Source organism: Budorcas taxicolor, chromosome 21 (assembly GCF_023091745.1).
Source record: "Budorcas taxicolor isolate Tak-1 chromosome 21, Takin1.1, whole genome shotgun sequence".
Classification (NCBI taxonomy): Eukaryota; Metazoa; Chordata; class Mammalia; order Artiodactyla; family Bovidae; genus Budorcas; species Budorcas taxicolor.
In genome coordinates, this window is record NC_068930.1 from 24,027,678 (window position 1) to 24,171,856 (window position 144,179).

The 144,179-nt window shown below is 44.1% G+C and overlaps 2 protein-coding genes and 2 non-coding genes across 5 annotated transcripts; 2 read left to right on the forward strand and 2 right to left on the reverse strand.

Moving 5' to 3' along the window:
- Nucleotides 1-15,412: 15,412 nt before the first annotated feature.
- On the reverse strand, nt 15,413-69,756 carry LOC128066451 (arpin). 2 transcript variants are annotated; one of them, XM_052659514.1, is made up of 10 exons: nt 69,589-69,756; nt 68,260-68,335; nt 64,814-64,946; nt 63,612-63,818; nt 63,024-63,187; nt 52,900-52,991; nt 52,099-52,210; nt 46,072-46,143; nt 18,687-18,794; nt 15,413-17,090 (listed from the first exon to the last, which is right to left on the reverse strand). In XM_052659514.1, the coding sequence occupies exons 1-10, from the start codon at nt 69,678-69,680 to the stop codon at nt 16,962-16,964; spliced, it is 1,185 nt and encodes a 394-aa protein (XP_052515474.1). In that variant the 5' UTR covers nt 69,681-69,756; the 3' UTR covers nt 15,413-16,961. The 2 variants fall into 2 exon arrangements, with proteins under 2 accessions (XP_052515474.1, XP_052515475.1); XM_052659515.1 differs by lacking the exons at nt 15,413-17,090; nt 18,687-18,794; nt 46,072-46,143; nt 52,099-52,210; nt 52,900-52,991 and adding exons at nt 61,429-62,200; nt 66,975-67,163 and having other exon boundaries at nt 63,074-63,187.
- A 13,258-nt stretch (nt 69,757-83,014) lies between these two features.
- On the forward strand, nt 83,015-83,629 carry LOC128066866 (60S ribosomal protein L10a-like). The gene has a single exon (XM_052659976.1). It carries the CDS (start codon nt 83,015-83,017, stop codon nt 83,627-83,629), a length of 615 nt encoding a protein of 204 aa, XP_052515936.1.
- Nucleotides 83,630-103,508: 19,879 nt separating this feature from the next.
- Nucleotides 103,509-103,581, reverse strand: TRNAG-CCC (transfer RNA glycine (anticodon CCC)). The gene has a single exon. It is a non-coding gene; the product is annotated as a tRNA-Gly (tRNA).
- Nucleotides 103,582-122,812: 19,231 nt separating this feature from the next.
- LOC128067161 (U6 spliceosomal RNA) lies at nt 122,813-122,919 on the forward strand. Its single transcript, XR_008201362.1, has one exon. It is a non-coding gene; the product is annotated as a U6 spliceosomal RNA (small nuclear RNA).
- The last annotated feature ends 21,260 nt before the right edge of the window (nt 122,920-144,179 follow it).

Sequence of the window (144,179 nt, forward strand, 5' to 3'; positions counted from 1 at the left end):
TGCCCACTCTCCCAGGAGACACGGGGCTGCTCTGAAAACTGTGGGGCCTGGCACCTGCCTACCTCCCCAATGAGGGGCCTCTTGGGGAACACTGTGTTTAAGTAGGGGCTGTCTCTGGGGTTCCATAGGTGGGCTGTATTCAGACCTAAGGGCTCTCACTCCTGGCCCCTTGGCCTGCCACCCAGACTCCTTTGGGATTAAAAGGCTCAGGTTTTGAATTCAGGCACACCTGGTTCATTCAGACTCTGGATCCAGCCTTTAAGAGCTGAGCGACCCTCAGCAAGTAATTTAATCCCAAAGAGGCTCATTTTCCTCATCTGTAAAATAAGGATAAGAATTTTATTAGAATTCTAGTCTAGCAGAGTTGGATTTTCCTTAAAAACCATTTATTGAGGTATACCTAACATACAACAAGCTATATATAAAGTCTGTAAGTTCTGGACTTCCCTGATGGTCTGGTGATTAAGAGTCTGCTCTTCCAGTGCAGAGTGTGGATTTGATCCCTGGTCAGGGAACTAAAACCATTCAATATCACAGTAATCCAAGTCTATGCCCCAACCAGTAACGCTGAAGAAGCTGAAGTTGAACAGTTCTATGAAGACCTACAAGGCCTTTTAGAAATAAAACCCAAAAAAGATGTCCTTTTCATTATAGGGGACTGGAATGCAAAAGTAGGAAGTCAAGAAACACCTGGAGTAACAGGCAAATTTGGCCTTGGAATACAGAATAAAGCAGGGCAAAGGCTAATAGAGTTTTGCCAAGAAAACACCTGGTCATAGCAAACACCCTCTTCCAACAACATAAGAGAAGGCTCTACACATGGACATCACCAGATGGTCAACAACGAAATCAGATTGATTATATTCTTTGCAGCCAAAGATGGAGAAGCTCTATACAGTCAGCAAAAACAAGACCGGGAGCTGACTGTGGCTCAGATCATGAACTCCTTATTGCCAAATTCAGACTGAAATTGAAGAAAGTAGGGGAAACCACTAGACCATTCAGGTATGACCTAAATCAAATCCCTTATGATTATACAGTGGAAGTGAGAAATAGATTTAAGGGCCTAGATCTGATAGATAGAGTGCGTGATGAACTATGGATGGAGGTTCGTGACATTGTACAGGAGACAGGGATCAAGACCATCCCCATGGAAAAGAAATGCAAAAAAGACAAATGGCTGTCTGAGGAGGCCTTACAAATAGCTGTGAAAAGAAGAGAAGCGAAAAGCAAAGGAGAAAAGGAAAGATATAAGCATCTGAATGCAGAGTTCTAAAGAATAGCAAGGAGAGATAAGAAAGCCTTCCTCAGTGATTAATGCAAAGAAATAGAGGAAAACAACAGAATGGGAAAGACTAGAGATCTCTTCAAGAAAATTAGAGATACCAAGGGAACATTTCATTCAAAGATGGGCTCGATAAAGGACAGAAATGGTATGGACCTAACAGAAGCAGAAGATATTTAGAAGAGGAGGCAAAAATACACAGAACTGTACAAAAAAGATCTTCACGACCCAGATAATCACGATGGTGTGATCACTCATCTAGAGCCAGACATCCTGGAATGTGAAGTCAAGTGGACCTTAGAAAGCATCACTATGAACAAAGCTAGTGGAGGTGATGGAATTCTAGTTGAGCTCTTTCAAACCCTAAAAGATGATGCTGTGAAAGTGCTGCACTCTATCTGCCAGCAAATTTGGAAAACTCAGCAGTGGCCACAGGGCTAGAAAAGGTCAGTTTTCATTCCAATCCCAAAGAAAGGCAATGCCAAAGAATGCTCAAACTACTGCACAATTGCACTCATCTCACATGCTAGTAAAAGTGAAAGTAAAGTCGCTCAGTCGTGTCCAACTCTTTGAGACCCCATGGACTGCACGGGGAGCCCACCAGGCTCCTCCCTCCATGGGATTCTCCAGGCAAGAATACTGGAGTGGGTTGCCATTTCCTTCTCCAGGGGATCTTCCCGACCCAGGCATTGAACCCAGGTCTCTCACATTGTAGGCAGACGCTTTAACCTCTGAGCTACCAGGGAAGAAATGCTAGTAAAGTAATGCTCAAAATTCTCCAAGCCAGGCTTCAGCAATACGTGAACCGTGAACTTCCAGATGTTCAAGCTGATTTTAGAAAAGACAGAGGAACCAGAGATCAAATTGCCAATATCCACTGGATCATGGAAAAAGGAAGAGCGTTCCAAAAAAGCATCTATTTCTGCTTTATTGACTATGCCAAAGCCTTTGACTGTGTGGATCACAATAAACTGTGGAAAATTCTGAAAGAGATGGGAATACCAGACCACCTGACCTGCCTCTTGAGAAACCTGTATGCAGGTCAAGAAGCAACAGCTAGAACTGGACATGGAACAACAGACTGGTTCCAAAGGAGTACGTCAAGGCTGTATATTGTCACCCTGCTTATTTAACTTCTATGCAGAGTACATCATGAGAAACGCTGGGCTGGAGGAAGCACAAGCTGGAATCAAGATTGCCGGGAGAAATATCAATAACCTCAGATATGCAGATGACACCACCCTTATGGCAGAAAGTGAGGAGGAACTAAAAAGCCTCTTGATGAAAGTGAAAGAGGAGACTGAAAAAGTTGGCTTAAAGCTCAACATTCAGAAAATGAAGATCATGGCATCTGGTCCCATCACTTCATGGGAAATAGATGAGGAAACAGTGGAAACAGTGTCAGACTTTATTTTGGGGGGCTCGAAAATCACTGTAGATGGTGATTGCAGCCATGAAATTAAAAGACGCTTGCTCCTTGGAAGGAAAGTTATGACCAACCTAGCAGCATATTCAAAAGCAGAGACATTACTTTGCCAACAAAGGTCCATCTAGTCAAGGCTATGATTTTTCCAGTGATCATGTATGGATGTGAGGGTTGGATTGTGAAGAAAGCTGAGTGCTGAAGAATTGATGCTTTTGAACTGTGGTGTTGGAGAATTCTCTTGAGAGCCCCTTGGACTGCAAGGAGATCCAACCAGTCCATTCTAAAGGAGATCAGTCCTGGGTGTTCTTTGGAAGGAATGATGCTAAAGCTGAAACTCCAGTACTTGGCCAGCTCATGCGAAGAGTTGACTCACTGGAAAAGACCCTGATGCCTTGAGGGATTGGGGGCAGGAGGAGAAGGGGACAACAGAGGATGAGATGGCTGGATGGCATCACCAACTTGATGCACATAAGTTTGGGTGAACTCTGGGAGTTGGCGATGGACAGGGAGGCCTGACGTGCTGTGATTCGTGGGGTCGCAAAGAGTCGGACATGACTGAGTGACTGAACTGAACTGAACAGGGAACTAAGATCCCACATGCCACATGGCCCAGTCAATAATAATAACAGAAGTCCATAAGTTCCGACACATGTATGTTCATGTAACCATCTCCGCAATTAATATAATAAACATATTTGACACCTCAAAAGTTTTCTCATGCCCTTTCATAACCCCTCCCTCTTGCCCTGCTCTTTGCGATCAGGTCTCTTTCATTCATTCATTCTCCTCACTGAAGCCAGAGCAAAACGGGACACATACACCTCCCCTTTGCCCAACACACACACACACACACACACACACACACACACACACACACCACTCCTTCCCAGGCTTCCTGCTGTCCTCAGGATGGCCTCCAACCTATTCCCTGCCTCTGAGGCCCCAGCTCTCCATCACCTTCCAGATCTCAGCCTCCACTCCTGTCCTCAGCTACCTGCAGCCCCTTGGTGTGCCCAGTTCTCACTCTCTCTGGCCTCCCAGCCTCTGCATGAAGTGGTTGATTCCCTGATGAGTGACTGGGTGGCACTGATCCAGGAGATCTTTTCCCACCACCTACAAACAAGCTTAAGACCCCTAAACTTGTGGCACCAGCTCTGTCTACAGATGGATTTGAGAGTTGAAAACACAGGGGTCTCTTCTAGTCTAAGAGGATGGTGTGGTAGGTGAGAGAAAGACCAACTGGTGACTAGGATGATGCTAACAACAATGACCTAACATTTATTTAGGTCACACCATGGGCACTATCCTCAGTGCTTCCTGGAGACAAATTCTTTTTTTTCTTTTAAACCTGTATGTTACCATTTTTAAAAATTTATTTATTTTAATTGGAGGCTAATTAAAATATTTTAGTGGGTTTTGCCATACATTCACATGAATCAGCCATGGGTGTACATGTGTTCCTCATCCTGAACCCCCCTCCCATTTCCCTCCCCATTCCATCCCTCTGGGTCATCCCAGTGCACCAGTCCTGAGCACCTTGTCTCATGCATCAAACCTGGACTGGTGACCTGTTTCACATATGATATTATACATGTTTCAATGCTATTCTCTCAAATCATCCCACCCTCTCCCTCTCCCACAGAGTCCAAAAGACTGTTCTTTACATATGTGTCTCTTTTGCTATCTCGCATATAGGGTCATTGTTACACCATCTTTCTAAATTCTATATGTATGCATTAGTATACTGTATTGGTGTTTTTCTTTCTGGCTTACTTCACTCTGTATAATAGGCTCCAGTTTCATCTACCTCATTAGCACTGATTCAAATGTATTCTTTTTAATGGCTGAGTAATATTCCATTGTGTATATGTATCACAGCTTTCTTATCCATTCATCTGCTGATGGACATCTAGGTTGCTTCCATGTCCTGGCTATTATAAACAGTGTTGTAATGAACACTGGGGTACATGTGTCTCTTTCAGTTCTAGTTTCCTCAGTGTGTATGCCCAGCAGTGGGATTGCTGGGTCATATGGCAGTTCTGTTTCCAGTTTTTTAAGGAATCTCCACACTGTTCTCCATAGTGGCTATACTAGTTTGCATTGTAAGAGGGTTCCCTTTTCCCCACACCCTCTCCAGCATTTATTGTTTGTAGACATCTGACTGGCATGAAATGGTACCTCATTGTGGTTTTGATTTGCATTTCTCTGATAATGAGTGATATTGAGCATCTTTTCATGTGTTTGTTAACCATCTGTATGTCTTCTTTGGAGAAATGTCTGTTTAGTTCTTTGGCTCATTTTTTGATTGAGTCATTTATTTTTCTGGAATTGAGCTGCAGGTGTTGCTTGTATATTTTTGAGATTAATTCTTTGTTGGTTGCTTCATTTGCTATTTATTTTCTTCCATTCTGAAGGTTGTCTTTTCACCTTACTTATAGTTTCCTTCATTGTGCAAAAGCTTTTAAGTTTAATTAGGTCCCATTTATTTATTTTTGCTTTTATTTCCATTACTCTGGGAGGTGGGTCATAGAGGATCCTGCTGTGATTTATGTCAGAGAGTGTTTTGCCTGTGTTCTCCTCTAGGAGTTTTATAGTTTCTGGTCTTATGTTTAGATCTTTAATCCATTTTGAGTTTATTTTTGTGTATGGTGTTAGAGATTGGAAAAGAAGAAGTAAAACGCTCACCGTTTGCAGATGACATGATCCTCTACATAGAAAACCCTAAAGACTCCACCAGAAAATTACCAGAGCTAATCAATGAATATAGTAAAGTTGCAGGATACAAAAGTAACACACAGAAATCCTTTGCATTCCTATACACTAACAATGAGAAAACAGAAAGAGAAATAAAGGAAACAATCCCATTTACCACTGCAACAAAAAGAATAGAATACTTAGGAATAAATCTACCTAAAGAAACAAAAAACCTATATATAGAAAACTATAAAACACTGATGAAAGAAATCACAGCAGACACAAATAGATGGAGAAATATACCATGTTCATGGATTGGAAGAATCAATATAGTGAAAATGAGTATACTACCTAAAGCAATCTATAGATTCAATGCAATCCCTATCAAGCTACCAACAGTATTTTTCACAGAACTAGAACAAACAATTTGTATGAAAATACAAAAAACCTCGAATAGCCAAAGCAATCTTGAGAAAGAAGAATGTACCTGGAGGAATCAACCTGCCTGACTTCAGGCTATACTACAAAGCTGCAGTCATCAAGACAGTATGGTACTGGCACAAAGAAAGAAACATAGATCAATGGAACAAAACAGAAAGCCCAGAGATAAATCCACAAATCCACACACCTATGGACACCTTATCTTTGACAAAGGAAGCAAGAATACACAATGGAAAAAAGACGATCTCTTTAACAAGTGGTGCTGGGAAAACTGGTCAACCACTTGTAAAAGAATGAAACCAGAACACTTTCTAACACCATTTTTAATCATTTCATTTTTCGATTGTGTTGGGTCTTTGTTGCAGTGTGGATTTTTTTCCCCTCGTTTCAGGGATTGGGGTCTACTCTAATTGCAGTGCACTGATTTCTCATTGCCGTGGCTTCTCTTCATACCATGGGCTCTAGGGCATGTGAGTTCAGTAGTTACAGATCCCAGGCTCTAGAGCACAGCCTCAGTAGTTGCACATGGGTTTAGTGGCTCTTCAGCATGTGGAATCCTCCTGGACTGGGGATCTAACCCATGTCTCCTACATTGGCACATGGACTTTACCAGTAAGCCACCAGGGAAGCCCTGTAAGTTATTTTTTAAATAGAAGTATATCAAGCCTAGAGAAAAAAAAATCATAAATGAGGAACTCAGTGAAACTTCACAAGAACACACTGTGAAACCAGCACCCACTTGAAGAAAATGAGCATTCTCAGCATCAGGAACCCCACCCCAGCCGCTTCTCTGTCTTTCTAGGCCGACACCCACTGTCCCAGCTTCTAAAACCATATGTCCATTTTGCCTCTGTTTGAAGTGGCAATAAATGAACCCATACAACCTACATGGTTTTTGGCCTGGCTTTTTATGCCTGGCGTTGTGTTTCTTAGTGGCTCAGAAGTTAAAGTGTCTGCCTGCAATGCGGGAGGCCCGGGTTCGATCACTGGGTCGGGAAGATCCTCTGGAGAAGGAAATAGCAGCCCACTCCAGTATTCTTGCCTGGAGAATCCCATGGATGGAGGAGCCTGGTAGGCTACAGCCCACGGGGTCACAAAGAGTCGGACACGACTGAGCTACTTCACTTTCACTTTCCACATTGTTATATGTAGTTGTAGTTCTTTCTTGTGGCTTTGTAGTATTCCAGGGTACTTATTTACTCATGTATTCCCTTTTTTAAAGTTTTTTTTTTTAATGTGGACCACTTTTAAAATCTCTATTGAATTTGTTGCAATATTGCTTCAGTTTTTTTATGTTTTGGTTTTTTGGCCACGAGGCATGTGGGATCTTAGGTCCTCGACCAGGGATGGAACTTGCACTCCCTGCGTTGGAAGTGTGGAGTCTTAACCACTGGACTGCCAGGAAGGGCCCATATATTCCCTTTTTCATGGGCATCTGGCTATACCCAGTTTTTGGTGATTACGCATAGCGCTGCTGTTAACATTTTTTGTCCCCGTCTTCCAGAGGACATGCACACTCGCTTGGCATCAGTGAGTCACAGGATAAGCATGCACTAACTCCAGTGGACTCCACCAGTTTCCCATCAGCTGTGTACAAGATTTTGGATTAACTGCTAATCACTAGGACAACCTTCTGCATGCAATGTGGTTGGCGGTGGCATCTCTTCCCCGCTAGCTCAGCGAGCTCCCCACTGTGTGATGCTGAGCCAGCCCCTCTACTTGCTGTCCTGGTCTCTGGACCTGAGCTCCACTGATCAGAGTCACTGCTAGGAGTCTGTCTCTTCATGGAAGCCCAGCAGGGTCTGCGGCCCCAGGTCCAGTGCTGGCGATGCTGGTGGCATACTCCCGAGAATAGTCTGCCTTGTAACCTGGTCAGCTCTTTTAGGTTTTCCATCCTCCTGCTGAACCTCCCCAATAACACTTTAGTAAGCTTCTGGGTCAATTCTATTGTTTGCAATCAAGAACTTTGACTGATTCAAGGAAGCTGTTTTAATCCTATTTCACAGATGAGGAAACTGAAGCAGAAAGAGGTTAGGTATGTTGCCCAAGGCCACAGAGCTGGCAAGCAGTGAATCCAGGATTCAAACCTGGTTTACCTTCCATTCAGGGCTTTCTTTACATCTCTATGTTAAGTGTGTTCTCATACACTATTCTTATAACTAGGAAGAAAGTGAAAGTCGCTCAAGCCATGTCCGACTGTTTGTGACCCTGAATTCTCCAAGCCAGAATACTGGAGCGGGTAGCCTTTCCCTTCTCCAGGGGATCTTCCCAACTCAGGGACTGAACCCAGGTCTCCTGCATTGTAAGTAGATTCTTTACCAGTTGAGCCACAAAGAAAGTCCAAGAATACTGGAGTGGGTAGCCTATTCCTTCTCCAGTGGATCTTCCCGACCTAGGAATCAAACCGGGGTCTCCTGCATTGCAGGCAGATTCTTTACCAACTGTTAGGGAAGAAGCAGGCACTAAATGACACACTCAGGCTCACATGGGGAATCAAGAAGCCAGGCCCCAGACTCCCTCCCACAGAGCCCCCAAGCCTGGAGTGGGTGTGGAGCTCCATGCACGTTGAGAGAGAAACAGAGGTGTTCATTCATTCACTCACAAACAATCATTTAACTGGCAACAAAAGTGGGTCAGGTGCTGTGGTAGACACAGCAAAAACAGCAGCAAAAAATAGTTCAAAAAAAAGAGTTTGACGTTACAAACATGATGATGTCAGTTTGACAAGTGCCGTGAGAAACAGGGAAGGGCAGGGAAGGTCTGAGAGCAACATTTGTGCAAAGACTCTCCTGAAGTGAGGGAGTGAGGAAGGCCTGAAGACAGGCAGAGGGGATGGCCAGGGCCAAAGCCTGGCCTGGCCTGGCCTCTGAGGCCTTTCTGGGACCACAGGAACCCAGAGCAGCTCAGTGGGCCGGGGCTGGGCTGGAGTGGGTGACTTGACAGGAAAGGATTGTCACCCTGAGCACTGTGGCTCAGGGAGGGGCCTGACAGGGAGAGTCCACTGCCATGGGCTGCCAACCTGTGCCAAGTAACTTGCAATGCCAGGTGGTATTACCATATCACTTTCCCGTTTGGCACAGACCTTGGACCCAGGGATTCCTTCTAATCTTGTAAATCATCATGCACTTTAAACAATGATGGGTTGGTCAACACTTCCTAGGGTCCAGGCAAGGGGCCAGTTGGTGGAAAAGAGGCAGGTAGAGGCTGGGGGAACTCGGCAAAAAAATAAAAAATAAAAAGAGGGAATTTCAGTAGAAAACACCCAGAAGTGCCCAGGCCAGCATCTGAGTGGGAGCCACTTCCTGGTGGAGCAGCTGTACCTTCTGGACACACAAAAGTTCCAGAAAAGCTGGCTCAGCACTCAGCAGATCAAATCCTACCTTGCCTCAGTTTAGATAAACTCTTTCCTAGCAAGAAAGGCTTACCTCCCAGGCCATGCATGTTGCCATCTATGGCGTGCAGCTACCCTCTGCCTGCCAGCCAGAGTGAGATTCGTGAGGTCTATAGCCAGCTGAGGAGCCACTTCGAGGCTTGGACAGGGGGCTCAAGAGCTCAGGTCTGCATGGCTAGAGGAAAACTTCACTCCCTGGTTGCCCAGGGCCAAGGCAGTGACCTGCAATGGGTGCTCTAGCTTGCGGCTATCTCTTGACCTCCAGTTTCACTGCCAGTTCATAAGGGTCGAGGGATGGGGTATGAGAAGGTTCCTTGTCCCTCCCACCTCAGGACCCAAGCAGGAAGAGGCACGCTGAGTCACCAAGCCACAACTGCAACCAACCAGGCCCCACGCAGGCCAGCAGAGGATGGAGCTGCAGTAGCTCCAGGTGTGACAGCCTCCTGGGCTCTCCTCTCTGTTGCCACAGGAGAGGCAGGAGCACCATGGACCACCAGTAGCACCGCCAAGCCCTGGTCTGGTAGCTCCACTCGTCAGTGCCTGAGCCAAGCCTAGTTGGTAGATATTTTGAATATCATCTGAGCCTGGGGAGTCCGTGGATCCAGTCTTTGAGATATTTACCTGGCTCCCTTTCTCAGCTGCCACTAAGGTGCTGAGTCCCGCAGAGGAAGCTCGGGTCGCGCCGCGGGGAGGCCCTCACTTCATCCAGTGCCCAGCACCTTGCCCAGCGGTGCCTGCTTCACGTTTGCTTGTATCGTGGCCTCCATCTTGAAGCTTGCCTGCATCTAACTCGGCCCTCACCCTCCACAACGAGGTGATGGTCACGGAGGAGCAATGCCCTCATTAAGTGGCCGGTATAAACGTTGACCCTTTCTGGCCAGGGCAGTTTGCCAAGGCTCTGGCCGGTGTTGACACTGTGAACCTCATGTGCAGGGCATGGGCTGATTGGCTTGCCCAGCGCCTGGGCTGCAGCTGCAGGAGTTCTGCCGCTCCCACCATCTGAGAAGACAGCTGAGAAAGAGGGGCCTGAGGAGTCTGATCATGACATGGGCTTTGGGCTTTTGACTAAACCTCTTCTGTAACACGTTCGATATAAAAAGTTGAACTCTTACCAAAAAATGAATAAAGTACAAATTGGTCAGTACCTCCTCCTCTTATGTCAGTGAAGTCGCTGAGTCATGTCTGACTCTTTGTGACCCCCATGGACTGTAGCCTACCAGGCTCCTCCATCCATGGGATTTTCCAGGCAAGAATACTGGAGTGGGTTGCCATTTCCTTCCCCAGATTATGTCAGCTGTGCCTTTTTTCCCTTGGTCTGTCAAAGGCATTTGTTATCACCAATACAGGAGATAACCTTCAACCTGCCCTCTTATAGGTGTGGCTCTATCCTAGGTGCTCTCAGGAGGCCAGGCTGATATCAGTGTTGAAAAAAAAAGTTAGGTTGCTGCTACTGCTAAATCACTTCAGTCGTGTCCAACTGTGTGCGACTCCATAGACGGCAGCTCACCAGGCTCCTCCATCCCTGGGATTCTCCAGGCAAGAACACTGGAGTGGGTTGCCATTTCCTTCTCCAATGCATGACAGTGAAAAGTGAAAGTGAAGCCACTCAGTCGTGTCTGACTCATAGCAACCCCATGGACTGCAGCCCACCAGGCTTCTCCTTCCATGGGCTTTTCCAGGCAAGAGTACTGGAGTAGGGTGCCATTGCCTTCTCAGGTTAGCTCCTAAAAAAGGCCAAAGCTCCCATGTCTCACGGGAAGCATGACGTCCCTCTAGGACCCCAACTCTTGGCCAGACCCGCATGGCCAGAGTTCCTCATCCCAGTCCTGGCCAAGTGCCGACTCCTGCCACTGTGCCTTCAGGGTCTCTCCATGGCCCTGACTCTGGGGGGTGTGAATTCTAGGCTGTGTCCCCTGCACTTCTGGTCCCACCAATCACACATTTGTTCTCTGGTGCCTTCAAACCCCTCGTTGTAAGGGAAGTTTCATTTTCCAGATTCCACTGCTTCCCCTACCCCTACTTTATCCAGTGGTGGCCTCTAGATGTGGGGTTTCCTGGTGGCACAGACGGTAAAGAATCTGCCTGCAGTGCAGGAGACCTGGGTTCAATCCCTGGGTTGGGATGATACCCTGATGAAGGGAAAGACAAGCCATTCCTGTATTCTTGCTGTGAGAATCCCATGGACAGAGGAGCCGGGCGGGTACAGTCCATGGGGTGCATTGTGAGGGCGGGGGGGACAGGCCAGCAGGTTCTGTCCCCAGCAGCCATCTGCGGCCCCACCTTTGAGGCCTTCTGCCAGGACTCGAGCACCATGGACTTTGGTCTCGCATCCCAGCACCACCAAGCCTCTCCTAGCTAACTGCATCTACTTAGGTTCCCATTCCCTCTGCAAAAGCCCCAGTGGTGACAGCAGCCTGTGTTTATGGACTCTTCCGTGGTCTTCATCAATCCTCAGTTAACCCTCAAACACCTCCCAAGGCAGGAGTAACTGGCACCCCTTTATGGATGCAGATGCTGACCTTCCAAAGGCGGCTCTGTTCGTCACAGAGCTGGATTGTGACCCACCCTTTCACGACCACCTTGTGGTCTAGACCCGCCCCACCAGGCTAACCACCCTTTCCCAGTTCCCTCATTCGCTTCCTCCCTGAGGGAACCTGGTGGGGGCAGCGGCAGGACCGAGACAGGCCATCTCTTCTCAGTCTCCACTCCTTGGCGTCTCGCAAGGGCCCTTCCCACTGAGAGTCCTCCCTTGACTTGAAGCAGCTCCTATCTCGATTCTCCTCTCCCTTCCTCTAGGCTGAGCCCTCAACCCTCTCCTCTCCTCCCTCGGCCACATGACTTGCTCCCAAGGCTCCAACCACCCTCTCTCTGGGGTGGATGTTCGTTTCCTCTCTGCCGTCTCCCGGGTTCCCAGCTGGCTGGCAGACATCTGCCCCAGACACTGTCAGGCAAGTCCGGCTTCACGCACCCACTTCCAGACTCCGGTCTTCCTCCCTCCCAAACCACCTCCTCCTCTCGTGTCGTTGCCACCTGGGCTCCACTGTCACCGGCTCTCCCTTTCTCCTCACCCCCTCGCTGCACAGGCCACCACCTGGTCCCTCTCTACTGGCGGTTCCCACTGCCATTACCCAAAACGCTGACCGAGCAGGGCCCTCGGGAGCAGAAGCTACGATGACTGCTAGAATGATTTACCAGACCTCAACCGCTCACTCATTCCAGTTATTTACTGATACATACCACGCACACTGCTCATAGCAGCTGGGACACAGAACTCAGCAGGAGAGACGTACCCCACCCTTGAGGGGCGTTCATTCTAGTAGGGGAGGTGAAAATGAACAACTCTAACACACAGGACATCAGAGTCCCATGGAAAATGGGGTGGTCTGGGAGGCCCTGCCTCCCTACAGAGGATGGCTGGGTGTAGAGGGCTGGGGTCAACCACCAACGTCAAAGGGAACAGAACTCAGGAAAGTATACTCTGTTTTGGTAATAAAACTCCAGGGGCTTTTGTTTCCTAATCTTTTAAATTGGAAACACTTGTCGTCACCAGGGATAGGGTTGGGAGGTGCTCGGTGGTTTGGGGGAACTGAGTGGGAGTTTGGCTCAACAGCCTTTCCTTATTTTTTGTCCACATGAATGTACTGAAACAGGAAAGAATCTTTTCGGAAAGAGTAATCACTTCTATGAAACTGCTTCTTAAAGGAGGCCTGTCCATCTGCTAACTGCTGCCAGCACTGCAGATGTAGGATCCCCAGTGCTCCCAGCCAGCATCAACTTAACCGTGAGGTCAGCTGTTTGTTTGTTAGCCTGTGGCACCAGGCTCACAATGACCACAGTGAGATGGACACCCTTCTGGTGGCAGGGCAGGAGACTTGGGAAGCTGAAGGCCAGGATGTTTGCTAGGAGCCAACATCCTCCTCCCAAGGTCTTGCCCATCCCTGAGAGGCTTTCTCCTGACTATCACTCTCTCCTGACCTTTATCTTAAGTCACCAATCTCTGCTGCATTCTATCTGGAAACCCACAAACCACACTGACATCCCCTACGAAATACTGGTCCACAAGACAGATTTCAGCCTAACTCTCTGCTTTCTTCTGTGGTGAAGCTGAGGGGGCTTCCCTGGGCTGAGAGGGCTTCCCTGGGCTGGCTCCATGGAGGTGGAGGTGGTGGGGACGAAAGGCTGGCTCTGTAAGTGGCAGAAGCCTGAGTAACAAGGATTTGAGAAGATTCAAGATATCCTAAGAGTCCTCAATTTTGACAAGCATTGGGCCATGACCAGGCCTAGCAGAAGAGGGGGTCATTAGGTACGCTGCACGGACTGAATGCTTGGTGGTGGTGTTTAGCCGCTGAGTCTCGTCTCTGTGACCCCATGGACCGCAGCACACCAGGCTTCCCTGTCCTTCATCTCCTGGAGTTTGCTCAAATTCATGTCCATCGAGTTGGTGATGCCATCTATCTCACTGTCCTCCTCCAGATTCGTATGCTGACATTCAGTTCCCTATGTGAATGTATCTGGAGACGGGGCCTTTGAGAGGTGATTAGGTTTGGGTGACATCATGAGGGGGCGCCCTGACGGTGGGTATGGTGCCCTTATACAGGGATGGAACCCAGGGCTCTCTCTTCAACATGTGAGGACAGAGCAAGGATATGGCCTTCTGTGAAACAAGAAGTTGGTCCACACTAGGTGCCAAATCTGCCAGCACCTTGACCATGACCAGCCTGCAGAACTGTAAGACATCGTTTTTTAAGCTACCTGGCCTATGGTATTTTTGAGATAGCAGCTTGAAGATAGAGCATGGGCAGCAGGGCACAGTGGGGTCAGCTGGGGCTGGGAGACGAGAGACTGTTAAATACTCCACGTAACACAGTCACTGACTGCAGTCTCCACATTCAGGCTGCCCGTCAGATGCAACCTGAGCATTAGACACTCAGCAGACAGCTGCAGGGGGCAGATCCTCTTTTCTCTCCATCTTTGGGGGCCTAGAACTGGGCCTGGCACTCACCAGGCACTTAGAAGTTGAATGATGGAAGAATATGAGTTTTATTAGTGGCAGTGAGCACTGAAAACCCAGTGTTCTGTACCACTTTAGAAGATCCTCAGTGTGAGCCACGCAGGGCCAAGGACCCCCAAATTCAAACCTAGCCCCTCTTCACAACTGACGTCTCTCAGCAGCAATATCTGTGTCCCTCTCTGAAAAAAGGCCAATGAAGATTTCCTTATTATTAAAGTTTATGGCTTTGCTGATACCAGGCCAGAAAGGTTGATTCACAGGCAACCTCAAGTAGTTAATGAACAATTACTGTGGCTCATCCAAAGGGATCAAGTGTTCCAAACCACAGACTAGGCTCAAGTCATTTTTTAGAGGCAGTGCAAGGGATGAGGCTGGAATTTCCACTGCTGGGAGTCTCCAGACCAGTCAATGGTTTGGGGGAAATCACTGGTTTCTGGCAGGCGAGACATTAAGAGTATCCCAGGAAATCCAGGACATGTGGCTGTGCTGTAGCAATGCAATGGGCCATAAAGCAACCAAGAAAAACAACTTGGTGGGTGCACACATAGCTGATTCACTTTACTGTACACCTGAAACTAACACAACGTGGTAAATCAACTCCAATAAAAATTTTAAAGAGGAGAAGAGACTCGGTTCTAGCTTTGTGACCCTCAACACGAAACCCTGGGCTTCGGTTTCCTCATCGGTTCACTGCAGGCACGCGGAGGACCTTCCAGTTCTTACACTCTTTCATGCTTTCACTGGCTGCTTTAGAAAACTGAACCTGTTTTAATCACAGCTTCTGAGAAGCTATCTACAAATTGTGAGGTTTCCTTATCCATAAGAAAGAAAATAAAATTGGGAGAAGCCATCTTGAGCAGCAGAAAAAAAAAAAAAAATGAACCACAGATTTAGGCAGTCAGTCTCAACTCTTAGCCCTGTGTGACCTAAAGCAAGTTACTTGACCTCTCCAAGTCTTACTTTCTTGACCTGCAGAATGAGAGATAATAATGTCCGTTGTAAGGATTGTGGAAGGATCTTGCTTATGCTATCTTACAGAAAGTATAAAATAAATAACATTTTCCTTCTTTGTTCCTACTTCACTTTAAGCAAATTATGAAAGAGGAATGTGAATAGGCTGAAATGTCTGTTAAAAAAAATGAAAACTTTTTAAAAGAACATCAGAGGCTTTGACATTGGATAGATATATTTACCTACATTTCCCTCTTCCCACATAAGTGTCTATCTTCTGAGCAACACTGCCCATCTCTGAGGTTACTGGAGAGGTTCCGAAAGACTGAGTCAAGAGGCTACAGGGAATAAAGGACACCCACCACAGGAAGCACTGTTCAAAGCAGGAGAAGACGTGACTCCACACATGGTCTTGTTGGGCACATCTCAGATAGGCTCTGCGACAACATCAGGAGGCCTGAGGAAACAGTCTGGGCTACCAGCTGGCAAGCACAAGAAGTCCCCAGGCTGGGAGACTTAGTAGCGTGGCACAGAGAGCTCCCTAACCTCAAGGCAGCTCATCAAGGCACCTGAGCCTGGCCCCGAGGCAGTGCAGGGGTAAGAGGCACTGCTCCGAGGAGCAGCTCCATCTCTAAGATGACCAACCACAGGCACAAAGACCCTCACCACATGGGAAATATTTCTGGGTTTCCACAGCGAGCTCTAGTGAACTGTCACCTTAGGGCGCAGGGCAAGCCCAGAGTGAGCTCAGGGAGGGACCCTCTGAATGTGGGGAAAAGATGCTGCGCTGCCACAGGTCTCAGCCAGCACGCTGCCTGTGTCCCAGGTCCAGAACAGGGGCCCTGGTTCAGGCTCTCATGCTCCACAAGCTGGTGCAGACTGCAGTGGCTTTCCACCCAGAGAACACCCATCATTCAGAACACAGCAACTGACCCATCTACTGCTCGGGAGGAGAATGTATTTTAAACCTAGCACAGTCACAATTCTGAGATGTTCCACATGCCAGCTTTGCCTTCTACAGACATGGGGCGCCGCCCCTTTGACGGGGACCACTCTGGCTGTGGGAGTACCCTCCCTATGGGCAGAAATGTGCAGGCAGGCAAGCAACAGGCTTACAAAGTGGACTGTGTCCTATACACACACACAGCTGGGCGAGCAGAGCTGGGACTGTGGCTGTGGGGAACGTAGGTGGGGGTGAGAAGGCTGGGCTGTGCCAAAGGATTCTGGGTGTGCCAACCCTAGGAGAGCCAGCAGGCCACTTTGGATCACCTTAAACTCCTGTCCTTGTTTCCCATGCACCATGTTTCCAGATCTAGAGGGTCAATCTGTTCCCAGCTACGGCACCTCGCCATCACAGTCAACGCTGCAGGATCTCAGGGAGCCTTCAACTCAAGGTTGAAGCCTCGAGTCAGCACACATCCTCAGGATGGGGTTCTGGGATCGAGGTGGGGAGAGGGCTCTCACTACAGTCCCCAATCCCTGGGAGTGGCTGCACACGGGAGGGAAAGGGGGCGTATGACTTGGGCACCTGACCCCCACTGAGGTAGCCAGGGCCCCTCACATCCGCAGTTGCCGTGTGTCCGAGAGATGGGCAAGGCCGCACGTGTGAGAAGGCTGGCAGTGGACACAGGGCTCTTTCCTGCTCCAGGACAGTGGGGGCCAGGGCCCAAGGCTGGACTCCTTGAGGGTGTAGAGCGGGTTGTGCTGCAGGGCTGGCTCGGCTCTGCTGGCTCCAAGGACTTAGTTCAGCTGTCCTCCACCCTCAGACAAACTGGGACAGGTTGGGGACCTTGATGTTGAGATCGCCAATGTTGATATTCCGGGGCATCTCTGGCAGGTTGATGTTCTTCACAGCGGACACTGCCCGGGCAGGTGCAGCTGAAAGGCCACCCTGCAGAGATATAAAGGTGGCTGTGTGATAAACTCACTGTCATCTGCTTAATGATTTCACAACAACAAAAAAACAAGTGAAAGAGGGAGAGAAAATGTCCAAACTGAGTACATGTAACACAAGCTTTGATTTTTCCATCTTTATGCCTCAAAGGTGGCCAACACAGCTCTTTGGTCAGTGGGTTCTGCAGTAAAGGGCCCCACACTCTGCACCCCGGAACACGTGCTGTGTCTCGTGCAGTTTCCTGGCCCCAGTGCCCACAGTGCCTGGCACACAGGGGCTGCTCAACAGACGCCCGCTGAAATAACCAGCATGGTTTAACCAAGTTGTCTTCAGTATCAGGGTCACTTTTTCAGGTTACGAAACAAAAATACAAGACTTTCCTCAAGAGACTGAAGACTCTTAACAGACGAGTGCAGTCACAGGGACATTCTTAATGGAAAAAGGAATGTCACAGCTTAGGACAACAGCTTGCCAACTAATAACGTGAGATGGAGAAGAGCTGGCTTTGGAAATGACATGTGGCCACAAGATGGGGGGAGGCCACAGCGGAGGCGGAGCACACACAGACACGGAAGGGCTGGAGACAGCGTGGGGAGGAAAGGTGCCCGTGGCGAGCCCCAGCCCTCCAGCGGCCCAGGCGTGCAGAGAAGGGGAGAAGCTGACGAGGACACTCTCAAAACCGTTTCCTCCTTCTCGACCACTTTCCGGATCCTGACTCCAATCCCACCCTTGCCCGGCAAGTCTCTGTTTCCTCTAGTTTCCAAACCTCTGGCCTCTGACTCACTCACTATTCCTGGAAGCTTCCCAGCCTGCATTTCTAAGAGAACTCTAGTTGCCACAATAGCTGCGGTTTGGAAAAGCTTCTTCAGCAGGACTGCCAGTCCTCACACAAAGAATCCCTGGTTTCGCAAGATCAAGCTCTGATACACAAAGCGGTGAAGCTCTTAAAGACGCTCAGATAACTACAGAGGTAACTTGTTGTGCTTGCTCTCCCACTTGCGAAGGTGTGTGCTGGTAACCTCTGCTCCCTGGTACAGCTGACGAAGGTGATGGAGAGACCTCAGGGGAACAGGGTAGAACATACTGGGAGCATCTGCATCAGACTCAACACCATGAGGAGGGGGTGGACTGGGAGGAAGCTATTTTCAAACTCAGCCCAAATTCTACTGTAGCTTTTTATCAGGCTAACTGGAAACTGGCCATTCTGAGGTTTGATAGACGCCACGAGAAGTGGCTGCTGGGAGACAGACTCTCAGGCACACAAGCTAGGAAACCACACTAGAATCTGAGAAGGTGATTCTGGGTACCCCAGGGAACATGTGGTTATGAAAGGAGGAATTACAACCCACATAATCCCCCAAGCCAGAAGCTGTCTGCCCTCCTGTGCCACCTGGCTTTCCATTCACACCTTTAGCCTCATTCTCACCTGTTTAATCTTCAAACCAATGAGTGTCAATGGACTCAGGGAAAAAAAGAGGATGGAGCAGAAAACACTCCTAAGGCTCCACAGTAACCGAACTCCACACAGCAGCCATTCCTCCCTCTTCCCAGGTCTTCTCTGACCAGCCGGGGCAGAATCCAGCAGTGTCTCACCTCGGACTTCTCCAGCCTGTTCTGGGCTTCAATCTGAGCCACAATCTCATTCATGTTTGTTTCCAGGACCATCCCACCCATCACCACCTCCTGAAGGATGTAGTGTACCTGCAGGGGAAGCAGAAATGAGAAGGTCAGAGCCCCTTGTGGTCGTGAGGCTGTGGCCCCAGAGGAAACCCCGTGGGCTCTCCTGCAGAAGCAGAGAGGCCAGGCACGACACTGGCACTGATGAGCAACGAACACCTCAGCCCCATGGGTCACCCACCTCTCCAGTGAGGCCACAGGGGACTCCCCCACATTTCAGCGTGTCAAGACACAGATCTCCCCCAGGACCAGTGGCAAGAGGGCCTGGCTACACTCAAGGCAGGGTGGTGCTGCATGAAGTCAGACTGTGTGCAAATTTCAACTCTGCTATTTGTGAGCCGAATGAGCTTGGGCAAATGACCCTTTCAGTGCTTCAGCTTCCTTCCAGGACTGTGGTAAGGGCTGAATGCAATAAGCTGTATAAAGCACCTACGTGGTACCTGGCACACACTGGGCTCTAAATAAATAATGATGGCTTTCATTACAAGTCTGATCACTATAAATACCGACTGGCATTCAACTAGCCCAGCTATGACAGAACAGTTCCTGTCTACATACATTTCCATGTGAAACACGTTATCCTCCAGGCTTCATAACAGGCCCATCCTCTGGCACCCTCTTCATATGTTCCAGCTTAGCGAGGAAACTAGGTTCAGCATGAACACCTCTCTGGTCACGGGGCTCCCATGTGGACCTTCCACCCAGCTCACCGTTCTCAGACTGCGGTGATGGCTGAGTATTGTGCTGATTCAGCAACTCTACACTACACATGCAGGAAAGCTTTCATAGAGCCCCACGTGGGTCAGGTCAGAGGTGCCCACTGGGCTATGTAAGGGCTGGTATGTCACATTTCACATCAAGTTCATATCAACATGGCCTTCAAGGCACTTTAGTCAACTTTGGAAAGAGACCACCTCGTATGGTCAACCAAGTGCCAAATTAGTGGGACAGTCCTACAGGAAGTCCAAGAAGGGAGAGAGTGGTGGTCAGAGAGGCCAGCTAGCTTCACTGAGACAGTGAGAGACCTGCAGCTGGGCCTGACACCAGAGCAGCAGGAAGATTTCAGCTGGTGTATGGTCTGAGGCGCACCTGGGCCCGGCTGGAATGTCAGGTTTACATGCGAGAGAGGCTGAGAACAACGCTGAGGGGCTGGTTTGGGTCTAAGGCAGGTATCTCAAGCTGCCACCTGGGACTGGAGAGTTCTCTGTGGCAGGGGAGCTGCTCCGTGCACTGTGGCAGGTGTAGCAGCACTCCTGGTCTCCGTCCACAAGATTCCAGAGCACCCCTCCAGCTGAGACAACATAAATGTCTCCAGGTACGGTCAAATGTCTACAGGGGCAACAACTGTCTTCAGTTGAGACCACACTGGTCTAGACTAGACTAGACTACGGAGGATTTGAGGGCCAATATACTCCACTGTATGGAGAGTCTTGCTATGGAGAGTCAAGGAAAAAGACATGTCCGTGTGTCTGTGTACTTCTGACATACGAAGTTTACTGGCCTATCAGTTCTCCATGTTTTGTTCACAGTAAGTGGGGAAATACACTGACAGCTGCAACTAGAGTCCTTCTGACCTTGAGGGAGTATACTAAAGCCTACATTCAAATACAAATATGTTTCCCTACACTAATTAAGCCTTATTAACCACTTTTCTGTCTACACTCACATGAGGTGTTCTTATATTTTACAGAATATGAACTATTTCATTATCTATATGCAAAGGAGATTTAATAGTGAGACTCTCATATATAGATAGTTTATAAAACATTAAACAAGATTGGTTTTAAAATTAGTCTCTGGGGAACTACACTGTTTATACTTCCCCATCAAGAAACAGGCTTCAGAAAACAGTATGATGTTTCCTTAAAAAATTAAACACAGAATTACCTTATTACTTCTGGGATTATCCTCAAAAGATTCAAAGAGAGACGTGTACACCTATCTTCACAGCAGCATTACTCACAATAGTCAAAAGTAGAAAGCAACCCAATCAATGAGTGAGCGGATAAACAAAATGTGGCATATACACGGCAATGGAATATTACTCAGCATTACAAGAAAATCTTGCAACGTGCTCCAACATGGATGAGCCTTGAGGACACCATGCTAAGTGAGATAAGCCAGACATAAAAGGACAAATTCAGTATGATTCCATTTATATAAGGTACCTAGTGGTCAAAATCATAGAGGCAGAAAGTAGGATGGTGACTGCCAGGAGCTGTGGGGACGAGGCAATGGGGATGCTCTTCAGTGGGTACACAGTGTCAGTTTTGCAAGAGAAAGAGCGCTAGAGATGGGCTGCACAAAAATGTGAACTCATTTAACACTACTGAACAGTACATTTAAAAATGAAGACAGTAAGCTTTATGTTATGTAAATGCTACCACAATTAAAAAAATAGGGGTCTCTATACCAGTACTCCTAGTATTTATTCTTTGTAATAAACACCTTTTTCATGGGGGAGTGGTACTTGTTGAGCATCTACTATGTGCTGAGCACTTTATATGTGACTTACTTTAGCTTTATAACATCTACCTGAGATAAGCTGATATGTGGAAACTAATACACGGGAAAGTCAATAAGCTGTCCCAACCTCACATATTTAGCAGGTCATAGTTAGTGACCTGATCACTGAATCTAGGTCTGACTTCAGAGCTCATGTTTCCACCATACGTCCTCAAAATCCCAAACTGACTTTTACTTTCTTCTTCTAAACATAGAGGAAGACTCTACATGGAATCGTTTCAGGACTTGCCTTGGGTGTGTCAAAGATAAAGCAGGAATTCTTCCATGTTTTCTTCCCAAGGCCTAGAACAATGCCCAGTGTGGAGTAGGCGTGTTGAATGAATAACAGGCTTTTCATAAATCTGAACAGAATCCTCCTTGGGCTTTAGTGCTTAAAAGATGGATGACAGTGTGGTGGAGAGGCTTTATGGGGAAGGTGTAGTAAAAGGCCTAACAGAGGATATAAGGGGACCAGTGGTTGGTTAATAGAAAACATTAGTCTGATTTGAACACTGCATTGTGAAGGCATAATTTTAAAATGTTATTCATAAAGGTATTCAAGTGCAAGGAGAAATAAACAAAAATGCAAACTCCATTTTCAACAAACTGAAGATAACCATAATCCCAGGCTCCCAATTAAAAAGCAGAGACATCACTTTGCCTACAAAGGTCTGTTTAGTCAAAGCTATGGTTTTTCCAGTAGTCATGCATAGATGTGAGAGTTGGCCCATAAAGAAGGCTGAGTGCCAAAGAATTGATGCTTTTGAATTGTGGTGCTGGGAAAGACTCTAGAGAGTCCCTTGGACAGCAAGATCAAACCAGTCAATTCTAAAGGAAATCAACCCTGAATATTCATTGGAAGGACTGATGTTACAGCTCCAATACTTTGGCCACCTGATACGAAGAGCCAACTCATTGGAAAAGACTCTGATGCTGGGAAAGACTGAAGGAGAAGGGGATGACAGAGGATGAGATGGTTGGATGGCATCACCGACTCAATGGAAGTGAGTGAACTAACTCTGGGAGATAGTGGAGGACAGGGAAGCCTGGCGTGCTGTAGTCCATGGGATTGCAAAGAGCTGGACACAACTGAGTGACTGAACAACAGGCCCCTAAATGGGTGTAAAAGCTGTCAAAAGCAGGGAGCCCAAGCAAGGGCTCCTTTCCTTTTGAAAAGAAAGGATGCTACAGAGAGGGCATGGGAGCTGGAGAACTCAGGAAGGCCTGCAAAACATGCTTCTTATAGGTGAAGGATACACCCTCTGTGACCCAACAGTTTCCTGATTTTTGGAAGATAAGCGCTTCCTTGGGCCTAAGTTGGGCCTAAGTGAAAAGTCATCCAAATGAGCTCTATTTTGCCTCCCAGGGCTGGTCTCTGTGGAGCAGAGAGGGCAGTCTTTGCGTGGTAGGAAAATCACAGATGTCTACCTCTTTTGGCTGGGTAGAAATTAAAGTAAAGAAACTCACCTGGAACCTGAAATCATGAGAACAACTGCAGTCAGCCTGGAACACAGACTTGGTACTTCCCCTAAACAGCATCCTGCAAATAGCTGGTCCCTGAAAAACCCACCTATTTAAAGATAAGTTATAAAAATGAAATCTGCATGGGATCTATATAAAGATGCAACAAGAAACAAATTAGGAGAGAAACAGGAAAACCATAGGGCAGACTAAGACTACATGCCACAAAAATGCTGTCATAGAGCAGACAAAATGCAACAACAGATTTTACAGAATTGAAAAAAGGAAACTATGAAGGAAGAGCCTAAAGCCGAAGTGTAAGAGCTTATATGGGAGAAACAGGGAGACAAGAAGAGAAGGCATAAATGAAAGAAAAAAATAAAACACAGAGAAATTAAGAAGAATCTGGAAGGAAGAAAAGGGAGAAGAGACACTGCTAAAAACACAGGAAGGAGCAAAAAGGAGAGAAATTTTGAAAAAGCATATAAAAGGAACCAGACAAAAAGAAGAGTTAACAGCAATAGGGAGAAAATGAGTTACAGAAGACAGCAAAGGAGATACAACATAATGTAAAAGAAACCTGTAACATGGAACAGAAGAGGGATGTAAAGACTCAGCTCATAAAGATGATGCAAAAATGTTTTCAAGATGTTCCCGAAAACGCACACTGCATTCCAGGGAAAAACTGACCCGAAACAGTCAGTGCCGAGACAGACCCTGAAGTTTTTCTCAATTTCCACAAGCAGGTGAAATGATCAAACCACTTAAAAGAGGGACACAAGCTTGAAAATTCCCACAGTAAAATTCAATGTTGGCAGAAAAAGAAGCAGTATTTACAAAAATTCCCAAGAAAAGAAAAGGTAACTCAAGAATTTTACACCTAGGTAATCGGAAATTCCTCTGTTTGGAAGAAAAAACTTCTGCCAACCAAGAGGTGACTGAAAGACCGGCAGCAAGCACTGGATATCCTTACTGGTGGGACTAAGACAAATGGGGTTAGAGTGACAAGAGAATGTCAATGCTATATGCTTTCACAATGCAGAAAAACGACAGCAGCAGAATTAGGAAGATGTGGGGGTGGGCAGAGGGAGGCAGCAGATTAGTAACACTGATTTCTCTACCCCCAATGAAGAGCATTTTAAACCAACAACTTATGTAATGAAGACAGTTATTTTGACTTTGACTGTGACTTTTCCCTCAAAGTCCAAGCTTCTACTACAATCATCTACTACAGACACTACTCCGAGAGCCACAAAACTTTTGGTAGAGCCCACGGGATGTTTTCTACCGGTTAGACATCAATGGGGGCTTCCCTGCCAGCTCAGCAGTAAAGAAGCCATCTACCAATGCAGGGAACATGGGTTCAATCTCTGGGTTGGGAAGCTCCCTCTGGAGAAGGAAATGGCAACCCACTCCAGTATTCTTGCCTGGGAAATCCCATGGACAGAGAAGCCTGGTGGGCCACAGTCCATGGGGGTTGCAAAGAGTCTGACACGACTTGGCAACTAAACAACATCTATGTAATTTCTCTTGTATACAATTCACTCATAATGTATCATTTACAATTTCCAGTTCCTCTAAAGGAGAGGGAGGACTCAGATTTCTGCGAAACAGGAAGTATGGAATTTTTCTAGACTTTAGGAGTCCTCATGCTCTGGTCTCCTTTAGTTATCTTGTCCAAACCAATTCAACTTCATTCCTCTTTTAAGTAACTTGCCTTTCCAAAGCAAGATAAGTTTTATAGAACAAATCTCTTTTCTCACATATGGTTTATCTGTATATTATTAATTATGATAAATGACTTAACCACAATACCAATATAACTGACATCAACAGGTCTGGAGCTATCACAACTGACCTTTGTGTAACCACAGTGACTCATGTGGTGTCCATGAACCAAGGTTGAGCCACGGGGGATTAGCTCACCAGCTGCCCAGGTTAACCTGACAAGTCGGTGAAGACCTGCTTTTACTGAACCTGCAGCAAACCATGGAAGGTGGGTGAGCTTTCTCTGAGTGGAGACAGAGGAGCCTTGAGAAAGTTGGAGGTTGCCAAGCATGAGTGTGGGGAGAAAGAAGACAGTGGAGAATCAGCACCAAACTCACGTACCTAAAAAACTAGAGGTAACAAATCACAAAGAACGGTTCTGACAAACGACATGAGCTGACTGATGGACTGAACTTGAGGATGCCGGCAGCAATGTAGGTAAAAGCTCAGAGAACACTGAGAGCTAAAGGAGCAAACCAACAAAGGGAGGTGGAGCAAGAAGAAACCCAAAGCCTGCATCAGGGAGGGGGCACAAGAAGAGAGGAAAGCAGATGCGAAGGTCTTCAAGAGTCCCCTCACAACACTCAGAACGCAGGAATGACTACAAGTCAAGAGGTGTACAGCTCTGAAAAGCAATCTAACCTGCTATTAAGACCATTTCCCTCCCCCCTCCCCCCACAGGGGGACATCTGTCTCCCATCTTTCTTTTCCAGGAAGCTGTCACATCACCCTCTCTCCAGAGGAGGTACCTGCTTCTCTAACTGGCCCCACTGGGCATCCAGTGTGGGCCCCTCTATTCTTTTCTGTCAGTATAAGCTAACTGTTTGAGGCCTTCCCCATCTCATTCCCCAGAGGAAAGATGAAGGTCCTGACCAGAATGTAAGTTTGTACCCTGGGCTCTCTCAGAAGTTTTCCTGTGACCCAGTTTACTGATACAGAAAATAAGAACAAATCTGGTGCATGCTGAGCATTCACTAGTGCTTAGGTATAGCTTTGGGACTCCTGGAAGGTGTGACTCTTCTGTTCTGAAGGACCTGAATCAGAAGTTCTGTGCCAACAAAGGCTTGGTAAGCAGTTGCACTGTGAAAATGCACAGAAAGGGGAAAACAGCCCTGGGAGGTGTTGAAGGAGAGTTAAATGACTGTCTAACCTGCTGGGATTTCCTGATGGAAAGAAAGCACTTCTTTAATGGGAACAAGGGCTTATGGTGCTTCTGACTCTGCTGAGAACTGCTAATCCTAACCCTCACTACCTTCCACTATTCTTCATGCTGATCTTCTTCAGCAGTTCTGTAAAAATCAGAGATTGCAAAAGGAGCCTTCCAAGATTTGAGGTGATGAACACCCAAGACTTCGGTGAAGTAAATTCAAGAAAGACTAAAGACCTCTCCGGGCTGAGGTAATCACCTCTACTCAGTGATACTGCTGTGTCCAGCATGCATCTCACCCGAGGCACTCAGCTCAGTGCACTGTCATATTTTTCACTTGTCTGTTCCTCTCCTTGAAGGGAGACCTTCAGTTCAGTTCAGCCGCTCAGTTGTGTCCATTCTTTGCAACCCCATGGACTGCAGCACGCCAGGCCTCCCTGTCCATCACGAACTCCCAGAGCTTACTCAAACTCATGTCCATGGAGTCGGTGATGCCATCCAACCATCTCATCCTCTGTCATCCCCTTCTCCTCCTGCCTTCAATTCTTCCAACATCAGGGTCTTTTCCAATGAGTCAGTGCTTCACATCAGGGGACTGAAGTATTGGAGCTTCAGCATCAGTCTTTCCAATGAATAATATTTGGGGTTGATTTCCTTTAGGACTGACTGGTTTGATCTCCTTGCAGTCCAAGGGACTCTCAAGAGTCTTCTCCAATACCACAGTTCAAAAGGATCAATTCTTCGGTGCTCAGCTTTATTTATGGTCCAACTCTCACAACCGTACATGACTACTGAAAAAAACCATAGCTTTGACTAGGTGGACCCTTGTTGACAAAGTGATGTCTCTGCTTTTTAATATGCTGTCTAGGTTGGTCATAGCTTTTCTTCCAAGGAGCAAGCGTCTTTTAATTTTATGACTGCAGTCACCATCTGCAGTGATTCTGGAGCCCAAGAAAATAAAGTCTGCCACTGTTTCTTCTTTCCATTGTTTCTCCATCTATTTGCCATGAAGTGATGGGACCGGACACCATGATCTTAGTTTTCTGAATGTTGAGTTTTAAGCCAGCTTTTTCACTCTCCTCTTTTACTTTCATCAAGTGGTTCTTTACTTCCTCTTCACTTTCTGCCATAAGGATCACAGATATATCATCTGCATATCTGAGTTTATTGATATTTCTCCCTGCAATCTTGATTCCAGCTGAAACACAAGCTGTTTCATCCAGTCCAGTATTTCACATGATGTACTCTGCATGTAAGTTAAATAAAAAAGGTGACAGTAGCCTTGACGTATTCCTTTCCCAATCTGGAACCAGTCTGTTGTTCCATGCCCAGTTCTAATTGTTGCTTCTTGACCTGCATACAGATTTCTCAGGAGGCAGGTCAGGTGGTCTGGTATTCCCATCTGTAAGAATTTTCCAGTTTGTTGTGATCCACACAGTCAAAGGCTTTAGCAAAATCAATGAACCAGAAGTAGATGTTTTTCTGGAACTCTTTTGCTTTTTCTATGATCCAACGGATGTTGGTAATTTGATCTCTGGTTCCTCTGCCTTTTCTAAATCCAGCTTGAACATCTGGAAGTTCATGGTTCACGTACTGTTGAAGCATGGCTTGGAGAATTTTGAGCATTACTTTGCTAGTATGTGAGATGTGAGCAACTGTGAAGTAGTTTGAACATTCTTTGGGATTGCCTTTGGGACTGAAATGAAAACTGACTTTTCCCAGTCCTGTGGCCACTGCTGAGTTTTCCAAATTTGCTGGCATGTTGAGTGCAGCACTTTCACAGCATCATCTTTTAGGATTTGCAATAGCTCAGCTGGAATTCCATCACCTCCACTGGCTTTGTTCATAGTGATGCTTCCTAAGGCCCACTTGACTTAGCACTCCAGGATGTCTGGCTCTAGGTCAGTGATTACACCATCTTGGTTATCTGGGTCATTAAGACCTGTTTTGTACAGTTCTTCTGTGTATTCTTGCCACCTCTTCTTAATATCTTCTGCTTCTGTTAGGTTCATACCATTTCTGTCCTTTATTGTGCCTATCTTTGCATGAAATGTTCCCTTGGTATCTCTAATTTTCTTGAAGAGATCTCTAGTCTTTCCCATTCTATTGGTTTCCTCTATTTCTCTGCACTGATCACTGAGGAAAGCTTTCTTGTCTCTCCTTGCTATTCTTTGGAACTCTATATTCAGATGGATATAGCCTTTTCTCCTTTGCCTTTCGCTTCTCTTCTTTTCTCAACTATTTGTAAGGCCTCCTCAGACAACCATTTTGCCTTTTGGCATTTCTTCTCGGGGATGGTTTTGATCATCGCTTCCTGTACAATGTTACGAACCTTTGTCCATAGTTCTTCAGGCACTGTCTATCAGATATAATCCCTTGAATCTATTTGTCACTTTCACTGTATCGTAAGGGATTTGACTTAGATCATACGTGAATGGGCTAGTGGTTTTCCCTACTTCCTTCAATTTAAATCTGAATTTTGCAATAAGGAGTTCATAATCTTGAGGGCAGAGTCTATGTCACATTCATCTCTGGGTCCGCACTGCCAAGCGCTGTGGTGGTTACAGTGGTACCTCACAAATCTGGCTGAATGGATGAAAGAGGCTTATATGGTTCACAAGTCCTGATTTTGAGGGGACACAGACCTTTTGAGTTGGCCTGGCTTCCCACCCTGGCACTGAAAAGCACCCTCTACTGCCTGGACATAGGAGTTAACCTCTACAAGTAAAAGTGGGTTAAAATGAGCTTACTTGTTTCATGCCAGGATTGATGCAATCTAAGAGGGAAAATAAAAGTGTCATTTCGAGGACAGATGTGCTCATTGGGGACACAGCTCTGGAACTGCAGGGAATGGAGGCAAGTCACTTTCAACAACCTTATCCAAGAACAGAGGATTCTAGGATCTTCAAAAGTTCATCCTTGGTTATGTTTGTCACTGAAGTCAAAAGGGTCCTGAATCCAATCCCAGGTGAACAGAAGCCACCGCTGTCTATGGCCGTTAGCATAACTGATGCCATCTTGGGCCCACACAGTTCCTCCTGTCCTTCTGCTGACCCTTCCCAGGACTGTACTATGTGGTAATCACTTCTCTGTTGTTGGGAATTGAATGTAATAGATAGTGTTTAATAATCATTAGAACCAGGTGGTCTCTATGTTCTGTTAATCCCCAAACAATGATGAAGACCTTTGCTCACTTATACTTAGCACCCATGAGACTAGTAACCCATTCATAAGTCTTGATTTAGGAACACATGACTGTTTCCAAGCATACACCTCCTCCTGCACGAGGTAAGCTATGAAATTGTCTCAATGGCCCCTCAGCTGTGTGGACTGCAACTACAAAAGCTTCCGGAGCACTGTCTGCCCAACCCCACCCTGTGAGTAAGTTACCCTATAATAATGAACTGATCCACTGATTATATAGAGCCACCTGCCTTGTCTTTCAGTCTCAAGATACCCTCTCAGTTCAGTGGGCACTTCTCCTTCCCTTGGTCCTCCAGGAATCACTAAAAGCAAAGTGATCTGGAGCCTGGTAACAAACATTACTCTTTTTCCTCCAGTAAAAATACTGTCTCCAGGGACTGTGGACTAAATTCCAAATGTTTAAGTATTAACCTTAACGATGTATTTTTTACAGATATAATAAACAAGGCTCTCATGCCAGTAGGACACAAAGGCTGAGTCAGGACATGGTACCACAGAGCAGCCGTGCAGTGAAAACGAAGCACCATGAATAACACTGTTCCTACAGTGAAATGCAGTTCTATATGGGGACAGCAGGAAGCCTTCTGGAGCAACTCCACAGGCAGAGGTGGGAGGTAAGAGCTTCCAGGACACTAGTGGCACGTTAACACATACCACGCTGCAAGTTCACTCATATCCACACAAACCTCTCAACTAGATTAACCCTCTTCAGGTATTTCACACTGGAGGACAGAAGCCTGCCGTGCACAAAAGACACAGGGCTCACATCCCCACTGGCTATCCATACTCTCGTATCTTTTTTAAAACAACAATCACCACAGAGAAGACAATAAGACACTAATCAAACAAGAAAGCATGGTCACAGAGCCTGCGGTGGAACAGGAGGATGCCAATACTGCAACACTCAAGTTCTGAAAGAGAACTGTTAATCCCTAATAAAACATCTAGTCTACTATATAAAAGCTAAGTGCTGATAATTTTTTCTACCCCAAGTCACAAAGCCTGGTTGGTTTCATCAATTCCTAGGAAACGCCTCCAGAGAGTAAGGAAGGAAGAGATTGTAGGTAAGATGGGGTATGCATACATCATCTCCTCGTCTGTGTTAGCGGGTGTGGTGGCTCTTAACAGGTCAATGGGTAGGAGGACCCTCACTGATAGGGGAAGGGAAAATCATCTGAATCATTTTGCCCAGAGCCAGTCTCTAGTTCCCGTATTATCCATTTTAAAAAGAAATGAAAAAGGGGAAGAGGGCATAAAAACACCTTCCAGAAACATGGCATCCTCTGCTAAAGTAAAGAAAACAGGCAAACAAAGCAACCTGTTTAATAAAGTTCTGTTTTTCTCTTTTCCTTGCTATTAGTGTCTCCTGAACTCCTTATGAACTTCCTTGGTCTTTGAACTTATTCCAGTTTTCTTCAGATGCCTTGTCATGAAATTCCATAAGACTCAATACTTAGCCCCTGACTTCCCGTCTTTCATTCTCTTTTACTCACATGATGACACATATTTTCAATGAAAAAAAAAAAAACGAGAAAATAGTGGAGTCTCATCTTGTATAAGGTTCAAGTTCTAAGGAAGTAAGATGGAAAGCATACATGGCCAAAAGCCCTTAAGATCACCGAAGGTCCAACCCAGACAGTCTTTGCTCCTGATTACTGTTCCTTTTCTTTTCTCCAGTTAAGTGCTAGATGAAGTGGTTGGTTCCTTAAAGGACTACACAGACTGAAAATCTGCACTGTATCTTTAAGCATTAAAATCACTCCAGAGACCATACGTTGCTCATGGGAGGCGCATGACAGGCACATGAGGGCAGAGGCAAAGATTCAAACCTTCCATCTCACACTCACTCCAGACACAGACTAATGGAGGAGAATCGTGGGTGGAATCATTCTGTATTTACAGCTTTTATTCTCTTTCTTTTTGCCAAATGGTTTAGAGATGAATTTGTATAAACTATTGTATGTGAGTCCACTGTATACACACACACACACACGCACACACACACGAGAGAATGTATTAGATTCAAGTAATCACTGGTTTTCATCAAAAGAATGTGATCTGTAACAATGTCTATTTTAAAATATGCTTAACATCACAGAATGTTAAGAGACAGAAGGAAGAAATAAAGATAATATTTGGACCCTGTCCTCAAAGGGCTTATAGTCAAGTAGGGGAGATAAAGCATGCATAGAATTAACTATAATAAAGGAAAGACTGTGATAAGTACTATGACCCAAGTATAAAATGCTATGGAAGTCTGGATGAGGGTGGGCCTTTACTGGTAAACGAAAGAGAAGCTATCCAGGCAGGGGAATAGAAAGTTACCCAGTAACTCATTAACTATTCTGTGTGCTCTGCTAGTAATTCTTCTTCTTGAAAAAAGGATTACTCACTTTCTGCTTTTTTTTTTTCCCTTGGCCAGGCTGTGCAGCATGTGCAATCCTAGTTCTCTGAATAGGGATGGAACCCATGGCCCCTGTGGTGGAAACACGGAGTGTGAAACATCAGACCACCAGGGAGTCCCTCGTGTGCAGGTTTTATGTTTTGTGCCCTTACATATATATCGTTGACTAGTAAATTATACTCATTGCATATTATTCCTTCCTTTAAAAAAAACTTCCCATTATGAGTCAGAGTTCTCTCTAAAGTAATTTAAAAAAATGTTCTAGCAGGACCTTTTCTTTATTGTCTATTGTTTCATCCTCTGCCATTTCCTGCCTGTTTGTAACATTGGTCCCAAATGCACTAAGTACAACACTGGGTAAAAAAAATGGTCCAGGCCTGTTCTCCTCAATTTTATCCTCTCTCTTATCTACTAACAAAACATGAGCTTAGGGACTTCCTGGTCCGGTGGGTAAGACTCCACATGCGCAATGCACAGGGCCCGGATTCAATCCCTGGTTAGGGAACAATATCCCACATGCTCCAGCTAAGCTGCAGTGAAACCAAATAATAATAATAATAAGCAATACATGTGCGTAATATATTTTTTTTACCATGTTGAGGATGCTAAATCAAGAGAGGACACCACAGGCAGCATAGCTGTGAGACTACAGGCTCTGAAACCAGAGTCCAGGGTCTGAATTCTGCCTCTGCCACTTACTGAGTCATCTCAGCTCTAAAACTCGGTTTCTTCAACTGTAAAATGAGGAGAACTACTGTCATTCTCTCTAATCTGAACAAATGGCAGGCAGGCAGGAAAGGGAAGCACAATTTATTGTGACCATCAAGAAAAAGTTCCAAATGCCATGCCTGGGTCCATAAACCTGTATCTGAGGAGATGATCCCCATCCCCGCAGTTTCTGTTCCTCCTAAAGCACTGCTCCTGGAACAGCCCTGGGCCTTGCCCATCTTCTGTAACCCTTTATATGCTGAGTCAAAAATTTACAAAGCTATAACATCCCTAAAGGCAAGTTATTAGGTGGTCTTGGAGGTCTTTGCAGATGATGTTAAAGGGCCTTAGCTCAATCCTTGTGGCAGTGGTCCCCAGCTCTTTTCCTACATTCACCAAAGTTCACCTGTAGAACACACTTCTCTCTAGCACCCAGCGTCATTTAGTGTCCATAAGGGTTCTGAGGAAGGTGGGGGAAGGAATGAGGCACGTACTTCTTCCCGTAAGGAATCACTGCTGTGGGGGGTAGAGAGCCACTGAATAATCCAAACAGGGGAGGCAGTCAGTCACAAACACACCTGTAATATGTCATCAGGCAGGTGTGTAAAGGATGGATTTAAGCGGGTAATTCTGAAAGCAGAGAGAATAGTAGGAAAACTGTAAAAATAAAGGCAGAAGTCATCATTTATTAAGCTAAGCAATTACCAACTTCAGTCCTCAAAATAACCATGAATGGTGAATATTAATGTATTTAATCAAAGCAAAGAGTCTTTGATTATAAATCATACCATTATTTTATGTATCACTAAAAAGGGCAATGTTGAAATGCTAGTGAACTATGAAATGTCATTGCCTGTAAGGCAAATCTGGATTTGATATGCTAAAACTATAAATATTACCCAAAAAAGGGAGTCTAAGAGTCAAGTAAAGATGGTGTCACCCCCTGTTTTACAACCAAAAAACCTGAGGTACAAGAAGGTTTCAAGAGGGCTGCCTAAGTCACACAGACTCTGTCAGAGCCAGAACCCCTGAAGCCATTTCAGGCAGAATCCCACTCAAGGAACACAGGGCTCCTCCTGAGTCTACCACATGTTACCTCCCAAGGGAGCAAAGGCAAAGTTAAGTGATACACTGATATATGCCCTGAAACCAGTCACACAGGTCATAATCTTGAAAGTGGAGGTCTAATTCGAATCCAGCTTTTAAAAACAAGCCTTTAGCTGTGTGAACCAGACATTGTATCTGAAAAGTGCTTTGAAAATTAAAAACCACACCAAATTTGGACAATCAATCAACTGTAATAATCAACCCATCAATTATATTTGAGTGCCCTGTCCTGTCCAGATGACCAACAAAGAATCACATACTGAGATTATTCCAAGACTTTAAAACCTACTGGAAAGAATTAGGAATACAAACTTTAAAGCATGAGTAAGAAGAGAAATAGGTTGGAGACCTACAACAGTGGAGTTCAAAGAAGACTCCATCAAATGTAAAACTTGAGCTGGGTTCTGAAATCTCCAAAGCTTGTTGGCGGGGAGGATGAGGGTATTTCAGGGTGGCGACAAGGCATGGGCAAAGGCAGAAAGACGGGAGTGAATCACGCACATATGTAAAACAGGGAGATGTGCCCAATGGGCCCCGGGGGTCCATGCTCTAAAGCAGAGGGAGCCCAAGGGGCGAGAGAATCCACAAGGCAGAGATCCTTTGAGGCCGGGGGTGGGGCGGAGAATGGAGACTGAAGGGAAAATGGGGAAACTGTTTCTATGCAAGATTAGACTGAGTGAAAACAGTGGGAGAAAGACTGGCTTAGCTGCTGTAGTTTCCTAGAGCCGATCTGTTAGTTATCTGGCAAGGGAAAGGAAAGGCAGAGGTGGGCCTGAAGCAGACCTGAAGAAAGAACCAGTATCATTTTGTCACCACTTGGAAACAGAAAGCAAAGCAGGCATCCCTGAGATTTCACACTTTGAAGAAAGACGGTATTGATTCACTGGCAGAATGAGGAGAGTTAGGAAGGGAAGACAACAGCTCAGTGGGTAAGTGGGGGGAGGGGGGCAGGAAAAGAGGAAGGCAGGGGGGAGAAAGTGAGTGGACTTGTGGGCGTATAGGAAGCTGGAAGCGGTGCCAGCTCATAAAGATGGAAAGGTGCTGAACACCCACGGAAACACAGGCCTTCAGCCTGGGTCAGAATGACAGGTGGATCTGTTCCCTGTCTGCATCAAAGCAGACGAGCGCCCAAGGGTGAGGGTATGGGGAGAAAGTCAGCAGGGTGCCAGGGACAGACCTGTGCAGAACGCGCCCATTTCTCTCACTCTGTAAGTAGGATAAGAAGCAGCAGCTTTAAAGCCCAAGGGGTCGGGTGCAGTAAAAGGAACTGTCCACTCCTTTCCTGAGGTTTCTCTAATCAACACGAACATGATTCTTGTAGGGTAAATTCAGATACATGGATCCCAAAAATCTAAAAGCATGTAATCGTGTAGTGACTGGGCTGAAAAACAGCAAGTGCTCGGCTCCAGGCTATGACAGGGTAACTTCCCTTCAGGGCTGTCTGGAGTTAAAACCTCAGGCGGACGGGCCTGGGCTTCCCTCTGCCCCTAAGCTACTTAAAATGTCTCGTGGAACAGACTTGGCAAACTTCAGAAATAGAGCAACTTATTCTCTACAGAATGTGGACTTTAATTTTGGGGTCATACGCAGACAAAGCCACAAGATTTATCAAGGACCAAGACGTAGTGTACTGCTCTCCTCATCGGGAGCGATCTTTCAGACTCATAACTATGACCTCAGGTGTACTCCGGGCCGTGACAGCTGCTGCGCACACTCACTAGCCCTCCCCACTCGTCCTGGAGTTAACCACAGCTCCTAGGCTAGGGGCAAGGGGTCATCTGTAGACAACCTACCCACTCATGTGGCTTCAAGCTCAGACTCTGTCTCAGAGCAGCAGAGAGCAATCTAAACTCTTTGCTCTCCTAGGCAGTAAAGCCTGAATCGAAGAGAGGACTTCAGTGCACTGGGCCTAAAGCCCCAGGGTGATAAACCGGCAATAAATGCACATGGCCCAACATTTTGGAAAAGTCAGTCCCCACACTTACCCAGCGGCCCTCTCCAGAGGCAGGGAGTTGTGTCAATCTCTTCTGTAACGATGACCTACCTGCCCCGCTTTCCCCATCCCTCCCTCATCTCCTGTTACCTTCCCCCTTTCTCACTTCCACTCAGGTATATTGGCCCCAAGGTCTCTGGACTGGATCCACTGACCTGGATTCTCCAGGGAAGAACCTATCTCTGACTTCATTTACTTTCTTCTGGTTTTTGCTCAAATGCCATTGTATCAGTGATGCCTTCCCTAAGCACCTTGTATAAAACATCAAGCCTTACCAACCCATGCCTTAGCATGCTTATTTTCTCCCCTGAACTTATCACGACCTAACATTTATTGTCTCTCTCTCTAGTAGATAAAAGGTCCATGAGAAAACGAAAGTTTGATTAACTATTTCCCTTTTAGCAGATGGACAAATGAAGTCAACAATAAATAAGCAGTACGTGTCAAGTATTGTGCTATTATCTGGAAATACAAGGGTGAACAAGACAGTCTGGTCCTTACCTTAACAGTATCTTGAAGTGGGGATGGGCAACAAACTAAAGAATGAAATACTTACTACATACACGCCTTGTTCTAAGCACTTGCTGTACATTTAATGCTCCATTTAAGCTAGCTGCTATCCACCATAAAAGCTAGGTGCTATCACGAGTTCCTGTCTACATATAAGTTCCAAAGGCACAAGCCATACAGTTCTTAAGTGGCAGAGCCAGGAATCAGGTCCCAGCACACAAGGTATGTGCTCTCAACCAGGCAAGTAAGCAAAAACAATACACTGTGTTAAATGTCACGGCAAAAGCAGTTGAGGGTGCTGGGGAAATGGCAGCGCTAGTGTAAAGAAGCCATCTGCCAATGCAGGAGACTTAAGAGACAAGGGCTTGATCCCTGGGTTGGGAAATCCCCTGGGGGAAAGCATGGCAAACCCGCTCCGATATTTTTGCCTGGAGAATATCATGGAGAGAGGAGCCTTGTGGGCTACGATTCATGGGGTCACAGAGTCAGACACGACTGAAGTGACTGAGCACACACACGTGCACACACCTATTTCAGTCTATGGGCAGGAAGGGGAATGCAAGAAAGGTTTCCCTAAAAACCTCTCCAGAACTGGCCGTCTGGAAATGGACATACCTGAGTGTGAAGTGAGTTCAGATGGTACTTTAGGAACCACCAGCAGAAAGATAACTAAAATCATGGGACTGTGTAAGATGTCCTAAGAAGTCAATGTCTAAAGGAAGAGAGATCATTTAAGAGGTAAGAAGCTCAAAGTGCCAGAGGAAACAGCCAGGAAGGTAGAAAAACATCAGGTGAATGGGTACCATGGAAACTAAAAACAAAGACTACTTTAAGCATGAGGAAATATCAAAAGTGCTTGACGAGAAGGGCAGTGGGGAGTGTACACTGGACTCAGAAATGCAAGGGTCAAGGCCCTCCACAATCTGACCATCAACTACTTCCTCAAACTTCTCTCTGACCAACTCCATACATAAACTCCATACTCTAACTCACTGCTCTCCATCTAGGGCAGCAATGTTCCCATCCCAGAGGGAATCTGGAAATGTATCAGGCAGAGGCCCCACTGGCATTCAGCAGAGGGAGTCAAGGACATCAGCAGTTCAATGAGAAACTGCACTGCACCGAAACGCCACTCATGCCTCTGCTGGCAGACCCTCTGACTAGCCGGGGTTGATGCAAAGTTCCCAGTCCCAGTGGCCTTCACTCCCAATGTTCCCATGCTTCCTTATCCCCTGCCATACCTTTAACCTTTGTTCCTACCATGTGGTCTCCTGAAATTCTGGTTTTGGAAACAGAAATTAACAAATTCAGTAAATTTTTTACATATCATATCTTATAGTATTTGCAGATATGGAAGCAATTTATTCTATTAGGGAATTTTAATTTGGTAAGTCACCTGAAATTCATTTGAGAACTATTGAAGAGACAAATACCAAGTATTTCATCAGAGAAAGTGAAAAGTGGCTACACTAGATGTCTTTTACTAAGAGTCAATCATGTTTCCTTCTTACAAGTGTGTTCCTCTATTTTTCTGATACTAAAAATTTCTAAGTTTTCACCTATAAAGTGATACCGAAGCAAATGTCAGATTTATTTTCCCTCTAAGAAAATAAATGAAAACAACAAAAAAAGCCCTGTAGCAGTCATTAGTATATTCAAAACTATTTCAGGTTCTCCCCCATCTTGGGCACATGGGTAGGACTGCACTTCCCCAGGTCTTTAAGCATGGCCGTGTGACTTGCCTTTAGCCAATGAAATGTGAGTGTGATGGATATGCCACTTTAAGAGCCAACACATCAAGTGCCCAGGTGGAGTACATGTTGATGAAGATTTCCATCAGCCTGGACCCGAGTGACTACAGTGGCAGAGACACTACAATGGCCACACAGCATGGGTGAGAAGTGAACCTTTCTGCTATAAGCTATTGAAAATTAAAGTCAGTGGCTCAGCAGCAAAGGATTCACCTGCAATGCAGGAGCCCCAGGAGACATGGGTTCGATTCCTTGGTTGGGAAGATCCCCTGCAGAAGGAAATGGTAACCCACTCCAGTATTCTTGCCTGAAGAATCCCATGGACAGAGGAGCCTGGAAGGCTACAGTACACAGGGTCACAAAGAGTTGAACACAACTGAAGCAACTTAGCACACACAGCACATATGACCAAGTCTACTGAGACTGATACAAACATCGGGTCTAAAAAGGGTTCTCAACTAGGGATCAAGAAATTCTGTTTTTTATCTCAGAGCAGGCCAATCCTCTTGTGTATCCTAAAGGACAACAGCAAGAACAACACAACTAAATCTCTGTTCCAAACTTCTAGGGCACCTACACATTAGCTATCAAGGGATATACAATTTGTTTTATCTGCAACACAACCTGGAGAAGGCAATGGCACCCCACTCCAGTACTCTTGCCTGGAAAATCCCATGGACGGGGGAGCCTGGGGGGCTACAGTCCATGGGGTCGCTAAGAGTTGGATATGACTGAGTGACTTCACTTTCACTTTTCACTTTCATGCATTGGAGAAGGAAATGGCAACCCACTCTAGTGTTCTCGCCTGGAGAATCCCAGGGATGGGGGAGCCTGGTGGGCTGCCATCTATGGGGTCACACAGAGTCGGACACAACTGAAGCAACTTAGCAGCAGCAGCAACACAACCAAGTAACATCATCAGTAATACGCTCTGCTCTAACTACAGTCTTGTCAAACACTGGTTTTACTGAAAAGGCCGGATACAAACAGATAGCTCTAAAGGTCAAATTTGGCTGTTTTGTGTACACTGTCATCCTAATGCCCTTAACCGGCAATAAGGAACGATTAAACAAACCAAAACGGTTCTCTGCAATTTCAAGTGGGAATCAATGACACTGCACGCTGAGGCAGTGCAAAGTTCAAGTAAGGAAAGTGATAGTGTGTACTGTAGCCAATGTTAAGTGTAGTTTGGAGCAGTCTATCAATAACCTCAGATATGCAGATGACACCACCCTTATGGCAGAAAGTGAAGAGGAACTAAAAAGCCTCTTGATGAAAGTGAAAAGAAGAGTGAAAAAGTTGGCTTAAAGCTCAACATTCAGAAAACGAAGATCATGGCATCTGGTCCCATCACTTCATGGGAAATAGATGGGGAAACAGTGGAAACAGTGTCAGACTTTATTTTAGGAGGCTCCAAAATCACTGCAGATGGTGACTGCAGCCATGAAATTAAAAGACGCTTACTCCTTGGAAGGAAAGTTATGACCAACCTAGACAGCATATTCAAAAGCAGAGACATTACTTTGCCAACAAAGGTCTGTCTAGTCAAGGCTATGGTTTTTCCAGTGGTCGTGTATGGATGTGAGAGTTGGACTGTGAAGAAAGCTGAGCACCGAAGAATTGATGCTTTTGAACTGTGGTGTTGGAGAATTCTCTTGAGAGTCCCTTGGACTGCAAGGAGATCCAACCAGCCCATTCTAAAGGAGATCAGCCCTGGGTGTTGTTTGGAAGGAATGATGCTAAAGCTGAAACTCCAGTACTTGGCCACCTCATGTGAAGATCTGACTCACTGGAAAAGACTCTGATGCTGGGAGGGATTGGGGGTAGGAGGAGAAGGGGACGACAGAGTATGAGACGGCTGGATGGCATCACCGACTCGATGGATGTGAGTCTGAGTGAACTCCAGGAGTTGGTGATGAACAGGGAGGCCTGGCGTGCTGCGATTTATGGGGTCGCAAAGAGTCGGACAGGACTGAGTGACTGAACTGAACTGAGCTTTTCTTTTTTTTTTTTTTAAACCAAGTATAGCAATGTTAGAAATTTAAGAAAATATTATTGCTAATCTCTGAGCTGTCCTGATGGAATGAGATACTGGCCTCTGAAAAATATTCTGCCACAAAATTCTCTCTCAAGCATCAGTAGAGAAGAGCCCGGGATGCAATGGGGCAAAAGGCAGGCCTCAGCTCCCCTCCACTCTCTTGGGACCATTCAGAAACAGAAACACAGGTAGCCAGATATGCCACCTACCACCCTTCATAAGAACTGAAACTCAAACAGAATGTCTTGCCCTTTTGGGCCCAAACAGCCCCTCCTTCCTCACTGAAACCACACAAAACATGTGTCCTTTACTCTTCTTCCAGTTTTTGAGACAGAAATCAGGATATCTCCTTCAAACATCACTGGTGTAGAGGGTGTTAATGAGCTTTCTTATCACAGCCTCTGTTCTCAGAAGGGACACTTAAGGAGCACCATGCATTATTACTATCTACAATCCTTTCATCTTAAGGCTCAACAGCTCATTTCAATTTTGAGCTGTCAGCATTTTCCCATTTCAGCAGCCTATACTTAGCAGAGATTTTAAATTCTATACTACAAGGTTTCTTGGGTTCAGACCTGCCCCAAAACATATGTTCCACATCTCCTGAGATAGCCCACTGCAGACTGAAATCTATAAAAACCAGATGCACTTCCTTGACACAGCCACTGAATCACGACTCTGATGACCAAAACTGTGAAAGCACAACTGAGTTCCAGCTTTGCTGCTGAGACACCAGTAGAATAGAATAGGCGGCTACTCACATGACTTTCTTTGAACAAAACTCAATTCACCAAGATCAACGCCAATTCCCACTTCAGCCAGGATGTACTCGGTGGGATTTCTGAAAGCGGAAGGGAACCAACTGCCCCAGGCAAGATAAGCTCCAAATGGCACAGTCTAGAGAGCTGGGGACTATGCCAGAGGTTATGAAAACAAACTTGACTCCAACCTGCAGCACTTTAAGTCATGAAGAAATTTGTGAGGCTAGAGGCATGAGAACTCTTTATTGACACACACCTGGAGACACCTCCCACAGTGAAAGGGGCCATGCTAGATCCAGAGAGGGAGAAAAGGGCAAACACAAAGAAAAGAACAGTCTAATGAAGAAGGAAAAACATACAAACTTACATAAACTAAGGTACACAAATCAGAAATAGCACTACATATTGTTCACAGAGATGACAACAGGCCAGAGTAACCAGGACAATCTTTAGGTGGTAGGACTTGAGCTGAGCTTAAAAGACAAGCTGGATTCAGTTGTTTAAGATGTTGAAAGGCAATTCAGGCGGAGGCTCTGGAGCAGGAATTACAAACAGATGAAGACTGATTCAGTCTGGCTAGGCCAGAAGGTATCTGGCTAGAAGTAATGGTAAGTGAGGCAAGACAGAACAGGGACAAATTGTAGAGAACCTTGCATGCCCGGCCACGGTGTCAAAGCTTGATAATGGGGGACCAAAACAGGTTTGTGATCAAGGGAGCTCGTTTAAAGGGTTTGGAGAATGAATCTAGGGGACCTCCTGTTGGTCCAGTGGTTATGACTCCATGCTTTCCGCTGCAGGGGGCACTGGTTCAATCCCTCATTAGGGAACTAAGACCCCACATGGCACAAAAAAATAAATGAATGAATAAATATAAATAAATAAATGAACTGAAAACATCTAAGAAAAAAAAAAGAAAATGAATCTAATTCCAGTGTGTAGGACCAACAATAAGAGAAAATAAAGTTAGAAAATCTGACAGTCACAACTGAAATCAAGAGCTACCATAACTAAAGACAGTGCTTGACTCATAACTAAAACTAGGATCATAAAATATACATACATATAAAGGACATTACTGGGACAAATGTGGAAAATTAAACATAAACTATATATTGGATAACAGTATTTATTAATGTTAAATTTCCTGAGAGTTAATTATGTTGTGGTTAATAATTAATTATGCTGTAATTAAGTATGTTAGAGAATTATGCACAACTATTATATAACATGCTGTCTTGTCCTTAGGAGATGTCTGCTGAAGTACTTTGGGTTGAAAAGTTATAATGTCTGCAACTCTCAAATGGTTCAGGAAAAAAAGGTATATATCTAGAGAGATATTAACACAAATGCAAGTGTGACAAATGTTAATAATTGGTGAATCTAAGAACAAGATATAAGAAGGACTCTATGGAAAGAAGCACAGGTTTTAGTGACTGACCGGCTGTTGGGGGCACGAGAGAAGAAGGAAAGGTTTTGCATGTACCTGACACAGAATACTGGTACTGCCACCAAAAAAGGGAAGCTAAGGGAAGAAACAGTTTTCAGGAGACACATGTTGAACCTGGTTACAGGTAAGAAGGGGCAAGAAGAAACACCACACTAGAATGAAATGAGAAAGAAATGTCTTTGAGCAACTGGGACCTAAGAGGGAAGCATGAGAAGGAAACGAGTAAAACGAGAGAGGACTGACATCATAATTTACTGGTAGAAGGTGGGAAGAGATAAGAGAAAAACCAGGAGAGTTCTATGTGACAGAAACTACGGCAGGAAAAGGATTAAGGCAGTGATCCATGGAATGATCAACAGCATCAAATGCTGCAGAAACATTAAAGAAGGTGATGACCGGCAAGCGGAATTAGGAAATAATCAGTGAATTTTGGGTAGAAGTGAAAACCAGGCTATAGGCTCCAGAAAAAGAACAGATAAAGTAGAAATGCAAGACTGGGTATAAATCACTCACTCACTGAAGAAGTTTACCTTCAATGAAATGACGGAAATGAAATGACAGTTAGAAGGAGCAGCAGAAGCATGGGAGAGCTGTATTCTGTGAGAGACTGGGGCAATCTGGGGAAATTTGCAGTTACAGAAGAAAGAGCAAATAAAGACATCTCAGAGGTGAGCTGAAGAAGTGAGATTTATGATGTATATTAGGGACAGGAAGAAAACTTAGTTCTAGAAATGGAATGAATTAAACTTTCTTTAATACAGGAAGAAAGGGTGAGAGAAGAGGTGGAGAGCCGCAGTAATAAAAACAGGACATTGACAAAAATAACTTAGAAGGTGAGAAAGAAATCTCAAGCTTAGGAAGAATAAAAAAAAAAAAACCTCCCAGGACCACAGGAATTCAGTCATTTCTGGTCATAAGGCCTCCTGATCCAGCCACCACTGCATAGAGGAATGGGGCAGCTACCCGTGACGACCCAATGCACAGTGTAAAACCATCTGAGGGGAATCCTGACTTGAGGTGGAGAGACTCTTCAATTAAGAAGAATGGCATTAAAGGTGACATTCTTATTGTCTTATGATAGATCCTTTCCCTATCTAAGTAAAAAGACCATTTTCTTCTATCAACAGAAGATATGCCTGGATTAGCAGCTGCTCTACATTGAGGGCAAAGGTGAGCTTGAAATCCCACTGAAAGAAAGCCACCTGTTGGAAGATACCTGCTGACATTATACGGTGAGATTCGGGTTCCTTGGGTCATCACTTTTCAAAAACCTTAGGAGATATGGATAGCAATTTCCTGATGTCATAGGGCAACTAAAAATAAAACAGTTTTACAACTTGTAAAAGAAATGTGCAGCCGCAGCAAAACACTGTATAGAACTCATCTGAAGATAAGACATACAAGAAAGAACAATATTTTTATGGCCTTTTATTTCCTGCAAAAGTCATGTGCAATAAAATAGATGAAACTGAGATTACTTTACTGCTTTAGCAAGTTTCCTCACAAATAATTAAAAAACAATATTAGAATAATACAGAAAAAAAAGAGTGATTCCCTCAGGAGATGGAGAAAGAGCTCTTGATATATTTTAACAACTTTTCATGACAAAAAAATTCTTAGCCACTAAAAAGAGAAGACACTCCCTTTAACCTAATAAAGAACATTTACCTCCAAATTTACTATACTTCAAATACTATATATACAGCACATACTGACAGGAAGAGGACTTCCCTTTGAAATCAGGATCAAAATGAGATGAGCACTATCACTACTTCTGTTCAACATTACATTGGAGTTCCTAGTCAGTAGGGTTGAGCAAGAAAAAGACATGGAATGTACAGGATTGAAAAGAAATGATCAAAATGTTTACAGATAAAATATCAGAATTAGTAAGAGTCTAACATAATTCTGAATTGAACATCAACATGCAGAAATAAAGTGATTTCTATATGACGATAGCAGCAATAAAGGAAAAAATGAATATTTAAAACATCAGTACATAAAAAAACAGGTATCTAAGAACAAATTTAATAGAAGATATGTAAAATCTCTGAGAAAAACTGTAAAAGTTCACAGAAACCTCAAAGACCTAAAGAAACAGATATACCATAACACGGATAAAACGATATTATAAAAAGTAAATTCTCCTTAATGTTTTATAGAGTCAATGCAATTCCAATCAAAACTCCAAGAGGCATGTGTGTGTGTGTGTGCATGAGCACATTTGTAACTTAAAAACTGACCCTAAATTGTAAACTAAAATGCAAAGGACCCAAGCTCAACTTCCCACAGGACCCTCAACTGCCTCCTCCAGGTATATCATCCCATAGACCCCTGAGTTTTCGGATGTTAGGCAGCTGGCATTCTGAGACAACTTCTACAGAAAGCTGGCACCCAAGCACAGATTGTCTACTATCCAGGCAGTTTGTGTATCTCACTAGTAAGTTTGCTCCCTTAGCTGCCTAATAAAAACAGAGAGCACTGTGGGGAAGGGGGAGGGTATGGGGGGAGGTGGGGGGGCACCACTCTAGCAGACAGGCCCTCCCCATGGGGACAATGGGAGGATGGAAGACCAGTGCCTCCTCTTCTATTGCTTGGGAATTTCCTTTCCCTGATAAAACCTATCCCTAAAATCATGATCTGAGATGTGGATCCAGCTTGGTAAGCAACAGGTGACAACTGAAAAGGAATCCACTTTGAAACCAGGTGGTAACCCCAAGGTAACACCTTATATTTCACATTTTTTTTAATTGCTTTAAAATAATAGTAACAATAAGGCCTTATGGAAGGCATTCCTCTATTCCTTCCATATTCTCAAGTCTCTTTACTCTTAACATTTTTCCCCACTGGTACAGAAGGAAAATGGAGTTGAGCTATGCCTCTCCTTGACAGAAGTTACCAGAGAGCAGCATCTTTAGCAACTGACAGTGAAAGTCACTCAGTCATGTCCAACTCTGTGACCCCATGGACGGCAGCCCGCCAGGCTCCTCTGTCCATGGAATTCTCCAGGCAAGAACACTGGAGTGGGTAGCTGTTCCCTTCTCCAGGGGATCTTCCCAACCCAGGAATCGAACTGTGGTCATCTGCATTGCAGGTGGATTCTTTACCAGCTGAGCCACCAGGGAAGCCCTGGTCTACAACAACCCTTATTAGCTACAAAGAGGAGGGGTAAGAGGTCTCTGAAGTTTCTAAGATCCTTTCATATGAAAAGAGAGACTGACCACCTCAAAAGCATTGGTGAGCCCCGGAAGCCTTGTGAGGCTATCAGGGAGCCCCAAGTCAAGTACCTATTAATACAAAAGGAATGAGGTTCTGTGATTCTCTTGTACCAGGATGCTCAGGGAGCCACACAGCCAAGCCAGATGCTGAGAGAGAAAACGTTACTCCATTCCAACACCCACTGCACTGGCGCAGAAAGTGCCCCAGGAAAACTCTGGGAAAGTTAACTGAGACTGAAGATTCTATTGAGATGTCAAAGTCCTCACGATGACAGTGATGGATCTAAAAATAACCTGCCTTGTCATGATGAGAACAGACTAATAAAGGATCATGGCTCAGCAATGAGCAATAGTCTCCTAAACATCTTTATCTCCCTCCAAGGGCCATGGACCATAGAGATGATAATCGGTGGGAGAAAGACCAGAGCCAAGCAAACCTAAGATGCACCCACCTCCACCAGTGAACAGCACTGGGTACAGCGTGTGCTGAGCTGGATAAAAGAAGCCCCTATCTATCCCCTTCCTGGCTATCTCCCACATGTAATTTTGCACATGAGGATGTTAGCCATGTCACTGTTGGTGCTGCTGCTAAGTCACTTCAGTCATGTCCGACTCTGTGTGACCCCATAGACAGCAGCCCACCAGGCTCCCCCGTCCCTGGGATTTTCCAGGCAAGAGTACTGGAGTGGGGTGCCACTGCCCTCTCCATGTCACTGTTAGATGCTAGCAACTCGTAACTGTGGACATGTACTTTGGCCCACTTCAATTCTGCCTGGCAGGCTACAGAATATCAATCACCTGACCTCAAAATATGTTACTGATGTCTCAGTCACTATAGGAAAAATGTAAATTTCACTAAGTCAAAAACCCTTGTGCCAGAGCTTCCCTGGTGTTCTGGTGGTTAAGACTCTGTGCTTCCAGTGTAGGGAACATGGGTTTGACCCCTGGTCGGGGAACTAAGATGCCCTGCAGAGCAGTCAAAAAAAACCCCAAAACAACTCCATGCAGTGTTTATTTCAAAGCTTCACTGTGACTGGAGTATACTCATTTCAAAATCAACATAAACCTACTTATCTCACCATTGGCCTGGTAGCCATCATTGGCCTAAACCAACAAGTCTGTCTGTGAAAAATGAACGATAATACAGGCCCAGTAATAATCCTGTGTGTGTTAAAACTGGTAACAAATCTTAGCAAAGTACTCCCAAAACTATAAACCAGATGGCTAGAGATGGTCAAAGTTCTTAGCTTCCCAGCAACCATGGCTTGGGAGAGTAGTACCTTATCCATATGGAAGATCAAATCCAATTCACAAACATTCTCGAAACACTTGTCCAGAGTCTCCACGAAAACCTAGGAAACAAGGAGAAATAGATACACAATTCCTATCTTCATAAAATGTCACATGAGAAAGTAGAAGGGGCAGTCAAAATACTATTTGCCTTATGATAAATCTCAAAAACCAACAAAAAACCCCAATGCACTCCAAACCACTTATCCTAATCTGAAGGGGGCAACTTAGGACAGGACCACCTTGTTTTCAGTATAGCAACATAACCAGCAGACACATGTGGCTTTCTTTCCCCTTTCATAAGATGCTAACTTATTAATATAAAAAAGAATAACAAAATAACTATTTATAATATGTCCTTTCCCCAAGCCGCCACTTAGACATGCAAAAGAATTTTTCATTATGACGGTGTTAACAGCTCTGTCCAGCGAATTTCAATGAACATTAACTTCAAAATACTTTTCCATGAATCAACATAATTAACATGCTTAACAATTTTAATTTACCTTTAAATATGACTTAAACAGAAAAGTGTACAAATGATAAGGGTACAGCTGAATGAGTTCACAATGAACATACCATGTAAATGCCATCCTGATACTGAAATGCAGCATTAGAGCTCCCTAGAAGCCCTCTCTCCAAAGGTAACCATCATCCTAACTCCTGACATCAATTTAGTTTTGCCAGCCCCTGAATCTACATAAAAGGTGGGAAATTATCCTTTCCTTACATTGCTCCTTACACTCAAGTTTTTCCAAACTAGCAAAGTATCATTTAAGGAATACATATTACATGATAAAACTATACAGAGAAGCAAAGCAATGATCAACTTGAAAGTCTGAAAAAGTGAATGAGAAGGATAGAACTGAGGAGGGACATATAGGAGATTTAAGGCCCTAGCAACGTACTGTTTCTTAATCTGGGTGACAGTTTCTTCTTTAGATTGGTATTCTTCAAACTATATAGGCATGTTTTCCATATCTGTTATGTATACATGTTTCACAATAAAAATTACTTAAAAACAACAGTAATCTTATTGGGATTCTGATTGGGTTTTTAGTAATTTATAAGCTGGAAGCACAGTTGATCCTTGGACAACACAGGTTTGAACAGTGCGGGTCCACTTCTGCTCAGATTTTTTTCAATAGTAAGCACTATAGTACTATACAATCTCTAGTTGGTTGAATCCAAAGATGAGGAACCATGGATATGGAGGAAATGTGTACACAGAAGAACTGTGCACACAGAGGAACTGGGTATACAGGAGGGTCCACTGTAAGTTATATGCAGATATTTAACAGCATGGAGGGTCAGCACCCCTGGCCCCTGTTATTCAAAGGTCAACTGTACTGACATTTTAAAAGTAACTTATGTACATATATATATATAATTTAATAATTTTCTCAAAGGCAAAGGGTATGCTTTATTAATTTATTTTGCTCTTTTATCATATTTTCAGCAGAATTTCAAAGTTTTCTCCATATAGATCTTACATTTTTACATTTATCCCTGGGTACCTGAAGGAATTTTTTGCTATCATGAGCGGGCCCTTTTTAAATTTTATGTTTTCTAACTTATTATTGCTAAGGGAAAGCTACTAATTTTTATATATTAAACCTGTATCCAGTCCCTGAATTCTACCGCTAGTTCTGTTTTCCAGTTTGTTTGGATTTTCCAGGTGGATAAGAATTTCATCTGCAACCATTACATATTCTGAAGCCTAGTAAAGCCAATCACTCATTACTGCCCTTTTCTTCTCAAAACATATTTCTGCATTTCTTGGCCATTCATTTTTCCTGATAAACTTTCTCTTCACCAAGTTCAACAAGAGTTCCTGGATTTACTCGGTTTCCCATTTCATCTATTGATCCCTACTGTCATGTTTGCTCTCTTCCCAGTAAGGAGAGGGCTTGTAGTTCCACTTATTTCAAGAATTCCTTTATGTTCTTCCTTTAGGATTTTTCAGTTTTACTGGACTCAATGTCAAGTATTCCATACTAAGTTAATTTCCAAACATTAAATATGCTTTGTCACTACTGTAAGTGAAATTTCTTTAATTACGAATTTTCTAGCTGCTTTCACAAGAAAGAGGAAATTCAATTTTGATAAACTGATCTCATATTCTGCCATTTTGCTCATATCATTCATTACCTGTTACAATCTCTGCTCACTTTTTTTCTTTTTTTAAGGTTTTCTAGGTACAACATCAGGCCATCTTGCAGTGATAACTTACCGCTCTCCTCCTTAACGATGTTACTTATTCATTTCTTTTTTAATCACTCATTACAAATGTTTGCTCAAATTAGAGTGAACAGTAAGAGACACCCTTTTGAAAAATGTCTGTAGATTTCTCCCCTGAGAAAACTCTGGCTCTTGGTTTTAGAACTAAAATTGGTTGTTTCTGGGTGACTGGGGGAGAGGAGAAGAAAAGAAGTTTTCACTATATACTCTTGGTATACCTTTTGAATTTTGAGCCACATAAGTGTATTATTTCTTCAACAATAAACACTGAATAAACACGCACTAAATAACCAAATAAAAATACTTTCTATTCCAATTTAAGAGTACTTCAGAAAAATAATTTGGGTAATTATTTCTCTGAGCATCTACTGGATGAAATTACATTAGTTTCTACTATCTTTCCTATTGCTATAACAGAGATGTGGCTCAGATGGTAAAGAGTTCACCTGCAATGCAGGAGACCTGGGTTCAATTCCTGGGGTGGGAAGATTCCCCTGGAGGAGGAAATGGCAACCCACTCCAGTATTCTTGCCTGGAGAATCCCCATGGATAGAGGAGCCTGATGGGCTACACTCCATGGGGTTGCAAAGAGCTGGACATGACTGAGCGACTAAGCACACACACAAGAATATTTCACTGTTAATCTGACTTGTATCCTTGGAATAAAGACTATTAGAACATAATGAATAATTCTTTTAGTATGCAGTATTCCGGAGAGAAAAAAAATTTAGTTAGAAAAGAACATCTTACTTATAAATCAAAACAAATGCTCATACACACAGAGCCAAAACATGAAACAAAAACCCTTACACCAACAAAACATGAATGATTTAAGATCATACTGCTTGTTGATGGGAGAATCCAAAACAAGAGACAGGTCTCATGACTCCTTGCTTCAACAAATAACTGGCTAAGATTTTATTTAATGATTCTGTCCAATAGTAATATGTAATATCTAACTAACATTTTCTTTTTGAGAGGCTTTTGGATCATAACCAATCTACTCCATAAAATACACTTAAGCAGGATGACTTTTTTTAGTCTGAGTTTAAAAAATAACTTACATAATAGAGGTTTTCATGTACTTTAACATTTTTAAAAAATCTACTGAGTCTATTAGGGAGTCAGTTTTTTATTTAACCTTTCTTATTTCATCAGGATATTAGATTCAAGGTCTTTCTGTGGACCTACTTTGGATATTTATTTTTTGGAGTCAGTTATGTCAAATACATTGACATTATAACTATGTATTTCAACCTCTAAAAACATTTTGATGGTTTGTTTTTCTGACTTTTATTCTCTTTTTATTAGGATAACTATTGATTTTATTGTCTTTTAAAAGATCAAACCTCCTACTTCCTATTATTTTCACTTTTTATCTATCTTCCCAAATCCAATACACCCTAAGTATTTAACAAATGTCCACAATATTATAAAGTTACATTTCTCTTTGTCTTGTTAACATAGATGTCTGAAGTGCATCTCCTCCAAAAACTGCATCTCAATTTAAAAACTAGATGACCGCTACATTTCATTTATTTTCTAATACATGTGTTACATGCACATTCCTATAGCATTCCATAGTGTAAAATGCTTAATACATTGTCACAATTGAATTCTACAACATAGTACTTTGGATTTTTTTAGTTGAAATATAGTTGACATACAACATGATGTTAGCTTCGGATATACTACATAGTGATTTGACATTTGCATATATTATGATACAATCAACACAATAAGACTAGTAACCATCTGTTTCCAAACACAGTTATTGCAATATTATGGGCCACATTCCTTAAGTTGTATACTATATCCCCGGCTCATCTGTTTGACACCCAGAGGTCTGCACTCTCAGGCCCCGTTGCCTGTGCTGCCCTCCACCTCCATGCTCCATCCCTGACAAACATCCATTTGTTCTCTGCAAGTCTGTTTCCATCTTTACAACCTAAGATTTCTATACCAGATGGGGGATCCATGACTCACACCCAGGTTTTCTGATTCTAGATCTTGAACTCTTTCTGTTACGCCACATTGACTCTCAATACCCAATCTGACTCGGGTGTTAAGAAAGCATTTAAAAGTACCACAGAGATGAGTCCCTTTTGGCTATTTCCAGTATTTATTTATACTTTTATATATGATAAGTGAATATGATACATGAACTTTCTAAACTAATACTAAATCATTTTCTGAATGTGAATGGGTAAAATATATAAATAAAATGAAAAGTTGCTGTATCTAAGAATATAACTTTTTAGAAGAGTACAGTATATGCAAAATAAAAATACACATTCAAAATTTCCATTTCTTTATCCTAAAGTTTATTAAATTTAGCTTCTTTAATTTTATCTTAACAAAATATAGTTGTAAAGAAGTAAAGTTTATATTTTATAGCTAGAGTTTTCTATAATTGGTGTTATTAGGTTTTACACATGCTCTTTTTGAGTGCTTTCAACTTAAAGTGACTTGTTGAAGTCACACAAAGTCTATCCAGAATATCATGTACCAAATAATGGAATTGTCCTAATTAATGGTTCCCAGTATACGGTCCCACATACCTCAATTTCCATGAAAGTAATGAAAACAAATCTGTAAGCCATTTCTAATTTTCAAAAAGCCTTAAAAAATCATGTTTACCTATGTCAAGACTGTACGTATTAGACAAAAATCAAGTTCCTTTGTTTCAGGCTAGAATTATAAGTGAAAATATAAAGTATGTATTTTAAAATATCATTTAGTTTGATACTTGAAAAAAAATTTCAAAACATGACATGATAGTATAATTTATAATGACAAGTATTTGGTATTCATCCTTGTTGCTGGCTCCTAAAAACCTTGGAATTTCCAAAGTGATAGGGTTGCCTGGTTCGGCTAATAAGGTTAACTTTTGGAAAGCATCAGAGAATAGGGGCTGGTTGCCATGGGAACCAACTGTATGACTGGGAACTTTTGAGTCCCACTTACTGATCTCTGGGAGGGGAGAGGGGATGCAGACTCAATCAATCACCAATGGGCAATGATACAATCAATCATGCCTATGTAAAGAGGCCTCCATAAAACCTAAAAGGGATAGGTTTCAGAGTTTCTATGTTAGTAAACGTGGAGATTTGAGGAGGGTGGCACGCCTGGAGAGGGCACAGAAGCTCCACGCCCTTTTTCCCCTGCCTTGTGCTATGCATCTCTTCCATCTGACTGTTTCTAAGTTATATCTTTTCACATTAAGCTAGCAGAGAGTAAAATGTTTCTCTATAAAGTTCTGCAAGCCACTCTAGCAAATTAACTGAACCTGAGGAGGAAATCATGTGAGGAGGCAATCTTGGGCCTAGTCAATCTACAGGCTGTCAGTCAAATGCACAGGCGACAGACAACCCAGACCTGACGTCAATGTCCATCTTCAGGTAGATAAGGGTCAGAACTGAGTAAATTTGGGGGACCCCTGGTGAGTGTCCATGGAGAACTGAGTTACTTGCTTCAGGTGCGGGGTGGGGGGAGTATACATATAGGAATTGGTGTCAGACTCAAAAGAAAGCCAAGGGCAGTGAGAGCTCGAGAAGCAGAGAACCTAAAAGCGCTAAGAATGGTTGAGGGCTGCTAAGCAGCTTTCTCACAGCACCACCTGGTGGACATGCAGCAATGTTTACCAGTATCGATAAAGAGACTGACCTAAGGATCTACATACAGATCAAAAATTTTTAGCTACTACAGATTTTTAGCTACTAAAAATCCAGACCAAACTTCCTGAAGTGGCTACCATCAGTACCTGCTACACATACCTGGATGAGGTCCAAGATCCCAAGTTCACTCTCTGAGGAATCCACACAAAATACAAAGTAGAGGGTAGCATAATGCCGATAAATCAGTTTGTAGTCAGAGCCACCAATCAAACTGTGGAAGATGGGAAACATTTAAAAGCTTGTATTTGAATTGAACATATCAAAGAGAAGCTCTGTGCCAAGGAATCAAAACGGGCCCAAAAGAAAGCAGGAGGGTAGGCCAAACAATAGGCCATCTCCACCAGCTGAAGGACAACCAAATTTGGCAGAGGTGCCTAAAGCCATTTTACTTCATTTTTTCTTCTACCCATCCTCCCAGGACGGAGAAGGTAATGGCACCCCACTCCAGTACTCTTGCCTGGAAAATCCCATGGATGGAGGAGCCTGGTAGGTTGCAATCCATGGGGTCGCAAAGAGTCAGACACGACTGAGTGACTTCACTTTCAGTTTTCACTTTCATGCATTGGAGAAGGAAATGGCAACCCACTCCAGTGTTCTTGCCTGGAGAATCCCAGGGACGGGGGAGCCTGGTGGGCTGCCATCTATCAGGTTGCACAGAGTTGGACACAACTGAAGTGACTGAACAGCAGCATCCTCCCAGGAACCAAACATATAAATATCTGAAGCACAATCATTTAATAGCTTCCCAAACAGCTGAGTCTCTCCCTGAGTAGACTATGATCAGCTCAGCTCAACTGCATCAGATACTCACCAGACACTTAAGCACTGCCTGAAGCAGCAATAATGGCATGATACAGGCCACCCGAAACTGGATATATGGGGAGAAAACTGATGATTTACCTTCCACCCTCCAAGAAGTTACAGATGTTGTCATCCCGCTTGAGAACTAGATGAAAGGTCTCTCGAACAATCTGCTGCTGAATTTCTTCTGGCTATGGAATAAAAGAAATAAAGCGAGTCAGTGGAAAAGCCTGAAAAACTATATCCCTTCCAAACAGGAATGATCTGAACACTTGGTACCAGCTTCCTGAAAAGACAGAAATGATGAGTAAAGGAAAAAAAAAAGGAGAAGCCATAGAAAATGGAAAAGGCTCTGTTACAGGAAATAGAATAGGGTATATTTACCTAGATATCTAGTCCCTAACCATTACTGTCTTGCTAGGTGAGCTGATATTTCTCATACAAGGTGAAAGAATTCTCATACAAGGTTAAAGAATACCTAGAAGGCACAGTCCTGAAACATTTTATATTACTCTAGAAAACATCTGCTGCTGAGTCACTTCAGTCTTGTCCGACTCTGTGCGACCCCATAGACGGCAGCCCACCAGGCTCCCCCGTCCCTGGGATTCTCCAGGCAAGAACACTGGAGTGGGTTGCCATTTCCTTCTCCAATGCATGAAAGTGAAAAGTGAAAGTGAAGTCGCTCAGTCGTGTCCGACTCTTCGAGACCCCATTGACTACAGCCCACCAGGCTCCTCCACCCATGGGATTTTCCAGGCAAGAGTACTGGAGTGGGGTGCCATTGCCTTCTCCGAGAAAACGTCTATGCCAGGACAAATAACAAATGTCAATAGATCTACCACTGGAAGGAAGTCAAGATGTAATCATGTACACGTTTTAAAAACCTACATGAGAGTCCCTTGGACCGCAAGATCAAATCAGTCAATCCTAAAAGAAATCAATCCTGAATATTCATTAGAAGGACTGATGCTGAAGCTGAAACTCCAATACTTTGGCCACCTGATGCGAAGAACTGACTCACTGGAAAAGACCCTGATGCTGGGAAAGACTGAAGGCAGGAGGAGAAGGGGACGACAGAGGATGAGATAGTTGGATGGCATCACCGACTTGATGGACATGAATTTGAGCAAGCTCTGGGAGCTGGTGATGGACAGGGAAGCCTGGCATGCTGCAGTCCATGGGGTTGCAGAGTTGGAAACAACTGAGCGACTAAACTGAACTGAATACCGGTAATACAGACATTATATATAAGATGCTGTGTGACCAACAAAGTACTACTGAGAAAGCAGAAAATATTCTATTGAGAGATTTGAATCGTGAACAACTGCAGAACTATAAATAGCTTTTTTCACTTACTATTCACTTACTACACACCAGAAAGCTCAAATGTGATAGGATCTCTTGATGACCCACATTTGATTTCTATTTATACATAAGAGGTTCATATTAAGTATGTTAAAAAAAAGGATATGGAGAAATCAGTTATTAAAACAAAAACAGGGACTTCCCTGGCAGTCTTGTGGTTAAGACTGCACTTCCACTGCTAGGGGTGTGGATTCAAATCCCTAGTTGAGGAACTAAGATCCCACATGTCTCTTGGCCAAAAAAAAAAAAAAGACAAAATTAAAAGCTCTAGACCAGTGCTCTCAAATCTCAATGTATAATGGGATTTTCCCAGCAGTCCAATGGTTAGGACTCTGCGCTTTCACTGCCAAGGACACAGGTTCAGTCTCTGGCAGGGGAACTAAGATATCTCAAGCGAGGTGACTCAGCCAAAAAAAAGCAACAACTCAGTGAGTTTGAATAATGAATCACCTGGAAATACCGTTAAAATGCAGGCTAATTTAGTAGGTCTGGGGTAGGTCCTGAGACTGCAGTTCTAACAAGTTTCCAGGTAATAAGAACGCTGCTGATCTGAGAACCATTTTGAGTAGCAAAGCTTAAGAAAACCATCAGACTGGACTTACCCTCAGAGTCAGAAAATAAACTCAAGTAACATTAACCCCTTTCCCTCTACAGCACTGAATTTAGGCTAAAAGTGGTTGGTTATTTAAAAGAAACAGAAGAAAAAAGAGGAAACATCATTGTGGAGCAATTACTTTTCATAACTTTGACTTACACAGGTACACAGTGGCTCTCCATATTTAATGAATGGATGAATAATAAAAACTTGCTAATAACTGGTCACTGTAAGTTTAAGTAAATCAATCACTATTTTTTGGTTTCCATTTAAAAGAACTCACAAAGTTCACAGATGCCAGGATGCTGTAAATGTTTAACTCTGTGTACCCAGAAATACAAAACACGCTAAGCACCAGCATTTTTAAACCAAAAAAAAATCTTGAAAACTACAGTCTTTTATCTGACTGTACCGGGAAGTGATGGTAGTCAGTGGGTAAGCAGTATGAAATGGTGAGGCTACCTAATTTCTAATTCAACAAAATAGTAAATTACCAAATGCTTACATCTGTCAGTGATTTTCATAATCCTTCATATCTTTCAGTACTTTGCAGTTTCCAAGGTTATTTTCACTAAGGAGCTAATTTAGTTCTTAAAAATCCTATGCTCTCCAAAGAAGACATACAAATGTCAGTAAGGGGACGAAAAAAATCAGTCATTAGGAAAAAACCAAAACCACAAGGAGAATCTACTTAACACCTACTAAAATGTCTCTGATCAAAACGATAATAGAAAATGTTGACAGAGAGGTAGAAAAATTAGAATTTAAAAAAATATTTATTTTTGGCTGCGTCGAGTCTTAGTTGCAGCCTACAGGCTCAGTAGTTGCGGCATGGGCTTAGTTGCCCCAGGGCACATGGGATCTTAGACCCCCAATCAAGGATTCAACCTGAGTCCCCTACATTGGAAGGCAGATTCTCAACCTCTGGGCCATCAGGGAAGTCCCAAGCTGTACTTCTTATATATTGTTGATAGGAATGTAAAAATGGCATAGCCACTTTAGAAAGCAGTTTGGCAGTTCATCCAAATGACAACTACAAAGTCACTATGTGACTCAGTCATTCTACTCCGAGACACATACCCAAGAGAAATGAAAATACACACTCACACAAAAAGCTTGTACATGAAAGTTTATAGCAGAATTATTAACAAGAGCCAGAGGTAGAAACAGCATCTGATGAATGGATAATCAAAATGTGATAGATCCACTCAAGGCGATATGTGCCAAGTCACTTTACTAGCCTCTCAATACAACCCTGTGGACAGCAGCCCACCAGGCTCCTCCGTCCATGGGATTCTCCAGGCAAGAATACTGGAGTGGGTTTCCATTTCCTCCTCCAGGGGATCTTCCCCACCCAGTCACTGAACCCAGGTCTCTTATGTCTCCTGCATAGGCAGGCAGGTTCTTTATCACTAGCACCACCTGGGAAACCTATCTATGGAATGTAACTTGGCAATAAAAAGGAATAAAGAACTGGTAACACTACAACATGGATGAACCTTGAAAACATTATACTAAAAGAAAGAAGTCAGTAATAAAAGCCCACATATTGTATGATTCCATTTTACATGAAATGTCCAGAACAGGCAAATTTAGAGAGAGAGAAAACACATAATTGGTTGCCTAAGACTAGGGGAATTGAGGAGGAAATACAGAATAATTGCTAATGGGTAGGGATTCCTTTTGGGGATAATGAAAATATTCTAAAATTGTGGTGATGGTTGCATAACTTTTAAAGTAGTAAAAACCATTCCATGTATATTTTTAAAAGGTGAACTGTAGGTATGTAACATATCACATAACACTTATAAAAACCTGAGAAAAACTGACCCACAAATGCAAACTGAATAGTTACTGAATGTTAATATAAATCGATGATTTAATAAAATGCAACCAAGCTATAAAATTCTATTTAAAAGGTACCCCCCAAAATTTCTTTCATTTCTATGCATTCTATTTAACAAGAGGAAATAAAGTCTGAAAGAGGTTTGTTAACTTGACACACCAAGGATTAAAAAAAAAAAAGGTGTTGCTGAGGCCTGAACGTAAGTTTTCTGACACTTTCCCCTTTATGGTTTTCTCAGTCCACCGATTATGTACGTAACATTTTGAAACCTAGCCAGCAAGAAATAAAACGTCGGGGTGCAGGAGGCAAATGATGATGCTTATTTTTTCAGAGGAACGTCTTTGGAAAATTCGAACTTGCATTATCACTCACTGAGCCCTCACGCGGCAGCATTTATAATTTCTCAATATTTCCCACTTTGAAACTTTCTTCAATTCTACAGAATGAAAGATGTCTAGTCCCTGGGCACTTCTAGCCTACACTGAAGTAAAATAATTCCAAAAAAGCATTTTTCAAATCCTCTGGCTAAAGCAAAACCATTAAAAAGCTGTATATTTCTTCCTCCTCGGGAAATTGCGTTTAGCGACCAACAAGATTAATAAGACTTCGTTCAAGCTGTCAAGGAGGCACACCCCCATCACCATTTAAAGTGCCCCGAGCCTCTAGGAGACGTGTCCCAGAATGGCACAGAATGTCGGGGTCCAGGAAGAGGGAGGAAAGAGCCGGTGAAGCGGGGCGTGGGGCCCAAGGCCTGAGACTGGAAGAGTCCTTCCGGGACTTGCCGTCCGCGGAAGGCTGAGTCTGGGGTCACTCATGTTGCCGGACCCCGAGGTCAGCGGGCGGTGCCCGCGAGCGCCGTACGGCCCCAAAAAAGGGAAGGGGGCGCAGGCGCCCTGAAAGGACGTGACGAAGCTGCGCACTCACGAAACGCTGGTAGAAGCGGACCAGCCGCGGCTTCCCGTGGTTATTGAAAACCAGAATCGCCTGAATCATCTTTGCCCGCCACGCTCCTTTCGCCACCGGCTGCTTCCAGAGAGCCTCTCCTTCCGCCACAACAAGGACGCTTCCGGCTGGTGCGCTGCTGAGAGTGGTCCCCGGAAACATGTGCCGGCGCCCAGGGGCCTGACCACGAAGAGTCCGGCTTTCCGGCAAGCCTTGGAGGATGGCTCTCTAGGATGGGCGGCTGGATGGCGGCGAAAGACTGCTGCGGACACCGAGGCTGGGGAGGGCCGTCACCTTGGCCGGCGTGGGTTGCCCACTCAGGGCCTGGCCAGGACGCGAACGCGGCTCTCTGCCCTTTGTCTAGAGTGACTGCTTGACGCAGAATCCCGGCCCTGCGCAAAGCCGAGCCCGTCGGAAAAGGATGGGGTGGAGAAGCAGAATCCGCGAAAGCAGCCGCGCTCCCAGGTGAAGACGAAGCGGGCGCCTCCCTTTGTCGGGGTCTGCGTTAACACGCACGGTCATGCCTTTCGCTTGACACTGCAGAACGTTCCGAACATTAGGGAACATCTTTACATTTTGGTATTACAAACAGTGCTGTAGTGAATTACATTTGTGCCTCCTCGTGCAAAAGGGCTGTCTCTCCATGGTAGGTAGCGAATGGTGGAATTAAGGGATCTTTAATGCAGTTCCTTTTAAAAGGTACCTGCGACCCCAAATTGGTAGGGTTTGTATTTTCTTTTAATACCTTAGTGGGGGGTGAATGGAGCACGTCCTTATATTGCAGATAGAGCTGCAAATGGGAATTAGCTGCCCAAAGGACTGACAATATGTATAAAAAAACCTTTAAAATATATTGAGCATTAGACCCAGCATTTGCAGTTTAGAGTTTATAATAAAACGACTGTGGATGTGTGAAAAGATTTACCCTCAGGAACGTGCATCTCAGTAGTCTTATTTCGGGGGAAGTGGGAAGCAACAACTCATTATTCCAAAATGAGAAATTGGTTAAATGCATCGATCCACGTGCATACGAGAAATGTTGACGTTATAAGAAATCATGTTGTGAAAGGTTTATGGTCTAGCGAAATGTTCATGGCATAGCTGTGAGTGGAAAGATTACTCGAAGTATATACAGGGACACTGTACTTTGTGAAAGACTAGAAGTGTATACAGCAAAGGTCTTGCCTGGCGGCTCAGTGGTTAAGAATCCACCTGCCAAGCAGGACAGGCAGGTTTGATCCCTGGGTGAGGAAGATGCCCTGGGGGAAAAATGGCAATCCATTCCAGTATTCTTGCCTGGAAAATTCCACGGACAGAGGAGCCTGGCGGGCTATAGTCCATGAGGTCGAAAAGAGTCGGACATGACTTAGCAACTAAACAGCAGCAGCAGCATAGCTACTAATATATAAAATTTTTATGTTTGTAAATCAATTTTTAATGGAAAAGTTTTTAAAGTATGGAAAATGGTTATATTTAAAATGTAACTGACCAACCCAAAAGACCTTCCCCCTCAGTAATAAATAGGCAAAGGAACTGAATAACAAACAAGGATATACATCTAGGAAACAAAGATGAAAAAAATATTTAAGCTCACTATTAATGGGGAAAAGGCTAATTAAAGTATTAACTTTAAAATTAAAGTATTATTTTCACCTTATCAATTTTTAAAATATTATCACATCCAAATCTGGCAAGAATAGCATGAAAATAGTCCTTTTCTGCCTTGCTGGTGAGATAATTTAGTAAAGCAACCTGGCAATATGACAAGATCTTTACACAAGAATCCCTAGATTGCCAGTAATCTGACTCCTGGGAATCCATCCCTAAGGAAATGACCCCCAAATATAGTCAAAGGGGAGGGGCAGACAGGTGAGAGAACTATATAACTTAAAATAGCTTTTGACACAGCTCCAAATAGGGATCAATTAACTACCCAAATTTTGGAAAATGACAGAACTATTAAGGCTGCTGCTGCTGCTTAGTTGCTTCAGTCCTGTCCAGGCTCCTCTGTCCCCAAGATTCTCCAGGCAAGAATACTGGATTGGGTTACCATGACCTCCTCCAGGGGAATCTTCATTAAGGCAATCAATCTTAAAAACAGCGGTATGAAGACTATGTAGCAATATAGACAACGGTTATATAATCAGTTGAAAAAGGATCATCAAATTTTATGTGTTGGTGTAATATTGCAGTAACCATGTACAGAAATTGTATATTCCAAGGTCAGGCCACTCTCCTATCTCCATGGCTTTGTAGGTCCTTTTCTCTTGCTGGAAAGTCCCTTTCCACCAGCCTGCCTGAATATCTTTCCATCTCCTCTGCTGCTGCTATAGACCAGATCACTCTAGGCTCTCACCCCCGCCACAGCAGCGGTCTCCTATCTGGGCTCATTGCCTTCAGTTTCTCTGCAGTCAAGCAATCTTTGAAATATACAAATCAGATCATATTACTCTCCCTGGGATCACTGGCTTCCAAGATATTAAGGATAATGTCCTAAAACTTAACATGCTGAAGATGCCATGCCTGACCTCCAGCCTCTCCTCCAATGCAGTTCCACTCCCATCACTCTCTGAGCTCCAGCCATGATGGCCTTTTCCTTCCAGAAGCCCGTCCCCAACCTGCCGAGACCCTGGACCCTAGCTGTTGCCCCGGGCTTCCCCGATTGACACACCATGCCTGCTTATTTAGGATGGTGGCCTGCCCAAAAGAGCTTGCCCTACCCTTTGGGCAGCAGGATGCCCCCCCTGGGTGCCTCTCCCCAAGTCAGTGTCCCCAGTCCTCCTCCTGTTTAAGCCCTCCCTGGCCACCACATGCTTGAGGTCCCAGCATGCTCAAGGTGAGCCAGCCCCATTCAGGCACAGGACACTAGGGAAGCGGCTTCTATAGTAGCTGGAATGAGAGAACAAGATGTGAACTGAGACAAGGGCAGCAAGATCAGAAGAGACTCAGGAGCGCTCCAGCCACCTGTAACTTCAGTCAGTCTAAGTGAAGTGTTAATCCCAAGCCTCACAGCCATATTGTTGAGTCCAGGCTCAAATATACAAGGAGGCAAATGACAGTTTGAACCATGATAATACATGCTGGGACCTCAACCATGAAAACCATATGAAAAAAAAAAGGAAATAAAACACTGCAAGTGCTTGGCACAAGTACTAGAACCAAGAGGCCCTCCTCAGTCAGTGACTATAATTATCATTACAGAAAGCATCTAGTATTATGTTTGACCCATTAGGGGACTTCATTAGTTTACCATCACCCCCTTTTCCCTGAGGCAAGCAGGATCTACATTCTAAGTCCCTACCTATTCTTAGGATATGTAGATTTCAACACCTGATTTCTTCATTGATGTGGGTGTGGGCATATTACCCCGCAAGATAATGTTCATGATCAAAAGCATATGGCTTTTGGGACTTCCCTGATGGTCCAGTGGTTAAAACTCTGAGTTTCCAATGCAGAGAATGTGGGTTCAATCCCTGGTGGGGGCACTAATGGTGTAGCCAAAAAAAAAAAAAGATATAGCTGTCTTCTTATAGGGAGGTTGCTCAGTTTATCAGAGAAGGCAATGGCACCCCACTCCAGTACTCTTGCCTGGAAAATCCAATGGACGGAGGAGCCTGGGGGGCTACAGTCCATGGGGTCGCTAAGAGTCGGACACGACTAAGCGACTTCACTTTCACTTTTCAATTTCATGCATTGGAGTAGGACATGGCAACCCACTCCAGTGTTCTTGCCTGGAGAATCCCAGGGACGGGGGAGCCTGGTGGGCTGCCATCTATGGGGTCGCATAGAGTCAGACACGACTGAAGTGACTTAGCAGCAGCAGCTCAGTTTATACCTAATAATAAAAGAGTCAGTGTAGAGGAATCCTTTCCTGAAATTTTACTCATTCATAAAAAATTCTCAAGGTACAAAACAAGAAAGAAAGGTGTTATCCAAAATGTGGCATGTGGCCTGGCAGAGGGAATCAGAGAGAAGGAGATGAGCTAGCCATGCCTATGAACGAGCTTAGCCTCCGTAAAAACAGCATCCCCAGGAAAACAGCCAAGGGAGGTCAGGAGACAGGAACCCCCCAGGTAGCAGAGAACCAGAGGAAGAAAAAGAACTGGCAGTTCTGGGGGCCAAGAAGGGCACGAGGAAAGAGGAGGCTTGAGCAGGAGGGCAGAGGCCCCTAACACAGAGTACTGGAGAGGAGAGCAGCTGCAGGAGGAAAGCAGGAAATAGGACAGAAGGAGGCTAGCTTCTCCTCGGAGCCACTCTGCGTACAGGTGAGGGATTGCCCCCAGTTCTGCAGCAAGTCCAGATCTTCTGACTGCCCCAGGGGGGCTGGCCCCCTGCCTGCCTCCACAAACAAGGCTGCTGCTCAGGGCAAGGGCCCCCATGAAAATGTCTGGGGAAGGCTAGACTCACAGCCAGGGAGTGACCCTCCATGAGCCACAGCCTGGCGCCCCACGGCTAACATCGGGGTCTTAGATTTGATTTTAGCAGAGCTTGTTTGAAGAGTATATTCCACGGTGGCCATAGGGAAAAACCAGGTAAGGCTGGGTGGACCTGCTCCCCTGAGCTCCAGAGTGAAAGCTGATGGAAGAAATGCTCAATGGTGCCGGTGGGTCCGGGAGGTACCCCATCTCTCCCTGACCTCAGTCGTCCTAGAGGTAAAGAGAGAGAACAGAGTGTATTTCATAAACGTCTTCTGTTGTCATCAAACAAGGGTTCGCTCGAGTGGGGCCCTCGGCTGCCTCCCTTGGCCTCATCTCATTAGCATTGGCCCAGGGAGCCAGCCTGGCAATTCCCATTGTTTTATAGTCCAAGACTCGCTTTATTAAGACAAAAGGGAATCCATTTCCTCTATCTGCCCCTGTTTTCTCTGGCTAATGTCTTCACTTCATCAGCTAGATAGCCCGTTTTTTTGAGACTTGGTTTTAAACGTTCAATTTGGGAGTCTTTTGACACCAATTCAAATCTTCGGGTGAAATACAGCTCAAAAAACCAAATCAACCGTGAATTGGTTGAGGATAAACTAGGGGGCTGACCTTTGAGCCAAAAAAACTATTAAGGTCCAAGTCAGCCATTTTCCAGCCACTCTGGGCAGGAAGCCCAGAACAGAGTGGGGGGAAATGTTCATTCAGCGGCTCAACACGGCTAATGTATTCACTTGAAGTGGAAATGTTTGGAGCCTTCCTGGCATTAAGTCTCCTTGCTTCCCCTCTGCGCTCTCTTTTTCCTGTCCTTTACTTTTATAAATCTGTGGGGCTCTCTTGTTGATTGGCACAGTTCAGGCCCACCAGGAAGAAAGGTCCCTTCATGTCTTGAGGGACTTTTTATCAGGCTCACCCTCAGGAAGTCCACCAAAGCTGCGAGTAAAGTTACGTTGATGTCTTTTTCCGCTACCACCCAACCGCAACCAGTCCATACGAAACTCCCGCCAAGAGAGAAACCACGCCGCCGCCAGGCCCACAGCCGTCTCTCTGGGCCTACCCACTCCTCATCCGCTGCACCATCCCCCTGCTCTCGAGTCTCGCCTGCAGCCCCCTCCAAAGACTTCTGGGCCATGATGTTGTCTGTCCAGGATGTTCCCGTCTTCCCATCACCAGCGAAATTACACTTGGTCACTGTTCCAGCCTCGAGTTTGGCTAATGAATCTGAAAGGAGAAGTTCACAATTCCCTCAGACTCCCTTCCTTTCCCTCAGAATTCCCTCACACTGGCCTCTCTCCACGTGGTGGAAACCTAGTGGGGCCTGGCCCTTCTGCTGGGCTCCTCTAGGCCTGAGTGTGCTCAGGGAGCCCCTGGAGGGGACCCCAGATAGGAGAGGCCACCCACAGGAACCAGAGGATTGAGCAGCACCCCAGGATCCAGAACATCCAGGCTGTTGCCCCCAGGCCACTTGTCCAGGGAACTGAGAAATCAATCTCAAGGGGTCATGTCTGCAGGGAGGCCGGACCTGACCTGCTCCGTGAGCCCTAAGCAGGAGGGGTAGGGGGCCCTCAGACAGGAAGGCAGGAGCCCCCCCCCCCCCACAGGCCATACAGGGACATCAGGCCACAGGGAGGGCTGCACTGCTCACCCAGGAAGGGGCCGTCGCCTCGAGTTTTCAGCCGTACCCCAGCCCCGAGCTCGAGCTCCATGGCTTCCATCTCTGACTCAGGCATCCAGAAGGCCACTGTCTCAGCGGGGGTGAGGCTCTCTGTCAGCGCAAGCAGCTCCGGCTTATTCACCAGCCCCTTCAGTGCCTCGGGCGTCAGTCTGTCCGAGTCACCCTTGGCTTCCACCTCTGCAGTGTAAACGTGAAGTGTGCAGTAAATGCTCTCTGCCAGCCGTCCCCGTGGGCTTCCACCAGCACGAGGTGGTCATTACCAGAGTAACAGCAAGCACTCTGGGAGGGCTCTTTTGAAGCCAGCTGAGGGCTGACTGTTGTACCTGCTCACAAACACCCGCGCTCCCATCCTGCCCCTGCTCATCTAGGAGCGCATGCAGAGGATTATGGGTAAGGGCTCTGGAGCCAGGCTGCCTGGTGTACATCTGCTTTACAAGCTGTGTGACCACAGGCAAGTTACTTACCCTCTCTGTGCCTGACAAATAGGGTGAAACGCGGTACCTACCCAACGGGACTGACATGAGGTGTAAAAGAGCTAGTGTACATAAAGTGCTTAGCATGAGGCCCAGCACACAGCAAACCCTCAGCAGGCGTCAGTATTTTTACTATCTCTATTTACAAATGAGAAAGCTAGGGCTTAGAGAGGTTAAGTGATTTGCCCAAGGTTACACAGCTAGTCGGCGGAGGAGGCGGGATTCAAGCCCTTCACACAATGCTGCCTTCCCAGGGACCAGGCAGAGGTCTCCCCTGGCTGGGATGGGGTCTGCTGGAACCAGCAGCAAATCTGGATGGTCCTCAGATTCTCTACTGGCCTGCTTATTCCTGGCCTGGGCAGAGCACAGGGGCTCAGCCAGGGTTCCAACAGCCTCTCACTGCCTACCCTGGAAATCCCAAATCTGCTGATCTCAGCTTGGGGGTGGGGAGAATGACTCCACCAGACTGCAGGAGACAAGAGGCGCTGCGAAGGCAGCAGGCCCTCAGCACTGAGGCGGGGCACTGGGGACCCTCTGAGTGAACGGAGGGCAGGAAGAGTCCAGCCAGATGTCCCCCAGACCAGACACGGACTTCAATCATGCTGAGAAGACACTTTGGGGCGCCTAAGAGACCTCTGGAGGCAAAGGAAGGCCACAGTGTAGGACGGCCCCGGGGCAGGAAGGGCAGAGGGTACCTACTGTAAGAGGACATGAGGAAGCCTGTGTTCACCTTCCTGGTGGCGCTGAAGTTGGGCTCAATTTCATTTCCCTTGGGGTCAAACTTTCGGCGATGGATGCGACTCGGCCGGATATACAGCACGTAGTAGCGCTCCTGGGGCCAAGCAGAGAGAGTGAGGGGCTGTTCATTCCCTTCACCCCACAACATACACACTCCCCACGTGCTCTGGCTGCAGCCCCCCAGCCTCACTCTCTACTCTAGAATCCCACCTTGGCTCCAAAAGATATTCAAGCTGCCCAGAGGGCCCCCAACTCCCAATAATCATTCATTCATTCACATGTTGAGTAGAGCATGGGCCACACATGATGAACCATGGCCACACGTCCATGAGAGGGCAGGCTCAGAGCCCAACCCCACGGCCTCCACATGGTAAGAACAGGAAACCATAACCCAAGGACCCCAAATACCACGAAGCAGGAGTAGTAGCTGCCGAGATGCCACAAAAAGGGCACCAAGATGGAGTTCTGAGTGAGGGCTGCCACTGTTCCCCTTCCAACAAACGTGGGTCCTGCAGCTTAGCCTCAGTTTCCCCTGTTGCCTGGAGACAACGTGAGGTCTACTTTCAGGCATGTTGTAAGGATTCAAGAGAGAGCAAAGGAGCAAGCACCGTGTAAACGTGAAGCGTGCGATACGTGCTGTCTGCCAGCTGTCCCAATCAAAACAGGAGACTACGTTGTAAATCAACTATGCATCAAGAAAATTTTAAATAAACACTGTGATCCAAAGCAAAAACTAGAGACTGAAGAAGAGGAAACCACCACCTGGGACAAACAGGGAAGGCAAGTTCTCATAGTGTGGAGAAACCTGCAACTGTGCCAGTAAGGGTGTAGGAAGGATTTTAAAGGCCTGGACAGGCACATAAGACAAAAGCCAAGGTCCCATGTGGACGTCTGAACAGCGGAGGGGCCTTGGAAGCCTCATGGGAGTCTGAGCTGCGGAAGCACGTGGGGGATGATATAAGACAGGCCTTGAGTTGGCATCTGGAGTTTGGGTTTTACATGGCAGACCAGAGGGAATCCTGAAAGGTTTCTGAACAGCACCTAGACTGACAGATGTCTTTCAGGAGACCAGCAGGCTGCAGGGCAGGGATGGGCTCTGGGTGCAGCCAGAAGGCAGGAGAGAGGGCGCAAGATTTAATCAGGACAGGGTGAGTTCCTAAGGGCCCATGTGGGGACATGGAAGGGGAGGTGTGACATGGTCAAGGTAGGAAACCTGTAGGACCAAGCATTACCCACTTGGGGGAGGGCTGGAGGAGACTGGAGGCTTGCAGGCTGGTGGTTGGGGGCATATAGTGATTGTTATTAGGAACGAGGAGGTTTGGAGAGGGGCTGGAGAACACCCTGCCTGCAGAGGACAGCCGGGGCAGTCCAGCCCCACATCAGCTCCTGCTGGGCTCTGCTGGGCAGGCTGGCTGGGGTTATGGACTGGGGTGCTCACTCTGCTGACCCATGTGCTAAGGAAGGGAGGGCAAAGCAAAGCATCTCCTGGCCTGAAACTAGTGCTGAGCTGGAAGCTGAGGTTCACAAGGGGTGTGGGTGAGAAACTGGCTCCAAGTAGCCACAGGACTCTGGAACTTGCTGAGCTCAGTTCTAGAGATCAAGGAGATAAGTTGGTCAGTACATCTGGGGTTATTTGGAAGGGGGGGTGGGGCGTACAGATTCAGAACTTGTTGTTCAGTTGCTAAGTTATGTCTGACTCTTTGCCGCCCCATGGACTGCAACACACCAGGCTTCCCTGTCATTCACCATCTCCCAGAGTTTGCTCAAACTCATGTCCATTGAGTCGGTGATACTATCTAATCATCTCATCCTGTCACCCCCTTCTACTCCTGCCCTCAGTACTTCCCAGTATCAGGGTCTTTTCCAGTGAGTTAGCTCTTTGCATCAGGTAGCCAAAGTAATGGAGCTTCAGCTTGAACATCAGTCCTTCCAGTGAATATTCAGGGTTGATTTCCTTTAGGGTTGACTGGTTTGATCTCCTTGCAGTCCAAGGGACCCTCAAGAGTCTTCTCTAGCACCACAATTTGAAAACATAAATTCTTCAGCACTCAGCCTTCTTTAAGATCCAACTCTCACATCCATACACGACTACTGGAAAAACCATAGCTTTGACGATGCAGACCTTTGTCGGCATAGTGATGTCTCTGCTTTTTAATATGCTGTCTACGTTTGTCATAGCTTTTCTTTCAAAAGGCTTTTCAGAACTCGTGCTCAGGAAAGAAACCCTTGCTAGTAGGGGATGGTGAATGCCAGCCAGGTGTGTCCATGGACGTCTGAGATGAGGGGCGATAAAGGGTGTGACGCTAGGAGGCTGAGAGGACGAGAAGAGAAGGGCATGGACATGGGAGCTGAAGCCTCAGGTGGTATCCGCAAGGTAGACTTCACATTCAAGCTGGAAACAAAGGCCCAGAACACACAGCAACCCTCCTCCCACCTCAGGGTTCCACACTCATGCACACGTGAATGTCCAGGTCCACACTGGTGACCTGCTTTATAAAAATCCAGCATTCCAAAACACTCAGCCACACAGGGATATTAAAAGATGAGCAACGGAATTCCCTGAAGGTACAGTGGTTAGGACTCCGTACTTCCACTGCAGGGAACCCGGGTTTGATCCCTGGTCGGGGAACTAAGATCCCTGTAAAACGAGCTATACATGGACAAAAAAAAAAAAGGATGCGAAAGCCCTGCTAAGATATTCACTACTCTGCAGATGAAGATGCTTCAGGGCTCCTTCTGAAAGCAGGCTCCAATAGTACATTTAAAGTAATTCAACTCCAAACAACTCAAGGTACACATGATTTCCCAGCCACACAGCTGGTACCCCAAAGGGGAAGGTCACTGTTGACCTCACACCCATATAGGCAGGTAACTTTGCTCTGACCTTGTTCATCAGGTCCAGAAGCAGTGGGAACCACCAGACCAGAGGAGCAGGGCCAGGCCCTCGCCCAGAGCCACTCATCCTGCCTACCCAGAGAAGTTCCCGGCATTCTAGCTCTGTTCCATCGGGAGACAGGACCTCTTCAGAGGGCCTTCCAGCCCACTCAGAACCCACAGCTTGAGTCCTGAACCACTGACCTCACCCCATTCTGCTTTCAGCCCTCCCAGTCCTGGCCCCAAACACACCCCTTGGTTTAGGGCCTGGTCTGTCTTCTCATCAAGAACCCAGTCCCCACCCCCCACCCTGGTCTGTCTGCCACCCAACACAGCCCTACTGATCCCTTCCATCTGTGGCCCCTTTTGGTTGCCAATCTCCCAGCCAACCCTCTACCTGCCCTGTGAGCCTCACAAGGAAAGAGCTGGACCCCAAGTCTTGGCACTGGCAGAGTCAAGCAGAGGGAGATACCCTGGTGGGTGGGAACCCTGAAGCCAGTGCCCTGAGGGGGCCCCCTGGGAAACATCCTCACCTTCCTGCCGTGGGCATCCGAGATGCTGTGCCGGGATACATCGAGTAATTCTCCCTCCAGCAGGACGCCATCTCCCCTGAGAGAATGAGGGTGTCACTGGCTCTGTCGTCCGCAGGAAAGAACCACAAGTGCAGTGGCCCCACCTGCAGGGCGTTACTGTGACCAAAGCCTCAGTCTTCACATCCGCCAAATGAGAGGAACAACCACCTCACTTGCTTCTATGAGGGTGACATACGACTACCTACCTGAAGGTGCTTTGTAAACTATTAAGCGTTTACAAAATATAAAGAACTTTACTTTTTCACGTAACCAAATTTGGGGGTGGGGTTCTAAGGTCTAAGCTGCTATAAAGTATCTTCCCTTTTCACCTGTTTTAAAGCACTTTCATATTTCTGTTCTCATTCTTATCCATTTTTAGAATGGAGAAACCCAGACTCTTCTGTTTCCTGAGAAGCCCAAGGTCACAGGGTCCCTCATTGAGAGGAACTGGACCCTCCCTTCCCAATTCCAGTTTTCGTAAAAGCAGAACCTAGGGACTTCCGCCTTCGGAACTATGGAAATAGAAGAGGGGTGGGGGCAACTGAAGGGATGCGAATGAAATGAAACCTCCCTGGACCTTACCTGTCCCTACCCACCCCCGTTAAGCCCTTCATTCTTTGGTGGTGGTTGCTTGTTCAGTAGCTAAAGTCGTGTCCGACCTTTGGCGACCCCATGGACTGCAGCGCGCCAGGCTTCCCTGTCCTTCACCGTCTCCCCGAGTTTGCTCAGACTCCTTTCTTTAGGTTTTGTCATTGCAAATGGATTGGTCCGTTCGTTCTCATAACCTCCGGGTCCATAATGGCAGGGCTGGGCCCTCCCGATCCAACAGGCCACCGGGCAGGCCTTGCGCTCCCCCAACCCTTCCAGGCCGACTCCCACCCGCTATCCCCGTCCCTGCAGAACACTGTCCTTCTGGAGCTGTGCAAAGGCCTGAAGACAAGGCAAGGGCAAGTGGCGGCGCGCGGAGTCACCGGGGCCGGGTAGAGACAAAGGTGGAGGTGAGTAAGCACCGCCTTTTGAGACCCGTTTAGGAGTCGAGACCGACCGTCTGTGAGCTTCACGCCGATCGGTCTCCGTGGGGTGCGCTCCGAGGGGAACACTGAGAGACGTTCCCGAGGCCCCGGAGGTCTTCGCCGAGCCCCGCCTTTCCTCCCACCCGCACCCCATCCCGGTGGCGCCACCCCCACCCCAACGGGCGCGCGCAATCAGGGAGCCTGGATTCAAAGCAGATGCTCGCGAGCCGACGGAGGCCGGGCGGGGAGGCGGTGGAGAGACGCGGGCGGAGCCTACCGCTGGTGAGCGGCAGGGTCCCAGGCCCTCGGCAGCCGCGCGCTCCGCACCGCCTTGTTGCGGAGGGCGCTGTCGTGGTAGATGCGGCTCATCCTCCCCACGGCCGCGGCGCCCTAGAGGGCTGGCAAACCGAGCGGGCAAGCGGGGCTGGGGGCAGCGCGAGAGGAAGCTTCCGGAGGACGCGCCGAGGCCGGCAATTCCCGGCGGCCGAGCAGGGACTGCGCGGCCAGGCCCCGGGCGTTCCCGCGCGGGATTTAAAGGGGCCGAGCCCCATTCCTGCCCGCAGGACCCTGCTTGGTGGGAAGTGGGCTTCCGGGAGGACCGGGCTGGGGCCTTAGCCCAGAGGTGGGGGTGGGATGAGGGAGAGAGCCACTCTCTTCTCTTTTCTCTCCCTCGTCCTTGTTACTAGTGGGAGACCCCTACTCCTTACACGCACAAAGGGGGAAATCGAGGCTCAGAGAGCAAATAGGATCAGCTCTAATAGTACGCGTTTCCAGAGAGCAAGAATAGGAAGAAGAGAACGGCCCCTGAGGCGGCTGGGTGGTAAGTGCCGAGCTGCTCTTTTGCCCGGTGAGGTCTCACAGTGGCCGAGGAAGGGGTTCTTGGGATCTGTCACGAAGGAGCCTGGGCTTGGGTGTCAGATCAACTGACCTACCAAGGCTGGAATCCGCGCTGTGTGAGCTTGGGCAAGTGCCTCAACCTCTCTGAGCTTCTTACTCTGTAGAACGGGGTCCGAATCAGAGGGGTTGTAAGGGTTTAAGGGCTTCCCTGGTGGCTCAGTGGTAAAGACCCTGCCGGTAAAGAACCTGGGACACGCAGATTCGATCCCTGGGTTGGGAAGTTCCTCTGGAGAAGGAAATGGCAACACATTCCAGTATTCTGGCCTGGAGAATTCCATGGACTGAGGAGCCTGGCGGGTCCTACAGTGCACAGGGTCGCAAAGTGTCGGACTCTACTGAGCAACTAAGCATGCACGCTGTGCGCTACTGTATATAAAATAGATAACCAGCAAGGACCTACTGTATAGCAGAGGGAACTCTAGACAATACTCCGTAATGACCTATACGGAAAAAGAATCTAAAGAAGAGTGGGTATATGTGTATGTGAACTGATTCACTTTGCTGTACACCTGAAACACAACCTTGTAAATCAACTATACTCCAATAAAAATTAAAACGAAATTGTCACTAAACCAAAATCACATTGCTGGTAAATAAAATCAGTTTTCAAACCAAAAAACAAAAACAAAAACAAAAACAAAAACTCCCCAGGCTGATGTAAGGAACTTGCATAACTCAATAGAAAAGGCAGGGTAAATGATTTTTAAAAATAGGGCAATGAACTAAATAGATATTTCTCCAAGGAAGACATACAGATGGACAAAAGATGTATGAAAAGCGGCTCAGTATCACTAATAATCAGAGAAATGCAAACCAAAACCACAATGAGGTATCACCTCACACCTGTTAGAATGGCTATTATCGAAAAGAGAAAAGATAAGTGTTAGCAAGGATATGAAGAAAAGGGAACCCTTGTATGGCATTGATGGGAATGTGAATTGGTACAGCCACTATGGAAGACATTATGGAAGTTTCTCATGAAATTAAAAAGAAAACCACCAAATGATCCAGCAATCTCACTCTGGGTATATGCACAAGGAAACTGAAATCAAGACATCAAAGGAAGGTCCACACTACCATGTTTCTTTCACAACAGCCAAAAAGTAGAAGCAACCTAAATGTCCATCAATGGATGAATGGCAAAGGAAAATGTGGTATACGCATACTATGGAATATTATTTGGGTTGAAAAAAAGAAGGAAAGCCTGCCATTTGCAGCAACATGGATGAACCTGGAAATGAAAGAAGCCAGGCACAAAAAGACAAGTAGTGTGTGATCTCATTTACATGAGGAATCTAAAATAATCAGACGCAGAGAATGCAGAGGCTGTCGGGGGCTGAAAGGGGGAGGGAGAAACAGGCAGGTAGTAGTCAAAGGGCACAGTGTTTTAGGTGTACAAGATGAATAATACCTGGAGATCTATAACTATGGAGTGCCTGTAGTTAACAATATTATATACTTAAACATTAACTGAGGGTAGATCTCACATTGAGTGTTCTTCCACACATGCACAAACACACACACACTACAAAATAATAATAAGACTTGAGGAAACTTGGAGATGACAATATGTTTACAGCATAGCTTGTAGTGATGGTTTCATGAGTGTGTACTTACCTCCAAACTCATGAAGTGTATACCTTAAATATGTACACTTTTTGTATGTCACTCATACCCAGGGACTTCCTGGTGGTCCAGTGGTTAGGACCCTGTGCTTCCAAAGCAAGGGACTCAGGTTTGATCCCTGATCAGGGAATTAAGTAAGATACCACATGCTGCACCAAGGGGCAACAAACAAAGAAACCTGAATAAAATGATTTTAAAAACAAACCAACCAAAATACTCTCAGGTTGGTCACAGCCGCATGGCCAGAATACCGCCCCCACCACCTCCTTCCCCTTTCTGTATCATCTTTTTCCTTAAATGGCTCCAAATCTTCACTGCCTTTTATGGCAGCCATTAGCTATATGTGGCTATTTAAATTTAAATTTAAATTTTAGTTCAGTTCAGTCACTCAATCGTGTCTGACTCTTTGCAACCTCATTGACTGCAGCACACCAGGCTTCCCTGTCCATCACCAACTCCCCGAGCCTGCTCAAACTCATGTCCATCGAATCGGTGATGCCATCCAACCATCTCATCCTCGTCTCCTTCTCCTCTTGTCCTCAGTCTTTCCCACCATCAGGGTCTTTTCAGATGAGTCAGCTCTTCACATCAGGTGGCCAAAGTATTGGAGTTTCAGCTTCAACATCGTCCTTCCAATGGTTATTCAGGACTGATTTCCTTTAGGATGGGCTGGTTGGATCTCCTTGTAGTCCAAGGGACTCTCGAGAGTTTTCTCCAACACCACAGTTCAAAAGCATCAATTCTTCGGTGCTCAGCTTTCTTTATAATCCAACTCTCACATCCATACATGGCTACTGGAAAAAACCATACATAACTTTGACTAGACGGACCTTTGTTGGCAAAGTAATGTCTCTGCTTTTTAATATGCTGTCAAGGTTGGTCATAGCTTTTCTTCCAAGGAGTAAGCATCTTTTAATTTCATGGCTGCAGTCACCATCTGCAATGATTTTGGAGCCCAAGAAAAGAAAGTCTCACTGTTTCCATTGTTTCCCCATCTTATTGCCATGAAGTAATGGGACCAGATGGCATGATCTTAGTTTTTTGAATGTTGAGTTTTAAACCAGCTTTTTCACTCTCCTCTTTCATTTTCATCAAGAGGCTCTTTAGTTCCTCTTCACTTTCTGCCATAACAGTGGTATCATCTGCGTATCTGAGGTTATTGATATTTCTCCTAGCAATCTTGATTCCAGCTTGTGCTTCATCCAGTCCAGCATTTCGCATGATGTACTCTGCATATAAGTTAAATAAGCAAGGTGACAACATACAGCCTTGACACACTCCTTTCCCAATTTGGAACAAGTCTGTTGTTCCATGTCCAGGTCTAATTGTTGCTTCTTGATCTGCATACAGATTTCTGAGGAGGCAGGTAAGGTGGTCTGTATTCCTATCTCTTTAAGAATTTTCCACAGTTTGTTGTGATCTACACAGTCAAAGGCTTTGGCATAGTCAATAAAGCAAAAGTAGATGTTTTTCTGGAATTCTCTTGGTTTTTCTATGTTCCAATGGATGTTGGTAATTTGATCTCTGGTTCCTCTGCCTCTTCTAAATCCAGCATGAACATCTGGATTTTTTAGTTAATTAAAATGTAAAGCTCAGTTCTTCAGTCTCACTAGCCACATTTCAAGGGCTTAAAAGCTAGCAACATGTGATCAGTGACCACCATGTAGGACAGTTCTGATAAGAACCTTTCCATCATCACAGAAAGTCCTATTATACTGCACTGCTGGAAATCCTTTCTTAGGAAGGGTAATCTGCTTATTGAGCTCTGTGACTTCATCAGCACAGTCAGCTGACCAGGCACCAGCAAGACAGGGAACCAAAAAGAACAAGAAAAAAAAATTTTTTTAAGTTCTGATATTCTTCTCCTAAAAAAGCATCAATCATCATGGGGAAAAAAAAACAGCAGAGCTTCGCTGGACTTTCTTACAACTATTTGTGAGTTATCAATGACTCTATATTAAATTATAAACCATGAGGTACAGCATAAGGATTCAGAGATGGCTCAGTGGTAAAGAATGCACCTGCCAATTCAGGAGACTCATGTTCAATCCCTGGGTTGGAAAGATCCCCTGGAGGAGGAAATGGCAACCCACTCCAGTATTCTTGCATGGATAATTCTGTGGACAGAGGCACCTGGCAGGCTACAGTCCATGGGGTCGAAAGCAGTCAGACACAACTGAGCACACATAAGGTACAACATGGAGATCGTTCACGCTTCCTCAGATCCATGGTCTCTTTTAAGGAGGATTTGAAGGTCCCTAACAAGGTGTTCACGTGGGTATCTGCTTTTGTAAAATTTTCATAGGTAGGAAGGCAGTTTTGGCGTAGTCAGTTAAGAACACTACCTCCTTTGGCCCAAATTTTTATTTGCCTTATGTCAGATAATGGAGTGAAAGCTGACATGAGATGCGTCTAGTTTGGGTTTTGTAGAGTGAATTTATGTGGACGGTAGTCCTTCCCACCCATAATTCAGTTCTTGACAGCTGTGCTGGTGTAGGAGTGCCCTGCCACCCTCTGTGATGATGCACCTGGTGTAGGGCACAGAGTGGGTGACACAGGGGAGAAGGTCAAGGGGTCCCATTACAGGAAAACATGCTCCGACTGTGGGGAGTGTCGAGGGAATGAACAAAGTGTGAAACTAAGGAGCCAGAAGCGGCTGCGAAGAGAATTCTTCCGCTTGGCAGACAGGTAAAATTGTAAACAAAGGATTTGGTTCTCATTTACCCTAATCAAGGGAATTCCCTGGTGGTGCAGCGGTTAGGATTCCATCCTCTCTCTGTCGCGGGCCTGGTGGGTTTAATTCAGTTCCTGGTCGAGGAACTAAGATCCCACAAGCTGTGCAGAGTAGCCAGGGAAAAAATAAGGAAAAAAACAACAACGGCAGTAACAACAATAAAAAACCCTACTCAAAACGGAAGCACTTTCAGGAGTGTTCTCACTAAAGCTGTGCATGTAATCATAAACACACCAAATTTCTTTTCATCCTTTGATGGAGAGCAAAAATGGACTTTATCAAGATTTCCATTGGGCACAAATATGTAACAGTAAAACAAACCAGGAGGAGGAGTGTGTGTGGATTCTTGGCTTTTGTGCCTCAGATCACATTTTAGCATATCTGACACATCTTGTCCTGACAAAGTCTGGGGGTTCCAGAAGAAACAGTGTGCTAAATTACCACCAGTGCAGTGAAATAGCCTGAAGAAAACACACATATACACCACCACAGAGCAAAGGATGCAAAACAAAGGGAGCACTCGAGAGAGCAAAGCGTAACGTCAAACAGGATGCCAGAATGAGAACTAAACCTATCCATCACATCGAATCAATACATGCAAATAGGGTAAACCTAGTTAGGAAAGAAAATCTATGCTGAGCCTTTGTAGCAGACGTCTCTCAATGCCGTATCAGAGCCTCTCAGCCTCCAGTGTCTTTGACCTGTCCTGTCCTAGCCCCTCCATAGTGACCCAGCTCCACCTGGGCTCCAGCTGACTTCATGCAGAAACAATGGCCATACGTCATCTCAAGGCCACACTGCGCCACTTGCCCCCAAAGACAGTTGGTCCTAAGGGTGATCAGGATAGGACTGTGGGGACTTCCCTGGTTGTCCGTGGCTAAGGCTCCATGCTGCCAATGAGGGTTGGGTTCCTGGATAGGGAACTAAGATCCCACAAAAGGATAGGATTGTGACACTGGATTTCCTATTGTTCTGACTGCAATAGGGACAATATTGATCACAGTTAAGTGGGTGGTGGTAATAACCTTTGGCATGAAGTGGTATCAGAATGACTAAGGTTTTCATCTGGGGTTAATCGGGGGTGAGGTGCAAGTGGAAGGTGAGATTGAGCTGGAGAACAGGAGACAGTATTTGATTGTATGTCAGCAATGATAATTATGAGAAATGTAGAATAGGCTGGCTTTTAGTAAGAGCGTAAGAAACCTTGCAAAAAAAAGAAAATGATAGGCTTCGAGTAGCTCACAGCCGACTTAAGATTGTGTAAAAGCCACTAGAGCTTTATGGCAGTTTTTAAGGAGACTCATCTCCTGCAGCTTCAGGGCCAACTGCTAAAAGTCAGGCTCAGTAGCTGATTGTAAAGGTGCCTGTGCTGCCAAAGGAGACTGAATGGGTAGCTTTGACAAATCTGTCAAAATCAGGCTTCGCTTGGAAAAGCATGGGACTCTGGGATGGGGGTGTTGCGGGGATGAGAAAGGAAACCTTGATCCCACAGATTCCCAGGAGTGTTTGTGACCAGCAGAAGCAGCCCCCTGTCACCAGAATCTGGAGACAGTGTGCAGACCTCACTGGAAGCAGATGCCTTGCAAGATGTCATTTGCTTTTCTTACAATCTGCCTCCATCACCACTCACTGTCTCCAGGCCCATAATGAGAATCAGGACGCACCACAACCTGAGCAGGAGTTTACACAGTCCTTCGTCCTAGAGGCTCAGCTGACTCACCCGAGGAGTCACAGGACCTGGTCCACACGCGCCATCTGGAACAAAGAGAAGCCATGTGGCAGTGGATCCGAGGTGATCGACCAGGGGGAGTAAAACATGCAGCTGGGCTGGAGAGAACGTATGTACTTTTGGCTGCGCCATGCAGCATGCAGGATCTTAGTTCCCAGGAACCAAATCCATGCCCCCTTGCATTGGAAGTGCGGAGTCTTAACCCCTGGACTACCAGGGAAGTGTTGAGAGAATGTATTGCCATGTGTTATTTGCCTGCGAGATGGCCTTCAATATTATAGTGAAGATGCCTGGAGCTGGTCTCTTTTTTTATATATATAATTTATGTGTTTGTTTTTCACTGTACCAGGACTTGGCTGCTGCGTGGGCTTTCTCTAATTGTGGCGAGCAGGGGCTCCTCTCTAGCTGCTGTGTGCGGGCCTCTCATTGTGGTGGCTTCTCTTGTTGCGGAGCGTGGGCTCGCTCTTCAGTAGCTGGGCACGTGGGCTCTACAGCACAGGCTTGGTTGCTCCCTGGCATGTGGGATCTTCCCAACCCAGAGACTGAACTCACGTCTCCTGCACTGGCAGACGGATTCTTTACCACTGAGCCACCAGGGAAGCCCCGGAGCTGGTCTTAATTGTATGTGAAGATGGCTACAAAACTTGTACATGACGATGCCAGAACCTCCTTGACACAGTATTGACAAGGTGATTACAAAGCTCAGGGGGAGGAGAATGTAAGAAGGAATTTACTATGTAAGACTGAGAACCCACTCTCTGACTAGGCCCGGGAAGGCCCAAGGACACTGAGGAAGAACACGGCCACCAGTCGGTATCTTTCTGAGGCCCCGTGGGGTTGATGGGAGTAGATACATGGGCACCACCAGGAAACTAGACTCCCAGGTAAAAGTCTTTTCAGAGGTGTGGCTGGCCACCGCCTTGAAGGCAGTTCTGAGACTAAGGAATCTTTTCTCATGTCTGGGACTTTCCTGGGCAGTTCCACTGCAAGGAGCATGGGTTCAATCCCTGGTCGGGAAACTAAGATCCCACATGCCACATGGTTTGGCTAAAAGAAAAACAAAAATGGAGCCCCTATGTTGCAGTCAAGGTGGGTGGGGGGCAGCCCAAGCAGATCTGGGTGTCCGTGCTAGTGTTGGACCTTCGGCCCCACCTGTCTCTGGGGGCTTTGGCCTCTTGTTCAGTTCCAGCTGTTGCTATAGCAACAAACCATGAGTGCTTCAACTCACTTCATGTGGGTACAGCCCAATAGTGACTCAGACGCTCCTGCGTCACTTGTCCCCACTCTTATCCTGGGGCGTCCTTGTTGAGGCTGAAGCACAAGGCACCAGGGCCCTCTGGGCACCAGGGCTTGTATAACCCTTAAGTGCAGAGGGGTGAACACTGTGAAGAGAATCTTTGACCAATGGGGGACAGCAGCTGGCAGACAAATTCTTCCTCCTTTCTCTCCCTGTTCAGACTGTGATGAAACATAGTTGAAAGGGCCTCTTGGCCTCTTTCCAGTTGTGACATCTAGTTCCCCAACCAGGGATCGAACAGAGGCCTCCTGCATTGAGAGCACAGAATCTTAGCCACTGGACCACTGGGGAAGTCCCTCTCATTGGCTTTTAAAAAGGAGAATATGGTTGTACATAAATGCATTTCTTCTTACTTGTGTGCTTGCTTCTGTACATTATATTTTGGGAAGGAGAAATAAGAAACTGGTCACGGTGGCTGCTCAGGGAGGGGACTGCAGTCCAAGGTGGGAAGGAGACTTATGTTTCATAGTGTATTTTTTTATGCTGTTCTGTGTTTTTACCATGTACATGAATTACTTTTTCAATTAAAAACTAGGTAATGTTTTAAGCTATGGAAACATCTGAATATTCAATGTCAGTTGTAATCAGGGAATTGCAAATTAAAACTTCACAGAAATAAGACTTTTTAGAAAGGATTTAAAAACTCATAAAGCTCAGAGTCAATGAGGATATGAGAAAATGGACTTGTGTACTGTTTGTTTATTTTATTGGTGGGAATGAGTCTTGGTAAACTTTTCCGAAGGATCCTGGAACTTTTTTTGATATTAAACTCCTTAAATTTTTTCCTGTATCTTTGCCTCAGCTATTTAATGTCTATGAATTTCCCCAGAAGAAAGAGTTAAGAACAGGTACAAAGAGAATTCCCTGTCAGTTCACTGGTTAGGACTCAGCACTTTCACTGCAGTGGCCTGGGTTCAGTCCCTGGCGGGGGAACTAAAATGCCCCAAGCCAGTTGGCGTGGCCAAAAAGAAAAAAAAAAATCCAAAAAAACAAATGAAAAAATAGGTACAAAGATTAACCATCAGAATATTAAATCTAGCATGTTACTAATAGGGAAATTTTAGGAGCAACTTAAATTCTAACAATAGTCATTTATTTAAATAAACTATGGTATATCCATACAATGGAATTTTATGACTATATTTAAAATACTCTCAAAATATTTAATGACATGCAAACATGTTATCAATTTATTGTTAGGTAAAAGGTTACAAAGTGTTACAAAATGATACAAAAGAGAGTGTTCCATTTTCTAGTGTTAGCACAAATATATGGATGTATCTACACACACATATATAGAAGGACTGCAAAAATATTCCAATAGTAAATAGGGAGTGATTTACAGTCTCTTCTTTTTGCTTGAAGTGCATTTTAAAGATGATTTTTATTTTTTGGACCTCAAATGCATGTATTTAGATTTTAATTCTTAGATAAGAACACACTATCATTGTTTACTCCATGCATGATCATTTTCATTTTATTTACTTTGATTTGTTTATGTGGGCATTTCTATAATGAACCCCCATGAATCCACCATGGAGCTAGAATATTACCAATAACTAGTTGGCTCCTCACCTTTCCCATCCCCATCCTTCCACAACCAAAAGTACACACCATCCTGAATTTCATGCTTACAACTGCTTTGCTTTTTTTCACTAAAAAAAAAATTGTGGTAAAATACATATCATATAAAATTTAATGTCTTAACCATTTTAAAAATATTTATTTCTTTACTATTTATTTGGCTGTGCCAAGGTCTTAGTTGCAGCATGTGGGATCTAGTTCCCTGACCAGGGATTGAATCCAGGCCCCAGCAGTGAAAGCATGGAGTCCTAACCACTAACCTAACTACTGGACCTCCAGGCAATTCCCTTTTGCCCATGTTTTATTGGGTAGGTTTTTGTTGTTGTCTGTGCTTCTGGTTTCATATACGTACAGTCCTTGCTTTATAAAAATGGTTTTATCATATATATGGCTGCCTACTTGTGGCTTAGCTGGTAAAGAATCTGCCTGCAGTGCAGGAGACCTGGCTTTAATCCCTGGGTTGGGAAGATCCCTGGAGAAAGGAAAGGCTACCTACTCCAGTATTCTGGCCTGGAGAATTCCATGGACTGTATAGTCCATGGGGTTGCAGAGTCAGACACGACTGAGTGACTTTCACTTTCAAACAATGTATTGTTTTCTTTGTTTTAAAGTCTTATAAAATGTATATTGCATTCTATATGGTCATCTGATAAGTACTTTTTTCCCCCTCATCATTATGCTGTCCAGCTTCATACCTATTGTCTAACACCTAGAGCTATAGTTCATTTGTTTTCAGAGCTGTATAATATTCCATGGTGTAAATATACCAAAGTTTATTCATTCATTCTTCTACCAAAGGGCATTGCATCAATTCTAGTTTTTTACTACACTGCACAATACATGTGTGAACACTTCCTATGTGTCTCTTGGTGCATGTGTATAAGAGTCCTCTCAGCTATCCACCTAGGAGTCACTGGGCCATAGGATTTAAGAATGCTCAAATGTACACAATAATTCCAGATTATTTCAAAGTAGTTAAATCAATTTATACACTCACCAGCAACATTTATAAGGTCACATTAATCCATATCTTCTTCAACACTGTGTATAGTCAGATTTTTTAATTTTTGTCATGGTTGTTAAAAGTTATCTCATTGTGGTCTTGATTTGCATTTCCCTGATTAATATGGAAATTAATGTACTTATTGACCATATGTGTTTTCTTTTTTGTAAAATGCCTGTTTGTGTCTTTTGCCCATATTCTGATAAAGTTGTTTATTTTTTTCTTGATAGATTTGAAGACATTCTTTATGCATTCTTGGCAGTAATTCTTTGTTTGGATACTTATGTCGTAAATATTTTCTCCCTTTTTTCCTCTCATTTTTTACAGTGTCTGTTGATGAATAAGTGCTCTTAATTTAAATGCAACATACAAATCTTTTCTTTCAGAGTTAGAATTTTTTGGCATCTTGTCTAAGAAATCTTTCCCTATTCTAAAATTAGAAAGATATTCCCTATATTTTTTAAAAATGTTTTTAAGTTTTACTCCAAGCATTCAGGTCTATAATAAACTGAGTTGATTTTTTGGTATTGATTTTAGGGAGGGATGCAACTTATTACTTGTATAGATAATTCATTTGTCCAGTTCCATTTATCAGAGTATCAGAGGCAGAATGTGTCGTTATTCAGTCGCTAAGTCATATCCAGCTCTTTGCAACCCCACGGACTGCAACACATCAGGCTCTCTGTCCTCTACTATCTCCCAGAGTTTCTCAAATTCATGTCCATTGTGTCAGTGATGCCATCCAACCATCTCATCCTCTGTCATCCCCTTCTCCTCCTGCCCTCAATCTTCCCCAGCATCAGGGTCTTTTCCAATGAGTTGGCTCTTGGCATCAGGTGGCCAAAATACTGGAGCTTCAGCTTCAGCATCAGTCCTTCCAATGAATATTCAGGATTGATTTTCTTTAGAATTGACTGGTTTGATCTTCTTGCTGGCAAAGGGACTACTGGAAAAACCATAGCCTTGACTAGATGGACCTTTGTTGGCAAAGTAATGTCTCTGCTTTTCAATATGCTATCTAGGTTGGTCATAACTTTCCTTCCAAGGAGTAAGCATCTTTTAATTTCATGGCTGCAATCACCATCCGCAGTGATTTTTGGAGCCCCAAAAAGTAAAGTCAGCCACTGTTTCCACTGTTTCTCCATCTATTTGCCATGAAGTGATGGGACCGGATGCCATGATCTTCGTTTTCTGAATGTTGAGCTTTAAGCCAACTTTTTCACTCTCCTCTTTCACTTTCATCAAGAGGCTTTTTTTAGTTCCTCTTCACTTTCTGTCATAAGGGTGGTATCATCTGCGTATCTGAGGTTATTGATATTTCTCCCGGCAATCTTGATTCTAACTTGTGCTTCATCCAGCCCAGCGTTTCTCATGATGTACTCTGCATAGAAGTTAAATAAGCAGGGTGACAATATACAGCCTTGACGTACTCCTTTTCCTATTTGGAACCAGTCTGTTGTTCCATGTCCAGTTCTAACTGTTGCTTCTTGACCTGCATATAGGTTTCTCAAGAGGTAGGTCAGGTGGTCTGGTATTGCCATCTCTTTCAGAATTTTCCACAGTTTATTGTGATCCACACAGTCAAAGGCTGGCTTTGGCATAGTCAATAAAGCAGAAATAGATGTTTTTCTGGAACTCTGTTGCTTTTTCGATGATCCAGCGGATGTTGGCAATTTGATCTCTGATTCCTCTGCCTTTCCTAAAACCAGCTTGAACATCAGGAAGTTCACAGTTCACGTATTGCCGAAGCCTGGCTTGGAGAATTTAGAGCATTACTTTACTAGCATGTGAGACGAGTGCAATTGTACGGTAGTTTGAGCATTCTTTGGCATTGCCTTTCTTTGGGCTTGGAATGAAAACTGACCTTTTCCAGTCCTGTGGCCACTGCTGAGTTTTCCAAATTTGCTGACATATTGAGTGCAGCACTTTCACAGCATCATCTTTCAGGATTTGAAATAGCTCAACTGGAATTCCATTGCCTCCACTAGCTTTGTTCGTAGTGATGCTTCCTAAGGCCCACCTGACTTCACAGTGATTAAATGTGAGCTAATTCTTATGAATCTGTAATAGCTCCTCCTGATTCAGAACTAAATACATCCCTGAGAGGTTATTTGAAATACCATCTTTGTCATATCAGTTTTCTTTTCGTAATGTGGAAACTATGTGTAAATATTTCTTGCCTTTTTTATTCTGGTCCACTGATCTGTGTAGTACCAATACTGTTTTAATTTTTGTAGTTCTATGAAGTATTCCTAAAACAAGTAGGGCAAGTTCCCTTTTGTAATTCTTCTCAGGCTATCTGCTTGGGGATCTGGTCACATTTTGATTGTGTTTAAATATTTGTCTTAGATACCCCATGGTGATCAGTTCCGTTCAGTTCAGTTGCTCAGTCGTGTCCGACTCTTTGCGACCCCATGAATCGCAGCCCACCAGGCCTCCCTGTTCATCACCATCTCCTGGAGTTCACTCAGACTCACTAGGACATGCCTGACTCTTGTGACCCCATGACTGTAGCCCACCAGGTTCCTCTGTCTGTGGGATTTCCCAGGCAAGAACACTGGAGTGGGTTGCCATTTCCTTCTGCAGGTGATCTTCCCGACGCAGGGATCGAACCCAGGTCTCCTGGATTGCAGGCAGGTTCTTTATCGACTGAGCCACCAGAGAAGCAGGTACCCCAGGCAGAAGTAAATCATCTCTGAGGGTCAGAATGCCAGAGTCAGGGGTTTTCCTAGACCTGCCGGAATGCATGCCAATCTGACTGGAAAACTGCTCACTAATTTGTTCATAAAGAAATGGGTGGCTCTCTTTTCCCGTTATCGTGGCGTAGGGAACTATGAGCAGCAAAGTCTCCCGCGACACCCTCTACGAGGCGGTGCGGGAAGTCCTGCACCGGAACCAGCGCAAGCACACAAAGTTTTTGGAGACGGTGGAGCTTCAGATCAGCCTGAAGAACTATGACCCTCAGAAGGACAAACGTTTCTCGGGCACCGTCAGGCGTAAGTCCACTCCCCGCCCCAAGTTCTCCATGTGTGTCTTGGGGGACCAGCAGCATTGTGATGAAGCCAAGGCTGTGGATATCCCCTACGTGGACATCGAGGCACTGAAAAAACTCAACAAGAATAAGAAACTGGTCAAGAAGCTGGCCAAGAAATATGATGCCTTCCTGGGCCCAGGCCTGAACAAGGCTGGCAAGTTCCATTCCTTGCTGACCCACAATGAGAACATGGTGGCCAAAGTTGATGAAGTGAAGTCCACGATCAAGTTCCAGATGAAGAAGGTGCTGTGTCTGGCAGTGGCTGTTGGCCACGTGAAGATGACAGATGATGAGCTTGTGTACAACATCCACTTAGCTGTCAACTTCCTGGTATCATTGCTCAAGAAAAATTGGCAGAATGTCAGGGCCTTGTACATTAAGAGCACCATGGGCAAGCCCCAGCGTCTGTACTAAGGCACAGCTTAATAAACCACACTAAACCATCAAAAAAAAGAAAAGAAATGGGTGGTATTAAACAACAATGTGTGACAATGATCTTTGAGAAACGTTAAATTTCTGCTCTGAGGGATGGTGTTATAGGGATATCCTGTTGACTTTTCCTTGCAAACTGTCCTGCTTGGACTAGATATTGGGAAACAGGGAAGAGTGACCATTTCCCACAGCTACGTCACCCACATCCTGTTCCGGATGGTGTATGTTGATTTGAGAAGAGCAAGGGGCTTTAGAAATCCATTTGTAACACTGCTCTGTAAGATTTTGTTTTAAATTTTTATCTATTTTTTTTTCAGACCTACACAGTCATTATAGAAAATAACTTCTTTCAAAATAACTATTGTTGGGACTTCCCTGATGGTCCAGTGGCTAATCCTCTGTGCTCCCAACGCAGGGGGGCTGGGTTCTATCCCTGAACTAGATCCCACATGCCACAACTAAGACTTTACATGTTGCAACTAAACGGATTTCTCAAATGAATATTTTTTAAAATAAAATAACTATTGTTAACATTTTTATGACTTTCCTCAAGTCTGTTTTTTATATATAACTGAGATCTTTCAGTATATACACATTGATTCCATGACATCAACTTATTGTATAATTAAAATAATCCACAAAGATAATTGTCATAGCCATGTAAAATGGTTATGAAATAATTTATTAAACCATTCTCCTATTGCAGTATATTTCAGTTCCAAGCTTTTATTTTTATAAATGTATCAGGGTCTTGACTTAGCTGATATGTGAAGAAAAAATATAGCTCTTTCATTTTCCCCTGTCTTCCTAAGTCCTATTTCCTGGCTGGTGTCAGTCTCCCAGCGTCTAAGGTAAAAAAAAAAAAGTTTACTTTACATGCAAGGTCAGGCTTTCTAAGAAAAATAGTCTGTCTTCCACTCCTGTCCAAGATGGTGACTGAGGAGCAGAAGGGGACGGGGTGTGGCTTCTGGGACCCCAGGACAAGGATGGAAGGGAGACTCGGGGGCCTTCGCCGTCATTGGCTCAGGTCCCTTCTGAATGTAGGGGATGTCATGTCAGTCATTCTCTCCGGCAACTTCACCAGGCACTCTCAAATCAAATCAAGATGGCAAAGTAGAAGGACATGTGCCTATCTCCTCCTGCGAGAGCGCTGAAATCACAACTAGCTGCCGAACAACCATTGACAAGAGGTTGCTGGAACCCACAAGGCCCTCTCGGCTAGGTCAGGATCCCATCCTCCCAGGTGTGTGCTGCAGTAGCCCAGGAGCTTTAACGGCCGGGCCCCTTCACCTGCCAAACTACACCTTAATTTGATGTGACTGTGTGTCACATTGATATAGGACGTTCTTTCTCTTTGATGTGGACCATTTTTTATAAGTTTTTATTGAATTTGTTTCCATTTTATGTTTTAGTTTTTTGGCCATGAAGCATGTGGGATCTTAGCTCCCCCACCAGAGATCGAACCCATACTCCCTGAATTGGAAGGGCGAGTCTTAACTATTGGACCACCAGGGAAGTCCCATAGGGCTTTCTTTGAGCAAGCCGCCACCAGGAGCTCCAAGCCAGAAGAGAGGCATAGCCCCTTTCATCATGGGTGTCACTGTGTTTGACTTACCAAACTTGGGTCTCCTTTCAGCCTGTCTTGCTCTCCTCCTCTCCTCCTTCATCGCTTTCATCTCCTACTTTCCCCAGGGCCTGAGACAGATGACATTCCGCCCTGCTCTCCCTCACCTCCCTTCAGGGTGGGGCAGCAAGACTTCTGGCCTGCCTTCCAGAGCCAGAAAGATTATCTTCTCCTCTTAGAGATAGAGGACCCCACAGGCTGAAACCTCTAGGCTTGGCTGTTGAAATGCTCATGTGCCTAGTATCAAAAGAAAAGAATTTAGAAGATCTTCTCTTAAGACAAACACTCATTTTGCAAGGCTAATATCTTGCTGCATAATTTTATTTTGAATGTCAGAAGCTGGATATTAATTTCTTCTCTCTTCAGTCTATCCACGATTTTGCATTTCACTGAAATGAATGACATCAGTTGTAAAATGCACTGTTATTTTAGCTACTTCTAAGGAAGAAAAACAAGCTGCTAATTATGTTATGAACAATGGTTTCTTATCATTTAGAATGTTGGTTTATATTTATCGGAAAAGCTCTTTTTAGACTTATTCAGACATACATTTTTATCATGGATCACTCTCGTGCATAGGTAGAAAGAAAAATATAAGCAAAGTAAATTGGAAAGTATTCCTGTAACTTCTTTACAGAAGAAGCTGATGCAGAGAATGTTTCTTCTGAATCCCTTTCAACTCAGAGTTAGTGATGATCATGTCTTTTTCCACAGTATTGTCTGTGCATCAAAAGTGTTGTTGACACAGGGTCTCAACCCAGAGCTAAGAGATCTGCTATGGCTTCTGGGATTTTCTTACAAACTGATGACACCGATCCTGCAAGTTTTTACGCTGCTCCTCCCCAGTCTTTAAAAAGATTTGTAGTGTCAGTCACTCAGTTTGTGTCCAACTCTTTGCACCCCCATGGACTGTAGCCCACCAGGCTCCTCTGTCCTTTGGATTTCCCAGGCAAGAATACTGGAGTGGATTGCCATTTCTTTCTCCAGGGGATCTTCTTGACCCAGGGATCAAAGCACAGTGTCCTGCATTGCAGGCAGATTCTTTACCATTTAAGCCATCCCCCTAAAAAGGCTTGTAGAAGATATCAATAGGTTTCCAGACCAAGTTTGGGTATGTGCAGACAATGACAATCATATTATGGCTATTGCCTAGCCAACAACTGTTGTCAGACAACACTGATTGTAGAACACACCCAAATTTCAAAGAAAGAAATTAAGTCTTTCCTCCTCCTCCCCTGGCTGCACTGTGAGGCACGTGGGATCTTAGTTTCCACCAGTTATCAAACCCATGCCCCTTGCAGTGGAAGTACAGTCTTAATCACTAACTGCCAGGGAAATCCCGACATGTCAGTCTTAGAAATTATGAATTACAATGAAATTTACTAGTACTATTTCTCCTTTTCATACCTCCTCTTCCACCTCTAGGCAGGTGAATGCTTCAAGCCAAATAGAAAGAAAGGCATGTACTTGGAAAGATGATTTGCTACTTTCTCAAGTATTAATTCTATTACATAAGTACTGATGCAAAGGAGATCTTTGAAATAAAACTGACTGCTATTCTGTTGTTCCTTCAGATAAAGTCCTAGAATAGGTTTAGATACTTAAAAATAAGACTGATTATTCTCTTCATGAGGGCTTCTCAGGTGGCTCAGTGGGTAAAGAATCCACCTACAATGTGGGAGACACAGGCTCAGTCCCTGGGTTGGGAAGATCCCCTGGAGGAGGGCATGGCAACCCACTCCAGTTTTTTTGCCTGGAAAATCCCGGGAACAGAGGAGCCTAGCGGTTACGGTCCATGGGGTTGCAAAGAATCGGACATGACTGAAGTGATTGAGCACACTTGCATTCTTTTCGTGAATATACATCACAGTTATTGGATCAGACAAGAGGTAGGCAGACACACACACGTGGGCATGTGCTCACGTGTGTGTGTATGCGTACACACGTGAACACTATGCAACACTGGAAAACAAGGAGTGTTCTGGACTTGACGAGGAACTACTTGGAAGACAGAGGAGAATGAGGCTATACTGGAGGAGGAAACCACAACACCAACCACATGAAAGAGAAGATTGCTGTAGAGGCTCTAAGCTGAAATGTTAGGTACGGGAAACAGAAGAAAGCTCGGGGGTGCTTGAAGATGATCTGTTGAAGCATCGCAGTAGGAATAGGAGACGAGTTCTCTGCTTTCTTCCCTTGTTTGTGGCAAAGAGAGGACAGCAGAGGCAGCTGCCTGTAGTCAGGAGTAGTAAGATGGACACTTGAGCTGAAAAAATCAGGACAGGGACTTCCCTGGCAGTCCAGTGGTTAAAACTCTGTGCTCCTACTGTAGGGGGCCCGGGTTCGATCCCTGGTCAGGGAACTAGATCCCACATGCCACAACTAAAGATCCTGCATGCCCCAGCTGAGACTCAGTGAAGCCGAAAGAAAACAAAAAAAATCTCATGTAAAATGCCCCTAAAAACATAAAAACACACAAATGTTAAAGGTAAAAGGATGGATAATGACGTATCAGGCAAATATAAACTAAAAGAAAGATGGGTGTAATGATATTATTAGATGAAATGGTCTTTAAGATAAAGAATGCTATTAAGAGGGAGACATTCACCATATGATGACACATAATTCTCTAAGAAGTTATAGCAACTTTAAGCTTGTATGAAAGTAATAAAGTATATAAGACAAATGGATAAAGATATAGGGCGGAACTCTTTTTCTTTATTTGGCCATGCTATATAGCTGGTGAGATCTCAGTTCCCTGACCAGGGATTGAACCCTGGCCACAGAAGTGAAAGCACCAAATTCTAACCACTAGCCCACCAGGGAACTCCTGAAATTCATAAATGTATCATCAAAGTGGGAGATTTCAACATATCTCTGTTGAATATTGATGGGTCAAGCAGAAGAATATTTATCAAAGATATAGAATATATGAACATGATTAACAAATTTGATATAATAATAAATATGGAGAGTGTCCTGTATCTAACAGTGAGAGAAAGCAATTTCTTTTTTTCAGTCACCCAAAACACTTAACAAAAATTGATATAGAAAACCTCAATATATTTTTCAATGCATTGGTGTTATGTAGATCCTAATCTCTGCGTAAAACTTCATTAAGTTAGAAGTTAATTACAAAAAGGTAAGTTTAAAATCCCTACTTACTTGGAAACCTTTAAACATACTACTAAATAGCATGTGTAAAATTAGTCATCTGGGCTTCCCTGCTGGCTCAGTGGTAAAGAATATGCCTGCAATGCAGGAGACCTGGGTCAGGAAGATCCCCTGGAGAAGGGAATGGCTACCCACTCCAGTGTTCTTGTCCGGAGAATTCCACGGAGAGAGGAGCCTGGTGGACTGCAGTCCATGGAGTCACACAGAGTTGGACACGACTGAGAGACTCACACACACACACACACACACACACACACACACACACAATTAGTCATCAAGGAAATTTAAAATAACCAAAACAGAATGATAGAAAATATTGTACTCAATTGCATGGGGTACAGCAAATCTTTGCTTCAGGTTGTTTAAATATTTATATTGAGGAAGAGGAAAGGTTTAAAATTACTGAGCTAAGTGGTCTCATTAAGAAACTAGAGATAGAACAACAAAATAAAATGAAAAAGATAACAAAAGCAGAAACCAATAAAAGATTTAAAAAAAAAAGGATTCAACAGAGTTGATCAAAAAGTGAATATTGGTTCTTTGAAAAAGAATAAAATTAGACTTCCCCGGTGGCTCAGTGGTAAAGAATCCACCTGTCAATGCAGGAGACACAGGTTCTATCCATGGTCTGGAAAGATCCCACATGCCCCGGAATAACTAAGCCCATGTACCACAGCTGTTGAGTCTGTGCTCTCGAGCCCAGTGCAGCAACTAGGGAAGCCTGTGGAGCCTAGAGTCTGTGCTCCACAGTAAGAGAAGCCCATGCACGGCGAATAGAGAGTAGCACCCGTTCACCAAAAGTAGAGAAAAGCACATGTAGCAACAAACACCAAGTACAGGCAAAATAAATACATAGCAATAAAAGAAGAAGAAGAAAATTGACAGGACTTCCCTGGCACTCCAGGGGTTAAGACTCCGCACTTCCATGCAAGGGGTCCAGGTTCACTCCCTGGCAGGGAACTGAGATCCCAAATGTCGAACCAACCTGACAAAATGAATAAATAAAAGAATTTTTAAAAAAGAATAAAATTGACAAGCTTCTAGCAATATTGATCACGAGAAAAGATACAGATAAGATGCAAACAAGTACTGTGAATGTAAATAGAGACATAATCACAGATAAAGTACAGGTTAAAAGGGCAAGAGGCTGTGATTAACAACTATTCACCAACAATGTTCAGAACTTGCACAAAATATTCAGATTTTCCAAAAACATATATTTAATCATAACTGACTCAAGAAGAAATGAAAAATTAGAGTAGTCTTATACTCTAGGTAGGAGATAGAGGGACCCCTGGGTTGGATATCTGGTGTTTGTCAAATGGAGTAAAACTGAAGCTCAGTTCTTACCCAGACACTCCAAAGACAAAGCTGGTGGCAGAAGCTGAGCTCTGTTAAAGCAGAGATAAAGTGACTGCTCCTGAGGTCAAGGAAGACTTCCCTGTTTGCACATGTGCAGGAAGACTCCTTGGGGGTCCAAAAGGAATGGGGCTGCACCCCATAAGAGTGGACATGCACCCACAGCCCTCTGTGGTGGGATCTATCTTAGCAAAAAGATTCACACATGTGTTGGGGAGTATCCTAGGACCATTCAGGTGTGAAGAAAGAAAAAAGGTAATTGGCTGAAGGTAAAAGACTCTGATGCTGGAAGGGATTGGGGGCAGTAGGAGAAAAGGACGACCGAGGATGACATGGCTGGATGGCATCACGGACTCGATGGACATGAGTCTAAGTGAACTCCGGGAGATGGTGATGAACAGGGAGGCCTGGCGTGCTGCAATTCATGGTGTCGCAAAGAGTCAGACACGACTGAGTGACTGAACTGAACTGAACTGAACTGAACTGAAACAAGACCCTGAAGGACTGTCCTGTATAAGTGATTTACATCACCTCTTTACTGTTCTCCTGCTCATTAGAGAGGACGCCGTTATCTCCGGGTGTGTTATCTCAGCCCTGCTTCTGTCTTAAACAAACAAACTGGTTCTCTGTGCGCTCTCAGGTATGTTGTGCTTTGTCTCTGAAGATAAACATTGTACCTGTTTTTATACTTCTTGCCTCCTTGAAACATTCTTGTTTCCAGTGGGGGTAAGAGCCAGGGGAACTTTGCTCTTTATCCAGAGATAAAGTCTCCTGGCTAGCCCCTGGTGTTCTAGTGACAAGGACTCCTAGTGTTCACCCAGGTTATCCAGGTTCTCAAGCTGGAATCAAGACTGCCGGGAGAAATATCAATAACTTCAGATATACAGATGACACCACCCTTATGGCAGAAAGTGAAGAGGAACTAAAGAGCCTTTTGATGAAAGTGAAAGAGGAGAGTGAAAAAGTTGGCTTAAAGCTCAACATTCAGAAAATGAAGATCATGGCATCCGGTCCCATCATTTCATGGGAAATAGATGGGGAAACAGTGGAAACAGTGGCTGACAATATTTTTCTGGGCTCCAAAATCACTGCAGATGGTGATTGCAGCCATGAAATTAAAAGACGCTTACTCCTTGGAAGGAAACTTATGATCAACCTAGACAGCATATTAAAAAGCAGAGACATCACTTTGACACCAAAGGTCCGTCTAGTCAAGGCTATGGTTTTTCCAGTAGTCATGTATGGATGTGAGAGTTGGACTATAAAGAAAGCTGAGCACCAAAGAATTGATGCTTTTGAATTATGGTGTTAGAGAAGACTCTTGAGAGTCCCTTGGACTGCAAGGAGATCCAACCAGTCCATCCTAAAGGAGATCAGTCCTGGGTGTTCATTGGTAGGACTGATGTTGAAGCTGAAACTCCAATACTTTGGCCACCTGATGTGAAGAGCTGACTCATTGGAAAAGAGCCTGATGCTGGGAAAGATTGAGGGCAGGAGGAGAAGGGAACGACAGAGGATGAGATGGTTGGATGGCATCACCGACTCAATGGACATGGGTTTGGATGGACTCCAGGAGTTGGTGATGGACAAGGAGGCCTGGCGTGCTGCAGTTCATGGGGTCGCAGAGAGACACGACTGAGCGACTGAACTGAACTGATCCAGGTTCAATTCCTGGGCAGGGAACTAAGATCTCTCTCTGGGACCACTCATTGCTATCTTTCTAAGATCATTATAATGTTTTAAAATTAATCAGTGGTTGAAATCTTTCCATTAAGCAAATCCCAGGCACACAGTTTTGGTTTTCTCGTTTTTTTTAGGCCCAAAGTTTTTAAGGAAAGGTCTATAAAAAAAAAAAAGGAAAAGTCTATCAAACTTTCAAAGAACAGATCAACCCAAGTTAATATAAACTCTTTCACACTCACTTTACAGAGCCAACATAATTTTGATGCTAAAGACAAACTGAGATTATGAGAAAGGGCAATAAATATAGATGCAAGAATTCTAAATAAAATATTATCAAACCAAACCCAAAGTGTATAAAAAATATAATACACAATGACCAAGGTGCATCTATCCAAAGAATGAAAGAATGACTAGAAAATCTGCAAATGTAATTTGCTGAGTTGAAAGATTCCGAAATCCATGTAAATACTTAATAGGTACAGAAAAATTATTTGATAAAATTCAATATTCATACATTATTTTTTAACTCATAGTAAATTAGAAACAGAAAGAAACTTTCTAAATCTGCTCAAGTATGTCTATTTTTAAAAATGGGACTTTCCTGGTGGTCCAGTGGCTAAGACTCTGCACACCCAGTGCCGGGTCCCTGGTTCAATTCCTGATCAGGAACTAGATCCCGTGTACTGCAACTAAGAGTTCACACACTGCAATTAAAGATCCCACATGCCAAAATGAAGACCCAGCACAGCCAAATAAATGAACATTAAAAATAATGATAACAGAGCAAACGTGATTCTAAGGGGATACTTTAGAAGTATTCCCTTTAAACTCAGAAACAAGATAAGAATGCCCACTATCATTATTTTTAATCAATATTGTATATGAGGTTTTAGTCAATGTAATAATGTGAGAAAAATAAATTAAAGGCATAATGATTGGAAAAAAGAAAGAAAGCTTTTATTATTTGTAAATAATAATATAGAAGCCCCCAAAGAATCTACAGATAAATCATTAGAAACAATAGGAGAGTTTAACAAAATGGAAATATATAAGATTAATACACAAAAGGTTAGTTGCATTTTTATACCCCAGCAGTAAACAGCTAGAAAATGTAATTGAAGAGAAAATATTAAAAGACTTCTAAGATAAAATAATAAATCTTTATTAGAACATACTTTAAAAGACCTAAAATAAGTAGAGAGATATATCACACTTATGGATAGAAAGGCATATTATTCTAAAATGTCAATCTTCCCCAAATTGATCTATAGTTGATGCAGTTTCAATCAATATCTCAATATGGTTTTCCATAGAACTTGTTAAGATTATTCCAAAAAGTACATGGAAAAGTAAAAGTCCGAAGATAGCCAGGACATTTCTAAAGACAGAGTGAATAGTTTTATGTGGTAGGTAAATGGAAAAGGAGCTGAAAAAAGTGATTATCTATGTAGGGAAAAATTGAACCCCTGCTCATATGATATGTAGAACTCAATTACAAAAAATCAAGACTTCAGGGACTTCCCTAGTGATCCAATGGTTTAAGATTCTGAGCTTCCAATGCAGGGGGCATGGGTTGGATTCCTGGCTGGGGAAGTAAGATCCCCCATGCCCTGTGGTGTGGCCAAAAAAAAGGACATTAAAAAAAAATTAAGAATTTAGATTCCAAAGCAAAATGGGAAAATTTTTAGCAAAGAGCTTAAAGACCTATCCTTTAGAACATGGAGGAGGGAAAATTTTCTCAAACAAGCTATGAAACACATCGACAATTGACAATTTGACTACGTTAAGCTTTAGAATTTTTTTTTCAAAGGAAAACTTAAGAAAATAAAAGGCACACATTGACAAAGAATTCAGCTCAAAAATGGATAAAGAACTTTAATTAATTAATATGAAAGGGACACAAAGTCTGATAGAAAAATAGGCAAAAGATGTGGGAACCACATACATCAACAAAATATGAAGAGAAATTTCACAAATGATCCGATAAATGGAAATCAAGACCACAAGGAGATACTCTTACAAACATTTGATTGGCAAAAGCAAAAAGGTTGATGCAATCAAGCATTAAAAAGGATCTAAACCCATAATATCTCCTAAACGTTGAAGATGGGAATGTAAGTTCAGGCAACAACCTTAGAAAACAATAAGATTATTATGACTCAGCAAGTCCACTCTTAGATATATACCTACGCTGTTAGACACGCACATCCAGAGACATGTAAGAATGTCCATAGCAGTGTTACTGAAAATATAAAAAATGTGGAAGTAGTTATTATAGGGGCTGTAGACTGGAAAAATGGAGAAGGCGATGGCACCCCACTCCAGTACTCTTGCCTGGAAAATCCCATGGACGGAAAAGCCTGGTAGGCTACAGTCCATGAGGTCGAGAAGAGTCGGACACGACTGAGCGACCTCACTTTCACTTTTCATTTTCATGCATTGGAGAAGGAAATAGCAACCCACTCCAGTGTTCTTGCCTGGAGAATCCCAGGGACAGCGGAGCCTGGTGGGCTGTCGTCTATGGGGTCGCACAGAGTCGGACACGACTGAACTTAGCAGCAGCAGCAGCAGCAGCAGCAGACTAGAAAAAATAAAAAGGGTCAAGTTGGAAAAGTCACACAGGTGTTAGAAAATTTTCTGAGCAACAGAAAAAAGATTCACACACTGTCACATCCTGAAAAAGCTTTCAAATTCCAAGGAAATGACAAAACTATAAAACAAACAAAACCTAGACATAAACTAATTGCCCACCAATAGGGAAATGGATGAATTAACTATGGTAAATTCATACACTCAAATATATAGACCAGTCAAAAATCAACGAACTAGGGACTTTCCTGGTGGTCCAGTGTCTAAGATTTGCACTCCCAACATAGAGGGCCCAAGTTCAATACCTGGTTAGGGAACTAGATCCCAAGTACCACATCTCAGAACTGACTCAGCCAAATAAACAAACAAACAAACAATGAGTAAACTATAGTGAAACACACAATATAGATGAATCTTAGAAATAAAATACAAAGATAAAAAGTAAGGCCCCAAAGGTTACATACATCTGTGTCTTTTCTGTAAAGCTGAAAAACAACGAAAAAATACGTACTTTTTTCATATACATATAAATGCAATAAAATTATACAAAGGAAATCAAGGAAATGAACATTGGATTCAGGGTGCTTTTTTTTCAGAGTAGTGATTTTCATCTCTATTAACCTTTATTTTAATACATTCCACTTTTAATTTTTTAAATTTTATTTTGTTTATGTATTTGTTTAGGCTGCACCAGGTATTAGTTGTGGCTTGTGGACTCCAGTTCCCTAGTTCAGTTCAGTTCAGTTCAGTTGCTCAGTCCTCTCCGACTCTTTGCGACCCCATGAATCGCAGCACACCAGGCCTCCCTGTCCATCACCAATTTCCGGAGTTCACTCAGACTCACATCCATCGAGTCTGTGATGCCATCCAGCCATCTCATCCTCTGTTGTCCCCTTCTCCTCCTGCCCCCAATCCCTCCCAGCATCAGAGTCTTTTCCAATGAGTCAACTCTTCTCATGAGGTGGCCAGAGTACTGGAGTTTCAACTTCACCATCATTCCCTCCAAAGAAAGTCCAGGGTTGATCTCCTTCAGTATGGACTGGTTGGATCTCCTTGCAGTCCAAGGGATTCTCAAGAGTCTTCTCCAACACCACACTTCAAAAGCATCAATTCTGTGGAGCTCAGCTTTCTTCACAGTCCAACTCTCGAATCCATACATGACCACTGGAAAAACCATAGCCTTGACTAGACGGACCTTTGGTGTCAAAGTAATGTCTCTGCTTCTCAATATGCTATCTAGGTTGGTCATAACTTTTCTTCCAAGGAGTAAGCGTCTTTTAATTTCATGGATGCAGTCACCATCTGCAGTGATTTTGGAGCCCAAAAAAATAAAGTCTGAACCAGGGATCAAACCCAGGCCCTCTGTATTGGGAGTGAAGAGTCTTCTGCCAGGGAAGTCCCTAAATTATTTTTTTAATTGAAGTATAATTGATTAATATTTCAGGTATACAGCAAAGTGATTCAGTTAAAAATATATTATAAGTGTATAATATATATATATGTTCTTTTTCAGATTCTTTTCCATTAAATGTTATAACAAGATGCTGTATATAGTCCCCTGTGCTATGCAGTAGGACCTTGTTGTGTATCTATTTTACATATATATTCTATATACAGTAGTGTGTATCTGTTAATCTCAAATTCTGAATTTATCCCTCCAGCCCCAGGATATCTTGGTAGATATCTGGAAGGAGCGATATGAGGGGGAGGGGTATATGTTAGATATAAATTATTGTCATGATTCTTACTTTTGTTTAGGTGATAGGTTAATGATATTTGTGTGCTGTGCTTAGTCGCTCAGTCGTGTCTGACTCTTTGCGAGAGGAGTCTCCACGAGGGAGTCAATGCACAGGGCAGGGTAAGAAGGGTGTCCCCACCGAGGGACGGCCTGGCGTGGGACATCAGAGTCTGAGCAGGGCTGAGAGGGCTGTGGAGCAGAGGTTCAACGTGGCATGAGATAAAGGATGAGACAGAGTTCTTGTGAGCGAGGTGATCCTTCAGGGGCTGACGGAGCCCAAGGGGAGTGGCTGCCTGGGGGCATGGGGAGAAGCGGCAGTAGCAATAAGAGGCTAGCTACCTCCAAGGGGATTCTGCCGGGGGCCAGCGTGAGGAACTCCGCCCATGGCAAAGGTCATGAGGAAGGAGGCTTGGCATACGCAAAGGCGTGATCAAGCCTCAGGAAACCCCCTGTTCCCGAGCACCTACCCCAAAACCAAAGTCTGTTTTATGCTCTCCCCCATAACCGTTTTTCTCGGAGAAGGAGTAAACGTGCAGCTCCAAGGCAATAAAGATTCCTGGGCATGACAAGAGTTGTTTCAGCTTACGGACTCCTCTGAATGTTATCTAGCCCACCTGTATAGGTTCGTCTGGCCACATGTGATTGTTTACAGCCTCCCAATCTGAGAGGCACGAGATGTTTTAGACTTACTAAAGGCAAATTCTTTGGGGGAGTTAGAAATTATTAGTATAGTGCGTTGGTTAGGAATTATATTGGTGAAGGGTTTTTCATTTGTTGTGTCAATAATTGCTGCTAATTCCCTGCTCTGGGTGGGACAAGGATGTCTCAGGTCAAACCTCTCTGCTGACAGACTAGCTTGTGTGACAGGATTATCCATACTCCTGCCACTACGCACATGATTGTTTACTACCTCTCAACCATAAACAGCACAGAGAGTTTGGAGTATTTTGAAAGTCTTAATTAGCATAGGGCTTTTTCTTCTTGTTGAGTCAATGATTGCCGCCAGGCCTCCATATCCTTAGGCACCTGGGAATATATTAATCAATGTATTTGGAATATAGAAAAGGAAATATAGTAGTTTTTAAGGTTAGCAATACTAGACTTTTTGAGTTAATGAATTTTCTCTTTTGTAATAGATCACTGTACTTTGTTATAAATCACTGTGTCCTTGCTATGTAAAAATGTAACTTTATCACTATCTTAAGACTAAATAGATCTTAAGGGGAGCATTGGTGAAAGGATTTTCTTTTGTTGCGCTGATGTTTGCTGCTAAATCTCCATGTTCCCTGCCCTTATAACGAATATAACTAACATATAGGAGAAATAAGCATTAACCTTTAAGCATATAGGAGAAATAAGTATTAACCTTTAAGATTAATCATGTTAACCTTGGGTTAAATAAATTCCTTTCTTGATTGTAACTCACTACACCCTCACCCTATAGGAATGCAACTTTATTTGGAGGGTGGTGCCTGGTTTAAGAAAAAACACCCTTGGAAAAAATAAGTTTTTTTGTTATCAGAAATAAAGGATCATAAAATCCCTAAGACCTTTTTATGTAAAGCATCTGATTTTGATAAAGGTCAGGACTGTTGACCCCCACGTGACTCTGTATTCATCCCTATATGTAACAAAAGGTATATAAGCAAACCCAAAAATAAAGAAATCGGATCAGTTTCTGGAAAGACTGAATCCCCCATGTCGCTTCTTTCTGGCTCCCGTTTTTCTGGCTGAATTCCCATCTGGAGCATGGATGCTATTCCACGTAATCCAAGTTATTCAGCCTCTTTTTCTACACTATCTCCTACTACACTATCCGTTTCTAATCTCTCTCTATATCTGTAATTAAATATGTATTTTTCCAAAGACGCCGACCCCGTCCCCACCTTCGAATTCCCTGGATCCACCAGGGCTGAACCCCAGCAGGATTCACCATGTAATTTATTGTATCAAAGACAGTGGGAATCAAGTTTCTCACTGTCAGAGAAAGGACTTAAAAATATGGTAAGGGAAAGGGAGAACACTTAAAAAAAGGGAAAGGGTACCTTGCAGGATGGGATTGGAATTGAAGGTACTGTGTGATTTATGGTTTTCAGTATACATACATAAAGAAATAGACACAGATATGAGAATGTACACAGAGGGACTTCCTCAGTGGTCCAGCGGTTAAGACTTTCCCTTCCAGTGCAGGGTGTGCAGGTTCGATCCCTGGTTGGGGAGCTGAGAGTCCGCATGCCTCATGGCCAAAAGACCAAAACATAAAACAGTAGCAACATTCAATAAAGACTTTAAAAATGTCCACATCAAAAAAAAAAATCTTGACAAGAAATACACCAACAGATTCCTTAGCTCCCTCCGCCCAGAAAGCCTGGGAGAAGTAACAGCCTTAAATCTACGCACACTCCTAGAGTCCTTTCTTGCAGGGCAGCGAAGGAACAACTATGAGAAGCTGTAAGCCGAACAATTCCCACAGCTCGCCCAGTCTCAGAGACGGTTGGGTTCCAGCCAGCCTGGGTGGAGAAGCTGCACCGAACACCCAGCGTGTCCCTTGAAAAGCTACTGACAACCACAGATGACTGAAACTGGTATAAGAAGAAAATAGCAATCTGAATATTCTTGTATCTAGTAAAGACTTTGGGTTTATCATTCAAAAACAAAATCTTTGCAAACACATACACATAGGCAACATTCTTAGAGGCAAATTTATAGCTGTGTAAATATTTATATTATAAAGGAAAAAAATGTCTAAAATCAAGCTTCCACCTTAAGAAACTAGAAAAAGAAGAGCAAATTAAACTCAACATAAGTAGAGGGAAAGAAATAAGAGTGGAAATCAATAAAATAGGAGACAGGCAAAATTAGAGAAAATCAATGAGGCCAAAAGCTGGTTCTCCGAGATGATCAATAAAACTGATCAACTTCTAGATAGACTGATCAAGAAAAAAGAAAAGAAGACACAAATTGCCAACGCATTTTGATTTAAGTTTGTTTTACTCTTATGTTAAACATCCACATAAGTCTAAAGTCCAATCTGCAAAACAAGTTATATTCAGGCAAGTATAGCTTCTCCCCTTGTCTTCTCCACCCTGTTCCCTTCCTCTCCGATAGGTAATCAGTTTATTTATACTCTAGCTTATCCAGGCCATATTCTGGTGTAAAAAAAATCCATGGCATAAGGAAAATATATAAATATAGTGAATATATTTATAGTATTGTTTTGAGGAATGTTGTGTTTCACAGAGAGGCACATCTCAAGGGGTGGTTTAAGATTCTTGTGAATATAGTCATGTTCAAATATAATCAATACATCTGAACAAAAAACCTTCAGTGTGTTCAAAAATACAGGCAAGTGTGTGTTCAATAGATCAGTGAATATGATTGCATTAGATAAATATCCGTAGACAAGAGACGAGGGCTTTGCCTTGACTCTGCAGAGCGAGAGCCCTATCATTTTGTTGACTGTCAAGTGATAAAGCATTTCACCATGTGAATTAGAGTTTTGCGCAAAACTTGTTCCGTTTATTTTCTAAAATCCTGTCTTATATTCCAAGGTTTCCAGTAATTCCAAGTGATGAAGATTCCCTTTATAATCTGGCTAATAATGTTCATGGCCCTATACCATCTGTGGGCAAGTGCATCCCAGCTGGGGGATGGGTCTTTCAAAAGTCTTTTGTTGTCAATGCTTAAATGTGTTGCTCTTTTCATTTTATAAATTGATGAGCCTTCACTAAAAATCTTGACTCAAGCTATAATTGTTCATTTTCTCCTAAGATAAAATGTAATATCAGCACTGATAATAGAACTGTATTGTTCTCAGCGGCCATATGGTGAACAGACTTGCCAGGTATGATAGGTACCAGTAATAATTCCTGATTCTGCTATGATTGTATAAACACTTGCATAACTTGATCCAGTTGTTTGCATTTGTTTTCAAATTAGAGGTGATAGTGTTCTAGTAACTTATCATTACTCTGAACTTATAGTTTATATCTGGTAGAGGCTTTCTGCTACTTATCCTTTTTTGGCAGATGTATTTATTGCTAACCTGAAGAGAAATCTTATTTAGGAGATGGGTGGAAAACAGGAGATATCAGGTACAAGAGTTTGGATCAGCCTCTCGTTGGTTCAACGCTAGTTACATGTACAAAAATACCCTTAGGGACATATTAGGGAGAATACCAATTTGTTGGCAGAGTTTTATATGTATAATAAAGGCTGGAATATAGAGAAATACACTTTGAGTTGAGACAAAATTCTCCTTTTGTATTTTAGGTTGTTGTATAGGCAGATACAACAGATTGGTTCCAAATAGGAAAAGGAGTACATCAAGACTGTATATTGTCACCCTGCTTATTTAACTTATATGCAGAGTACGTCATGAGAAATGCTGAACTGGAAGAAACACAAGCTGGAATCAAGATTGCCAGGAGGAATATCAATAACCTCAGATATGCAGATGACACCACCCTTATGGCAGAAAGTGAAGAGGAACTAAAAACCTCTTGATGAAAGTGAAAGAGGAGAGTGAAAAAGTTGGCCTAAAGCTCAACATTCAGAAAACGAAGATCATGGCATCCAATCCCATCACTTCATGGGAAATAGATGGGGAAACAGTGGAAACAGTGTCAGACTTTATTTTGGGGGGCTCCAAAATCACTGCAGATGGTGATTGCATCCATGAAATTAAAAGATGCTTACTCCTTGGAAGAAAAGTTATGACCAACCTAGACAGTGTATTCAAAAGCAGAGACATTGCTTTGCCGACTAAGGTCTGTCTAGTCAAGGCTACGGTTTTTCCAGTGGTCATGTATGGATGTGAGAGTTGGACTGTGAGGAAGGCTGAGTGCCAAAGAATTGATGCTTTTGAACTGTGGTGTTGGAGAAGACTGTTGAGAGTCCCCTGGACTTCAAGGAGATCCAAGCAGTCCATTCTGAAGGAGATCAACCCTGGGATTTCTTTGGAGGGAATGATGGTGAAGCTGAAGCTCCAGTACTTTGGCCACCTCATGCGAAGAGCTGACTCATTGGAAAAGACTCTGATGCTGGGAGGGACTGGGGGCAGGAGGAGAAGGGGATGACAGAGGATGAGATGGCTGGATGGCATCACTGACTCGATGGACGAAAGTCTGAGTGATCTCCGGGAGTTGGTGATGGACAGGGAGGCCTGGCGTGCTGCGATTCATGGGGTCGCAAAGAGTCGGACACGACTGAGCTACTGAACTGAACTGATAGGCAGATACAGACTCATTGTTAAAATTTAACATATACATATAATTATTTTTGTCCCAAATCTCCAAAGCATGAGTGTCAAAAATAAAATCAAGTGAGTATTAAAATATAATGTATTTCTGTTTTTGTCTATAATAAATACAGAACTATTACACTTTGAAAATATTACCCAGAAAGTGTAAGTAGAAAATTTCAATCAGTTCAGTTCAGTCGCTCAGTCGTGTCCGACTCTTTGCGACCCCATGAATCGCAGCAGCCAGGCCTCCCTGTCCATCACCAACTCCCGGAGTTCACTCAGACTTGCGTCCATCGAGTCAGTGATGCCATCCAGCCATCTCATCCTCGGTCGTCCCCTTCTCCTCCTGCCCCCAGTCCCTCCCAGCATCAAAGTCTTTTCCAATGAGTCAGCTCTTCGCATGAGGTGGCCAAAGTACTGGAGTTGTAGCTTCACCATCATTCCTTCCAAAGAAATCCCAGGGTTGATCTCCTTCAGAATGGAATGGTTGGATCTCCTTGCAGCCCAAGGGACTCTCAAGAGTCTTCTCCAACACCACAGTTCAAAAGCATCAATTCTTCAGCGCTCAGCCTTCTTCACAATCCAACTCTCACATCCATACATGAGCACAGGAAAAACCATAGCCTTGACTAGACGGACCTTAGTCGGCAAAGCAATGTCTCTGCTTTTGAATATGCTATCTAGGTTGGTCATAACTTTTCTTCCAAGGAGTAAATGTCTTTTAATTTCATGGATGCAATTACCATCTGCAGTGATTTTGGAGCCCCCCCAAAATAAAGTCTGACACTGTTTCCACTGTTTCCCCATCTATTTCCCATGGAGTGATGGGACTGGATGCCATGATCTTCGTTTTCTGAATATTGAGCTTTAAGACAACTTTTTCACTCTCCTCTTTCACTTTCATCAAGAGGCTTTTTAGTTCCTCTTCACTTTCTGCCATAAGGGTGGTGTCATCTGCATATCTGAGGTTATTGATATTTCTCCCAGCAATCTTGATTCCAGCTTGTGTTTCTTCCAGTTCAGCATTTCTCATGATGTACTCTGCATATAAGTTAAATAAGCAGGGTGACAATATACAGTCTTGACGTACTCCTTTTCCTATTTGGAACCAGTCTGTTGTTCCATGTCCAGTTCTAACTGTTGCTTCCTGACCTGCATACAGATTTCTCAAGAGGCAGGTTAGGTGGTCTGGTATTCCCATCTCTTTCGGAATTTTCCACAGTTTACTGTGATCCAAAGAAAATTTGAGTAGATCTACAAATTTACAATACTATTTGAGTTTCATAAGGACCAATTTATTAAAGGCATGGTTGGCTTATAACACAACCTAATTTTTATTTTATTTCATTAAAATTTAAATACAATTTAAGCCCCTGTTTATTTAAAATCTTCATATGTTACAAATTTTACATGTTCTGCTGTAAGAGAACAATGATCTCACCTTTTAAATAATTGTGTTTAAAAAAATTCAGTACATAGGATTGAATTCACCATCTAAACACTACAGGTGTAGAATTCCATGGGATTGTGTACATTCATTTTGTTGTGCAACAGTCCCCACCATCCATCCCCAGAACTCCTTTTATCTTACAAAACTGAAACTCTTTACCCAGTAAACAATAGTTCCCAGCTCTTCCTTCCCCCCGGCCCCTGGCAACCACCCTTCTACTTCCTATGTATATGAATTTGATGACTCTAGGTACCTTATCTAAGTGGAATTGTACAGTATTTGTCTTTTTGAGACTGGCTTATTTCACTAAACATAGTGGCCTCAAGATTCACCCAAGCAGTAGCAGGTGGCAGGATTTCCTTCCTTTCTAAGACCATAATTTCCCATTGCGTCGATACGCCACGTTTTGTTTTCTATTCACCTATTGATTGGAAGGACTGATGTTGAAGCTGAAACTCCAATACTTTGAACACCTGATGCGAAGAGCTGACTCATTGGAAAAGACATTGATGCTGGGAAAGACTGAAGGCAGGAGGAGAAGGGGTCGACAGAGGATGAGATGGTTGGATGGCATCACTGACTCAATGGACATGAATTTAGGTGGACTCCGGGAGTTGGTGATGGACAGGGAGGCCCGGCGTGCTGCAGTCCATGGGGTCACAAAGAGTCAGACACGACTGAGCGACTGCACTGAACTGATTGATGGACATTGAGTTGCTTCCACCTTTTGGCTATTGTAAATAATGCTGCTATAAATGTGGGTGTACAAATATCTCTTTGACACTCTGATTTCAATTATTTTGAATTATATACTCAGGAGTGGAATTGATGGATCGTATGGAAACTCTGTTTCTAATTTCTTTTTTAAAAAATTTTTATTTATGCATTTAATTTGCGCCCGGTCTCAGTTGCAGCCTGTGGGATTTTCCATGCAGTATGTGTGCTGGAAGATCTTTAGTTGCAGTGAGCAAACTGCTAGTTGCAGCAGGTGGGACCTAATTCCCTGGCCAGGGATGGAACCTGGGTTCCCTGCATTGGGAGTGCAGAGTCTTAGCCACTGGACCACTAGGGATGTCTCCTGTTTTTAATTTCTTGAGGGACCACCATATTATTACACCATTTTATATTCCCAACAAGGATTCCAATTTCTCCATGTCCTCATCAACATTCATTTTCTGTTTGTTTTGTTTTTTTCATGGTAGCCATCCTAGTGGACATGAGGTGATATCTCATTGCAGGTTTGTTTTTAATATTTTTTTCATTTGACTGCATCATGTTGGATGATTCACTGTGGTGCCCGGACTCTCTAGCGGTGGTATGCAGGCCTAGCCATTCCATGATTGTGGGATCCTAGTTCCACTATCGGGGATAGAAACCATTGCATTGCAAGGTGGATTCTTAACCAGTGGACCAGCAAGGAAGTCCTCTCTTATTGTGGTTTTGGTTTCATTTTCCTGATGGTTAGTGATGAACATCTTTTCTGTGGGCCATCTGTATGTCTTCTTTGGAAAAATGTCTATTCAGATCTTCTGCCCATCTTTTTAACTGTTGTTGTTGTTGTTGTTTTTCTGATGCTGAGTTGTATGAGTTCTTTATGTATTGGGTATATTAACCCTCATTGGATATATAATTTGCAAATATCTTCTTCCATTCAGTAGATTGTCTTTTTGTTTTGTTGATAGTTTCCTTCATTGTGGAAAAGCTTTTTAGTTTGGTGTGATCTCATTTGTTTATTTTTGCATTTGTTGTCCTCATCTGAAGAAACATATCTAAAAATATGGCTAACACCAATGTCAAGGAGCAGACTGCTTATGATTTCCTCTAGGAGTTCTATGGTTTCAAGTCTTACATTTAAGTCTTTAACCCACTTTGATTTTATTTTTGTATATGATGTGAGAAAGTAGTCCAGTTTGATTCCTTTGTATGTAGCAATCCAGTTTTCCCAGCATCATTTGTTGAAGAAGCTTTCTTTTTCCCATTGTATATTCTTGCCTCTTTAGTCATAAATTAATTTACCATATAAATGTGGGTTTGTTTCTAGGCTCTCTATTCTATGATCTAGGTGTCTGCTTTTATGCCATACTGTTTTGATTACTATAGTTTTGTGAACTTTTCTGTTGTGCTGGGGCTGACTACTGTGGGCATGCTGGTAGGCAGGATTAGCTCCTGGCCTGTTGGCTGCCAGGTCCTGCCTCATACTGCACAGTCTGAAGGGTCCCAGGGCTAGTGCCAGCCAACTGGTGGGTGAATAATGTCCTTGTGCTAATAAGCTTGAGAGAAGACTCCAACATGGCACTTGGCGATACCAGTGCCCTCATGGTAGAACACATTCCCCCAAATTGCTGCCACCAGCATCTACATCTCTAAGGGGACTTCTAGTTGCCTCCTGCCTCCTGCCCCTCTGGGGAGCTCTCCAAGATCAGCAAGTGTGTCTGATCCAGGCTTCTTTCAAATTACTGCCTCTGAGTTGAGACTCGGAGCATGTAGATTTTGTATGGGCCCTTTAAGCATGAAATGTCTGTTTTCTACAGCCCTCAGACTTTCCTATATGCAAGCCCTGCTGGCCTTCAAAGCCAACTGTTACCAGGTCTTGTCTTCCCAGTGTAGGGAAGGCTACAGTTAGGGCTTCCACAGTTAGCCCTTCTACAGTTAGGGCTCAGAACTCTCAGTCTCAGGGGAGAACCTCCACAACTGTGGTTATTCTTCTGTTTGTGGGTCACATGCCTAGGGGTATGGGTTTTAACTATGCTGCGTTTATGCACTTCTTACCTGTCTCACTGTGGTTCCTTCTCTCTTTATTTGCAGAAAATCTTCTCTGCTAGTATTCATGTTGTCTTTATAAATAATTGTTCTGTAAATAGTTCTAATTTTGGTGTGCCCCTGGGAGGAGATAAGTTCAGGGTCTTCTTGGCAGTGTTGGCCACACCTGCTCTATTTTTTTTTTTTAATGCTTTGGGACATCCATTCTGGAGACCATCATCATTCATTCATTTCAGAATTATTTACTGAGTGCCTCTCATGTGACAAAACTGTTCTAGGTTCTGGGGATACAGCATGGAACAGAATAGAGAAGTAGGCTTTACTGAGCTTCCATTCAGGTGGAAGATAGGGAAGACAGGCAGCAAGCACATAATGAATAATTATGTTGGGAGATGAAATACCACATGAAAAAGAACAGAGTAAGGGAGATAGATGATGCTGGGAGAGGGGTCTTATATAGAATTATCAAGAAGAGCCTTTCTAAAGAGGAGACTTGAGGGACTTCTCTGGTGGTCCAATCCACCTTCCAGTGCAGGGGACACAGATTCAACCACTGATCAGGGAACTAAGATCTCATATGCCTCAGGGAAGCTAAGCCTGCATGGCACAACTAATTAACCCTAGTGCCACAACTAGAGAAAACCCATGTGCCATAATGAAGCCCCAACACAGCCAAAAGAAATTTTTTTGATTAAAAAAAACAAAAGTGAGAGAGACGAGATTTGAGCAGGGCCTTAAACTAAATAGTGGAGTAAGCCATTCACTATCTGGTGGAAGAACATTCCTCATGGAAGGAATAGTCAGTAAGGATGTTGAGATATGTGGTCACACATTAAAAGTGAGGCTTTTCAGCATGATCATGAATTTTCAGCAGTCAGTTCATGTACAACTACAGAGATACAAGAAAGTTGGAAACAACCTGGGTTGGAGTCTTGCCAGAGGAGCTGAGAGTTCAAGGAAGTGGTTATCGTGATGTGATACCTAGAGGCTAAACTGTGTAATGAGGGTTGCTGGTGGAAGGGGGCTGGAGACCAGATGGCAGAGGCACATGGAGAAAGTGGTGTCAGTGCATTGCAGGTTCCTACAGGGATGAGATATTGATGGAGCAAGAAATATAGGAGGAAGTGGTCAGAGAGTACAGTGCTTAAGAATTGAAATGTTGAAAAAAAAAAAAAGAATTGAAATGTTGGGGGTAAAAGATGATAAAGGTGGGACTTCCCTGGTGATCCAGTGGCTAAGATCCTGAGCTCCCAGTGTAGGGTGCCTGAATTTAATCCCTGGTCATGGAACTAGATCCTTCATGCCCCAGTGGGAAGATCCCACATGCCACAAAGAAGACCCAGTCCAGTGAAATAAATAAATATTAAAAAAAAAAAAAAAAAAAGACAAGGGCTACAGTAAAACCACACTTTGTCCAGAAATGTGCCTTGCATGAGAGTGCCAGGCAAGAGGGCCACCAGGGAAAAAAAGTCCTATCCACACTCCCTTCACCACTCGGGTGCCTGGGCCTTTGTTACCCAGAAGTGATGCCTTTTTCTAATTTATCCCAGTGTGCTCTAGAGTCTAATCAGTAGCCTTTGGTTCAGTAGCATTCCTGGGGAGAGCTAGGATTCATTTAGAGAAAGAAGGTAAAGGCTAAGGGAACACTGAGAGGAAAGGTTCATGATGCCAAGGAGCTTGCTGAAGAGAGACTCTGAGTCCCAGAGGTCTGGTGGCAGGTTCAGGGGTAAAAACTATTAGAAGGGAAAAAAAGAAGAAGAAAAACTTTATAAGCTTGGGAAGGGTGGAACTCTTAAACACGATTTTTAAAATTATAAAGGCAAAAAAAAAAAAGGGATTTGACCATTTAAAGGTTTGAGTTCCATAGAGTGCTCCAGAAACAAAGACTAATGATAGTCTCAGACTAATGACGGTCTGAGAAAAATCTGTGCAAAGCCAAGAGCAGAGTCATACCTAGAACATTCAAGAACTGTAGATCAGCAAGAAAAAGACAGGAAACTCAATTTTTAAAGTGGGCAAAGGATTTGCTAGATAATGCACTGAAGGGGAAACACACCAGTCTAGTAAACACAGGAAGGGATATTCCATCTTACCAGTAACAAGAAAAATGCAAATCAAAACAACTGACACCGTTTTACAAAAGGAAGAAGTTAGATGTTATCAAGTTCTGGAGAATATGGGGGAATGAAGAGCCCTCGTGTCTTGCTGGTATGACATAAAGTGGTGCAACTGTCTGGAAAGTAGTCTGACAGTAGTCTGACAGTACTTAGTAAAATTAAGAATGCACACCCCCAATATTTCCCTAGTGGGCCAGTGGTTAAGATGGCTGTGCTTCAGCTGCAGGGGGAGTAGGTTCAATCCCTGGTTGGGGAACTAAGAGCCCACATTTGCATGGCATGGTCAAAAAAAAAAGGATGAAAGAAAAAAGAAGTACACACTTCTGGGGGAAGGGATAGTTAAGGAGTTTGGGATTGACATGGTACCTTTCAATATGTATGCTGTTTTTAAAATGGATGACCAACAAGGACCTACTGTATAGCACAGGGAACTCTGCTCAATATTATGTAACAACCTAAATGGGGAAAGAATTTGAAAGAGAATAGACATATATATGAACAACTGAATCACTTTGCTGTGCACTAGAAACTATCATAACAGTGTTAATCAACTATACTCCAATCTAGAATAAAAAGTTTTTAAAAATGTGTTTGAACCACTGGGTGAAAAAATGCACACTCCCTATGCTGTGCTGTACTCAGATGCGTCCAGGTCCTTGCGACCCCATGGCCTGTAGCCCACAAAGCTCCTCTGGCCATGGGATTTTCCAGGCAAGAATACTGGAGTGGGTTGCCATTTCCTTCTCTACGGGTTCCTCCCTCCCCAGGGATCGAACCTGAATCTCCTGCATTGGCAGGCGGATTCTTTACCACAGAGCCACCTGAGAAGATATATATATGCTCTTTTTCAGATTATTTCCTCTTATAGGTTATTATGTATAATTAAAAAAAATTTTTTTTCAGGCTGTATAACTAAGTCTTTGACTGTGTGGATCACAACAAACTGTGGAAAATTCTGAAAGAGATGGGAATACCAGACCACCTTATCTGCCACCTGAGAAATCTGTATGCAGGTCAAGAACCAACAGTTAGAACTGGACACAGAACAACAGACTGGTTCCAAATAGGGAAAGGAGTATGTCAGGGTTGTATATTGTCACCCCACTTATTTAACTTATATGCAGAGTACCTCATGAGAAACACTGGGCTGGATGAAGCACAAGCTGGAATCAAGATTGCTGGGAGAAATATCAATAATCTCAGATATGCAGATGACAGCACTCTTATGGCAGAAAGCGAAGAACTAAAGAGCCTCTTGATGAAAGTGAAAGAGGAGAGTGAAAAAGTTGGCTTAAAGCTCAACATTCAGAAAACGAAGATCATGGCATCCAGTCGCATCACTTCATGGCAAATAGATGGGGAAACAGTGGAAACAGTGACAGACTTCATTTTTTGGGGCTCCAAAATCACCGCAGATGGTGACTGCAGCCTTGAAATTAAAAGACGCTTGCTCCTTGGAAGAAGAGATATGACCAACCTAGATAGCATATTGAAAAGCAGAGACATTACTTTGCCAACAAAGGTCCGTCTAGTCAAGGCTATGGTTTTTCCAGTGATCATGTATGGATGTGAGAGTTGGACTGTGAAGAAAGCTGAGCACTGAAGAATTGATGCTTTTGAACTGTGGTGTTGGAGAAGACTCTTGAGAGTCCCTTGGACTGCAAGGAGATCCAACCAGTCCATTCTAAAGGAGATCAGTCCTGGGTGTTCATTGAAAGGACTGATGTTGAAGCTGAAACTAATACTTTGGCCACCTGATGCAAAGAGCTGAGTCATTTGAAAAGAGCCTGACGCTGGGAAAGATTCAGGGCAGGAGGCAAAGGGGACGACAGAGGATGAGATGGTTGGATGGCATCACCAATTCGATGGACATGAGTTTGAGCAGGCTCCAGGAGTTGGTGATGGACAGGGAAGCTTGGCGTGCTGCCGTCCATGGGGTCACAGAGAGTCGGACACGACTGAGCGCCTGAACTGAACTGACAGCTGATTTACAATGTAGTGCCAGTTTCAGGTGTACATGTACATACTTTTAAAGTTACACAATTGATGTCCTATTTTAAATGATGTCCTGGTTTTTACTTTTTCACACTCAACTTGTAAATTTCTGAGATCTTACCATGTTGCTTCATGGAATCTAGGTCTTTTTCCCTGATATCATTCGACCTAAAACCTAGCCCCTGTTCTTCCTCCTTTCTGCTAGTGTTGGATCTAGCTGGCTTCCAGGTCCTTTTTATGACACACAAGGTTGCTGTAAACCTTAGAAACCTTTGCAAGACAGTTTTGGGGCAGGTGAGGCGAGGAAAGGGTATAGTCAAGAGAGAGATTGCTGTGTTGGGCTTCCCAGGTGGTACTAGTGGTGAAGAATCAGTATTCTTGCCTGGAAAATCCCATGGACAGAGGAGTCAGGCGGGCTACAGTCCTTGGGGCCATAAAGAGTCGGACATGACTGAGCTACTGAGCCCACACTATTTTATATATATATCCCTACACTTATATATACACACATACACACACACACACACACACACATATATATATGGGCTTCCCTGGTAGCTCAGCTGGTAAAGAATCTACTTACCAGGAGACCTCAGCTTGATTCCTGGGTCAGGAAGACCCCCTGGAGAAGGGATAGGTACCCACTCCAGTATTCTTGGGTTCCCTAGTGGCTCAGACAGTAAAGAATCTGTCTGCAATGTGAGACCTGGGTTCAGTCCTTGGGTTGGGAAGATCCCCTGGAGGAGGGCATGGAAACCCACTCCAGTATTCTTGCCTGGAGAATTCCCACGGACAGAGGAGCCTGCCGAGCAAAGAGGTAGACATGACTGAGCAACTAAGCACAGCACAGCACATATATTTATAAAACTGAATCACTGTGCTATACACCTGAAACTAACACAGTATTGTAAATCAACTATACTTCAATAAACATAAAAAAAAAAAACACCTTGAAATAGATCTTAAAATATCTGGGTCAAGAATGTGGCCATGGCCCAGGTTCAATCCCTGGTCAGGAAATTAAAGTCTTTCAAGCCTCATAGTGCAGCCAAAAAAAAAAGAATTTGAGCAAGGCTGATTCTTCAGCTTTCACATGGCATTGACAAGGTCACTAGGTGATATTCAGGTGGCAGCTGGGCTAGGCTGGAAGGTCCAAGAAAGTTTCATTCTCATGCCTCGTGCCTTGGGGGGAATAACTGCAAACCAAATTGGGCTCAATTTGGTTTTTCTACTTTTCTAGGTAGTCCCCAGTTTCCCTCACATTGGGAGTCAGATTTTATACAGTCATATTTAATTTGGTGTCTAAGGGCTTCAGTAGAGCGTGTTTTAGAGAACAGGGCAGGAACTGCAAAGCTTCTTCTGACTCATCCTGGGAAACCCCACAGCTTCCCTGTTGCCTCAGTATATTGGTTACAAGGCTCAATAAGAATTTCTGAACCCTGGAGGGATCAGGGAGTATCTTAGTCTGTTCAGACTACTGTAACAGAGTACTCTTGACTGGTGGTTTCGTCACTAAGTCGTGTCTGACTCTGTGACCCCATGGATTGCAGCCTGCCCGGCTTCTCTGTCCATGGGATTTTCCAGGCAAGGTGGGTTGCCATTTCCTTCTCCAACTCTAGACTGGGTGGCTTACAAACAACAGAAATGTATTTCTCACCTTTCTGGAGGCTGGGAAGTCCAAGATCCAGTTGCCAGGAGGTTTAGTGCCTGGTGAGAACCTACTTCCTGGTTCACAGGCAGCTGTCTTCTCATTGTGTCCTCATGGTAGGAGTAGGGGAGCTCTCTGGAGTCTCTTTTGATAAAGGCACTAGTCCCATTCCTGAGGGTTTGACCCTCATGATCCAATCACGTCCAAATACCATCACTCTGGGAGTTTGATTCCAACATACAAACCTGGGGGCGGGGGCACAAACATTCCCTAGTGGCTCAGACTATAAAGAATCTGCCCCAAATGTGGGAGACCAGGGTTCAATCCATGGATAGGGAAGATCCTCTGGAGAACGGAAAGGCTACCCACTCCAGTATTCTTGCTTGGAGAATTCCATGGACATAGGAGCCTGGCAGGCTACAGTCCATGGGGGGGGGTCAAAGAGTCAGACACAACTCAGCAAGTTTCACTCACTAAACAATTAGTCTGTAGGTAGCACTGAAGATCTGATTAGAGTTCATTATAATGCAAGTGATAAGGAAATTTTACTTCTGTTTATAATGGTATAATTTATTAATTGCTATAAGTTATAAATAACGTGAAAAAAGAAAAAAAATCCCTTATATCCAGAAAATAAAACATTAAAGAACTGTTGTTGTTTTTGTTTTAGTCACTCAGCAGTGCCCAACTCTTTGTGACCCCACGGACTGTAGCCCACCAGGCTACTCTGTCCATGGAATTTCCCAGGCAAGAATAGTGAAATGGGTGGCCATTGCCTTCTCCCAGAGATCTTCCTGACCCAGGTATCAAAGCTGCGTCTCCTGCACTGACAGCGGATTCTTTACCATTGAGCCACCTGGGAAGAACTAGCAAAGTTTTAGACAGATCATAACAATTTTAGTCATCCTCATCAGTTTTTTCAGTCCTGTATAGTTAATTTTTGTTCTGCTTTATCTTGAGTTAACCAGCTTTATGAATCCATCAGTTTCTTTACTAGAGTTCTGGAAATTCTTACCCAGTCCAGTGATAAGATCTCAGAGTTATCAGAAACTTGTACTCCAGAGTACAAGTTTGGTGGCTACGTGGGTGCAGGAGGGCCTAGAGGAGCTATCCCTTGTTGAAGGTCCTGAAGGACAGCGGTGAGGAGATACCCTTCCTCCAAGGTAAGGAGCAGCGGCTGCGCTTTGCTGGAGCAGCCATGAAGAGATACTCCAGGCCCAAGATAAGAGAAACCCAAGTAAGATGGTAGGTGCTGCAAGAGGGCATCAGAGGGCAGACACACTGAAACCATATTCACAGAAAACTAGTCAATCTAATCACACTAGGACCACAGCCTTGTCTTAACTCAATGAAACTAAGCCATGCCATGGGGCAACCCAAGACAGGTGGGTCATGGTGGAGAAGTCGGACAGAATGTGGTCCACTGGAGAAGGGAATGGCAAACCACTTCAGTATTCTTGCCTTGAGAACCCCATGAACAGTATGAAAAGGCAAAATGATAGGATACTGAAAGAGGAACTCCCCAGGTCAGTAGGTGCCCAACACGCTACTGGAGATCAATGGAGAAATAACTCCAGAAAGAATGAAGGGACGGAGCCAAAGCAAAAACAATACCCAGTTGTGAATGTGACTGGTGATAGAAGCAAGGTCCAATGCTGTAAAGAGCAATATTGCATAGGAACCTGGAATGTCAGGTCCATGAATCAAGGCAAATTGGTAGTGGTCAAACAAGAGATGGCAAGAGTGAATGTTGACATTCTAGGAATCAGTGAACTAAAATGGACTGGAATGGGTGAATTTAACTCAGATGACCATTATATCTACTACTGTGGGCAGGAATCCCTCAGAAGAAATGGAGTAGCCATCATGGTCAACAAAAGAGTCTGAAATGCAGTACTTGGATGCAATCTCAAAAACGACAGAATGATCTCTGTTCGTTTCCAAGGCAAACCATTCAATATCACAGTAATCCAAGCCTATGCCCCAACCACTAATGCTGAAGAAGCTGAAGTTGAACGGTTCTATGAAGACTTACAAGACCTTTTAGAACTAACACCCAAAACAGATGTCCTTTTCATTATAGGGGACTGGAATGCAAAAGTAGGAAGTCAAGAAACACCTGGAGTAACAGGCAAATTTGGCGTTGGAATGCAGAATGAAGCAGGGCAAAGACTAATAGAGTTTTGCCAAGAAAATGCACTGGTCATAGCAAACACCCTCTTCCAACAACACAAGAGAAGACTCTACACATGGACATCACCAGATGGTCAACATCGAAATCAGATTGATTACATTCTTTGCAGCCAAAGATGAAGACGCTCTATACAGTCAACAAAAACAAGACCAGGAGCTGACTGTGGCTCAGACCATGAACTCCTTATTACCAAATTCAGACTCAAATTGAAGAAAGTAGGGAAAACCACTAGACCATTCAGGTATGACCTAAATCAAATCCCTTATGATTATACAGTGGAAGTGAGAAATAGATTTAAGGGCCTAGATCTGATAGACAGAGTGCCTGATGAACTATGGAATGAGGTTCGTGACATTGTATAGGAGACAGGGATCAAGACCATCCCCATGGAAAAGAAATGCAAAAAAGACAAATGGCTGTCTGGGGAGGCCTTACAAATAGCTGTGAAAAGAAGAGAGGAGAAAAGCAAAGGAGAAAAGGAAAGATATAAGCATCTGAATGCAGAGTTCCAAAGAATAGCAAGAAGAGATAAGAAAGCCTTCTTCAGCGATCAGTGCAAAGAAATAGAGGAAAACAACAGAATGGGAAAGACTAGAGATCTCTTCAAGAAAATTAGAGATACCAAGGGAACATTTCATGCAAAGATGGGTTCAATAAAGGACAGAAATGGTATGAACCTAACAGTAGCAGAAGATATTAAGAAGAGGTGGCAAGAATACACAGAAGAACTGTACAAAAAAGATCTTCATGACCCAGATAATCACGATGGTGTGATCACTCATCTAGAGCCAGACATCCTGGAAAGTGAAGTCAAGTGGGCCTTAGAAAGCATCACTACGAACAAAGCTAGTGGAGGTGATAAATTCCTGTTGAGCTATTTCAAATCCTGAAAGATGATGCTGTGAAAGGGCTGCACTCAATATGCCAGCAAATGTGGAAAAGTCAGCAGTGGCCACAGGACTGGAAAAGGTCAGTTTTCATTCCAAGCCCAAAGAAAGGCAATGCCAAAGAATGCTCAAACTACTGCACAATTGCATTCATCTCACATGCTAAAAGTAATGCTCAAAATTCTCCAAGCCAGGCTTCAGCAATACGTGAACCGTGAACTTCCAGATGTTCAAGTGGTTTTAGAAAAGGCAGAGGAACCAGAGATCAAATTGCTAACATCCACTGGATCATGGAAGAAGCAAGAGAGTTCCAGAAAAACATCTATTTCTGTTTTATTGACTATGCCAAAGCCTTTGACTGTGTGGATCACAATAAACTGTGGAAAATTCTGAAAGAGATGGGAATACCAGACCACCTGACCTGCCTCTTGAGAAACCTATATGCAGGTCAAGAAGCAACAGTTAGAACTGGGCATGGAACAACAGACTGGTTTCAAATAGAAAAAGTAGTCCGTCAAGGCTGTATATTGTCACCCTGCTTATTTAACTTATATGCAGAGTACATCATGAGAAATGCTGGGCTGGAAGAAACACAGCTGGAATCAAGATTGCCAGGAGAAATATCAATAACCTCAGATATGCAGATGACACCACCCTTATGGCAGAAAGTGAAGAGGATATAAAAAGCCTCTTGATGAAAGTGAAAGAGGAGAGTGAAAAAGTTGGCTTAAAGCTCAACATTCAGAAAGCAAAAATCATGGCATCCGGTCCCATCACTTCATGGCAAATAGATGGGGAAACAGTGGAAACAGTGTCAGGCTTTATTTTTGGGGGCTCCAAAATCACTGCAGATGGTGACTGCAGCCATGAAATTAAAAGACACTTACTCCTTGGAAGAAAAGTTATGACCAACCTAGATAGCATATTGAAAAGCAGAGACATTACTTTGCCAACAAAGGTCCATCTAGTCAAGGCTATGGTTTTTCCAGTGATCATGTATGGATGTGAGAGTTGGACTGTGAAGAAGGCTGAGTGCTGTAGAATTGATGCTTTTGAACTGTGGTGTTGGAGAAGACTCTTGAGAGTCCCTTGGACTGTAAGGAGATCCAACCAGTCCATTCTGAAGGAGATCAGTCCTGGGATTTCTTTGGAAGGAATGATGCTAAAGCTGAAACTCCAGTACTTTGGCCACCTCATGCGAAGAGTTGACTCATTGGAAAAGACTGTGATGCTGGGAGGGATTGGGGGCAGGAGGAGAAGGGGACGACTGAGGATGAGATGGCTGGATGGCATCACTGACTCGATGGACGTGAGTCTGAGTGAACTCCGGGACTTGGTGATGGACAGGGAGGCCAGGCGTGCTGCGATTCATGGGGTCGCCAATAGTCGGACATGACTGAGAGACTGAACTGAACTGAACTGTACTCCAGAGTATTTGTCAGAGTCTTTTCCATGAATCTCTTTGAGGATTAAGTACTTTTGGATTGTTCAGTTCAGTCACTCAGCCTTGTCCAACTCTTTGTGATCCCATGGACAGCAGCACGCCAGGCTTCCCTGTCCATCACCAACTCCCAGAACGTACCCAAACTCATGTCGTTTGAGTCGGTGATGCCATCCAACAATCTCATCCTCTGTTGTCCCTTTTCCTCCCGCCTTCAATCTTTCCTAGCATCAGGTGCTTTTCAAATGACTCAGTCTTTGCATCAGGTGGCCAAAGTATTGGAGTTTCAGCTTCAACATCAGTCCTTTCAATGAACAGTCAGGACTGATCTCCTTTAGAATGGACTGGTTGGGTCTCCTTGCAGTCCTAGGGACTCTCAAGAGTCTTCTCCAACACCACAGTTCAAACGCATCAATTCTTTGGAGCTCAGCTTTCTTTATAGTCCAACTCTCACATCCATACATGACCACTGGAAAAACCATAGCCTTGACTAGACGGATCTTGGTGTCAAAGTGATGTCTCTGCTTTTAATATGCTATCTAGGTTGGTCATAACTTTTCTACCAAGAAGTAAGTGTCTTTTAATTTCACGGCTGCAGTCACCATCTGCAGTGACTTTGGAGCCCCAAAAAATGAAGTCTGTCACTGTTTCCACTGTTTCCCCATCTATTTGCCATGAAGTGATGTGACTGGATGCCATGATCTTAGTTTTCTGAATGTTGAGCTTAAACCAACTTTTTCACACTCCTCTTTCACTTTCATCAAGAGGATCTTCAGTTCCTCTTCACTTTCTGCCATAAGGGTGGTGTCATCTGCATATCTGAGGTTAATGAAGTTATTTCTCCTGGCAATCTTGACTCCAGCTTGTGCTTCATCCAGCCTGGCGTTTCTCATGATGTACTCTGCATAGAAGTTAAATAAGCAGGGTGACAATATACAGCCTTGATGTACCCTTTCTCCTGTTTGGAACCAGTCTGTTGTTCCGTGTCCAGTTCTAACTGTTGCTTCCTGATCAGCGTACAGGTTTCTCAAGAGGCAGGTCAGGTGGTCTGGTATTCCCATTTCTTTCAGAATTTTCCATAGATAGTAAGGACATTAACAAATTTCTAGGAGTGTTACACAATTGCTGAAACATTTAAATATAGTTGAGAATGTTTATGAGTTTATTTATTTGGCTGTGTTGGGTGTTAGTGGCAGGATCTCCATTGCATCATGCAGGATCTTTCATTGATGTACACCGACCCTCTAGTTGTAGCACACAGGCTCAATAGTTGCAGCTCAGGGGCTTATCTGCTCCAAGGTATGTGGGATCTTAATTCCCCGACCAGGGATAGAACCCGAGTCCCCTGAATTTCAAGGTGGTTTCTTAACCATTGGACAACCAGAGGAGTCCCTGAAAGATTTGTATTAATAACATAAATCCAACAAATATAATCTAAAGAAGGTTAAACATCTCTTTTTTTTAACAATGCTGCCCATGCAATTTAACGTAAAAAATAAATCTAATCAATTTAACGTCTCTCTTTCTACCAGGTGAGTAAACAAATCCTTTGAGATTTTCTAGGAGCCTTCTGGGAAATCTCAAAGTTACTCTGAAGTCAAAAAGATTTTATTTAGAATTTTATTTTTTAAAGTTTGTCAAAATGCCAAAAGGTTTGAACACTTGATTAAATAGGATCATAGATCACTAAGAAACAATAGTTACATATTCATTTATCAAAGTGACAATAAAAAATATCAAAGGCAAATATAGGAAGTAAAATACTTGAGACCAAAGAAAAAAACACCTTAGCTCTTTTAATATTGAGAAGATTTGGCTTTATAACTAATCAAAGACCTAATGAAGTCAACAAGAAGCACAGGAAATTATATTTTGATAAGCCATCAAATCTGTATTTCCTAGGAAAATTATTCATCATACTTAAAAATACAAAAACAGCACCCTTTTTAAAATCTCTCATTAACAGCAGACCAATAATCCAAGAAAATTGCATCCTTGTAACAGAAAGAAAACAAAAATCTACTTTTGCATTTGTACACTATTGATATAAAAGTTCATTTAATCCTTACAATAAAACTAGTCAGTTTAGCTGGCTTGACCCCCATGAGATTCTCCCTCCCCCTCTCCCTCTCTCCCTCCCTCCCTCCTTCTCTCTCTTTAGGCCACCAGCTAGGTATAAACACAGAAAATATATCTCACTAATTTTTATTAGTTGATTCTCATCCTTGCCTTTTTTTTTCTTAATTTGAATTATGTTTCCAGCAAGTGGAACAGTTAAAATTACCTGCTCATGAGGGCTAAAGCTTTTTACCAATATTCCTGGAGAAGAATTGTAAGAATTTTTATTTGCCCTGATATATACTATTATGGAGAATGGGGACTAAATTTAGGGCCAGCAACTCTATAGAAAAAGCAAGTATCAGTTTGTTTCCAAAGAGCCTCTTTTCCCCCTTTTTATTCCTTTTAGTCTCAGATGGCTCTGTTAGCTGAGAGTTATCTCCCTGGATGTTTATATTTCAAAGATTCAGTAAGATGTATATCTCAAGGAGACAGAGAAGATGTAGATTTCCTCTAAAGAGGACTTCAAGGGGCCTATTTGCCTATTATCAGAAATCTAGGGCAATCACTATTAAATTATCCCTTCCTTTTCTTCTTAATTATAGGACAATTATTTTCCCAATGTCCTCACTTTTTACAGAATCTGAAAGTGTCCTGAAGTAAACAAGAATGATCCTGTGGTTGGCGAAGACACTGAGTCATTAAAAAAAAAATTTTATGGACTTTATTCTTGGGGCAGTTTTCAATTCATAGCAAAATTCAGTGGAAAGTACAGAGGTTTTCAACATAACCCCTATACACACACAGGCATAGCTTCCTCCACTATCAACACCCCCACCTGAGTGATGCATCTGTTATAATTAATGGACCTACACATCATTGTCACCCAGCGTCCATGGTTTGCATTCAAATTCACTTTGGTTGTACATTCTATGCGTGGGGATACATGTATAATGACAGGTATCCACCACTACATCAGAATAGTTTCACTGCCCCCCAAAATCCTTTGTGTTCTACGCATTCATCCCTCTTTCCAAATCCCTGGCAACCACTGATCTTTTTTCCGTCTCCATAGTTTTGCCTTTCCCAGAATGATATATAGTTGGAATCATTCAGTCTATAGCCTTTTCAGATTGGCTTCTTTCATTTAGAAGTACATATTTGTTGGGGAATAAAAGGTACTCCTCAACCCTCTTAGGGTCCCTGGCTGGATTTGAAAATTAAATTGACAAAGACAGATTAACAAGAGGACTTCCCTCATGGTCCAGTGATTAAGACTCCAAGCTGCCAACGCAGGGGGCCCAGGTTTGATTCTTGGTAGGGCTTCCCTGATGGCTCAGATGGTAAAAAAAATCTACCTGAAATGCAGGAGACCTGGACTTAATCCCTGGGTCAGGAAGATCCCCTGAAGGGAATGACTGCCCACTTCAGTATTCTTGCCTGGAGAATCCCATGGACAGAGGAGCCTGGTGGGCTACAGTCCATGGACTTGAAAAGAGTTGGACGCAAATGAGTGACTTATACTTCCACTTTGCTTTTCTAGCCATTATTTCTTTAAATAAGCTTTCTGCCCCTTTCTGTCTCTCTTTCTTTTTCCCTGGAGCTTCCACAATGCGTATGTTATCTCATTTGATGGTATCCTGGTAAGTCCTGAATGTATTCTTCACTTTTTGCATTCTTTAGTTTCCTTTTGTTTTCTCATGATTAACTGATTTTTTTTTGGTGATACTTGTAGACTTACACTGGTGTCTGTGCATTAGAAGGAACAGATACCTCTCCTAGTCTCTACAGACTGGTTTTGGCAGGGCTTTCTCCTGGTTTTCTCCTGCTGGGTCCCTGGACAACAAGACTGCCTCCAGGGTGGTGGTAAAGCCAGGCTGGAGCTGGGTCATGGAATTGTTACTGGGTCTGCAATTGGGTCTGGTTAGGGGGCTTACTGGCCTTCCCCCAGTGGCTCAGAGGTAAAGGAGCCCGCCTGCAGTGCAGGAGACACAGCAGGCTTGTGTTCCATCCCTAGGTCAGGAAGATCCCCTGGAGGAGGGCATGTCAACTCACTCCAGTATTCTTGCCTGGAGAATCCCATGCACAGAGGAGCCTGGTGGGCTACAGTCCATGAGGTCACAAAGAGTTGTATACAATGGAAACAACTGAGCATAAATGCATACATAGTGGGCTTATTACCAGTGGCCCAGGCAGGAGTGGTTCCTTGAAGATCCCAAGACTTAAGGGAGTGTCTCTGGGACCAGGGTTGAGGTGGACTGAGGCCAGGTCTCATGGGCACGCCCAGGTCCACAGTCAGGCCCACAGGTGACAGGGGCATGAATGGGGTGAGCCTGGGCAGGCCCCTGCTGGACCCCTGGACTGGCACAACTACCTCTGGACTGTCACAGCACGGGGCCAGAGCTGGGTCGTGGGGCTGCCCACAGTCAAGCCTGCAGTCGACACACCTGTTACCAAGGTGCCGAGTGGCATGCCTCACCCAGGGCCCCGGTGATCAGGACTGCTTCTAGGACTACAGGAGAGCAAAGCAGAAGGGGCTTCTTCCAGGTGTGCAGTTAGCTCTCCAGTCTGGGGGTCATTCCAGCAGTGTGACAAGTGTGACACTCTAGTTCCCCTGCTGAGGCCATGACCATTGATAAGCAGGCCTGGAGCTGAGTCCACGGGGGTAGAGGGCTCTTCCGGGCCTGCTGCTGTGGCCATGGTCCATGGCCCGGCCACCGGGATGCAGGGTCTGCCTTCTCAAAGAGGCCCTCCTCAGTCTTGGGCTCACCTAGGGGTTTACAAACTCCTACCTGGATCCCAAAGCTCCCACAAAGGCACTGTTATCTGTGATGGCCACCAAATCATTGGTTTGGGTTTTTTTTTGTTTTTTCAGCCGTGTGGGTCTTTGTTGCTGCTCAGGCTTCTCTCTAGTTGCAGTGAGTGGGGGCTGCTCTCTAGTTGCAGTGAGTGGGGACTCCTCTCTGGTTGCGGTGCACCAGCTTCTTATTGCAGTGGCTTCTCGTGTTGCGGAGCACAGGCTCTTGAATGTTTGGGCTTCAGTAGTTGTAGCTCCCGGGCTGTAGAGTACAGGTTCTGTAGTTGTGGCACACAGGCTTAGCTGTCTGGCATCTTGTGGAATCTTCCCAGACCAGGGATGGGAAGGTGTCTTCGGCATTGGCAGGTGGATTCTTACCACTGAGCCACCAGGGAAGACCCGAATCACTGTTTTTGTGGGAGGACGAGGGCTGGTAACTTCTTATTCTGCCAGCTTGTTGACATTATCTTCTAGAGGTTTCTATTGAGAGATCCTCAAGCTTAGAGATTGTTTCATCAGCTATCTCTAGTTTACTAAGTCCATCAAGAGCATTCTTCATTTCTATCGCAGTGTTTTGGATCTCTAGCATTTCTTTTGATTCTTCCTTAGAATTTCCATCTCTCTGCTCATATTATTCATCTGTTCTTGCACGCTATCTACTCTATCCATTAGAGCCCTTAGCCTGTTAATCATACTGGTCTTAAATTTCCAGTCTGATCATTTCAACATCCCTGTCATATCTGAGCCTGGTTCTGAAGTTTGCCCTCTCTCTCTTCCAACTGTGTTTTTTGCTTTTTTTTTCTTGTGATTTTTTTCTTGGTAGCTGGGCAAGATATGTTAGTTAAAAATAACTGCTGTAATTAGGCCTTAAGTAATGTGGTTTAAATCCTGGGGGGAGGAGAAGCATTCTATAGTCTTATGTTTAAGTCTGAGTGTTTTAGTGAGCCAGTGCGTCTGAACTATCAACTTCATACATAAGTGCTTCTTCATCTCCACACCAGCCTTACCTGGGACGGTATGGCTAGAGTGCACAGGAGTTAGGGATTTCACTTCTCCCAGGTGGAAGGCTAGAGCCTGCTAGATTTGGGTATTTCCCTTCTCCTAGGTTAATTAGGCATGATAAAGAACTTTCCTGGTGGTCTAGTGGCTAAGATTCTGTGTTCCCAATGCAGGAAGCCCGGGTTCATTCCCTGGTCAGGGAACTAGATATCTCATATTCCACAACTTAGAGTTCACGGCTGCTGAGAGATTCCACATGCCACAACTAAGACCCAGTTCAGCCAAATAAATAAATACAAATAAATAAATATTTTTAAAAGCTGATGACTCACCACATAGTTCATCCAAACAGAGGACAGTCCAATGAAAATTAAACTCACCTACTTTTGAGGCCAGCTCAGGTGGTAGGCTTATAGGACCTATGTTTATGTTTTATCTTATGATTCTTTTCATTATGAAAAATAAGACCAAAGACAAAGACAAAAAAAAATTAAATCCTCCCTTGGGAGAGAACTGGATTGATATCAAATAATCAAATCTGCCCAAACCAAAAGAAGTAGTCTACACAAATGTTTTCTCCTATTAATCTACGTTTGGAGAGAAAGAAGGCAAAGAAAAATTCTTGCCTTCCTTTCTCAACCAGACACCACAGATAGAAATGCAGAAGGCTGGCATGGTAAGAATTCTTACCTTTTTGCCAGCTTTTACTTGTTGTCCCAGGATCTCATTAGTAGTTTCCAGAATGAGTAGGGTGTCGGGAGCCAAGTTAGGCATTACTGACAAAATGGAGGCACGGCCCCAGCCCCCTCTCCTCATTCCGCAGGCACGGACCCGGATGAAGGAGTTAGCTCTTGTGATTCTGACTTGTTTCTTCCTTTCTTCGGTTGAGTTGGCTGGAAAGAATGTTAAGGTGCTTATTGTTCTTGAGAGAAGCATGAGAAAGCACAAAGCCTTCTGTAGTTATGCCCAGAAAATAATCTATAAAGTAACCATTGACATTTGTTCAAGGATTTTTACAAAGAATGTCCTAGGATGAGCATGTAGGCCACAGCTTGAGGCCTTGGAAAGGATTGTTATCTGAGACCTGTTTGTGAGGAAAATGTTTATGGCAAAGGAAATTTTCGGAGTTTAGGGATTAGGAATAATTAAGAATAGTTAGAAACCCTTTTAGGAGATAATGAGCTTAGGATACTAGGGGAAAGCAGGATTTAGAAAGATGAGAAATAATCTGAGGAATGTGGTATACAGGCCAGACATCAGCATGAGTTACAATGTGATCACAAGTAAACACGACTCTGAGAATCACTGAAGCAGGAATGCTGTTTGAAGGGCAACGATGAGACAATAATCTGGGTAAGGGAGAACTGACTATGTCAAACCTCTGACCTAATGCTTTAGAAAAAGTATGTGCTCACTTCAGCAGCACATATACTAAAATTGGAACGATACAGAGAAGGTTAGCATGGGCCCTGTGCAAGGATGACATGCAAATTCGTGAAGTGTTCCATATTTAAAAAAAAAAAAAGTATAAAAGAGAACCTGATGCTTGAAATAAACATGTAGTCCCGTACCTCGAGTCCGAGGCTACACCATTTCCCACCACCACCACTCATCCCTTCAGGCTGATCCCCTGGTGGCTGGAGCTGGACTCCAGCAGTAGGGTATCCCAAACTTTCATGGTCATCAAAACTTTAGGGGATGAAAAAAATATTTTTCCTCTTCCCACATTATAGTATGTGAGGTGATGGGTAGGTAAGTTAGCTTGACTGTGATGATCATTTCACAATGTAAACATATTAAAACATCAAATCGTACACCTTAAATATATATACTTTGGGTCAATATACCTTAATAAAGCTGAAAATTTTTTAATTAAAAAACCTTAAAGTCATAAAGCCACTACAATTCTCAGCTGATGGGAAGGTACAATCATTTGAAAAGCTGTTTCAGTAGGTATGAAAGCTGTATGTATGTAAGTAACCCTGATGACTAGTTGTTCCACTCCCAGGTAAATAACCAACAGAAAAATGTACACACATACACCAAAAGGTATATGACACAAAAAATGACTGTAGCCCTGTTTGTAATAGTTCAAAACTTGAAGCGGTCCAAATTTGCATAGAAAGTAGAACTTATAAATAAATTGTCATATGGCTGTATAGCAGAATAGTATAAATCTGTAGAAATGATTGAACTACTGCCACAACATGGAGGGCTATTACAAAAATAACACTGAGTGAAAGAAGCCAGTCACAAATGAGCTCACAGACTGCATACTTCCATTTCTATAGAGTCCAAAAATTAGCTAAGACTAAACTATATACTGGAGAATTCTCTGGCAGCCCAGTGGTTAGGACTGCAGGCAGCTCAGGTTCAATCCCTGGTCAGGGAACTAAGAGCCCACAAACCACACAGCCAAAAACAAACAAAAACAAAACGAAACTGTATTGTTTGGTGATTAACGTTCACATGGTAAAGTTCTGGGGGAAGAAAAGCCAGGAGGTTAGAAGTTATCTTTGTGAGGAAGGAAGCGGTGATTAAAAGCAAACAAGATGGGCTTCCAGGGTGCTGACACGTGTTTTTTAACTTGAATAGCGGTTACGTGAGTGTTTATTTCATGATAAATCACTGAGCTAAAAACATTCACTTTGCGTACTCTTTGTACAAATGTTATATTTTACAGAAAAAAAAATAGTTTTAAAAAGGGACTTCCCTGATGGTCCACTGGCTAAGACTCCAGGCTCCTGGGGGTGGGAGGGAGGCTCAAAGAGGGAGGAGATATATATATATATTCTTACAGCTAATTCACGTTGTTGTACAGCAGAAACCAACACAATGTTGTAAAACAATTATCCACTAGGTAAAAAAACAACAAACTCCATACTCCCAATACAGGGGGCCTGGGTTCAACCCCTGGTCACGGAACTAGATTCCTTACACCACAGCTAAAGATCCTGCATGCTGTAATGAAGAGCTGGAATAGCCAAATAAATAAATGAATATATATATATTTAAGTTTAAAAAAGAAGAGTACCTGCTGGCAAAGAAACATTCCTGGAGCATCATAAAGTGAAAAAGTTTACAAAACTGTGTATATGACATGGTCTTAAGTTTACTTTATCAATATATACTTATATAAATTAAATGCTTTGGAATGATAAACACCAAATAAAATGGTAGTTCCCTGGATACAGTCACAGGTGTTTTTTTGTTTTTTCGTGTCTGTGTATTTTCTGATCTTTCTGTAATAAGCCTTTATTGCTTTTCTAATAAGAAATAAAGTCATTTTGTAGTATTGGTTGGGGAATAGCAGATCAATAGAACAGAAGAGAAAACTGAAAAAGAGATTCAATAAATATAAGAACTGCATGTGTGATAAATGTGGAATTTCAAATCAATGGGGGAAAGATGGGTAATTCAATACAGTGAATTGGTTCCACCAGCTAACTGTTTGGAATCTAAAGTTGAGCTCTACCTCATACCAGATGCTAAATAAACCCTTACATGATTTAAATGTGAACAAAAACCTTTTAATCATACTAAGTAAAAGCATAATGGTTTGAAAGAAAATACAAGCAAACAGTTCCATAATCCTGGAGTGGAGAAGGCTTTTCTAAGACTAGTATCAAAGTAGGCAAGCACAAAGGAACAGGTTGACAGATTTGACAAGATAAAAACATAAAAGTGTAAGAACTATATTTTTAAACACCGTGAGCTCACAATGATAACAGCTGTAAAATACCTAGGCATAAATTTAACAGGAAATGTGGATGTGGAATGCATAATAACTTCATTGGAAGACACGAAAGACAGCCTGGGAAACGGAGAGCTTGGTGAGGGAGAGGAATTTAGGCGCTGCATCTTTGAAAAGAGACAGAAAGAGGAGAGAACCTAGATGTTCATGAATTACTCCTTCTGATTGCATGATGTGCCATGGTTTAAAAGAATGTGCTTTCAGGAATCATCAAAAATGACATATAATTTCTAAAAACAATCATAAAATGAGAATTCATTAGTTTACCACACAAATAAAGAAAGTATATTACTGATATTCACTGGAAGTTCCTTCTAATTCTCTCACTCACCACAATTATTTTCATTTCATGCTTTCCTAATACTTTTACAAATCTTTTATCAAGATAAATACACTTTTTTCAAAACTTATGTTGAATTTTGGATATGGTATCATATTGCATCATGTTTTCTCAGCTTAATATTAATTATCTGAGATTCAGCAACATTAATATGTGAAAGGTAGCTTTTGTTCCCTGCTATAAAATATTCCACTGTTTCTCTCCTCACTTCTTACTCACCATCTCTTTTCCATTTTTCATTGCTTTTATAACTAACATACCACATTAAGAATATATTAATTAATGTGTAGCTTTAAAATTTTTGTGTCTTCTACCAAAATATGTTCCAGTAAATCTAGCACTTTTGTTTTGTTGAATGATGTATTTGAGACATCTAGAATTTTGCTTGATAGAGTTTGAGCTCAATGAGTATATTTTGAATGAATTAAAAAATAGATTCATTAGATAGATAAAAGAATAGTTGATCTTCTTCAGATCCCCTTACGCTTCAGATTCCCTTACTTTCCCTTTCAGATATCTGCCGCCGAGTCCCGAGAGACACTGTGACAAGCATGACCTGGCCTGCCAGTTCCAACTGTCCTCGGCCTCCTGACCCAGAAGGCAAATGAGATGCGTGCTCACATGGTTACGGTGTGGCTGCGACAGACAGTATCCACACTGAACTGCTGCTGCTCAGTCATGTCCGACTCTTTGTGACCCCATCGACTGTAGTCTGCCTATGTTGGCTCCTATGTCCTTGGGATTCTCCAGGCAAGAACACTGGAGTGGGTTGCCATTTCCTCCTCCAGGGCATCTTCCCGACCGTGGGATGGAATCCAAGTCTTTTAAGTCTCCTGCATTGGCAGGCGGGTTCTTCACTAGTGCCACCTGGGATGCCCAGGCAATGTTTAGTCATCGCTTTATAACCAGAGGACACTGTAGCAATATGGTGTCCTGCCGAAGGAAGAAGTGATCCTGTGAACCCATATGCTAGATCTGGACGATGTAAACAACCAGAAAGTGAAGTGAAAGTGTTAGCCCCTCAGTCGTGTCCGACTCTTTGTGACCCTCAAGGACTGTAGCCTGCCAGGCTCCTCTGTCCATGGGGTTCTCCAGACAAGAATACTAGAAAGTGAAAGTGAAAGTTGCTCAGTCATGTCCGAGACTCTTTTTGACCCTACGGACTATACAGTCCATGGAATTCTCCGGGCCAGAATACTGGAGTGGTTAGCCATTCCCTTCTGCAGGGGATCTTCCCAACCCAGGGATCAAACCCAGGTCTCCTGCATTGCAGGCAGATTCCTTTACCGTCTGAGCCACCAGGGAAGTCTCAAATAACCAGAAGCCACTAGGAACTAGTAGGTGAAGTAGAGAAGCATATTAGTTAAGAACACAGGTTTTAGACTGCCTGCTTTCAAATCCAGGTTTGACATCTAGCCCTGTGACCTTCGACAAAGTTAGTTAACAACTCTGTGCCTCTGTTTTCTCCTCTGTAAAATATTATTATCCAAAAATAGTTCCTTGGACAGCAAGGAGATCAAAGCAGTCAATCCTAAAGGAAATCAACCCTGAATATTCATTGGAAGGACTGATGCTGAAGCTGAAGCTCCAATAGTTTGGCCATCTGATGTGAAGAGACGATTCATTGGAAAAGACCCTGATGCTGGGAAAGACTGGGGGCAAGAGAAGAGAGCGACAGAGGATGAGATGGTTGGATGGCATCTCTGAGTCAATGGACATGAGTTTGAGCAAACTCACAGAGATAGTGAAGAACAGGGAAGCCTGGTGTGCTATAGTACATGGGGTCGCTAACAGCTGGAGATGACTTAGAATGCATGGAGAATAACCAAGTTTAGTATATGTGAAGCATACTTAGAACTCTGTTGGATGTTATTATCATTACAGTGGAATCCAAGAGATCCAGAAAACTTCTGCTCAGGCAGGCACAGCCCCAACCTCGACAGCTGCCTGCACAGTACCTCTCTTGAGGAGGAACCAGGAGGCAGGGGAAGCCACCTTCTCAAAGCCCAGCTCATGGGGGTGAAACCTGGTCATGCTGGCTGAAAGTCACCTGCCATGTGCTAACTGCAGTACAAAAGAATTGCTTCACAAGACGGAAGCATCAGGACACACATTTTGTGCAGTTTCTCAGACCCAGCCCTCTCTGGTGTCAGGCATGTGCTCAGCTAACAGTGAAATGAATGGTACTTTGATCCTCATTCAGCTGCTGATTCTTGTATGCAAACTACTTTGGGAACCTTTCAAGTGATTGGCAAGTACAGCCTTCCAGGGTCTCCTGGCTGTGGTCCCTTCAAAACCCCACCTCCACCCTGCTCAGGGCTGATGTTGAAAGATGCCCTTCATGTGCCTTTGAGTGGAAAAGCAAAAGGCGGAACAGTATCTCTAGTACAAATATTGCACACAAGGGGCTTCCCTAATGGTCGAGGGGTTAAGCCTCCGTGCTTTCACTGCAGTGGGCACAGGTTCAGTCCTTGGTAAGAGAACTAAGACCCCATATGCCATAGTTGTTGTTTAGTCACTCAGTTGTGTCCAACTCTTTGCCACCCCATGAACTACAGCCCTCCAGGCTCCTCTGTCCATGGGATTTCCCAGGCAAGAATACTGGAGTGAGTTAACAGTTCCTCCACTAGGGGATCTTCCTGACCCAGGGATGGAACCCTCAGTCTCCTGCTCGGCAGGCAGATTGTTTACCACTGAGCCACCAGGGAAGCCCCCATACGCCACGCAGCTTAGCGGAAAAAAAAAAAAAGAGAAAAATACCTGAACATGAAAAGGCATTTTCAAAGTCTAGAAGGATGATTGCCTAACAGTTTCTTGGTGGTTATCTCAGGCTGGTTTCCCAGAGATGGAGGGAGGAAGGTACTGCATTTTTGTTGTAGACCTATTAGTATTGTCTGATATTTTTACATCAAACATATGCCACTTTTACTGTTTATAAAAATGAAGGCTTTTTTCAACAAACATCAAATAAGGAAAAATATTTACAACACATATCGTAGACACAGGGTTAAAGCAATATCTATGTGTTTATGAACAGAAAAAGTAGTTGAAAAGAATAAAACAACAGTGGTTATCCCTAGAAAAGAGCTTAATGGGATATTTTAATTTTCTTCTTTATACCCTTTCCTATATTTTCCCAACATTTAGCAATAAAAATACAAGATGCTTTTTGAGTCAGAAAAATATGATTTTTTTAATTGAAGGGAAATATAACAATAAACAGATAATTAAAGAGAAGATCTGAAAGGAAACCAGAAGGCATAAAATGTCTGAAAGGATGGAAGGTATAATGAGATCATTTAGAAAGGAAAAATAATGGGGGATAATACAAACCAAAACAATAAAGTATATACATTAAAGAATAAAAGAATTAAAATAGATGTACACTAAAATAAGACAAAAGAACAGGCTAATATACTAAAAGTCAATATTGCAGGATTTCACTGGTGGTGCAGTGACCAGGACGCTGAGGTCCCAATGCAGGGGGCCCAGGTGTGATCCCTGGTCAGGTGGCACAGTGGTAAAGAATCCTCCTGCCAATGTAGGAGACCCAGGTTCGATCCCTGGGTCAGGAAGATCTCGTGGAGAAGGAAATGGCAACCCACTCTAGTATTCTTGCCTGGAGAATTCATGGACAGAGGAGCCTGGTGGGCTACAGTCCATGGGGTCACAAAGAGCTGGACATGACTGAGCATGCACACAGGGAACTAGATCCCATGTGCCACAACTGAAGATCCCTCATGCTGCCACTAAGACCTGATGCGGCCAAATAAATAAATAAAAGATGAAAAATATGTAAAAATCAACAGCCAGAAACGTTGAAAAGAGCCACTATAAAGCAGATCAGGGGTGAGTCCTTACAGAGGTCTTGCAGGCTGGAGACCCGGGCTGAAGCCCAGGAGCATCCTTACAATGGCAAAACTTCCCTACCGGGAGATGACACAACCTTTGCCAACTCCATGGCCACCCAGCAGCCAGACGAGCTTTCCAGATCTTCCAGCTTATCTCAGAGTCACATGGGCATTTGTCTAACACTCCCAGGACTGCCAGCTCCAAGAGGGCCAGTGTTGAACGCCCACTGGCTTCAGTCCCTGCTAGATCCATCACACCCCTGTCGCTTGCTCCACATCACCCTGAGGGCTTCCAGGCCCTGGACCTTGGCATTCTCGGGTCAGGAATGCAGGGCAGCCCTCTGTGAAGCATGGGCAAGTCATCTCACCCATCTGAGCCTCAGCTCCCAGCCCACATAATAAAACATTGTGACACAGGTTAATCACAGTTTTTTTTTTTAAAAAAGGCAATGTATGTGGGAATCACCTGGGATTTTGTGAAAATGTAAATTCTGAATCAGTAGGCCTGGAGTGGGGCCTGAGATTCACATTTCTAATAAGCTCCGGACTGATGCTCCCAGTCCAGGAATCTCAGGATGAGTGGCAGCTGCTAGCCAGGCCTTCATGCCCATGAAATCATTAAACTGGGAAGAGACTCCAGAGACCATGATTTCCTGCTTCCTATTAAAGCCAGAAATCCTCCCTGCAGCATTTCTGATGGCAGAACAGTGCCTGGCATGTACTAGGTGCTAAATAGACCTTGCTGCTGCTGCTAAGTCGCTTCAGTTGTGTCCGACTCTTGCGACCCCATAGACGGCAGCCCACCAGGCTCCCCCGTCCCTGGGATTCTCCAGGCAAGAACACTGGAGTGGGTTGCCATTTCCTTCTCCAATGCATGAAAGTGAAAAGTCAAAGTGAAGTCGCTCAGTCGTGTCCGACTCTTCGCGACCGCATGGACTGCAGCCCACCAGGCTCCTCCGTCCATGGGATTTTCCAGGCAAGAGTACTGGAGTGGGGTGCCATTGCCTTCTCCGAAATAGACCTTAGTTGTCCTAAATGGAAATTATTTCCAGGAACAGGAAACTCTTCTGGTGGAGGCAGCTCTCTCATGGGTAGAGAGCTCCCCGTCCAGGCTCCTGAAACTGTCACTCGCTGGCCTTGACATGCCCCACGCTGCAGCACGCACCAAATCCTGTGGCACAGAGTTGAGGCCCAGTCAAATGTTTGCAACCTAAAACATGAACAACAAGCAAACAAAAAGGATGGACTTCAAAATCTAAAAAAGGTACAGTCACGAGTGATAAATGTTTAACTGTCTACAAAATGTAATATTTGTCCAGCAGACTATTGCAATGCAATCCTTACACAGGGGTTAGACATAAATTATATTTAATTATGGATACAGATGCATTTTAATATGCTTCACGTGACCTGGGATGGGGCCTCCTGAAGTAAGCCTGTCTCTGGTCCTCAAAGATCTTACACTCCTTGTACCATCTTCCTCAGACGGCTTCTTCTGCCATCAGAAGTTGGTAATTGTGGCCTCCCCATGTCAGGTTTCTGCTAAGATAAATTAGTCCCACAGATTTCCAGGCTTTACCCCAGGAAACACACCTCAAAACAGTTCAGGATGCTCCCAATTTTTTTTTCTGTCAAAAGTAACAGTGGACTTTAGATGTCAACATTTTTTTCTGCATAAAGGCTTCTCTCTCTCCCCACACCCTTTTTTTTTTTTAAAAGAATAATGGGAAGTGCTATGGGGAGGGTTGTGATTTTATTTTATTCTACTGTTATTTTGGTTGTGCTGGGCCTTCGTTAGGGGCTTGCCTGGTGGCGCTAGTGGTAAAGAATCTGCCTGCCAATGCAGAAGATGCAAGAGGCTCGGGTTCCATCCCTGGGTCTGGAAGATCCCCTGGAGGAGGAAATAGCAACCCGCTCCAGTATTCCTGCCTGGAAAATCCCATGAACAGAGGAGCCTGGCAGACTACAGCCCACGGGGTCACAAAGAGTCAGACATGACTGGGCACACACGCACGCACAGGCTCTGGTTGCAATGCTAAGGCTCTTCATACAGGCTCTTGTTAATGAAGCATCGGCTTAGTTGCCCTGTAGCAGGTGGCATCTTAGTTCTCCAACCAGGGATCGAACCCAGGTCCCTTGCATTGCAAAGTGAATTCTTAACCGCTGGACCACCAGGGAAGTCTCTGTGTAGAGGCTTTTTAATAGGGATTGTTTCACTAGCATACAGACTGAACAATATACTAAGATGCCTCTCTTTCACTTTTTCATCAAACTGGTTACCAAGTTTCTAATGTCTCCTCTTTCATTTCTGTTTTTGGTTTTTTGAGTGTCCTCTCCCTTTTTTTCTTGTGAATCTAGCTAAGGGTTTGTTGATCTTTTCTAAAACCAACTCTTAATTATGTTGATTCTTTTCTATTGTTTTTCTTTTTAAAATTTTTATATTATTTACTTTTATTTTGGCTGCACTGGATCTTCACTACAGCATGCAGGCTTTCTCCAGTTCCATGGGCTCTGGAACACAGGCTCTAGAGCCCTCAGACTCAGTAGAAATAAAATTATTATAAGAGAATATTATGAATAGTTGTGCACCAACAATTGGATAACCTAGAAAAAAGACAGATAAATTCCTAGAAATACACACTTGGGTCATGAAGAAATAGGAAATCTAAACAGATATATAACTAGTGTAAGGAGATTGAATTAGTAAACAAAACCTCCCAAGAAAAACCCAGGACCAGACGGCTTCACTGGAGAATTCCATCAGATATTTAGAGAACTAGAACCAATCCTCATCAAACTCTTTGATACGATGCAGCGCCCTGTGGGGCTCCTGGGCACAAGGCCTTTCTCTGTCCCCCATTTCTTTGACTATAGGAAACAACATTCATTCATCCTCCATGACCTTTCCTGAGTTCCAATGGGCAGATTCAAGCAGTTGTTAGTTAGGGAAGGGAGGGGATGTGAGACCAGGGAGAAACAGCCAAGAGCAGCCTTGGGGCAAAGTCCTGTTGCCCCATCAATAGATACACACAATATCTTTGAGCTATTCTGCAGATATTGAAATCTTCTCCAGGTGGGAGAAGTAACAATTAATTATAGTAGGCCATAATATGTAGACGCCAGACCAGTTGGACCTGATGGTTGATGACGTGGGCTCCTACTTACCTCGCCACCAATCCATCAGAAGAATGTCCATGAGCTGATCATGCCCTCTTTGAACAATGACTATAAAACCTGTCACTGTCTTCCCCAAGCTGGGATACTTGGTTTTGAGGGCCTTAGCCCACTATGATCCCCTTTGCCTGGCAAAGCTATAAAGCTACTCTTTTCTACTTTATCCAAAACTCTTGTCTCCAAGATTTGAATTGGCGCCAGCATACAGAGAAGTTGAGCTTTAGGCATCATCTTTCAATAGGATGTGAAGAGGAAGAAACACTCCCAAACTCATTCTATGAGGCCAGCATTACCCTCATATTAAAGCCGAAGACACTGCAATAAAAGAAAACCATGGATCAATACCCCAGATGAAGGCTGATGCAAAAATCCTCAATAAAATATCAGCAGACCAAATTCAGCAGCACATTAAAAAGATTCTGTACCAGACTTCCCTGGCAGTGCAGCGGATAAGAACTTGCCTGCCAAAGCAGGGGACATGGGTTCGATCCCTGATCCGCTAATCTGTGTGCCACAACTACTGGGCCCGTCCCCTAGAGGCTGTGCTCTGCAACAAGAGAAGCCACCGTGTTGAGAAGCCCAGGGACTGCTGTGGAGAGTAGCCCCATCTCACCACAACTAGAGAAAGCCCTCTTAAAGCAATGAGGACCCAGCACAGCCAAAAAAAGAGAGATTATGTACCATGACCACTTAGAACCCGTTCCTGGGATGAAAGGATGATCCAACATACAAAGATCACACATCAACAGAATGAAGGGCAAAAACCACGTGACCATCTCAACTGATGCAGAGAAAGCTTTAGGCAAAATTTAACAAAATTTTATGATAAAAACTTTCAACAAACTAGGACTAGACAGAAATAACCTCAACATAACAAAGGTCATGTATTGTCAAGCCCACAGTTAACATCATACTCAGTGGTGAAAGACTGAAAACTTCTCCTCTAAGGTCAGGAACAAGACAAGAATGCCCACTCTCACGGCTTCTGTTTAACACAGCACTGGAAGTTCTAGCCAGAGCAATTATATAAGAAATAAAGAAATCAAATAGGTCCAAACTGGAAAGGAGGAAGTAAAATTATCTCTGTTCAGAGACGACATAATCTTATATGTAGAAAACCCTAAAGACTCCAAACACCAAAAAAGTGTTAGAATAAACAAATTCAGCAAAGTTGAAAGATACAAAATGAACACATAAAAATCAGTTGCATTTCTACACACTAACAGAACAATCAAAAAAAAAGACTTGTACAATGAAAACTACAAAACACTGCTGAAAGAAATGAAAGAAGACACAAATAAATGGAAATACATGCCATGTTAATGGGCTGAAAGACTTAATATTGTTAAGATGTCATTATTACCCAAAGTGATCTACAAATTCAACACAGTTTCTATCAAAATTCCAATGACTTTTTTGCAGAAATTAAGGAAAAAAACTTATCCTAAAATTTGCATGGAACCTCAAAGGAATCTGAACTGAAAAAACAAAAAAAGTCTTGAAAAAGAAGAAGAAAGTTGAAAGTCTCACATGTCTCAATTTCTATACATTTTACAAAGATACAGCAATCAAAATGTTGTGATAGTATAGACACAAACCAGTGGAATAGAGAGCCCAGAAATGAACCCCTACACATATAATCAAATGATGGCTGCCAAGGCCACTCCGTGGGGAAAGAACCGTTCTTTAACAAATGCTGCTGGGAAAATTGGATATCCACGTGCGAAATAATAAAATTGGACCCTTACTTTAGAGCATATGCAAAAATTAATTCAAAACGGATTCAGATCTAAACATAAGGCCCCAAACTTGAGGAAAACACAGAAGAAATGCTCCATGACACTGGATTGTGCAATAAATTCTTGGATGTGACCCCAAAGCACTGGCGTGAGTCCTCAGTGGCGTCCGACTCTTTCCGAGACCCCGTGGACTGCAGCCCACCAGGCTTCTCTGTCCGTGGATTTCCCAGGCAAGAATACTGGAGTGGGTTGCCACTTCCTTAAGAGTTCGAATGCTGCTAACTAAATATCCCATATGCGACAACTAAGCCCCAGTGCAGCCAAATATATAAATAAATTTTTTAAAACCCACAATTATCATCATCACAAACATTTATGCTAAGTATCCATCATGTGCCAGGCATGTGATTCACATGTGTTCTCTCACTTAATCCTCACAACAGCCACTATGAAGTGGGCCCTGCTAGTGCCATTTTGCAAAAGGGAAAGTGGATGGCAGTTTGGGGCAGCCGTCCAGGGGACCAGTCTGCCTGAAGCAAACAGCATATGTAGAGATGAGGCAGACTGGAAGACAGGAGGCAGATAGTGAAAGGCCTTGACAACGGGCAGAGACACTCACATGATACCATGGAAGGGGGAGCTTTTACATGATATATTCCAGTGGCGCTTTCAGCAGGTGAGGAAGCAGTGTGTGGGGAGGTCCTGGTGGAGCGCCTGTGCTCTGTGCCAGGGTGGAAAGCCTGTTCAGTACGAAATGGGTGACAAATTGATGTGCAATTTGGAGGTCAAAGGAAATCAACCCTGATGCATGTTCTCCATCTCCCGCCTCCCCCGACACTCCAAGGCCTCCTCTCTGAATGACTCATATCCCCTGGGGCCTCAGGTCTCCTGGTACCTGCCCTGCTCTGGCTGAGCAGAACTGGGTGGGGCAGGGCTCCATTCTCCTGCAGTTTGGGTGGTTGGCATGAGGACACCTCGGTCCCTGTGAACGCCCTCTGCTGGAGGCTTCTGGGCTGGCAATGGTTGCACGCTTTGGGCGTTGGGCCCAGCAGCTTGCATTTTTTATTAGAAAGATAGGATGTCTTTTTGGAGCCTCGGTGGTATTAATTACAGCCTTTTGTATAAAAACATGAGGTTTCATAGAGGACAGAGTTCTCTGTCCCAGAGGCATCTGGCCTTCAGGATCACATCTCCCCCTAAAAGGACTGGCTTCTCCAGAATTCTGGACTCCTTCCTCTTTCTACTCCTCAACAGGAGGCTTCAGGCCTCCAGCCTGTCCTCAGGAGGACCAATCAGGCAGAACCCTGGGGCTCCTAGTGGGTTATGCTGGAAGCTGCTTCTTAACGATAGAGAATTCTAGAACTCTGATCTAAAAGCTGGACACAGGGAATTCCCTGGAAGTCCAGTGGTTAGAACTCCATGCTTTCACTGCTCAGGTTGCTGTTCAGTTGCTAAGTTGTGTCTGACTCTTTGCAACCCTTTGCAGCACACCAGGCTTCTCTGTCACCGCCAAGGGTGTGGGTTCAATTCCTTGTCGGGGAACTGAGATCCCTGCCAGATGCATGGCACAGACAAATAAATAAATAAAAATAAAAGCTGGACACAGATGGCCATGAGAGGACAGTCAATTCTCCAGTAAAGGGAGAGAGTGAATTCTACTGCTATAGAATTATTCCTTAGCCTCACACTAAAAGAACATCATAGTGGATCCAGGCATTGGACTATGGGGTTTTCACATTTGTTTTAGCCACCAAGTCCTGGAACCCTGCCTGCAGGCCTTCCTGACTCTGAGGCAGCTCTGCAGAGCCCAGGATTCCTAGGGCCACAGCTATTAAGCCCTGACTAATATCCCTTCCAACCATAAAAGTCCACACTTCACCATTCTAAGTCAATCAAACAGTATTAAATGAAGGAAGCCAAGTATATTTGAAAATCCCAGACTCACCTTGAAACAGAAGGGGGGAGGGGATGGCACAACTCTTAAGGAATGATATAGCCCCTGAGGATACAACAGAAACTGGTTAGAAGTGATTAGCCCAAGAGGGCAGAAGATTCGACTTCCAGTAGACCGTGAGCCTCATTGTGATACATTAGCCTATCCAAAACGATAGGCCCACAGGCACTATGGCAGTTCTGCTGCTGCTGCTGCTAAGTCGCTTTAGTCATGTCTGACCCTGTGCGACCCCATAGATGGCCGCCCACCCGGCTCCCCCGTCCCTAGGATTCTCCAGGCAAGAAGACTGGAGTGGGTTGCCATCTCCTTCTCCAATGCATGAAAGTGAAAAGTGAAAGTGAAGTTGCTCAGTCGTGTCCGACTCTTTGCGACCCCATGGACTGCAGCCTACCAAGGCTCCTCCATCCATGGGATTTTCCAGGCAAGAGTACTGGAGTGGGGTGCCATCACCTTCTCCGATGGCAGTTCCATCTCTGACCAAAAACCGCCAAATATTGGGTGGGTGAAACAGTTCCTAGAAACACCTGTCCCTTTTCCAAGATTGTTGGAATAATCCTACTTGTTAGCCTATGAAATTACCCAGTCTATAAAAACGAACCACTCTGTGTTTTGGGTCTGCTCTAACTTTCTGAAATGGACCACATTCTGCCTATGGAATGTGTGTCTCTCTGAATAAACCTACTTTCCCACTTAGTTCCTCCTTGATTACCTACTCATATTCCTCAGAAGCATCCTATATTAATAAAGCTACTTCTTACCTATCACTTTGCCTCCTGATGAATTCTTTCTGTGCTGACATACAGAACCTGATTGCCAGTAAGTCGAGTGGGTTTAAGTTCCAGCCCATGGGTTTAAGTTCCAGCCCATGGGTTCAAGTCCCAGTCTGAGTTTTAGCTGGGCTCAAACGCCATCTGAGGTGCAATTGAGTTAAGAGTCCCAATCTGTGTGTGTGGTTTCAACCCTGGGAGGCTTTGTTTCTGAATTAATGGAGACCAAAAAACTGGTGTGCTGAGGTCCATGGGGTTACAAAGAGTCCCTGGTGGCTCAGACAGTAAAGAATCCACCTGCAATGCGGGAGACCTACGTTTGATCCCTGAGTTGGGAAGATCCCTTGAAGGAGGGCATGGCAACCCACTCCAGTATTCTTGCCTGAAGAATCCTGTGGACAGAGGAGCCTTGTGGGCTACAGTCCATGGGGTTGCAAAGAGTCAGACACGACTGAGTGACTAAGCACAAAAACTGTGTTGTTGGAGAAGACTCTCGAGAGTTCCTTGGGCTGCAAGGAGATCAAACCAGTCAATCCTAAGGGAAATCAACCCTGAATATTCACTGGAAGGACTGATGCTTAAGCTGAAGCTACAATATTTTGGCCACCCGATGTGAAGAGCCAACTCATTGGAAAAGACCCTGATGCTAGGAAAGATTGAGGGCAGGAGGAGAAGGGGGTGACGGAGGATAAGATGGTTGGATGGCATCACTGACTCAATAGGCATGAGTTTGAGTAAACTCTGGGAGATAGTGAAGGACAGGGAAGCCTGGCGTGCTGCAGTTCACAAGGTTACAAAGAGTCAGACACAACTGAGCGACTCATCAACAAAAACAAAAACAAGCAGGGGTTCATACTAAGTGCTGCAAACATGTTTCTCTTTTAGTCCTCACAATTAGCTCTCTCATCCCCATGAACAGAGGGAAACCGGAAAGTTCGTAAGTGATCTGCCCAAGGTCTCAAGCTGGGGGCCAAGATTCAGATTCACGTCTGTCTGACACCTAAGTGGATTAGCCTGACTCCATTCCACCCCTTCAGCCACTGCCCTCTTTAACAGCCCCACCCTAACCACCTCCTCCATCAGGGAGCCCGCATTCTTTGTTGCTGCCCCACCCAGGTCCCCACCGTGTCCATCCTCCAAGGCATGAAACAGATATAGAAAAAGTATGAGTTTTTTTGTACTTGGTCTTTTTGGCTGCTGCCACATGCCATGCGGGATCCTTAACTCCCAGACCCGCGACCCTTGCTGTGGAAGCAGAGAGTCTTAACCACTGGATGGCCAAGGAAGTCCCGAAAAGGTGTGTTTTTACAGTGTGTAACATACAGTGGGAAATGGCAGAACCTAAACCATAGAATATGAGGGCCACTGGGGGCAGTAAGAGGATTCTGGAGTTTTTAAAGTGTTTCCACATTTAATTCAACGCCCACAGCCATCCTGTGAAAAAGACCAGTGTTCACAGCCCCATCTTATTAATAGGACAAGAGGTTTAGAGAGGCTGTGCCCTTCCAAGGTCACACAGTTAAGGAAGGCACCTCGGCCAGGACTGAAGGGGTCTGAGTACCTGGCTGGAGAGGCACTGGCTAGAACCCAGGTCTCAGGAAACCTGGATCAGCACTCCTGCCATCAGCTCCTGGAACAGCAGTCTGCATAATGGTCTCATGACAACATCTCTCCACTGAGCTCTTCATCCCCAGCACAGGCTGTTCTCTCCTCTTCTTTTTTCTTCTCTTCCTCTTCTCTCATCATAAATCACAGCCCTTGTCTAAGGAATAATTAATGCTGCTTGAATGAAGTAACAGCAGCCTCACTCCTCTCTTCATGTAAATAAGGATCATCGCTCGCATAGCCTGCCCATAGACATAGCTGAGGTATACCCACCGTTACGGAGGTTTGAACAATGCACCAAACAGGTGCTCATTACATCCTCACCACAAGTTTCTGAAGTAGGTTTTCATTTGCCTATTTTACAGATGAAGCAGTGGAGGCTCAGAATGGTCACTCATGACTTGTTCAAGGTCACACAACTGTATGTGACAGAGCCCGACTTGAACCTATGTCTACCCAAAGCTAAAGTCCATGTTCTTTGTCCCATGGTTCCTATTGAGAGGTAACCAAACTGTAGCCAGATTCGGCCTTTCCTATATTTTAAAAATCTTTTTTAAAAAAATTATTTATTTATTTGGCTATACTAGGTCTTCGCTGCAGCATGTCAAATCAAATCTTCCTTGTGGCATGTGGGATCTAGTTCCCCGACCAGGGATTGAACCCAGGCACCCTGCATTGGCAGCTTGGAGTCTTAGCCATTGGACCACCAGGGAAGTCCTTTTTTCTGTCTTTTGAACTCTTCCAGTTAACAGAATGTTTTAGCGTGCTTAGAGGTTAGACCAAGCTTGGAGATGAAAATAATAAATATTTTTTCCCACATAGTGGGTATTGCCTTCAGGCTCTGTCTTTTATTGTCAGTCAGTTCCCATCAATACTTTTGAGGTGGATACTGTTTTTGTTGCTGTTGTAGTTTAGTAGCTAAGTGTTCAACTCTTTGTGACTCCAGGGACTGCAGTCCGCCAGACTCCACTGTCCATGGAATTCTCCAGGCAAGAATACTGGAGTGGATTGCCATTTCTTTCTCCAGGGGATCTTTTTGACCCAGAGATTGAACCCATATATCCTGCTTGGCAGGCAGATTCTTTACCACTGAGCCACCTAGGAAGCCCTCAGTTCAGTTCAGCTCAGTTCAGTCGCTGTCGTGTCCGACTCTTTGCGACCCCATGAATCGCAGCACACCAGGCCTCCCTGTCCATCATCAACTCCCGGAGTTCACTCAGACTCACGTCCATCGAGTCGGTGATGCCCTCCAGCCATCTCATCCTCTGTCGTCCCCTTCTCCTCCTGCCCCCAATCCCTCCCAGCATCAGGGTCTTTTCAAATAAGCCAACACTTCGCATGAGGTGGCCAAAGTATTGGAGTTTCAGCTTTAGCATTACTGTTATCCCTATTTTACAGATGAGAACACTGAGGCTCAGGGGCTCAGTTACTTGCCACTGGCACACAGCTTGTGTGTCCTAAGATAAGGATTTGGACCCAGACCTGGCTGATGCCTGAGCCCTTGCCTTTAACCACCTCTCCTTACCTTGCCCACCAGATTGACAGTTCTTCCAAACACCGCATGAATTCTGTCTGCCTCTGGAGATGGGCCAGGAAGAGGTAAACCTGTTCAGTTAGCCCATGAGGAGACTCAGAGCGCCCTGAGCTCCCTGTCACCTTATTTCTGCCTGAGGCTGGCTGCCTCTCCCTGCAGGGAAACTGCTCTGGGTTTCAGGACCGCTGCCAGATATCAACCAGAGTGTCTGCTGGAGCCCTAGGAACATATGTGACTTGCCTATTTGGAGGTACGGAGGAGATTGGAGCTCACACTGTTTAAAAATTGTTCCCGTTCTTTCAGCAAGACGTGTATGCAGTGCTGAGCCTCCAAAGACAGGGAGAGGAGTGGGGTGTTTGAATCAACAGTGCAGGATCCCAGAGTCTGCCTTGGAGTTCACTAATGCAGAAGAAAACGGGTATTAGAGAAAGAGGGCTCTTGGTTCCCAAGTGACAGAAGACCTACCCAAACTGATTTAACCAAAGTGTATTTATTGATCCATAGAACTAAAACCTCAGTGTAGGTGGAGCTTCAGGTGCCGCTGATCAGAGGATCAAAGGATGATTAATTCCAAGTCCCGTTTCTCAGCTCTGCCCTCCTTCACGTTGGCCTCACTTTCCTGAAACAGCAAGATGGCAGCCATGGCACCCATCCTTAACAGCCTCTCAGAAAAAAGGAAAAGGAAACCCAACAAGTCAAATAACTAGTTGAGTTTCACTGACTCTAGCAGGCCTGACTTGGCTCAACACTGACGCACAGAAATAGGATGTGTTGATTGGCTGGGCCTTCGGAGGTGGAGTCAACACCCACCCAATAGCACGGACTTAGGGATTGTGGGCAGGAGGAGAAGGGGACGACCAAGGATGAGATGGCTGGATGCCATCACCAGCTCGGTGCACGTGAGTCTGCGTGAACTCCGGGAGTTGGTGATGGACAGGGGGCCTGGCGTGCTGCGTTTCATGGGGTCGCAAAGAGTCGGACACGACTGCGCGACTGAACTGAACTGAACTGCGAGTGCCTTGGGGTCGAGCCCTCGAAGCCATATTGGGATACATTTTAAGAAGCAGGAGAGGTGGGTGTTAAATGTCAGAAAGATCGAGAAAGAGTAAGGTGAAAGTCCACCTGGGGTGACCAAATGCACAAGCAAATACACAATTATATGGTTAGGGAAAAGTGCCTCAGAGCTCCCAGATAGGTTATTCTGGAAAAGGTCTTTTGTAAATCAGTTTCACACTCCACAACAGACACATTTTTACTCAGGTGAAGAAAGGAGAAGAGAGATTTGTAATTGTCAAGTTCCCAGGCTAGCCTGAAAATTTTTATTTAATCCATTATATAGAGGAAGTGCTTGGATATTTGCAGTAAAAATTAGAAAGCAAAACTTGCAACCGCGGATGACATATAAAAAAGATTTTGGATCTGAAACCTGGACTTGACTTATTAGAAGAGCTGGTGCTTGAGAAAAAGCAAGCTTAATTAATGAGAATCATCTAGCAGATGTAGATTCCAGTGGGGAACTGAAGGGGCTTCTGAGCGTTTCCAAGGGCTCAGGGGGTTGACGGCAGGGCTTTCTGTTAGGCTGAATGTCTCTTCATATATTATGGGGTTTTTTTGTTTTTTTTTTTTTCTTGATAGAGGTGTGTCAAGGAGAACGTTCTTACATCTGATTTTTACAGGTGTACAAGGAAGACTGACCTGAGTCTGCAGCTCCGCCGCGACTTAGGCCATTTTGGACTCACACATGGAATCCAAGGGAGGAGAGGCGAGCAGGATGGTCCCACTGCAGCTGGGCAGGAAGTGTCCAGGGGTGGAGGCGGGAGGCAGGGAGGGCCTGAGAGGCTGGACAGTGAACGTGAGAGGCCCCGGCCTACAGAGGAAGTATGTAGAGGAGAAAGCCTCCAGGCTCCCCTTATTTATCACAGACACCAGATGCCCTGAAACCCATCTCTCTCTAGCACTCAGCATCTCCTATGTCAGACCCTCTAGATGTATGGAGACAGCAACCAAGCCAAGCCTAAGCCCAGTGCTCCCTGTTCGGTGGGTGAAATCAATTCTCTGACAGGCATGTGAGCCTCTGTTTTCATGAAGCTGGTAGATGGTATATTTGCCTTCTCCTTTTCCCTGTGCTTCTTCCCCCACTGGCAACTGGGCCACAGAGTTTCTTGGCCTCAAACATAAATCTGGGGACTTCCTGGTGGTTGTGACTAAGACTCTGCGCTCCCAAAGCTGGGGACCCGGGTTCACCCTGATCAGGGAACTAGATCCCACATGTCATAGCCAAAAAAACCCCATGAGCCGCAGCTAAGACCCGGCACAGCCAACTGAGTAATTAATTATTTAAGAAATAAGAAAACATAAATCTGACCCCATTGCTTTATACCCCTCAAAACCTTTCAGGGTTGCCCAATGCCTACAGCAATATTTCTCCAAGTATCTTCCTTAGAACCTTCATTCTTTGATCAAATAAGTTTAAGAAATTCTCTATAGCAAATCCAAACACAAAATGACAAATTAAGGGCCCCAAGTAGTCTTTCGGTAAAGAGCTGCTTCATTTTTTTACCCTGCCTTGTTCTTTTTAGTTGGAAATGGTTGTTTGTTGTAGTTGTTCTATTTTGTTCTTTCGGTGGTGCCGAACACAGCCTATGGGATCCTAGTTCTCTGACCAGGGATAGAATCTGGGCCCAGTGAAAGCATGGAATCCCAACCAGTGGACCACCAGGGAAGTCCTTATTGATGTATAGTTGATGTACAATGTTATGTGTTACAAGTGTACGGTAGAGTGAGTCCCAGTTCCTAAAGGTTATACTCCATTTATACTTATTATAAAATATTCCCTCTATTCCCTGCGCTATACAGTATATCCTTGCAGCTTATTTTATACTCCATAGTTTGTACCTCTTAATCCTCTAACCCTATGTCACTGTCCCCCTTCCCTCTCCCCACTGGGACCACTAGTTTGTTCTCTATATCCCCGAGTCTGCTTTGCTTTTTTTTTTTTTTTAATATTTATTCCTTTGTTGTATTTTTTATTCCACATACAGTAAGTCCCCTATGTATGAACCTTCAAGCTTCTTTGAACTTTCAAAGATTTGAATGTGCCATGTCCGATCACATAAGATAGTTCACATGTCCAATAGTTCACGTACCTGGCCTACACTGTCACCTGCCTGCGTCCTTTAGAAGTGACTGTGCTTTTGTGCCCTTTACTGAACAGTACTGTATGGCATATAGTAGTACGGCATCATTATTTCAAGCCCAGGATGTCCAAAAAGAGCAGCAGTGCTACTGATGTAGCTGGTACTCTACTCAACTCTCAAGGTTGCTTTCTTGTACTGTAAGGTTACTTACTATACTGTAAGATTAAAAATGCTTTCTTAGACTTCTCTGGTGGTCCAGTGGTGAAGAGTCTGCCTGCCAACGCAGGGGACTCGGGTTCAGTCCCTGGGCTAGGAAGACCCCACGACTCTCGGGGCAACTAAGCCTCTGCACCACAACTACTGACTCCCAGCTCTAGAACCTGTGATCCGCAACAAAAGAAGCCACTTCAATGAGAAGCCGGGCCATTGCAACTGGAGAAAGCCTGCCCGCCGCCGTGAAGACTGGTGCAGTCAAAAATAAACATTTTTTTTTAATAAAAAACAAACAAAAATGTTTTCCTTATCTTTTGAGTTTGTTTTCTATGTTCAGTCACTCAGCTGTGTCCAACTCTTTGTAACTCCATGGACTGGGCATGCCAGGCTTCCCTGTCCTTCATTATCTCCCCAGAGTTTGCTCAAAATCATGTCCGTTGAGTCGGTGATGCCATCCATCCATCTCATTCTCTGCCGACCCCTTCTCCTCCTGCCCTCAATCTTTCCCAGGATCAGGGTCTTTTCAGATAAGTCAGTTCTTCTCATCATGTGGCCAAGGTATTGGAGTTTCAGCTTTGGCATCAGTCCTTCCAATGAATATTCAGGGTTGATTTCCTTTAGGATGGACTGGTTTGATCTTGCAGTCCAAGGGACTCTGAAGAGCCTTCTGCAACAACACAGTTCAAAAGCATCAATTCTTCAGTGC

Bases quoted from the DNA above. Each gene is read 5' to 3' on its own strand.
- LOC128066451 (XM_052659514.1), bottom strand. From the start codon at position 69,680: ATGAGCCGCATCTACCACGACAGCGCCCTCCGCAACAAGGCGGTGCGG. The intron at 46,144-52,098 runs GTATGTGTAGCA...CTTGTTTCCTAG, and splicing joins GGATCTTGGACCTCATCCAG to GTTTTCGTGGAGACTCTGGA. The intron at 18,795-46,071 runs GTACTACTCTCC...CTTCCCCTGCAG, and splicing joins TGATCTTCCATATGGATAAG to GTACACTACATCCTTCAGGA.
- LOC128066866 (XM_052659976.1), top strand. From the start codon at position 83,015: ATGAGCAGCAAAGTCTCCCGCGACACCCTCTACGAGGCGGTGCGGGAA.